Genomic DNA, 144,179 nt, shown 5'->3' on the forward strand with positions numbered 1-144,179 from the left:
TACTTAACAGAATAAACCCTTTGAGACAAAAATATGAACATTACACTTGCTTTAGAATCTATCGAAAACTTAAATATTCTTACAAGAGTATCGATCGGATACAAATTTTAAAGAAGTTCTAAACCAGCAAAAGAACTAAGTGAAGAAGTGGACGGAGAACAAGAATTTAAAACTGGTACAGAAGTCCGACGACGAAAGAAGACACGACAATTTGACTACGAGCTTTATGACGAAACGCCACAATCGCCAGAAGATAAATTTAGAGTGAATGTGTTTTATTTATACACCTCTAGACGTTGCAATGTGTTCGTTAATAGAACGTTTTGAACAACTAAAAACATATTATGATAATTTCAATTTCTTGTATAGATTACTACACATTAATAACGAAGATTTACGAAAAAAATTTGACGATTTAGAGATTCTCTTAAGGACGGCGACAATAATGACGTATGCAATAGAACAATATGACGAGTTATGTACTTCCGGGGTATTTTTCGGAAGGATAATTTAAATATTCAAAACCCTTTCGATATTCTTAATTTTATTGTGTCCAATAATTTATTATTATTATTATTATTATTATTATTCCTGATACCTCCAAGGAGTCCGAAGACTCATCGCGGGAGGACATCTTCAACTATCTCTACACCTTACCTCTACTACGAATCAACGCCATCTACCGCCCACCTCCAACACCACCACAACTAGTAATTATCTTTCCCTAACTTTTCAATTGCTTTAAGAATATTATTAACCTTACCTGTTAGTGTAGCGAGCGGTGAATGTTCCTTTTCCAAGTTGAAATTGATTAAAACCTACTTAAGAACAAGTATGTCACAAAAAAGGCTTGTTGGTTTGGCGTTAATAGCTATTGAAAATGATATATGTGCGGAATTAGACGTTAAGACCATTATTTCTAATTTTGTGAATATGAAATCAAAAACCCTAAAATTTTAATTAAAAAAAATTTCAAGTATATTTATGTAATTTAATTTATTTTCTGTTATTCTGTAGTTTTTTTTTTTTTTTTGAATACTTATATTTAATGTTCTAATTATTTCTGAATTCCTTTATTATTTTCTCATCTGTCTTCAGTTTCTTTTATTTTCCTAAAAGATAGTTAAACTTATAAAAATTATTAAAAAAAATTTACAAGTTACTAAGAATTTAGTAACTTGTAAAATATAAGAATTTTTTAAACTTTAGTTCAAATAAATTTTAACTTTAATTAAAATTCATTTTAATTTTGTTAGCGATTCGGGTCGGTGAGAAGGCTATAATTCCTGTATCACTATATATTCAACGATTAAAGTGAAGTGGCTTTATCAAAATTTACTTTAACTTTTGAGAATTTTTTGAATATTCGGGTTTTTAACGATTATCCTGCCTAGTCAATACCCCCGGTTCGTTACATTTAGTGAACCAATGTGTGGCTGTTCTGCCAAAATTTATTTAAGAAATTTCAAATAATTTAAATTTTTATTACCGTAAAAGAACCACACACTCCCGGATCGTTACAGGGGCGCTTAGATAGGCATTGCATGCGGGCGACAAAGACCCTAGCGCCGACTCTGCTGATTTATTTAAGAATTTAAGAAAGTCCGCCCCGGGCGGTACTTTGAACCTTTGCAGTTAATTCTAAAATACAGTCTCGAGAACTCATTCCCAAATATTATAATATTACTGCCAATTTTCCTCACAACTGCTGTAAGTGTTGCTAGTTGTGAGAGGAGTTTTTCTAAATAAAATTGATTAAGAATTACCTACATTACTATGAAAATGACTTCGCCAGTGTCATCGACGATTTTGCTAACAGAAAAGCAAGAAAAATAACATTTTAGAATGTTGATATTAAAGCAGAGCTTCCCAAACTGTCTGTCGCGACACGTTAGTGTGTCGGCTGCAGCGTGAAGGTGTGTCGCGCGAACATAAAGCGTTAAACAGAATCGCTGAAAATTTCCACAGCGGAATCCATTTCGCAAGTACCGGTACGACCTTTAGTTAGCGCCGTCAAAATTATATATATATAAACTATTTTTTAATTATTTTTAACCTTTAAGAATATTTCATATCAATATATTTCGATAAATAATGGAGAATAAATGCAGCCGAATTCATCCCTGTGGTTTTATCACGCAGTAGTCGCTCGGTTCTTATTATCGTATTATTATCGTTCGACCAATAAAAATAAAGCGCACCACTTATTCATGCAAATGTTACTATCGATGTTTATTCTAATTGCAACAGTGGCGTACCCAGAGGGGAGGGGAGGGAAGGGTACCCGGGCATCCCCCCCCCCAAAGAAAAGGAAAAAAACACTAGAAAAATTTCCAAAAATCTTTTCCTAATTCAAATTCATTTTTTTTATTTATGTTGTGTGCTACTTATGAATTAGCGATCACTGCAGATGCTTAGTTATAGGTCATATGCGATGTGTAGTGTGTATTCGCAAAACGTCTACTCAACTCTCCCCCTCCTCCAAAGGTTAAATCCTGAGCGCTCGGCCCCCTCCAAGATTAAATCCTGAGTGCGCCACTGAGGATTTAATTCACGTTGCAGTAACTGCAACGTGAATTAAATCCTCAACGTGAATAAACGAAGAGCTGGTGCTCATATTTTATGTTTAGTTACTGTTAAAGCTTTATACAATAAATTCGCACAGTTTTATTTATCAAATTGGTGTTGAATTACCCATAAAATGGATAAGTTTCTAATTAATAAAAGAAAATCTGAAGGTGACATTTGTGATGAACAAAATGTATCGACTATAGAGGCAACTACGCAAGAATCAACTGTTGAACGGTCTGCATTAATACGGACCACGTGACCCATGAGAGGCACATCAGACTGAATTACTGTGCCGCGAAATTATGTTTGTCTAAAAAGTGTGTCACCAACATGAAAAGTTTGGAAAGCACTGGCTTAGAGGCTCTTGCACAGACACTTTAGTTACGCCGGAGTTTATGAGTCTTTGCATAAACTGTGGTACGTAGAAGGAACATGTGTCTTTTGTGTTATCTCAAAAAAAAAAAAAGAAAAAAAAATAGAAACTTAAAACGAATCTCATATAAACGGAACCGATAATTTGCACTTGAAGAACAAATAAAAAAAATTAAGAAGTGAATTAACTAAATTAGCACCTCCGTAGCGTAACTAAAAGAACAAGGGATTTGCTTTAATTTGAAATGACCTGAGTTCGATCTTCGTCCCTGTGAGAGGAAGCTTTATATGGAATTTTCAGCTTAAGGTAAGATATTCGATTTTTTACGGAAGTATTATAGTTTATCTTGTTGTTTTTCTCCAGGAAACTCGTGTTTTTCATCTCGCATGCATGCAAATTGCCAGGAGAACAACACACAATACCCAGAGAAAATTGCAATTTGGTGATGGTTGTAGGCGGTAGATGGTGTTAGTGTGACTGTGTGGTTGGGGAATAAGTAGGGTAGGTGGTGAGCTGTATGTGTGTGTTGGAAGCATTACGTAATAACGGTGAGTTCACATCTGTAGAGCAATCTGGGACGTTATACCCTCCGATGGAAAAATACCCGAGTTTTTTGAGGAAAAATACTAGTCGGACGCCTACAGTTGCAGAAATTTTTTTTTTTTTTTTTGCACTGAAATGTAGGCATGCGAATTGCCTGAGAATACACTCAACAGACGATAATACTAGCAGTGGGTGGTAGATGCCATAATGTAGTGACGTACTGGATCTGACGTTAGTGGACTGAGTATTACGGGGTTGGTGGGTTGTGTGTAGTGCTCTCCTGTTCAGTTATGAACTGTGGTGGTTTCACGTCTCATAATAAGTTGAATTTATCAATAAAGATTTGAAATACTGATAATACGAACTTGGGTAATGTATAACATTAAAATATTCTTGAATAAAATAAAACATACATGTTATCCAGTTCATATACCTTCGAACGAGATTTAACATGACAATTAAAACGCTTCCCGTTATTGCACTATTCACCAGTTCTGAAATGTATGTACAACTAACGTGCATTAATATTAACCATATGTGATATTTTCATAAGTATTTTCTGGGTTATGAAATATTCTTAAAAAATCGAATATCTTACCCAGAAAATACTTATGAACATATGGAAGGTCCATGCATTCTAAAATCAGAGGTAGAATGTGCATTGAACTCAGCTAAAAATGGTAAAGCCCTAGGACCAGATAGAATACCGGCAGAAATAGTAAAGTTATTAGAAGGTGACAACATTAACATATTAGTAAAGCTATTTAATAAGATCTACGATACAGGCATATCCCTCAAGACTGGTTACAGTCGACCTTCATCATGCTACCTAAAAAAGTAAATGCGAAAACTTGTAATGACTATAGAATGATCAGCCTAATGAGTCATGTTCTCAAAATGTTTCTGAAAATAATTCAAAAAAGAATATACAGAAAATGTGAAGACACCATCAGTGATACCCAATTCGGCTTGGGAACAAGAGAGGCCCTTTTCTGTTCTCAGATCTTATTTCAAAAATGTATTGACCAAAACAAGGTAATATTCATTTGCTTCATCGACTTCGAGAAAGCATTTGACAAAGTCCAACATGCTAAAATAATTGTACTATTAAAAAGAATTGGATTAGATGGTAAAGACATCAGGATCATTGAAAACTTATATTGGAACCAAAAGGCATCTGTTCAAGTTGATGACATTATTACAGACTCCATTAACATCAAACGAGGAGTAAGGCAAGGATGTGTGCTGTCACCTCTTCTTTTTAACATCCACTCAGAAGCCATATTTCAAAAAGTCTTGGAAGAAAGGAAGGGATTAGTGTAAATGGTGAAATCATCAGTAACATCCGATATGCCGATGATACAGCTCTTCTGGCTGACAATATTCAGGATCTTCAAAATCTTTTGGATCTAATAAATGCAGAGAGTGAAAAAATGGGATTAAAAATAAATATCACCAAAACTAAATTCATGGTCATAAGTAAGAAACCAATTCTTAATTTAGCACTTTCTTTAAATAGGAAACAAATAGAAAGAGTGGCAAAGTTTAAATATCTCGGATGCTGGTTAAATGAAGATTGCAATCCAGAAATGGAAATAAAAGTTAGAATTGAAATGGCAAGAAAAAAATTTTCTCTTGATGAAATCAACACTGTGTAACTGCAGTTTAAACTTAGAGCTTAGAGTACGCATGGTTAAATGCTATGTATGGTCTGTACTGCTGTACGGTGTAGAAACTTGGACCTTGAAGACAACATCAATAAAAAGACTTGAAGCCTTTGAGATGTGGTTATATAGACGAATGTTAAAAATCCCATGGACAGCAAAAACGTCCAATCAGGAAGTACTGAAACAAATGGGGAAATCACGTGAACTTTTAGATACCATAAAAAGAAGGAAAACTGCATTACTTGGTCACCTACTTCGTAATGAAAAATATAAGATACTTCATTTGATTATAAAAGGGAAGATAAATGGAAGAAGAGGACAAGGAAGACGAAGAAAATCTTGGCTGGCAGATATCAGACAGTGGACTGGTATGAACTCTGAGAGACTGCTCAGAATAGCCGAGAATCGCTCAAAATTTGCCAAGGTGGTCGCCGACATCCTATCGGAGGTCGGCGACTCAAAGATGATGGCACTCAAAGAAGAAGAAAGAAGAAGAAGATATTTACATGTGAAGCAGTCGCGGGTTCAATTCTTATCACAACAGGGAAGCTTTAAAAGAGGAGCTTTAAAAGCATCTGAACGGCCAAGTTTTAATTAAATAAGTTTGAGATTTCGAATTTTCTAATTAAGTTATACGGTTTTAACGAAAATCTGTTTCAAAACCACAGTGCAAACCCAAAGCAGGCATAAACTTTTTTTTTTTTTTTTTTTTGGGTAAGACTGCCATCTTGCTTGTTGCAGTTTGATTATTGTTCCGAAGCTTTCAGTGACTGTTTAGATTTATTATTATTTTTTAGGCACTTTCATTGGTGGAATAGTTTTTAAGTTAATCCATCTGCAAAAAGCAAGATGGCATTAGGTAATGAATTTCATAAACCACTTGTTGATATTCAGAAATATCCATTTGGATGAAACAGCCTGCAAGTTGAAAAGCTAAGATACCCACAACTTGGTTATATTAAAGAAACAACTTTGGCTGTTGGCGTAAGACCCGAGTTCAATTCCCATCCAAGACATGAGGAACCTTTATCTGGTCTCTTTCGATTAAAGGTGAGTTAGCCAGTCTCATATAGAGGTAGAAGGTTTTTCACCCAGAAACTCAAGTTTTTCATCCCTCAGATCAGGCAAGCCAACCCTGTGAACATACGCAGATCTACAGCTAAGAATTCTTACGACAATATGTGGAAGAGATAGGGTCCTCACCGGATTTTGTTAAACCTTATTTCACCATGAGTCACATCATGGTAGTTAACCTCCTAGACAGGAGATGACACATGAATGGGATATACTCTATAGTTTTGTGGACGGTAGGTCTTGCGTTGGTAATTGGCTTACTTTTTTTTATAATAAAGTGACAGTGGAGTTGCATAAGGAAATTGGCTACTCAGTGATATTGCAGATTAACAGGAAATATTTAGTTGTTTGCTGATGATGTAAAACTGGGAAGAGCAATGATAAGTGAAAGTGATGCAGAGATCCTGCAGGAGGACTTAAATAGACTAGCAGTATGTGCAAAGTTAAATGGCTGCCAGTTTAATGCAGTGAAATGTAAGATGATACATTCTGGGAAGAAGAGATCACAAGCTGTTGATGGAACTGAACTGTAGGAAACTGATGAGGCCAAGTACTTAGGGATGATTGTGGATAGTGACTTGAAGTTTAGAAGGCATATTCAAAGATAGCCCAAACAGCACATCAGATTGTGGTTGTTGAAGAACATCGCAATGTTAAAAGAAACACTAGAGAATTCTGAAGAAGGAATAAAGATTAGAGGTAGACAGATATTTGCAATAAGATATGCAGATGACAAGGCATTACTATCAAACACTGAAACAGGACTACAACATCTGTTGAACAGATTACTGGAATCCTGTATCAATTCTGGAATGAAAATTAACATCAGAAAAACAAAGGTAATGAAAATAGCAAGGAAAGAGGCAAATATGGATATCAAAATAAATGGGGAAAAATTGAATCAAGTAATAACACTTCCTAGATATTTAAATGTCTTTACTTGATTCAATTTTTCCCCATTTATTTTGATATCCATATTTGCCTCTTTCCTTGCTATTTTCATTACCTTTGTTTTTCTGTCATTCTTGCTTTTATGTCACACAAGTGACATAAAAGCAAGAATAGCGATGGGAAGAGATGCCTTTAACAGAAAATGGAATTTATTCAGAAGTAAAATGGATAGAAACCTAAAGAAAAGACTAATAAAATGTTATGTGTGGAGTGTTGCTCTCTGTGCAGCTGAAACTTGAGACATTGAAGAAAGAAGAAATTAAGATTTTGGAAAGCTTTGAGATGTGGATTTGGAGAAGGATGGAAAAAATCAAATGGACAGATAAAATAACTAATGAAGAGCTCTTTAAAAAGAGTAGAAGAAGAAAGGAGTCTGTTAAGGAGGATAAAAAGAAGCAAGGGAAGCTGGATCAGACATATTCTGATGGAATGGAATCATCAGCGATATCTATTTTTCCTTCAATGGTCCAGAAAAAGACCCAGAGGAAGAGTAAGGAAAACAGTGCTAGATGACATGCTCAATGGAGACAGGTACACAACCTTGAAAGAGAAGGCTCAGAACAGAAGAGAGTGGAAGGAAAGTTTCTGCTACTAAAAGAAGAACCTGCTCAATTGCAGAATACTAAAGAAGAAGAAGAACGTACTAACAAGTAGAGATAGAGAAGTTATTGACCCCCTTATAAGGCTTTAATAAAGCCACTTCTGGATTACTGTGCACAGATCTGGTCACCTCAGTGGTGTGTTGATAAATTTTTAACAACTGGCTCTTTTTATGAAAAATTTGATTCTTTACAAAGTTCTATTGTATCTTCAGATGTCTATGTTTCTGCTTCTTCAAATTTTGTCCTTTTAATGTTTAAGAAGTTTTGTTCTCCTTCATTTTTTCAACTAATGGCTATCCGCTTTTTCGACCACAAAACTCTAACTCTGATTAAAATTATTTTAATTATTAAAAAGAAAAAACAAATGAAAACATATATTAAAGAAAATTTTCCTATATTACCTATTATCAAATGAAATAGAACAAAAAAAAAAGTAACACTAATAATACCACTTGTAGTCGATCAAATGACCAGAGACTGTAGCCGTCGCGATGAATTTTTGTATTTATCGATAGTGCAATGTTGCATTTCCAAGAACTTAGAAGAACGTACTAACAATGTTGCAAGTTCTTGAAAATTTGCCGAAAAATAAGGCATTATTGTTTATTCAAATACCCAGTTTGGGAGTTTTGATAATGTGTTTGTGTTTTAATGAATACAGACATTGTATAGTAAATAAAATCGTTTACAAATTCCCGTTCGTAAATTGAGTTTGTGTTTTGTGAATTCTCCTTTATGAATTTATTTTTGATGATAATAATAATAATATATGTAAGTGTTTATTATACAATTTCAAAATATTTACGAGAAAAAGTATATACCACCATTCATCATGTATCCTTTCATAAAGAATTTTAATAACTGGCTCGCCCGACTTAAAAACATTAACAACCGGCTTGCTAAATTTGAAAAATTTTAGTAACACACCACTGGGTCACCTGGATTCAGTGGAGATGAAGTGGTGGTGAAAAGGATCCACAGGCAAGTGACAAAGATTGTAGCTGATCTATGGAATGCTCTCTGTGGGAATAGATTGATGGTCTTTGGTTTAAAAACTAGCTGATAGGCAAAAATGAGGAGACATGATAGAAGCATATGTTATCAAAGGAGTTTTATAGGATAGACACTGTAGACTTTTTTTCTGTTAAGTCTGAATGACAGGAAGGTTTTTGATATTTGATTACTGGATTGGATTGTATATCAGCTTTCTGATAAGCTATTAGAGTGGTGTAGCAATGTGAGTGTGATTAGTATCAGGGGATAAGAAGGTGAATAATTTGAAAAGGTGGATAAATGTATGGGGATGTCAGTTGAATGTAACTTTATGTAAGATTTTGGAATTGCTGAAGGGAGGCTGCATTCTCTATTGGTGGAACTATACTAGTGGAAGTGTAGGAGGTAAGAGATCTTGAAGTGATTGTCTTCTGAACTTCAAATTTCTATCAGCTTACTGATAGAAATTTGAAGTTTCTGAAAAGTTTGTGAAGACAACTCAGAGGTTTGCTCCAGTAGGGAAGAGGATTCACCAGAGATAATGGTACTTCCATTGCAAGTATAGTAATTCCGTTATATAAAGCCCTAATCAGACCATATTTGGATTACTATGCTTAGATCTGTCACAAATTTGAAAGGGATGCAGTAACTGTGGAGAAGGTGCAAAGATAGACCACAAAAATGATCTTGGTACTGCAGAACATTGGTAATTTTAATAGACCAAAAATATCTGCAGTCTGGGGGGGAAATACAAAAGGTTGATGTGATTGTTTTTAAATTTTTAGCTATTGAGAGATATTTTCTGGATTGATAATGGGGAGATTTTTGATATGTTTAGAATGAAAAGAAGGGACAAAGACAAGAGGCTGTCCTTGAAAATTATGAAGAAAAGAAGTGAGTAAGAAGGTAAGAAGTAAGTTTTTTTGCATTGAGAGTGGTGGGGGGGGGGCATGAAATATATTGCATAAGAGGGTGGTGAAAGTGCAGACAATTAAAGAGTGGTGTGATACTTTGTATTATCTGAGACAGACCTCCCACGATTAGCCTTATGACTCCATGGAGGTCTGGAATAATAATGATGAAAACAAATGTTTGATATTACTTACTAATTGATAGTCAGTAGTACTTACTAATTAACAGATACTAATTAAAGCTGGAATGCTGTCAAATAAATTAATTTGGAAGAAAACTGATGAAAGGAAACTAGTAAACATGTGAACCTAAATATGTATCACCACATAGTATCCTGTACATCCCTTGAATGGTACATATTGCTAGTGGTTACCATACTGACTCTCCAACTAGATGTGGGTTCTAACCCACTGTGGTTGTAGATGTGAGATGAATTTCATTGAAATTCATCTCACATCTACAGCCTGAAAGTGGCTGAAAAAGTTCCATGTCTAATCTGTAGAGTACGAATTCTGGATTTAAATAACCCTAAGCCCACCTATAGGGTTGATGTACAACAGGTTCACAACCTTCCATGGGGGGGAGTCACATAAAAAAAAAATCAGAATTTGACAGTGGTTTAAGCAGTAGTATTCTGCAATCATTCTACCATTGTCAACCCACTATTAAATATTCTTTTGTTCTAAAAATCACATATTTATTTAAGATTATGCAGAGATTGCTTTTAAGATTCTGCTGTATTTTTTTTATTTATATATATATATATATATATATACACGTTAAAGATACCAAGCTATTTTAAACCTGGTTTTACTCCATTTCCCAAGTAAGCAAACAGACAAGTAAGTCAAGTTTGCGCCTGCAAGTAGTGCAAGTCTGGGTGACCCCGCACGTAGTGCAACTCGTGGTAAAGGTGGAATAAGCTCTGATCACTATTCTTAATATTTACCCTTAATGCAAAGCACATCTCCTGGAGGAGATGTATGATGCTATGTATTAAAGGCAAGGGGGCCACTACCCAGACCGGTTTCGACCTTTATTGAGGTCTCATCAGTGGGAGCCAGGCTTAGCAATACTAAGATTTAAGTAATACATAGCTTATAAGTATTTTACCAAAACAAGTTACCATAAGGTGCTTTGACCTTATTAAATAAAAATCTCAGGATGAGAGATAGATGTAGAAAGTTTTTTTCTTGGGTATAATATATGTTAAAGATGCCAAGCTATTTTAAACCTGGTTTTACTCCATTTCCCAAGTAAGCAAACAGACAAGTAAGTCAAGTTTGTGCCTGCAAATAGTGCAAGTCTGGGTGACCCTGCCCAGACTTGCACTACTTGCAGGTGCAAACTTGACTTACTTGTCTGTTTGCTTACTTGGGAAATGGAGTAAAACCAGGTTTAAAATAGCTTGGCATCTTTAACATATATTATACCCAAGATAAAAAACTTTCTACATATATATATATATATATATATATATATATATGTGTGTGTGTGTGTGTGTGTGTGTGTGTGTGTTACTTCCAGCAGACATGAGAAGCAGCAGGGCCTATAGCAAATGAATGCTGTGTATGTGGATTGGGGTCAGAGTAGTATCTTGATATTCTTTTTAAACAGTTGGAAGTTGTAGTCCTTTGGAAATGCTTCATGAGGGGGACTATTCCATATAATTGAGGAGGATGGAATGAAAGATGTCTGGAAGTAGGAGATTCAGTATGCATTTCAACTGGAAAGGGATGTTGAGCATCTGTAGCTTGAATTCCTGTAGAGCTTGCAAAAAAAATGGAAGGCATAATATTAGGATGCTAGTTCTGCTGAACAGTTGCCATGGAAATATTTGTAGGAGAGAGGGAATGCAGAAACGGATCTTAAGACATTAACTAACTGAACTGCCCTTGTCTGAACAGAATCAAGAATTTTTAGGAAGGTCTTAGGTGCACCACCCCAAATACGAGAGCAGTTTTCCAAGGTTGACCAGATTTGGGATTTATACAGAGTAAGTAAATAACTTGAGTAAAAAAGGATGCCAAGTTTTTTGGAAAGTGAGGATGTTATAGAAGCGATGTGATTATGGCAGGAAAAGTTTGGACTAAAAGTCTGTCTCATTAAAGAGAACTGGTCTTGACTGTTCAGCCGATGCACAAGTAAGTTAGAAGACCTAAGTTTTTTTTTTTTTTTTTGCTAGAAGACAGCCAAAACCGTGTTTTAGAAATATTGAAAGTAACGAGGTTTGTCTTGCCCCAGTCAAGGAAATTGTGGTGATCAGTGTTCAGGGTACTTATTTCAGATGATCTTGAAGCTTGAAATTTTTGTGCACTGTAAGGACTTGTTGTATGAGTAGGATGAATGGAGAAATTGTGAATAGGGTTTACAGTCGGTGAGACAGTGAGAGCAGGTATATAAATCAGGAAGAAGCTAGATAAAATGACAGAGCCCTGAGGGATACCTGCATTAACAGGAAAGTCTGAAGAGAAAACTCATTCCACCATTACATATAGAGATTGATCGTATGGTTCTATTAGTTTTCAACCAAATAAAGTGCATTTTCGATACAATACTAAATCCATACCCATATGGTATGGATTTTTTTTTTCTTTCAAAAAAAAAAAAAAAAAGCATATTTCAAGCACAAATCATATGTTCAAGGAAGGTGTACAAAGGTTCACATCAATGCCATTGATGGTTCTACTGAAATGATGAGGGCTTGCTACTGCAAACCCTAATCAATTATTGGAATAGGAATTCTGTAATATGAAGGAACTAAGAGCTGCAATTCTAAGAGTATAATGAGGATGGATATCAGGTAAGCAGATGAGCAGAAGGTAATTTGCGACCCTAAAGTCTTCTGAGTAACACAAAGAGGAAGGGAAGTTAATTGATTTGTGTGATGCTTACAAAAACAGATTAAACTTTTTAATTAATCATTTTAAACTTAACTAAACAAGGTAAATAGATTAAAACAATTATTTCTCAATTCCATGGAGGATTTTCTTCTCTGACTTTATCCAGGGTTGTTAAGGGTCAAAGCTGTATAACTAAAAGGAGACCTCCACATAGCCTTTAAACGAATGTGGACCTTTAAAGTAACTGACCAAGGATTCTGACCTAATGTCCAATCCTCACCTTCTTGTGGTTATCTCATGGATACTAAATGAACGAGGATTGATTGGCAATTTGGGATTTAGCTGACCAAATTGTATTCTTATAGGCTTAAAGCACAATGCAAACTGATGGTACAACATGACAGAACTTGATGCTGGCTAAAGCATCACCTTGTTAAACAAGGCCCCCATTGTTTTTGACAGGGAATCAGGGCAACCATCAAAAAATGAGCTACTGGAACAAATCCTAAAACACATTCCAGCTCAACATCACCAGAGTTCAAGATCGGTACTATCAACATAAGAAGCCTGAATGGCAAAGAAATGGAGCTAACAGAAGAACTGGATAAGCACCAAATCGACATCATAGGGGTGACTGAAGTACAAAAAAAGACAAAACTGGTGAAATGTTTCTAAGCAATAAATACAGTGTTATATTCAGGCAATAACAATCAGAGAAAAGAATGAGTAGCTATATTATTCGACACTAAATATGAGGATAATCTTTTGTAGGCAATATCAAGTAGAGTGATGTGGGCAGATATCAGAATGGGGAACTGGACAATGAGACTTATTTGTGTTTATGATCCCACAGAAGGTTCTACTAGGTAAAGTGGAGAAATTTTTTGAGGCTTTAGAGAAAGCAACTAAAACAATGAAAAAGGAAAAGTTGGTCCTTTTTGAAGATCTAAAAAGCAGAGGAGTAGGAAATGATTGCAGACACACAGAAATATTTTGGGAAAACTTGAAGAAAAGAGCAGTGGCAAATGCCTGTTGAATTTCTGCTCAGAACATGGGCTGGTTATTACTAACACAATGTTCCAACATAAAAATGTGCACAAATTCACATGGAGAGAAGAGGCAAGGAATAAGAAAAGTTGCATTGACTATGTTATTGTTGATAGTGATGTTTTCTCCCTGGTGCAGGATACCAGAGTGTACAGAGGATTTGAAATTGGAAGTTATCACCATATTATTATTTTTAATCTTTTTCTTCTTTCTTCCATCATCTATGTGGATGATGATGAGGCTGAATGAACTCTTTCCACTTCTGTCTGTCCCTGGGGAGTCTGAACAATTCTGTCCAGTTTGGTATTGCTTGTGATTCGGTTTTCCGGTCCTCTTTTATTTTGTCTAACCGTCCAATTCTGGGCCGCCCTTTGGATCTTTTACCTTCCATTGTTGTAGACAGGGCTTTAGTTGGTAATCTTTCTGTTCCCATTCTGGTCACATGGCCAAACCATCACAGTCTTCTTTCTTGGATTTTGTCTGTTATTGTTGTTTCTTGTTTTAGTCGTTTCCTTATATCTTTATTTCTTAGTCTATCCAGCAGAGATACTCCAAGTAATCTTCTTAGCCAACCCATTTCAATAGTTAATAACTTTTTCTCTTCAGCATTTTTGAGATTCCAGCATTCACTTCCATAGAAAAGTATTGGAAGGACCATTGTTGCATAGATTCTTACTTTTGCTACCTGTTTGCTGTCTCTTAACATCTATATTTTATTTAGTTGTCCAAAAGTTTGGGATGCTTGGCTAATTCGTCTGTTTATATCTTTTGTAATTTCACCATTGTGCTGAACTATTCCTCTGAGGTAGGTGAAGTTTTCTACCTGCTCTAGATTGTTACTATCAATTTCAATTTTCAGATTGGTGTTTCTTTTTCCTATTTGTATAATTTTAGATTTGTTTATATTTAGGTTTAATCCAAATTTCATACATTCTTCCATTATTTTATCAGAAATTCATTCTAGATCTTCGTCTGTGTTTGCAAGTAATACAATGTTGCCTGCAAATTTTAAGTTTGTTATATTTTCCCCATATATTTTGGTTCCGGAGTCTTCTTTGTTTAAGGCTTTACTGGTTGCTTCTTCCAGTGTAAGATTGAACATGTTCGGTAACATATTGCATCCCTCTCTTACTCCACTCTCTGTGTGGAACCAGTTGGTTAAGATGTCCTCCATCATACTGCACTTTCAGATTTCTCATATAGATTCTTTATTATTCTTATAGTTTTGTTGGGAATTCCAAATTCTTTCATAGTTTCCCCTTTTTATTATTATTTTCATATTATTACGTGACACCTCCAAGGAGTCCAAACACTCATTGAGGGAGGGCACCTACTCTACAACTCTGTCTCCACTACTCAATCCACCAACTACACCAATGCCATTCACCACCCATTACAGCTACTAATATTTTCACAGACCATCACAAACATCCATGCTCATGGCAGGATTCAAATCCACAGCCTTTTGGCTGGAGATTGGAAATGCCAACTGCTCAGCCAGCCAGGCTGGCATATTGAAAAGAACATGTAAGAAAGTTTTAAAGCGAGTAAAAGTTGAGCAGCTCTCAGATGTGAACTGTAGACTAAAATACACAAGCATTATTCAAGAAAAAATGAAAGGAACTAAACCTTGATGATTCAGTGGCAAGCACTGAAGAAAACACTGATTGATTCAGCTAGAGGCAAGTAGTGAGGTTGTCTGTAAGGATAGAAAAATCAGAACTCCATGGTGGACACAGGAAGTTAGAGGCAGTGAAGGAAAAGAAGAAAACATATCAAAAGTTCCTCGCAAATAATAGGGAATATAGAGACAAATGTAAGAAAGCTAAACATTGTAAAACTAGCTAAACAAAAGTTGGGAAGACTTTGGTAAGAACATAGAAAATAAATATCAGGATGGTGGCAAAATATTTTGGAGGTTGTTGAATTTATTTATTTATCGTATGGCTTGTATACATGGTTAAAAGACAATAAGATAATAATAGAAAATACACATGAATATAGATAAGATACACATATATGATAATATAAATAAAAAAGAAAGTAAAGTATCTACATTCAGGCAAATACAAATATGAAATTTATGACAAGCATCAGACAGAAGATATTTTAACATTTAGGTTTTTAATCCAGTTGATCGCATCTTGGGATAGGTCCAAGATATCCTTAAAGTCACCTGGATATGCCGTCAGCTCCCATTCTTGTACTATATGGTGAATAGTTTGGGTCTCAGTTCCACAGAGTTGGGATTTGGTATCTTACCCCCACTTTAAAAGTAAGTCTCCATACACACCATGGCGTCTATGAATCCTGTTAGCCGTCATCCATATATTCCTGGGCAGGTCAAATCCAGATGGTTTTTGGAAGATGTTTATGTAATTACAAACTTCAGGTGATACTGCTTGGGACCACAGTACTTCCCACCTGCTCACCATACTGTCATTCTGGCTAAGAAGATTATGGGTGGTTTTTATGGCAGCATCTGGAATAAATTCATGTATTGGGAGGAACTATTGAAACGAGCTCAGAAATGGACGAAAGAGTGCTAAAATAATTGGAGATGATAAAGGTGACATGAAAACTGGAGAAAATTATATCCTTGATAAAATGATATCACAGTGGTAAAAAAATACTCAACAGGTATGCAAATTCATGCTTGAAGTAGAAAAAGCCATCAAAAGCTTGAAATGTGGAGATGCAGAAGTAGATGATATCTGACCAGAAATGCTTAGGTGGAGGTATAAAAGTCTTGCAGTCACTATACTACATAGTTCAGAAGGCCTGGACAGAGGGACGAATTCCAGATGATTGAAGTAGAGCTCTCATAGTAGTATCCATATGTAAAAAGGGAAATAAAACTGAATGTGAGAATTAGAGGTATTTCCATGGTAAGATTTATGCAAATATACTTGACGAACAGTTGTGAAGGAATGTGGAAGGGAAACTTGGTGAACAACAAGCTGGATTCAGGCCAAATAGAGCCTGTCAGGATCAGATTTTCACTTTACAACAAATAGTTGAGAAATTGTGGGAATATAACAAAGATCTGCACTTCTTAAAGAACACATTTCAGATTCTAAGAATAAGTAAGTACTGTTTGATGGCTTCTGAAATCAAGATATAGTTTCCAAGACCTGCAAAAGGCATATGACAAAGGTGTCAAGAGAAAAGCTATTCAAAATGCTACAGTTATATGGTGTCAATGGGCATTATATCAAGCAACACTTAGTCTTTATTTGAGTTGTAAGTCAGCAGTTAGAATTGAAAGAAGTACAGGAAGATGGTTTGATGTTAAATCTGGTGTCAGACAAGGTTGTACATTATCCCCTGTGTTATTCATTATATATATATGGATCATATTATGAAGGAAATTAGTATTAAACTTGATATCAAAATTGGAAATGCTAATCTCATCTCCATTCTCTCAAGGCAAATAATCTCCAGAAGTACCACCACATACTTCTTGTGGCCCCTCTGCCAGAAATAAATTAAAAGAATCTTGAACAACTTAGATAATAAAAAAGATTTCTGATAGGTATATCTCCTTTGCTGCCCAAGTTGCACTCCTGAACTAACTTTTGTCCTTTATATCTTACACCCTATTATACTCTGCTACATCCACCTCACAACATGGATGCAAGTCCATTTTCAACCCATTAAAAAAAGAGAGAGAGAGAGAGAGAGAGAGTGAGTGAGAAATATACAATCAAACTGTTGGTCTATTAATCTCGCATCATTGCTCACTAAAGTAATGGAAGAAGTCATCAACATTCAACTTTTTCATCACCTGAAGAAATATCTGCTAATGAGTGACTCGGTGGTTCTAGCACAGGGGCCTTCTCAGCAAACTGACATCTTATGGTGTACCTTTCTTGCTTTGTAATTGGACGATCAGTTTCCTGTAGGTCATTCACTACATGTAATAGTAGGTGATGTTCTCTCTCTTAAGATTTGTGTACTAATGCTAGTGTTCATCTTTTCTTCCACCTTCTTCCTCATTTATCTAAACACTCTTCTCTTGCTGACCTCGAACCCTATCCATAGTTTTGCTGATGATAGAATGCTCGATTCATCGTATACAAACTTTGCAGTGCTCAAACATTCCCAGCTTCAAGATCTTCAATTAATTTTCTAAACATTCCACACACTATTTTTCAGTGGAGTGATGATGATGACAAGCTGATGATAGAATGCTTGATTCATCGTATACAAACTTTGCAATGCTCAAACATTCCCAGCTTCAAGATCTTCAACTAATTTTCTAAACATTCCACACACCATTTTTCAATGGAGTGATGATGATGACAAGCTAGTCACTTTTATTGCTCCCAAAACATAGTTCTGCCTTTTTTCCTCACAAATAAAGAAATCTTAGTTCTTCTTCCCTTATTTTTGATAACTTTTCATCTGTTCAGATACTATCTTATTACAAATCCCAAATCTGCTGAACCTTTGATTATGTCTTTCACATTTGGGGTGGTGCAAAGACTCGCAAAAAATTCTTCATTCTGTCCAAAAGAGGGCACTTGCCTTCCAGCCACCATTACACAGAGGGAGGAGGTTTGTTTTTTCATTGTGTTTTGTCTATAAAATTCCATGGGCATTCTTCAATACAGAGAATGATGGTATCTGTCCATCATTCTTTCCATTTCTGCTAAAGTTACAATAATGCAAGCTGCACTATTGTAACTTTAGTAGAAATGGTTAATTATTTTTTTGATTTTTATGGCATAAAGACATCAAAGGCCATACTGTACAAGGACACAGGTTACAGCAGGACATATGGTAAATGGTTAGTGGGACAATCACAAATATCCATATCCCTGGTGGGATTTGAACCCACAGCCTCTTGTCTGGAGAGCAGATATGCTAACCACTCAGCCAACCACGCAAGCTAGCAGAAATGGGATGCTAATCCAAAAAGCCTGCTACTTCCAACCAGCAATGCTTCAATAACATTCTGTGACTCTTAACAGTTTCCTTCTATCTTAATCCCTGCTTGTACGTGGCATCAGTTTGCTGTAGGTTTGCAACCTCTCAAAAGTGAGAATATTTAAAATAAAAAAAAAAAACTGTTGGAGATGCTGGAAACAAAATGACACATATAACATTTTTTTCTCCCCATCTATTTATTCTGTACTTTATATAGCACGAGGAAGAAAAAAAATCATTATCTTATCTGCTCTTATTTGGTATACAGGCTCAAGCATTGAAATTTTCATTTTTGTTATTTTCTCTAATTTATTATTTTTTTTTTTCTTTTCTGTATGCGAGTGAATTTTAGTATCACTGCACAAATATTAGATATATTTACATTTGGCTATAACAAAAAAAAAAGTGGTTGAAGTATTTTGTTTTAGTATTTTTATTTTATTTATTTATTTATTATTAAAGTATTTGGAGCAAGTATTATGCTATGATATTTTTTAGTGAAGCAGGGCAGACTGAAGGAGATTGTACTCACGATAGATAAAACCCATTCTATCATAATTACACAGTGATCAGCATTCATTTTTAAAAAATTATGGAGACAACTACCGTGTTATAGTAAAATCTTCATATCAAGGTCATCGTCTGGAGAATACACACATACACACCCTGCTCTAAAAGAAATCAATGGACTTCATAGTGTGAGGAACAAACAGCCATGGTGCCCACCTTAATAAGACATAGGATCTCCTTTCACTGTGATGACTGCAGTAATCTACGGGACATACTTCTACAATTGTACATTAGCAATCAATGGGAATTTTGCCATTCTTCCTTTAGGCATGTTATGAGGTCCTGGGCTGTTGTGGGGCTGATGTCCCTTGATCTCACTTGACGCTCCAGTTCATCCCACGGATGTTCAATAGGATTGAGATCGGGACTCGGTGAAGGCTAGTCAAGTGTGGTGACGTTCATGTTCATAAACCAGTTGCAGCACCAGCCATATGACATGGCACATTGTCTTTCTGAAAGAGACAATGGTGAATTCTACAGAAACGCCACAAAGTAGGAATTGCATTGCATTTTCCAGAATGTTCAGATATATCCTTGGAGTTTAATGTTCATGGTACCACAACAGAGGTCTGATGCCGAACCAGGAAAAACAGGATCATACCATCACACCGCCTCCAAATTTCATAACTGGAGTTACATATTCTGGTCAGAGACATCACTAGCATCCGCCACACCAACACCTGCCTATCTGCTCGATAGAAGGTATAGCATAATTCATATCTCCAAGTATCAATCCACTGTACACACTGCTGATGTGTACAGTGGATTGGAAATACAATCAAATGCAGCTGCATTTGATTCGGGCATTGTGGACTTGCATATTGTGGGCCTACTATGGGGAAACCCATGTTCTGAGTATCGATTCTGAATATTTCTGTGCAGATTCATGTTCCAGTCAATGCCCGAAACTCTGCATTCCACCTGTCAGCTGACAAATGCCATTTTTTTAATATTTTTTTTTACATATTATCCTTTGTAGCACCCTATGGTCATGTTCAGGTTGTCCGCTGTGAGTACCACCTGCAGTTGAATCCCTGCACTTCCATCTCAGTATGGTATCGCTGATTGTTGACCTGGAATGGCCCAATTTGTCAACAATTTGCTGAATAGATAGGTCCACAACATGGCATCCTATAACAACACCTCTTTTAAACTTCGTTAGTTCCCTTAACACAGAAATTTCACCCAGACACAGTTACACTGACTTGGAAGCATCATATTCCTCCAATTTATACTGGCTACATAGCACATTTTTTATGTTTCTATTCTTGCTTCACATGTATGAGCTAATATATTTTTATTTTTGTTTCCTTTCTTAAATCTTGTATAGATGCTAGAAGTATCAGAAACAAAGGGATAGGGTTCGTTACCTTGGTCAGTATGTTGGGACCTCAGATTGTAGGCATTGGGGGGAGGGGACCTGCCTGTCAGAATCAGACATACTAACTGGTATCGAGTGTAAAGAGTATAGTATTTTTAGGAAGGATAAATAGGAGAGGAGGTGGGGGGGGGCATGCTGCTAATGATATTGGATGACTTGAATCCAGTTCGTGTTGAGACCTATGATTGTAGTACTAGTAAGAATATTTCATGTGGCAGTGAGTTTGAAGCCATCTGTTGTGAGGTGGAATCTAACAAAATCAAATACATAATGGGATGTTATTACAGATGGATCAGATGTCAATCCTTCTGGATCATTTCCTGGTTATCTACATGGATCACTAGGAAATGCATCAACAAATAGAGACAATGAGCACAAAGAAATGCATCAACAAATAGAGACAATGAGCACAAAAAGAGTAATAATGGCTGACTTTAATTATCCAAATGTTAATTGAGTAGCAGTAAAATCTCTTGAGAAGAATGAAACTGAATTTATTCAGCTGTTATGATCCTCAAGCAGCATGTGACAGAAGGAACTCTAGGTCAAAGAGTGTTAGATTTAATTATAGTGTCAGAGGGTGTTTCAGTTAAAGGTGTAACTTGTGCCTCTGGTTGGTGACAGCATCATGCAGTATTCACTAAGTTTATGAATGTTCCATTCATAAAAGATTACATGCTGAACTACAAAGCAGGAAATTATGACCAACTGAAGAGTATACTGAGTTCAGCAGAATGGTATTGGTGCTGGATGGGAAGAATATTGAAAGTGCATGGGAAACAATTAAAAAAATGCTTAAATTATGCAATACCAGAATGTGTCCCGAGAGTTCGAAGAATAAATAGGTAAGAGTCAAATGGGTGTGTAATCTTATTAAGCAAGAGATTCATAAGAAAAGGATGATGTAGAAGGAATACTGTGTGCATAAAGGTATCCATTATGTAAATTATAAGCAGCAGGCTAGAAGAATCGCAACTGTTGTACAGAAAGCTAAGTTTGAGTATGAAAAGAAACTGGCTCTGTAAGCTAAAGACATCCCATAAAAATTCTATTGATATGCTACAAGTAAAAGAAAGAATGAATATGAAAGAATAACTCTTCTGAATGCAGATAGTGTGAAGGTGACAGATGCAGAAGAGAGTGTTCAACTAACGAGTGCCAATTTTCCTAAAAGCTATCAACCTAGTGTATGCATTATTGAGTTCACTGCTACCTCTTCTGAAGAAACTCAGGTGTATGAAGAGGAGGTATTAGAGCTGTTGCATAAACTGAATAAGAATTTTTGACCATGCTATATAATTTGAATCTCAGAACAGAGAATACCTGGCTAAAATTGTCACTTTTTCATTAAGATCTTCTCTCATCACAGAATTGCCACTACTTCATGCTGTTTTTTTTTCTCAGCTGTACCACTCACCTGATTTTTGCAATTGCTTTGGTTTACACCAGAGGGTTGCTTTCATTAGCTTTCTTACCAACATGTTTTTGTTGACATTCTCCTCTCTGCTATCACTTGTTTTAATCATCCCACACAACTGGCAGTCATTTATAAATCACATATCACTTTCATTCCACAAATGTTTCACTCTTTTGTAACAAATGCATTTCACACACACACACCACACTAAACAAAATCTCTCTCTGAAACACATCTGACAAAGATGTCTTAAATTGTTTTATTATGTATGCTTACAATCAAGTAGTTATCAATCAGTCAGTATCTCAGGAATGGTGGTGAAGATTTTGGAAAAATTGGTTAGGGCTTGTCAGAAATGAGTTGATAGTGAATCTCTACTTTTCAATGAACAGCATGAATTTACTAAGGAAGGTCATGTTTTTAGCAACTTGCTCACATTCTATAATAATGTTGCCATTGAACTAGACAAGGGGAATGGATACACCATGATACTTTTGGATTTGTTAAGACTTTTGACAGAATACAGCATGGAAGACTGTTGCATAAATTGGAGAATATAGCTTTGCATTATAAAATATTAGTGTGGATAAGAGGATGACTGACTTACAGATATCAAAAAGTCACTTTTTGATATCTGTATAGGTGATGCAAAGATAGATAGGGTAATCAGGAATGCTGCTGATATGCAGTACTTGCAGAATGATTTGAAGATGCTGGAAAATGGATGTCAGTTCAATGTCATTGAAATGTAAAGTCATGCATTTTAGCATGATTACATATCCAATGTCGTATTATATTGGTGGGATTATGCTAGAAGAAACTGATCATGCTAGGGATATTGGAGTGTTAGTAGATTGGAAGTTGAAGTTCAGGGGGCTATGTAGCAAAGATTGCAAATAAAACTCAAAAGATAATTGCAGTGCTGCAACGTTTCACATGTAAAAATGATGATGTTATTTTGCCTCTTTATAAGGACTCGATAAGACCTCAATTGGACTATTGTGTGCAGGTCTGGTCTCCTAGTTTCTGTTTGTTTCTGATGCAAAGGAGTGTGTTAAAAAAAAAATCAGGATTTTAGAATACTGATTATGAAGACAGAATGAGAATTTGTAGACTGCAAGCACTAGAAAATGGAGGGATAATATGATTGAGATCACAAATTTTTGAAAGGGTCATACAGTATTTCAGTTGATGGAATTTTTCATTCTATGGAGGGTGGGGAAAGGACAAGAGGACATCCTTGGAAGCTGAGAATGAATGCTGCTAAGAAAGGGGGGAGGGTGAGCAGTAGATTTTTCTCTCAGAGAGTGGTGCATGATTGGAATGGAGTGGCATTGGATGTTGTGTGTAGGCAGTGTGAATGAATTCAAGAATAAGTATGGTAGCTGGTGGCTATCATACAACAGCATGTGGCCTCCCTCAGTGAGTCCCTTACTCCCTAGAGGTCTCTCTTAATGATGATAATAATAATCTTTATCTTTCATTATAGTTGAATTTAAACATCCTGATATATTCTTAGCCTTCAGGGTTATCACTGTTAATAGTTATTCCTAGGTATTTAAATTTCATTACTTATTTCAATATTATTATTATTATTATTTAGGCCTCCAAGGAGTCAAAAGACTCATCGAGGGAGGTCCTTCCTAAGACATAAAGTCTGTCAAGACTCATTGAGGGGAGATGGGAAATACTGAGACAAGGAGTGATGAGAGCTTGGTCCACCTTTGCCATGAGTTGCCAACAGAGGCACCACCTTGCCTCAGTCCTGAAGATATTTTCAGGTGCAAACTTTGTTTGCTCACACTTGGATAAAGGATTAAACTAAATTTATTATATCCATAATAGTTTCGGTTTTCATCTTACTGTGTGTTCCCCCCCCCTTTACCATTGTTTTTTATTTCTCTATTGATATTTCCATGTTATGTTATAACTACAACATGTCTGTTGAAATGTAAAAAAATGCTTATGGCAATCATCTTTGGTTCCTGCAAGTAATACTAAATTACTAAATCATGCATATTCAAATTTGAAATAAATTTTTTGATTTTTTTTATTCCGCTTAATTTCTATTTCTTAAATTCTGTTATTATTTCATCCATGATTATTTTAAATAAATATAGGCTTAACAAATCATCTTGTCTGATCCCTTCCCTTATAGGGATTTTCTGCTTATTTATATTGTGATATCTTATTACACATTCATTTCTTGTGTAGATATATCTTTGAACAGTTTGATAATCTTCAATGGCATATTTCTTGATTTTAGTACTTTTAGGACATCCTGTAATCTGATTCTGTCAAAAGTCTTCTTTAAGTCAGTGAAATACATGTACAGTGATACCTTGGCTAACGAAGATAATTCGTTCCGGAATCACATTTGTTAGCCAAAACGTGATTTCCCATAGGTTTCTATAGAAAATCGTTTAATTTGTTCTGGATGCTGCCTACTATTTAAAGATAAGTTTTATAAAATTGTAAAAAGCACACTATAAAAGGGCAAAAACTCACCAAAGGTTCAGATGAATAACTACCCAATTAGATGAAGGAGAATGGAAAGTAGAATGAAAAACTGACGATCTTGACACTATTATATACACTTTATTAAACTGAAAATATGTACACAACGTTTTTACTATTCTTCTTCGAAATTTTCAAAGTTTATTCAAGGTAAGTCTCCTCTTCTTCAGTGGCTGGCCTCTATCTCTTTGCTAAAGGAGAAGTCAAAAATCTGTCCAAAGTTGATTGAACTTCTCTTTTTTTCAGAATGTTTTTAAGTGATTCAGACACTTGTCTTCAACCAAGGCACAAAGTCTGTTCATTTCAGCTTTGTTGGGATGCCACTTTGTAGCCAAAGACTGAAACTCTTCCCAGTAGTGCAGCATTTTTTTAATGTCACCTGTTGGCATTCTTCCCTTTTTATTTCTCCTCTGATGAGCACTCTTTATCTTCCTTGTCTCTTTCCTGATTCAGTTGCTTTTTCAACTCTTCAAGATCTTCTGTTGTCAGATCTTTTGAGTGTTCTTCAACTAATTCTTCTACATCTTCTTCATTTACCTCCAAATATAATGCTTTGCCCAAGGACACTATCTTATCTACAATGTCAGCATTTTCAGCAGCAAGTTCTGTAGCAGCATTATCAGCATCTTGAACACTAAAAACAGCACTTCTTATCTTGCAGCAGTCTGGCCATAACTTTTTCCAGTCAGTATTAAGTGTCCTAACTGACACTTCATCCCATGCCATGGCAGTGACTTGAATAGCATGAAGGATATGATAATGATCCTTCCAGAATTCCCTGAGAGTCATACTGGTAAATGAAGTTGCATCAAAACATATTTGGAACATGTGTTTTGTATACAATTTCTTAAAGTTTGATATGACCTGTTGGTCCATGGGTTGCAAAATAGATGTGGTGTTTGCAGGAAGAAATTTTATCTTGATGAAGTTAAATTCTGCCTCCAAATCTTCTTCCAAGCCAGGTGGATGCTCTGGAGCATTGTCCAGAAGAAGCACAGCCTTTTCAGGCAAGTTTTCTTCTCTCAGGTACTTTTTCACCATTGGCCCAAACACCTCCACGATCCACTTTGTGAATATGCTTCTTATTACCCATGCCTTGGTGTTTGACTTCCAATAAACACTAAGCATACGCTTGCAAACATTCTCCTTGAAAATTCTCGGTGTCTCAGAGTGGTAGACCAACATTGGTTTAATTTTGATATCACCATTTGCATTAGCACAAAATAAAAGAGTTATTCTATCTTTCATAGGTTTGTACTCTGGCATACACTGCTCTTCTTTTGTAATGAAAGTTCTTTTGGGCATTTGCTTCCAGAACAACCCAGTTTTGTCACAATTAAACACTTGTTCTGGCTTGTATCCATGAACGATGGTCCGCTCCTGAAATTCTCTAACAAACTTCTCAGCCTCCTCTTTATTTGCACTGGCTCCTTCTCCTTGTCTAATTACACTATGGATCCCTGACCTTCTCAAACTATTCTCTGCTTCCTTTGAATTCTTCCTCTGCTGTACTGTGTCCTGCCACATTTGTCTTCAAATTTCATAAATCATTCTGGCTTTGCTGCAGATCATCTCTTGAATCATAGTGTCACCAGCCATTTGACGCTCATTTATCCAGATCATCAGAAGCTTTTCCATTTCTTCATTCACAGAACTTCTTTGGCATTGAGAGGCCAATGTCTTAACACCAACTGCAACTGCCTTAATCTCCTCCTCCTCCTCCTTCAAAATTGTAGTACTGTTTTTGTATTGATGATGATGATGCTATGCCATGCTTGACTGCTAAATCCACAATTCTGACTCCTCTTTCATATGCTGAAATTATTTCTTTCTTTTGCTCAATTGTGAGTAACTTTCTGCTTCCCTTGGGTTTGTTGCTTACTTTTTTTGGACCCATTGTCAAGAAAAATTTTTTCTGAAAAATATAAAAGAAATATGACATATAGCATATTATTTAATTAGATAAGAATAGAATTTACTAATTATAAATTAATCCCCCATAGTAGAATTTAGCCAAGTAAAGAATAAATGCTATCACACTTACCTCTTGCATTCACAGCCACATGGAGCATGCACTGTACTGACACTGGTATGAGGCATCTCACTTCTCGCGGTCTCGAACGTAAACAACCCAGTGGGGTTGGTGGGTCTCCCTATGTGATGTGGTCAGCTCATTTCTTTGTCACACACACACACAGATGGAAAAGATAAGCTCCTGGAATGGCCCGACCATTCATGTTTGCTGCTTTATGTTAGTGTGCGCATCCACTAAAACATTCATTAAACAAGTCCAAACGAAAAAAATCTTTGTTAGCCGAAAAATTCGTTAGCAGAGTCACTCATTAGCCTATCTGTATCTGTATTGGTTTGTTATACTTGTTATACTCTATTGCTTTTATGTTATTTGTTTTACAGTAAACTAATGCCGAAGTCATTGTTGTTGGTCATTATAATTTAGTCTTGATTCTGATTCTTATTTCATAAATTGTGTACATATTTTTAGGGTAGTGCATGATAACTTTATTCCTCAATAGTTTTTGGGCTCAGATTTGATTTCCTTTTTAAATACACTATCATAATGTTCAATTCCCATTCATTGAGAATCTGTCTTTTCTAAAAGATATGTTTAATTAAATATTTTCTGTTTTTGGTCATTTCTTTAATCCCATATTTTAGCATTTTGTTATAAATTCCAGTTGATTTCCTATTTTTCAGTTTTGCAATGACTGTTTCATGAAATAATTATTATTTATTTCAGTTTTAACTGTGTTTTCTGGATGTATTATTTCTGACATTTGTATTTCTTCTTTGCCCTTATATAATTGGATAAAATAATTTTCCCATTGTTCATTCACTTTCAGTGATTGGTATGTTTATGTATTCACAAATTTCTTGTCTTTGATTTTGGATCATTCTCCATACATGTTTCTGCACCTCATAAAAAACAACCCAACATATTTGTTTTAAAAGTCGTAATTTGTTTTTTATTTCATTTCTCATTCTTTTATGCTCTGTTATATTTGACGATATTAGTCTTATCTTATAAATGTTTATTAAATATGATTTTTTGGTTTCTGATAGTGCAATATGTAAGAGAGGGCACATGAGAGTTCAGTGTCTTAGATCTACTCATCCTCAGAGAATGTGATTATGAATGGAGTGTCTAATCTTCTCCAGGTTGGTGGGGGTGAATATGAAATGATTATCTGGATTGCAGCTTATCATATGAGAACTTCTATAAAGAAGGGATATGTAGAACTACAAGACTGGTGATTATGAAAACCTGGGAGCTGTAGCATGGAAAGAGGAGTTGAATGGGTAGGAGAAAGGTGCTGTGTGGACATTAATCAAGAGCTATTTAACAGCAGCAATCTCTGAGTATTCCAAAGGTGAAAAGGCTAAACAAGGTAGGAGTAAAATGGATGAATGAAGAGATTAAGTGGGAAATCTGGAAGAAGGTAATGTGGAGGCAACATAAGAGATGAATGTTGGTAATGATCAATTGCATGAATAGTACAAAGAGCAGGCCAGGAAGGTAGCTCAATTGGCAAATACCACAAAAGTGGAGTACAAGAAGAAATTAGCCAATTAAGCTAAAAAAATCTTAGTGCATTCTTTTGATATGTGGTAAATAAAAGAAAAAATGGCTATGAGAGTTTGATGCTAGTTGATGACACTGGTAGATTGATAACCCATGTTGAAGGTATAGTTGAACTATTCAATCATTAGTGTGTTTCATGAAGATGAAACACACTATTCAATCATTAGTGTGTTTCATCTTCATGAAAGCAACATTATGAAAAGCTGGAAGGTATGGTAGAGGAGGGACTGATGGTGAATGAGCAGGAAGTATGAGGAATTAAGTAAACTTGATGTTAATAAGGCAATAGGACTCGACAGTATATCGCCTTCTGTCTTGAAGAAATGCTTTATTGTCTTAATGCCACCTTTGGCATACCTGTTTAACATGAGTCTTGCAATAGGATAAGTCCCAAAGGAATGGAAGGTAGAAAAAAATTGTTGCACTTTACAAGTGTAGGGGAGAGATAATACTGAGGCTACAAATTATAGGCTAATCTGTGTGTCTGAGGTTGTTGTTAAGGCATTAGAGAAGTTCGTGAGGATGAGGATTCAGAAGTGGGTTGATAATAGCAGTATTCTTTATGATGGAAATGGGTTTGTTAAGAGGAAGGTCATGTTTCAGTAGTCTGCTTACATATCACAACAAGGTGACAAATTCACTATAAAAGAGATGCATACAGAGCAGTATATTTGGATTTTTCAAAGCCTTTGATAGACTGCTACACGACAAGCTAGTAGCTAAATTGAAACACATGGGATTAGATAGTACTAGTGAGTTGGATAGCTCATTTGGCTGTTTGATATGAATAGAAGAGTGGTATCCCAAAAGATGCAAGTCATTAGTGCCACAGATCCCTGTGGCACTAGTGACTTGCCTCTTTCATTATTGTTTAATTTATGCGTTAATGACATTGTGACTGGCTTAATTGGAGATGTGCAGCTGCTTGCCAATGATGCAAGGGAATAGCTATGAGAAGTAGACAGATGTTGTGACTTTGCAGGAGGATTTGAATAGACTATGCTAGGGAAAATTAGTGGATCTGTGAGTTTAGTGTTGCATAATGTAAGGTCTTGAAATTTGGTAGGTGAGGTTGGAATGCAGAGTATACAGTTAACAGAGAAATTTTGACAGTGGAGGAGATGAGAGAGCTGGGAGTGATGATGGACTGAGACTTGAATTTTAGAGATCACATTGCTGAAATTGTGAGAACATCCCAACAGATTATGACAATAATAAGCGGGATATTGACATGTAAAAGCAAAGAGGTTATGTTTCCCTTGTATAAGCCTTTAATCTGGTCTTGAAATTGACCAAATGTACTGTGCATAGATTTGGTCATGATTGAGGATGTATTGGAAAGGGTCCAGAGAAGGTTTACTAAGTTAGTGTGAGATCAACAGAATATCGGATACAAGGAGAGATTGAGGGATTGCAACTTACAGAGCCTTGTGAATAAGAAGAGGAGATATGATTGAGACAATAAGTTGGTGAGGGGTTGTTACCAGATTACTATGGAGGAGATTTTTCATAGAGTAAAGTGAGACAAGGGTAGAACTAGAGGCCTTGCTTGGTAGCTTATTAGGAAGGGTATAAGCAGGGCAGGGAGAAGTAGGTTCTTTGAATGGAGAGTGATTGGTGAATTTAACGTGTTTCCTGAAAGTGTGGCGAGTGCAGAAACTGTGAATGGGTTTAAGGCACAGCTCAATGATCTTTTTACTTGAGAGTGTATAGACTTCCAGTGATGAGTCTTTTGATTCCATTGAAGTCAGATGTTAATAATAATAGTGCTCTTATTTCTTCAACATACTAGAGAATCCATATTTTGTATTTTCTAGTTAATTTCTATCCTAATATTTCATATGCTCCTTGTTTAATGTTTGCTTTGATTTTTTTCAAATGAGAATCTATAATCCTCTCTATTACTGATATATTTTTTTTTTAAATTTGTTCTTTTAGTCTATTTTATAAAGTATTCTTTTACTGTCATCTTGTAATAATTCTAACCTTAAATTTATTTCCTTGTATTTCTTTATTTTACTTTACCACTGGATTTTCCCATCAATAATTTTTGATTTCTTCCAGTGTCTGCAGATATTAGAACTGTAATTACCAATATTTCTTCTGCTTTTACTGTTCTGTTTGTTTGTTATGTAATCTATGGATGGATATTTGCCCTCTGTTTTTTCTTCATGTTATTTTGTGTTGACTCTTGTGATAATGAAAGTATTATTTATTCTAAATTTGATATCTGTATAAAACTGAAATAGTTATTCCTTTTGAGTTTTCAGTCATTTCATTGAATCTTTGACATGTTCCTGGTATTGCAATGTTTTTGGTTCTACCATTTAAGTCTCTGCCAGTATTACTAAATCAACCAGTGATATATATATATATATATATATATATAATTTATTTATTTTCTGTAGTCCATAAAATTCTTCAGTTTCTGTTTTTGGTTTTCCTTCTTCAGGACTATAGGCACTGATATTTTTATTTTGCCATTTTATTTTTATTCTTAGTATTCTTTCAGATACAAATTCCCATTCTTACTTCATTTTGAAAATCCTCGTACTATTATTCCTAAACATGTTTTGATCTTCCATAGCTCAATTGGTTTAGATGAGTCCTTTGGGCAGAAAGACCTGGGTTCGACCTGTCTGTGGCATGAGAAAACCATCAGGTATTTTCAATCAAATGGCGAGTTAGTCAGTCTCATACAGAGATTGAGAGTTCCCCCCTCCTGGAAACTCGGGGTTTTTTCGTCCTTCAAAACAGGCAAACTGGTCCTGTGAACACACACACATATACAGACATAACACATTCCTGGAATAAGGATTAACCAATCTATTCCGTAGGATTTTGGTTTCGAATGCCTGTACGGTGAAGTAGGGGTCTACATATGAGCATAAATCAGGATAGGATAGGACGTGTGCTTTCTCTACACTACTGAAAATATGTAACATTTATTTAATTTATACATTCCTTTGCCAGAAATGGACAACGTTTTTGAAACATAGAATGTATTAAATATAAACACATCATATATCAGTGAGGTAAATCAAGAAGTAGAAAATAAAAAGCAGTTATTATGGTCCTCAGAGAAACAAAAAAAAAAAAAGAAAAGTTTTGAAAAATTGGGTATATATATCCACATATATGGAGTGGAATGGATAAAAGCAGAAGGGCTAAAGCCAGAGTACCTATCCTCATAAAAAGCAGATGGAAGAATTATGTAAAAAGTTGGGAAGAAGAGTGGATTGGAATTTTTGATTTTGGAGCTTATGCTCTACGTGAAGATGCCTCTCTTGATGAAGAGTACATTTGAAGATTTTGAATGAAATGATTGAATCAGCAGGTGAACACAAGGAATTATTATGTTGGAAGACTTTAATAATCAATTGAGTGCAGTGATAATCATTGTGTGGTGGAAGCAAGTCGATTCAAATATATGCACATGAAATATGCCAGGTGCTAAATGGCTATTATCAACACAGATATAAATTTGCACGGACCCAGCCAACTAGAGGTCTGAAGTCAATAATTGATCTGGTGATAGCCAGATAATAGGGAGTGGCAATAGTACAAGATCTGAGAATGCTCAGTGGAGTTGAATGTGGGATAGATCATTACATGTTGATAAGTAAGACTGTGTGTCCTGTTGCATCTAGATGGCCAAACACTTCACATGATGATAGTAGAGTTATTGAGATTCCTAGATACAAAATATGGCTGTTACAAGACAATAGTGTATGGAATTTATATAGACAACATCTTTAGCAGAAATTGGATTTAACCAGAGAGAGAGAGAGAGAGTGAGATCTGCATCTTAGTTGTGTGATCATTTAAAGAAATGTGTATACATGAGGCTGCTGAAGAGCTCTTGAAAGAGGAGGTAAGAAGTGAGGAAATATAGAATGGATAAGTCATCAAGTGAAAAGAGAAGATAAAAGATGAGAGCATATAAGAGATGGCTAAGCAGCAAAACTCTCAAGACAGAGAGAAGTATAACAGTGTTAAGAGACAAATGACAAGGATAGTAATTAAGGCTAAGGAAGAAGTGTGGGAAAAAAAAGGGCCATGAAATTGAAAACCTAGTGGGATATATAGTCACACTATTGAGGCCTTGAAATTTGTGCTGAGGTAAGATCATGAACAGGATTTAATATCATTTCCCGTCAAGATTTTAAGAGCTATTCTGAAGGTTTATTATATGAGGATTGGGTGGAGTAGCAAGGAGATGAGAGGCTATTATCTGGAGAAAGGACATTTGAAGTAACACACCAGAGAAGATGATGCAGGCTGTTCAAGCATTAAAGAAGGAAAGGTGGCTTTGCCTGGTGGAATGGTAATAGAGATGTTTAGGTATACTGGTAGTTGGGTATTACAGGTCATGACAATGATATTCAATGAAATGATTGTAGATGAAGATATCCCTTATGAGTAGAACTTGTCATATATATATATATATATCATCCATGTATAAGAAAGTCCCTAAGAATTATAGTGGAATAAGTGTCATATGTTTGCTTAGTAGGATATCGAACCAAATCATGAGGGACCGAATTAAATTCAAAATATCCTCAAAGTCAGAAGAACAGTTTGAGTTTACAGCAGGAAGGTCTTGAATGGGGAATATATTTTCCTTATAAATATCCCAACAAATGGTTGATAAACCCTGTTTGATTTTTGTAGATCTGGAAAAAAGTGTACAATACCATCCAAGGAGAGCAGTGGATTGAGAACAGTGTATATGTTAGGTATTGAAGGGAGCAGGATTAGATGAAGAAATAGTAGAGATAGTGCAAGATATACCAGGGATCTACTGTAGGTCAGCTATAAAGATTGGTGACAAACTTTTGGAAGAATTTAATACTAGCAAGGGACTCAGATAGGGATGCTGTATGTCATCAACATTGTTTAAGATCTACTTAAATGCTGCCTTGGAGGACTGGAACAGGCAATGCTGCTGGAATAGGTATACCCCACTGAAGAAGTGTCTTGCATTCTCCACTTTTTTGCTCATAAGCAGGTGATCCTCACACAGGACAAGGAGGATGTAGAATACCAGATGAGAAAACTCTTGAATACATATAAACATTGGGACCTGTGAATTCTATCTATTAAAACCAAATATGTAGTAGTTGGAGAGGTGAAACAAAATCATTGGATTTTGTTTCACCTTCTAAGTATCTAGGTTGCATGATGGATAAGTCTGGCGTGTGTGAAGTGTCTTAGTATTTTGAAAAGGACAAGCACAAATAGCTGTTAGAACCATGAATGGTATGGACTCATAAAGTCTCAAGGAAAACAAAGAACTGTGTTATATTGGGTGATTATAGAGAGTATAATGACTTATGGATGAGAGTGCTGGACTCTCACTAACAGACAAAGAAAAAACAAGTAAACATTATAGAATTTGATTACTTGAAACATAGAGCCATTCATATGACTGTCTGAGTAAGGCATATATTCAAACAGAGATGGAAATTGAACAGCCTGTCATAGGGAGGATGGAGGCACATGCTTTGAAATAGTGTGGATACATCCAGAAAATGAGAGGAATAATGGCCATTAAGAATTATGAATCGCTCTTTCCCCCCCCCCCCCCCCCCCAGAGGAAGGAAATGAGGAAGACAAAGGGGACTACATTGAGACGGGACAGTTGTGAGAGCTATGAACAATGAAGAATGGAATCTGAGAATAATCAGCCACTAATAAGTGGAAAAGCCTACAAAAAAAAGTAATGCATACATTCCTTTATCTTTGTTTTTTTGTTTCTGATATTATTATTATTATGTGACACCTCCAAGGAGTCTAAGGACTCATCATGAGAGGACACTCTGCCACACACACACATCTACCATCTCCCCCTACTACATAATTCTCCTACTACACATAACTACCATCAATGACATCTATCACCATCAGTATGTTTTGTCTGTAAATTGCATGTGTTCTGAAGGCCAAATTGCCTGTATGCAGGATGAAAAAGTTTTTCTCCGAGAAACTCAAGTTTCTCGGAGAAAAAACCCTGCTACCTCCATATGAGATCAGCTAACTCACTTCAAATGAAAAAGCCCATATAAAGATTCCTCTTGTAACAACGAGAATCGAATAGGCCTTTTCCAATTGAAGGGTGCCATATACTGTTGTTCTTCCAGTTGAACTACAGAAGCATATGTGTAGTATTTTTATATTTTGCTTATCCAATTCTTCAATTCTTTTGGTTTTTGATTTAAGGAACAAATGTTCTAACTTTCAGTTATCATCATGCTTTCTTTTCAGTGCCTTTTATATTATTCTTTTCTCGTCAATCTCTCTCTCTGGAAAGTCCAGCTTCATTTTATGTTGTTTCTTTTAGTGTTTAATTTTTGCATCATATAGGTGGGTTGTTAGTCCGGCTCACTGATGCCCCCCCCCCTTCTCACCATGTTGTGGGGTAGCAGGTAAGATTGTGAGATCTTTTAGAATTTTAACTTCAATTTTTGTTAATTTTCTTAACTCTATCAGTGAAGAAAATTTTGACAGGCTAGTTATGCCGAGCATAATGGACAGTAAATATTATTATTGTACGGGCAACTCCATGGATTTCAAAGACTCATCAATTTATGCCCATAATCCATCATACCTCTCCTTGAACCCATTAAGAACAAAGCACACTAACAACTGATTCTGGAATCCCATTAAATTCACTAACAACTCTCCAATCTAATCCTCATACCCCAACTAATCACACTTTTACTCAACTACGAGGGATGCTTGTTTCTGCCCTCTCTAGCTAAGTGATGAAACATTTCTCTGCATCAAGCCTATAAACACCTTTAAGTAACTTCAATGTTTTTATCATATTCCTTCTTTTTCTCCTATCAACCAACTTCTGCAGTCCACACGAACTCAATCTATCATCATAAGGAATGTTCCAAAGGCAACTCACCATCTTGGTGCTCACCTTTGAATCCTTGCCACCACTTCCTCATCCCCTAAGAAACCCAGGAAACCAGACCAGAGAGCACAATAATCCATATGTGGTCATATCAAGGCCTTATAAAGTGTTCTTCAATAACCAAGTAATCTTATGAGCAACCTTACCGACAGGCAGGAGCATGCTGGCCATGTGTGCGACGCACACAGGCACCAAGATATAAAGGCGCCAAAGATTTAGTATGATATTTTAAATAAAGTGAATTTTGTCAGCAAAATGCTGTAGTCTTCATCTGTGAATCTTCAACTTACTTTGGATGCATTGAATGATCTAAATCAATTTTTAAATGATTATAGTCTGATGAAACTTTCAAAGAAATTGTAGAAAGCTAAAATTAATTGCAGCAAAATTTGATGCAGAATCTGTATTTTGTAGTAGTAGACCATAAGGCAACGTAAAAAGAACACAATTTGATTATGAACATAAAAATTAAAATATAGTAGATCCTGAAATTTCAATTAAAGTAATTTTTTTTCTCTGATGAAATTGGTCTGAAAAGTTCTCAGCTTAACAATAAAAAACGAATTTATAATTTCAAAAATATTTTTTTTTTTATTTAATCTTCCTCGAGACTAATACATTTATTCCAGCGATGCTCCAGCACCAGTGGCGGCCTGTGAAGTTTTAAATGGGGGTGCTGCCTATACAAAATAATTTAAAAAAAAAATTTTTTTTTCCTAATCAGTAACCAATTTATTCATAAACTATAGATTTATTTACTAATAAATTGGTTACTAATTAGGAAAAAATAATTTTTTTAAAATTATTTTGTATAGGCAGCACTCCCCCCCACAGTTAAAACTTCACGGGCCGCCACTGTCCGGCACCATTATCCCATCCCTGTAGTCAGTGGCGTATTTAGGTAATTTTGAGGGGCTGTGGAAATTTCCGGGCTCTCATTTTTGTAATTATAACATGTTCCTTATATGCTGCATCTACTCACAAGTAGAGAAATATTTTTCTTTTCCTCATAAGTTTAGTCTGCAAGCATATTGGCATAATCAGATTCTGCATAACTATACAGATCAATATATATATATATATATATATATATATATGTATATATATATATGTTAAAAATACCAAACAATTTTAAACCTGGTTTTACTCCATTTCCCAAGTAAGCAAACAGACACACAAGTCAAGTTTGCGCCTGCAAGTGCCTACTTGCAGGCACAAACTTGACTTGTGTGTCTGTTTGCTTACTTGGGAATAGAGTAAAACCAGGTTTAAAATTGCTTGGTATTTTTAACATTTATTATACCCAAGGTAAAATACTTTCCACACACACACACACACACACACACACACACACACACACACACACACACACACACACATATATATATATATATATATATATTTATATTATGAATTTACGATATAAATAGGTTATGCATGTAAATCAACATGTTCATTAAATATGGCGGGGTGGCACTTTCTGCGAGCCTGTGGGTGGGAAATGCCTAAATATGCCACTGCCTGTTGTAGTAGTTCTCAGTAAGATCTGCAAAATACCTCTCTACAGCTGCAATCACCTCTTGATTCGAAGAAAAATGCTGACCAGCGAGGAAGAGTTTTATTTCTGGGAAGAGATAGAAGTCAGAGGTAGCCAAATCTTGGGAATAGGATGGATGTTCCAACAATTCATAATGCAGATCCCTTAATTTTCCCATTGAGAAAACACTTTTGTGGGCAGGTGCATTGTCCTGATGAAAGATGATTTTTTTTCTTCTGCAAACCGGGTCTTTTCTCACGAATTTTTTTGTGTAGTCTGATTAAAAGATTGGCATAATATTCCCCAGTTATTGTTTACCCTTTTCAAGATAATAAAACAAAATGCCTTTAGCATCCCAAAACACTGATGCCATGATGTTTTCTGCTGATGGAACTTTGCCTTCTTTGATGCTGAACAACCGGCTTCTATCTACTGTTTTGACTGCTGTTTGGATTCTGGTGTGTAATGGTGAATCCAAGTCTCATCAGTAGTAATAAATCGACACATGAATTTTATTCTTGTTAAAATGCTCCAAGCACTGTTCAGAGATTTTCATGCGAGTGCATTTTTGATCTGCTGTGAGCAAACATGGCACCCATCTTGCGCAAAGCTTTTTATTTGCAATTCTTCATGCAAAATATATCCTACATGTTCTTTTGAAATGCCCATAGTCTCAGCAATTTCATGCGCTTTGACTCGCTGGTGTTTCAACAATTCATAGTGCAGATCACTTAATTTTCCCATTGCCAAAACACTTTTGTGGGCAGGTGCATTGTCCTGATGAAAGATGATTTTTTTCTTCTGCAAATCGGGTCTTTTCTCATGCATTTTTTCATCTAGCCTGGTTAAGAGATCGGAATAATATTCCCCGGTTATTGTTTTACCCTTTTCAAGATAATTAATAAACAAAATGCCTTTAGCATCCCATTCAGTGCCAAAGAAGACTTTGTCTTATTTGGTGCTGTACAACTAGCTTCTGTCCACTGTTTTGACTGCTGTTTGGATTCTGGTGTGTAATGGTGAATCCAAGTCTCGTCCATAATAATAAATCAACACATAAAATCAGTTTTATTCTTGTTGAAATGCTTCAAGCACTGCTCAGAGATTTTCATCTGCTGTGAGCAAGCATGGCACCCATCTTGTGCAAAGCTTTTTCATATTGAATTCTTCATGCAAAATATATCCTACACAGTCTTTTGAAATGCCTATAGTCTCAGCAATTTCATGCACTTTGACTCACCGGTCATCCAATACCATATCGTGAACTCAGCAGCCCATTTCTTAATTGTCGAAAACGAAGGAGAAGAGTGCCCATAAACTTTTATGAACTTCGAATGAATTTCTTTTGGCGTTAAACCTTCTTTTACACAGAATTTTGTAACCGCACATACTCAATTTTATCCATTTCAAGGGATACAGACAACACTTTTGCTTCAGACAGCTGTATAAAACAAACTACTTGATAGAATGATTTGCAATTTCACATGGATGCTTATGACAGATGTACCAACTTAGAAAAAAAATCTTGCCGATAGTGCCGCTACCTATGGTCGAGACCGTGAACTTTTCAGACCACCCTCATAAACCTCTGAGACCAATATTTAAAGTCTGTTAATTGCATATGTTTTGGTGTTTTCATTATTTTGTGCAGTGAAAAAAACCATCACCTCCATCTGCAGTACTTCACTTTTAGTTAAAACACCTTTATAAAGGTTCCTCTTCTGTAGAGAGCATTTAAACTTTGTCTTTCCAACCAGAGGTCATTAACATTGTCTGCTGGGTTCTGGAAGTACTCTTACAAGGAAATTAACTAATAGATATTGCAAAACTTCTGATTGATATGTGCTTCAGTAAAGTTCTTGCTAATTATATTTTAAATTATTTGAATAGATTTTGTATGAAGTATATTTGATCAACAGTACAGAATTTTCAATTCGTATGCAGGCTATTTAATTATTATTAAACTTTTTTTTATGTGTGGTCACACATACATTCAATTTGGCATCTGTAATTTTGCATTTTCCTTTAACTTTGTTAAAGTAAAATGCACAGCTTCTCACCATCAATTTGCATTCCTACTCCAAGAGCAGTTAGCTTTCTCTGCCCATCCACTCACGTACAGGTTGGGCCAAAAGTCATTTTACCATAATATTAGGTTTTTTTTAATTCTTTTTAATTTTGTTTATAAATGTTTAATTATTTTTTTATAATTTCATTTAAGAAATATGGTAGCTGCTGCATGTTGATTAACTTTAGAACAAAAAATTTTGTTATCGAAAAGTGTTATTGGTATTTATCAGTGTTATCAATGTTTCTGTAGAACAACTCAGAGATATAATTAAAATATTCTTATCCATTTAATAACTCAGAGATATATATTCCAATCCAATATTAAATTTCTTCTTTCATTCCAACATTCCACCCATTCAAAGCTAAATGTTAGTACATCCACATTAGACTAAACAGTTTGTGTTTAAAAAGAACCACAACAAAGTATATAAATTTAATAAATTAATCTAGAAAGAATGGGTTCATATAAATTTTCTGCATATTTTAAATAGGTGAAAAAATGTTTCTTGTTGGCCTGACTGGAGGAATTGCTTCTGGCAAAAGCAGCGTGGCATCACTGATGACAGAAATGGGAATTGCTGTCATAGATTCAGATAAAATTGCAAGAGAAGGTAATATGGATTTTGTAAGGTGTATATATATATATATATATGTTTAAAAATATATTTTATATATAGCAAATTAATTTTAAAAATAAGAAAGAAACCAAATATTTCACATATTTTAGACTTTTGATAGGGGTGCTTAAGGGTCAAAGCTGTACAACCTCCACATAGCCTATAAAGGAATGCGGAGAACTGACCAGGGCTTCTGACCTAATGTCCAATCCTCACCTTCTCACAGTGCACCCCTGTTGGGTATCTACCTGGATACTGAACGAGGGGGATGGGCTGGCAATTTGGGATTTAGCCAACCAAATTGTATTCTTATTGGCGCTTAAACCAATATAGAAAATGATGGTACAACATGACAAAATTTCATGCTGGCTGGGGCATTGCCCGGTTAAATAACGCCTTCCCCCCCTGTTGTTTTCGGCAGGGAACCAGGGCAAACAGCAAAAAGTCAGCTACTGGAACAAATCCTAAAACACACCCCACTCAACATCCCCAGAGTTCAAGACTGGTACTATCAACATAAGAAGCCTGAATGGCAAAGAAATGGAGCTAACTGAAGAATTAGATAAGTACACCAGATCGACATAATAGGGCAATAAATACAAAATGTTATAATCAGGAAATGACAATCAAGGAAAAGAAGGAGTAGCCATAGTATTCAACACACAATACGAGGCTAATTTTCTTGAATGGCAGGCAGTCTCAAGTAGAGTGATGTGGGCAGATATCAGAATGGGGAATTGGACAATGAGACTTAGTTGTGCCTATGGTCTCACAGAAGGTTCTACTAAGGTAGAAGTGGAGGAATTTTTTGATGCTTTAGAAAAAGCAACTGACACAATGAAAAAGGAAAAGTTGGTCCTTGTTGGGGATCTAAATAGCAGAGTAGGAAATGATTGTCAGACATACAAAAATATTTTGGGAAAATTTGGAGAAAAGAGCAAAGCTAATAATAATGGCAAATACCTGTTGGATTTCTTCACAGGACATGGACTAACACCATGTTCCGACATAAAAATGTGCACAAATTCACATGGAGAGAAGAGGCAAGGAATAAGAAAAATCTCATGGACTATGTTATTTTGATAGTGATGTTTTCTCCCTGGTGCAGGACACCAGAGTGTACAGAGGATGTGAAATTAGAAGTGATCACTATTTAGTATTGAGCAGGATAAAATTGAATTTCATATTGAAAAGAATAACACATAAGAAAGGTTTAAAGCGAATAAAAGTTGAGCTGCTCTCAGATGTGAACTGTAGACTAAAATACACAAAGATTATTGAAGAAAAAATGAAAGAGTTTGAGAAGAGGAACCAAACTTTAGAGATTCAGTGGCAAGCCTTGAAGAAAACCCTGATTGATTCAGCCAGAGAGTAATGTGGTGAGGTTGTCTGCAAGGATAGAAAAATCAGAACTCCATGTGGACACAGGAAGTTAAAGAGGCAGTGAAGGAAAAGAAGAAAGCATATCAAAAGTTCCTGGCAAACAAGTCAGCTTGTGCTCTTAGAGAATACAGAGACAAATGTAAGAAAGCGAAACACTGTGTAAAACTAGCTAAACAAAAGTCATGGGAGGACTTTGGCAACAACATAGAAAATAAATATCAAGAAGGTGGTAAGATATTCTGGAGGTTGTTGAAGAAGCTTAGAAATGGAGGAAAGAGTGCTGTAAAGGAGTTAGAGATGATAAAGGTGACTTGAAAACAGGAGAAAAAGATATCCTTGAAGTATGGAGTAATTACTTCGAAAAATTGCTAAATAAAACGAGCAGCGAGAGCACAGTGGTAAAAAACACTCAACAGGCATGCAATCAGGAATATATATCCATACTTGAAGTAGAAAAAGCCATTAAAGGCGGCTTGAAATGTGGAAAGGCAGCAGGAGTAGATGATATTCGACCAGAAATGCTGAAGCATGGTGGTATAAAAGTCTTACGGTGGCTGCACTGCATAGTTTAGAAAGCCTGGAGAGAAGGACGAATTTCCGATGATTGGAGTAGAGCTCTCATAGTACCCATATATAAAAAGGGAAATAAAACTAAATGTGAGAATTACAGAGGTATTTCCCTACTGAGTGTTCCTGGCAAGATCTATGCAAGTATACTTGAGAAACGGTTGAGAAGAATTGTGGAAGAAAAGCTTGGTTAAGAACAAGCTGGATTCAGGGCGAATAGAGGCTGTCAGGATCAAATCTTCACTTTATGACAAATAGTCGAGAAAGCATGGGAATATAACAAAGATCTGTATTTAAGTTTTGTCAATCTGGAAAACGCATATGACAAGGTGCCAAGAGAGAAGCTATTCAATATGCTACAGTTATATGGTGTTAATGGGGCATTATATCAAGCAATACTTAGTCTTTATTTGAGTTGTAAGTCAGCAGTTGGAATTGAAGTACAGGAAGATGGTTTACTGTTAAATCTGGTGTGAGACAGGGATGTACATTATTCCCTCTGTTATTCATTATCTGTATGGATCACATTATGAAGGAAAGTGGTATTAAACATGATATCAGAATTGGAGATATTAATGTCAGCTCTTTACTTTATGCGGATGATGTTATACTTCTAAATAAATCTGCTACAAGTCTGCAAGCTTCCCTGACTAAATTGAGTAACTGATGTAATAGATATGGTATGAAGGTCAGCATTAAAAAGACAAAGACAATGAAAATAGGTAGAATTGTTGAAAATGTCAACTGCGTTGTGAACGGGGAACCTGTGGAACAAGTAAAACATTTCAGCTCCTTAGGCACGATTTTTACTGAAGATGGTAAATTAAATATGGAAATAGACATCAGAATCAACAAAGCTGGTATGGTAGGAAATCAATTGAATAAATTCATATGGAATAAGAGAGAAATTAGTCAGAACACTAAATTAGCTGTATAAAAGACAGTGTTCAAACTAGTTTTCATTTATGGATCTGAGAGCTGGGTCAGAAGTAAAAGACTAGAGACGGCAGATATGAGAGTCCTAAGAAAGATTAGAGGCATGAATAGATGGCATCAATGGCAATATCATATTAAAACCGAGGATATTAGTAAAGAACTTGACATTGTCAGCATCCACGAATGCGTTAGCAGAGCTAATCTCAGGTGGTATGGTCACTTAAACAGAATGGGCAAGGAAAGATTAGCAAAACAAGTGTTCTCTGCCAGCTTTGCAGTAAAACGACCCAGAGGAAGACCAAGATATAGGTGGATGGATACAGTATAAAGTACCTTAGGCGATAGAAATATAAGATCTGATAATGTTGGAGTCTTGATAAGTAACAGACTGATTTGGAGGAAAATTGTAGATAGGAAGTTAGTAATGATGTAAATTTTTCATGTAGTACTATCATATCCTGTACACCCCCTTGAGGGTACATGTCAGGAATTTGATAATGATGATAGGCGTTTGATGTTATTTTGCAAATAACAATAATAATATTATTATTAACTAGACATCTTTCTAATATTAATAATCTTGTTATTAGCTTGGTATGGGAGTTCTTTTTATATGTGACTAATAGAAGAAAGAATGATTATGGTAAGATGATAGTAACTGCTGCAGAAGACATAGTTGAGATAATCGGCAATTCGTTAGGATAGTTCATCCCCATTAGTGTTATATTTTGTGATGCTTGAGCATAGAGGGAATGGGAGAGATGGACTAGTGGTGTGAGCCAAGAGGTATATTACTAATTAAGTAAACTTGTCAGTAAGGCAATAGAACTTGATGATATATCCCCAAGTTTCTTAAGGGAATGCTCCAGGGAGTTAACAACAGCCTTGGAATACCTATTTATAAATTCTTTTGACAAAATGTTGGCAAAAGAGTGAAAATGGAGTAAAATTGTTCCACTTCACAAAAGTGGTGATAAGGCTGAGGCTACAAGTTTTAGGCCAATCTGGAGTTAAGGTGTTGGAGACATTTGTGAGAACTAGGATACAATTGAGTTGATAAAGAGAGGTCATGTTTTATCACTTATGTACTGCAAGACATTGATGAATTCAAGGGAAGTGCATATAAACATACTTAGATTTTGCAAAGAAGTCTTTTGTTAGATTACCATGAAACAAGTTTGTAACCACATTGGAACAAATATGATTAGATACCAAGTTAGCAAGTTGGATAGGTAATTGGCTGTCAGATAGACATCGGCAAGTTGTGTATGGAGGTATGGTATTCCAAAAGAGGAAAGTCGTTAGTGGTGTGCTGTGGGGCGGGGTCAGTTTTGGAGCCATTATTGTTAAACTTATATATTTATGGTAGTGGGATAAGCTTAACTGGAGATATGAAGCTGTTTGCAGATATGCAAATAGCTGCACTGGGAAGAACAATGAGGAGCCAAACAGATACTATGGCCTTAGAGTAGGATTTGAAATATACTTCATGAGTTCAGTGTTGCAAAGAGTAATGTTTTGAAATTTGGCAGGCAAGAACTATGCACTTGGTGGGGAAATTTTGAACAAATTGAAGAGATCAGAGATCTGAAGTTATCGTGGATATTGACTGATGCATATAAACAAAAAATAATTCTTGCAATGATTACAGACATTAATACCAATTATCTTACCTAAACATTATTATTATTATTTTATTATTCCTGACACCTCCAAGGAGTCCGAAGACTCATCGCGGGAGGATACCTACAACTGTCTCAACCACTACATCGAACTTCTACTACGAATCATCTCTATCAACGGCATCTATTGCCCACCACAACTAGTATTTTTTGTCTGTAAATTGCGTGTGTTTTGAAGGGCCGATTTGTCTGTATGCGGGATGAAAAAACTGAGTTTCCGGGAGAAAAAACCCTGCTACCTCCGTATGAGATCGGCTAACTCACCTTCGATTGAAATCGTCCAGATAAAGATTCCTCCTGTCGCAACGAGAATCGAACTTAGGCCTATTCCAATCGAAGGGCACAATGTACCGTCATTCTTCCAATTGCGCTACGGAGGCGACTACATGATGGCAAATATGTCTCTCCTTCCAGAAAGAAGAAAAAAAATGACTAAGAGAATGATCAAGTGAATGCTCTTATTAGTATGTGAGAATGCATTGAGTATGTTCTGTCATTGTCGTACTAAAATAGAATATTATATATCAGAGCAAGCTATACAGTAGAACACAACTACACCCCTCTCCCACCTTACTGAACCAACCTCTTTTACTTCTCTTTCATTCTTTTTTTGAAAACTTCTTTAGACACTTAGCCTTAAAAGACTAAGGGTGTCTAAATACATGGTAATTTCTATTAAGTGAAATCCAAGATATAATGCTCATTATTTTGGTTCCAGAAGGTAAGCTAAGCACATAGTATGCCACAAGCTTCTTTATCATAGAGATATAAATCTTTATAATTCACTTCTCTGTGCTTTGTTGAACAGTAAGAAGGAAATTAAAGTTTTAACATATGTTCTTATGCTGGATAACCAGAACTCCAAAGATACTAAATTCAATAATATTACCAAGTTTGAGTGGGAAAAGTGATTTTTTTCTTTCACTGAATCTGTAATCCTTGCTTGATTTACACTGCCTGTAATTATTTTTTTTTATGAAATGTATAAATAAGCCACCACTTGACTACATTAATTTATAAATTGCTTAATTTGAGTTTGAATAAGATAAATCTGCCCGGTAGTCTTAGCACTGGTTCACTCCAATACTACAGAAAATTTATATAAATCTAGTTATCTTTCTAAAACAAGCAAATTACAGCACCATAGCTGAATTCAATTTTAGAATTTATTATTGCTAGTAGTTACAACAAGAAAGCTCTCAGATTTGCCATTTTCTTTGTTGCAAAAGATTCACATTAACAGGAGTTGATTTGATTTTGTTATGAGAAGTTTAGCATGTTCATTCCAGGCTTTGTTTCCTGTGTTGTGCATATGGTGGGTGCTCGTGTGATTTTGTAACATGTCATCCCTTTGGGAGGTCAGGCATATTTTTACACATTTGCCAATACAGGTAACCCTCGTATAACGTGGATGTTAGGTTCCATAGTAATGCCGCATTATATAAATCGCATTATGTGAGACTTAGATCACGTAGAAAAAGTAGGGCTAGGTTCCGAAATCTTTTTTTTTTTTAATTATATAAACAACAAAAACAACATTTTTATTTAATTCAGGTAATTCATGTAAGTTAAGAAAACAAACTATGAGACAAATACATAGTATAAAATTATAAAAATTACAAATTGTACATAAATTTCATTGCACATAATGAATAACTGTTTTAGACAATAAAATAAAGTGCATATTTTAATCGTCATCACTGTCTTCAGAAATAGCATTTCATAGATGTTCTTTAAGTGGCTGGAGGTCGTCACCACTTGAAATCTCTTGGACATCATTTGTATAATTCTCATTACATACTTCGGCTGGTTTAGTCATCAAGAAGTCAGTAATAAGAATTTGCTTTCCACTATGCTGCAATTTTTTATTAAGTTCATAATATGGCACTAAACAAATATCCAATTGTCTCGTGCACTCCGCTGAGGGATCATTATCTGGAAAATAACTTCCTAACTTTCTTGCCAAGTTCAATCCTTCTGCTGAATTCTTTAACGGATTCATCACAATCAGAATCTTCAGCAGAACTTTCCCCACCATTTGGTTCGACGGCATCTATTAATTGTACCAGTTGCTCCTCATTTAAATCTGTTTCTCCATCAATTAATTCACTAATTTCATTTTCAACCATATCAGAAAAGCCCTCTCCACCAAAAATGTGTGCGACGTTTATTATACGATGTAACTTGGCATCCACTGGAGGTATGAAATTTTGTTCCAGCAAGCATTCAGAGTAGAGGGTTGTAATTCCCTAATGTACAGAGAAATAATTTTCACACAATTCAATATTGAAAACTCTTTCCACGCTTGAGGCAGTGTCATGTTTGGATTAGGTTCCATTTTTTCCAAAATTAATTGGAATGTTCGCTGAATATAATATGATTTAAATGTTGATATTATTCCTTGGTCGAGTGGTTAAATAAGTGAAGTAGTATTAGATGGCAAAAAAGTTATTTTAATATCAGATGGCTTAAATTTGTTGGGTGGCCTGGTGCTTTATCTAAAATTAGTAGAATTTTGAAGTCCATATTCTTTTTCTTTGTGCAACTTTCTACATCGGGTACAAGACACTTGAAAAACTAATTTTCAAACATGCTAGCTGTAACTCATGCCTTTTTGTTGGCCTGCCAATAAACAGGTAGGGTGGACTTGTTGAGTCCTTTCATCGCACGGGATTTGCGGATCGGTTAATAAACATTGGTTTTTGTCATGTAATCACCTGATGCATAGGTTCCCAAAGTGGGCGGTACCACCCCCAGTGGGCACTGAAGCCTTCTGGGGGGTGGCTATAGTGGGATCAGAAGCATTTGGAGGTGGTCTAGGGGTCGGTGGCTCTTTATAGAAGAAATTAATAAGATATATTTAAAAATTAATTATTTTTGTGATTTTGCGATTAGATGATCATTTAAAATTTAAATATTGCATTTTAATTCATCTTATGCCCGTCTTACACGATCAATTTTTTTTTATCAATTTTCTATTTCAATTATTTAATTATTTGAAAAATTTACCATGTCAGATAGAAATAGATGTCAATTTTCTATGTCAATGAGAAAATAGAGCATGTATATATGTATGTATAATAGATTATGTTTACAGTAGCAAATATATTCGTTATATTTCATTTCAAAATATAAAATATATAAAACCACTTTTATATATTATACTGTTTTGTGGTTATGTTTTGTAGGTTTGTTGTTTATATCTTGTGTAATAATTTTATTTATAATTATTCGGACAATGTCGTGGTCGGACGAACAAAATGTGCTTGCGTTTTGGGGGGCGTTACTGTTATAATGGGGGCGTTACAAAATTTATGTTTTGCAAAGTGCAAAAGGCCCAAAAAAGTTTTGGAACCTATGACCTGATGCATTACTACAAAACAGTAGAGTAATTCTGTCTTTGGAAACTTTGAATCCAGGAACTGATCTTTCATTTTTTGAAATATAGATGCGTTCTGGCATTTTTTTCCCCAATATAACCCAGATTTATCCGCATTGAACACCTAGTCTGCACAATAACCACTTTCTTTAATGATTTTTAAAAGTTCTGCTGGGTATTTCCAGGCAGCTTCAATGTTTGCTGATGCTGATTCTCCCTGGATTTTAAGATTATACAAAGAAAACAGCTTTTTAAAGTTTTCGAACCAACCCTTACTGGCACAAAATCCATGTTGAGAGATTTCTTCTGCAGAATCTTGATCAAGTTCTTTTAAATGTTTATAAACTATGAGAACTTTTTTGCTTAATAAGGTGTCCATCCAAAGGAATTTTCTTTTGAGTGCAATCTTCTATCCAAATCATTAGAGATTTCTCCATTTTTTTCTATTAGAATGTTCTGAACATGAGCAACGCGCTTTGCACTTACCGTTGACCCAGAAATAACACTTTCTCGGATTTTATGTTCATTTTGTTTCATTGTTCGAATTGTTGATTCATTTAAATTCAAAGTCATTGCAACAACTCCTGGTTTTTCTCTAATATTCAACTGATCTAAGATTTTAATTTTTTCTTCGTGAGAAATGAATTTCCCCTTCAATGTTGGTTTTTTCCCTTTCATTGCAGTTTTAATGGCCATTACAATAAAAAAAAGCATTACATATGTATGTAACTCACCAGAAAATTAACTCTTCAGCTTGAGAATAACAAACATGATTTTTAATGCACTTTCCTGGCAGAAAACAAAGACAATTTTCAACAATAAACACTTTATACAGTAAACCCTAGATGGCGAACTTATGGCACTCGTGCCAGAGGTGGCACGTCAACGATTGTATCCTTTTATACACTTATAAATTATTCAACTTTTTTTTTAATTATACAATATGTACAAGCTGAATTTTGTTTTACATGAGCGACCAGCTATAAAGACTTGCATATGATTGGTGCGGTATTAATCAAAGATCGCACAACCCAAAGACAACCGACAAGTGTTGAGTTGAAATGCTAATTCCTTTCAATCGAATTCCATAACATCTGAAACTGTCAACAACATTCATTATTAGTTTTAACACATTCACAACAGGGTGTCATTTATTGTTCCGACAGAACTTCTCATTTCTGACTGGCTCAACTCACACAAACGTTTCAATCCTTGGTTGAATTTTATGGCTTCTTGTTTGTGTTTGAGGTGGCAGGCAAACTCACACATTCATTATATGGCATGTTTCAATTCTTGGTGGAATTTTATTTTAAGTTAGCCTTTGTCATCTGTCATAATAACATGAAGAATTTCAAATGCAATAAAACAAACACTTATTTTATAATTGAAAAATTGGAACAGTAGTTTTTAGTTAGATACTGTGTTTCAGTACAACATATGGTTTTGCTTAAGTCTATACAGCATAGGTTCTGTGAGTGGGGGACATGTGATTTATTAGTTAGCACCATTTTTATTCCATTTGTTGAGAATGGCACAGACTGCAAAAGCCTATGTACAATACCTTATTCAGTGATACAATAAAACTAAATTTGATACTTATAACTACCTGCGCGATACTGGCAGACACAAATTTAACGAAGATGAAATATGATTTTTAAGTCCTGCAGTGAAAAATATATGAAAAAATAAATAAATAAATGATTACTAGAAATTGTAGACTGCGTTGTATAAGTACTGCGTTATACAAGGGTTACCTGTATATATGCCAATTTCAGGTTTTTTGTTAGAATTTTTGTATGAACTGTTTTCACAGGATACCTACACTTAGAAATTTAAAAATAAAGTTATAGAATATCTCTCAATTAAATGAATTCTGTAACCAGAAAGCAAGAAGTCTTATTCTTTCTGCTATTTATATCTTTGGTTTCTTTAGAAAGCATGCATAATGATTTATTGTTTGCTATCTGTTGGGCAAATAGAAGAACAAGACAATTTGTTCCAACGAGCAAGTACTGAATGACACAATTTGTTTCATGCCCATCATGAATATAATAATTGTACCCTTTCTTTTGGCAGGATGATAATATTACATAGTATATAAGTATCTATCTGTGTTGATTTTCTCTATACTTGGCTTACCAAAGTTCTGTGGTTTCGCATTACTAAATCATTCAAAAATGGTAACTTTTTATATTCCATAGTGAGCTGTATGATGTATGTCACTTAAGTGCGCCAAGATTTCCATGTCACTGTATTGTGACCAGAATATCTATATAATGTTTTCACATCTTTTTTGTCTTCTGGTTAATGTGATTAGGGTGTGCCCTCCATGTTTTCCATCAGTAAGTTTGCTTTAGGCTTTCTCTTCTCTTTATACACAGCCTTGCCATTAATACTGTTACAACTTAGGCACACCTCTGCACTGCCCACAGAATTGCACGAGCCCAGTTCCATGAGTGGCACTGTGCACTGCCAACTTTATTTTTTATTAAAAATAAAGTTGGCCGTGTCCAGTCTGCAGCTACTCCTTACGTACAAGTAGGCAAGCATATTTGTTGAGCACTGGTCTTAACATTGCCTAACCCCCCAAGAGCTTATGCCCCAAGTGAATTCATTGGACAAAATATCTTATTTTCATGACTTCTCTTACAGGTACATTATTGATATTTTGAGTAATCATTAAAATGCTGAGATAATAAATTTGTGTAGGATAACCTTCTGCTTTTTAGTAATTGTACTATCATATTTCAGTTTGTATGCCTGGGAAAAAAGCTTGGAAAAAGATAAAGCAGAATTTTGGCCAGTCTGTCTTGCTTCCTGATTCTTCTATCAACAGGCCACTTTTAGGAGAGTTAATATTTTCTGATCCTGACAAAAGAAAACAGCTTAATGCCATTACACACCCTGAGATATTAAAGTCAATAGTCCTCCAAATTTTGATTGCATTTATTAAAGGTATGTAATACTTTCTTTTTTTCTGTTTTTTTTTTCATTCTACTGATTTAAATTTGGTATTGTTGTTAGCAGTGCCGTAACGACAGTATGAAGTGCCTGTGGCAAGTGTCTAACTTGTGCCCACCCCCGCTAACCCAAAAATGACAAAAATTTTGAAAAATTTAAATGCAATATGTTAAATATTTGCTATTAACCCCATAAAAATGAGTTGTGTGTAAATCTAATTATGCATTTGTATAAATAAATAATCTATTAAATAAGAACAAATTTTTATTCATATTCAGTGACAAATAAATTAAAGAAATACATGACATAGGTATAATATAAAATAATATAATAAAAACATAAATAAGTTCAGTATATTTTATAAAGAAATTTTTCTAGCTTTTTCATTTGCAAAAACATCTATTATATCGTCATAATTTAATGTTTTTGCAATATCTTTTTCAATTGATATTATAGCAATGTTTGTCAACCACTCTTGTCCAAGAGAACAACGAATGATTTTACAATTTTCAATTTGCTAAACGAACGTTCGCAGGAAGCTGTTGTTACAGGCATTGTTATGAAAATCTTTAATGCTATGTCTAGATTTGGATGTTTTGTAATGAGAATTCGTAATTTTTTTGGAAGATTTGAAAAGCGTCCATATCACTTAAATTTTCAAAAACTTCCATAGCTTGATATTTGAAACTCAATTTCACATACATCTAAGTCGCTATTACATTTCAATGCCAGATCAGCTGCGCATCGTTTGAGATCATCTAGCTTCATAATTTTTAAAGCATGTCCATTTAAAAAACTGAAGTCGTTTGCGATCTCTTGTAAAGCAGTAAATCTATCATTGAGTTGTATGAGTATTAGATCTAAAACTTCGCACATTTCTTTTTTTAGTAATGCAATTTCATTCATGGCAAACGAATCGTCAGTAGCTTTCTCACCAGGCATATTTTTTATTTTGTGCCGTCTCTTTTCTGGAATGCAAGTTTCAATATTTATTGTTTTGGCTAAATTTTTGCCGAATTGTGAAGTGAATCGAAAAAATCATTTCAGTACTGTTGAATTTCATTTTTTAGAGCTTTTATCATTTTCACAGCATTTTTGACTGTGTTTTTTTTTTTCTGGTAAAAGTACATTTACTTTATCTTTCCTAATATTGTATCCCAAAATATTAATAGTGCAACAAAATTAAATTTTGATAATTTTAGCAACATTCGAGCATTTGTTACAGTCTACTGTAACTTGTCTTTGTCCATCACACATTTCATTAAGAAGTTGTATTATTAAAGGCATTTGATTTCGTAAGACTTTTACCGCGTTAGCTTTTGCAGACCACCTTGTGTCACTTAAAACCTTGAAAACGAACAGATAATTTTAGAATTTATATAGTAGAATTTACAAAAAAGGTAAACAATTTTTGAATCGTTCCAAAACATGATTTCATTTGAACAGATGTTTGTGCAGCATGAATGCCTTATTAAATTAAGGCTGTAAGCAGTGCAGGGAACAAATCTTGCCATATTGTTTAAATGTAATATCCTGGCTTGTACCTCCTTGTGTTTACCTGCCATATTCTCTTCATTATCATATGACTGTCCTCTTATATTTCTAATATTTAATCCGTCTGATATTAACTTTTTTTCGATGTCAAGTGCTTTGCCAGTTTTTGTATGTGTCACAATAAAATCTATAAAGGTTTCTTCAATGCTACTGTTAGATCTGAAATTGGCGCCTTCAGAATTTTCTGACGTCACCATTCCAGAGTCTAACAATTTTACATAAAATCAAAATTACATACCTATCCTTCAGCAGGAAAAATGTGTTTTTTTGTTTGTAACCACTCTGTATAATAATTTTGTGAATTTTGAAACTTATACCTGAGTGTCTAGAATAAATACGGGTCAGAAAAAAGGGCAGAATGAGAGAGAATTATTAACAAAATAATGCAAAGAAAGAATGCAAATTCAACGATATAGGGCAAAGATCACCCTAAATGCAGTAAGGTCAGAAAAATACCTGAGGGCACCATATCTTAGAAAGCATGCTGACTCATACATTCCCCCGAACAAAAAAGTCCCGTATGTAAATCGGTGTAGTCACCCGAACGGAGACCAATGGGTGAAGCGGTGGAAAATTTCAAATGCGAAAAGGTGGCGCTCTTGAAGATGGTATATAACCCATAACACGGAAGGAAATCCCCCCCCTGTTTTTTCTCGTTCCTGAAATTTCTCTCCGAATGCTTCGAGAAATCTTCGCGGATCAGCTCTCATATTTGAGGGCTGACTTTCGACAGAGTTCAGTATGTCACAGTAGTAGAGTCGGCAAGATAAAATCGCAGGCCGTAGTAGAAGTCCATACTACGTAAAATCTAGGCAGGAGACTAGCGTCCACCCCAACGAGCACATGTAAACCACAAGGCATTGGTATCGAGAAATCCAGATTAGAAAACAAAAGACAAAGGACGGCAAGAACCGAAGACAAAAGAATTAGATAAGTACTCTCTCTTATTCTAGCCTTTTTGAGATTGACTTATATTTAAGAGAGTGGGATTTAAGATTGCAGTACAGGAAAGAGTGAAAAGTTTAGATCTGAATATAAATGATTACGTTTTCTTGAGACGAACTTTTGGAACTTTCAACCCGATAAAGATTCTGCATTGATTGTTCTAAGAGAATTAGAAGAGTGTGTCAAAGTGCCTTAGAGAGAAAAATTGAATTGTAAATTTTAATGTAACGTATACTGAGTTAATGAGGTATTGAGTTTTGTTGATAATCTGAATTTAATGTATAAAGTAAATTGTAAACTTTAAGTGTGACATGTTCTGAGTCATTGAGATATTGAAACTTTGCTTATATTCTGAACTTAGTGCTAATAATGAATTGTAATCGCAAGTGTATTATGTACTGAGATATTGAGACATAGAATCGCTGATATTTAAGGTAGAATATTGAAATTGATTAATGGCTGAGAGAGTGAATGAGAGGTAATGAATTTTCTTTAGAATTTGATAATCAATTTAATTTGTGGAGTGTCATCAATTGGATTTAATAAATGTTTGATTCTTTAAATTTATGTGTATCTGATCATATTGACTGACTCTGACCCTTCATAAAAATCGAACCTGAGTAAGTGTGAGTGTGCGGGAATACTCCAAGTGAAAGTAAGGGCACGACTGCAAACAAGAATAAGATTATGCCAGAGATTCCAAGTTTCTAGGAATTTAATTATATTGCTAGTAACACCTGTGATTCTATAGTTAACCTAAAGCTAGAGTCTATCCCTAACTTTAATGCTCAAGCTGGTGCAGCAAAAAATAAATTTGTTTGAGTAATAAGGATAATATATAGGATTCAGGGAACGGATAATCTTCTGGTGGCCCTAAAGATTAAGTTAAGTAAGAAAATCATAAAGGAAACGCGACATAAGGCTTAGTTTGTTATTACTAATGTGGAATGCATAACTACAACGCAAGTCTATTCAACATAGAGACATATACGCAATAGAATTGATATTTGCAATGCTAGTAATAAATAAATAATAAAGCCCCCCCAGAAACTTTATAACAATGGCACAGCAGACACGTTATAACACTACATTTATTCCTGTTAGGATCAATGTTAACATAGCGCAAAATTTGGGTCATCTGTTCTTGGTGAGAAGTGTCCGGTGTGCTATCAAATAAAATAGAAAAATATTTGAAATTTTAGAAGCAACTACATTAATTATATCATTTTGTATTATAGGAGAGAAATAATTAACTTGATTTTTCTTATGACTTTCAGTATCTTGCGCAGTAATAGGATCTTAATGACTAATTAATTCTATCATGATCAAAAATTTTCCATATTCAGGATGGCCAATTTTTTCACAAGTTCCTTTCAAAGCATCATTATTTTTTATGCAATGCAGAATGGCATCCAAAATAACTTAAAATATGCCTCCACTTTTCTTTTTCTTGGAATTGATCATCTATAAAACCACCTTTCTTAATTTTTGATTCGAAAGTTTTCCATTTGACGTAATTTTTTTTATGATATAATGAATTTTCATGACGTGGTAACATAGGATTCAAATGCTGCCAGTCTCGAAACCCTGAAGTGGTCCATACATTATGATTTTTTCCAAAAAGAATACATGGAAAACAGAACAGTGCATCTTTTCGCTTGCAATATATCAACCAATTTCTGAGTACTTGTTCTCCATTTGATATGGTTTTTACAAACCATTTTTTATCAAAATGCTGATTTTCTGTATCAGGATAAACACTTATATTATCGCACAACTCGGGTCCATGTTGAACAAATATTTGTATGTTACTATTGGTTATGTGCCATGTTATGGGATCATTAAAATCATTATTTTTGCATTATCAATATTTTCTAATTTAACATCCACTGTATAATTATCATTATATAGTGATAATTATATAATGAAAATATAATTAACCTCAATTAAAATGGACTGATGACATCAAAAAATGGACAAATTCCTCCCTTTCTCAACTGACATCAAGAACAAGAGACCGAGACGACTGGAGAAGGCTAGCAAAGAGTATCACCTACCAGCCATGAATGATCCAACGGTTCATTTAGGACTAAGGGAGAAGAAGTAGTGATTATTACACCACTTATCGGAAATCGAGAAGCAACTATTTGCTTCTCTTCCTGGTTTTGATGTTCAATTGTACTTTTCTCTTCTGTTTCAATTTCACATGAAACATAACTACTTGTAGAAGGCAGATTTAATTCAGTTGTTGAGGTGGATCATCTGTTTGTCACTATCATCATTTTTGGAATCACCGCAAATGGCTGTTTCATCAGTATCAGTGGCTGATGCAGAGGAATCGTTGGTGTTGGTTGACAAGGATGTAGAAGCTGCTCCAATGGCTGGTGCTGAAATTTTTAGAACTTTTAGTGCTGGTTCTGTTGAAAACTTGCTCTCTTTGGTGTCTTTCGTTAAAATTCCAAATATCCTTATATCGCTTGTTGCTTCCTTTACTTGTGCTTCCTTTTTTTCTTTTCCTTTTGAGAAAAGCAGCTCCCAATAACTTTTTCTCTTTCAAATTACTGATCTAAATGAGAATAAATTTCATATTGATAAATTGTTATTTTTCTATTAATTATTAATTTTGAGTTAATTTATTTATTATTTTTAAGAGTTTTAAAACAATAAAATTTTATTTAAAAAAATTGATTTAAAACAGTTGCCTTCTATGGATTTTTACTATGAATAATTAATTTATACAGTAATGTGAAAATTTGATAATTAAAGGTAAACTATAATTATTGAGGGCAATGTAAGACCTAAAGTATGCTGCCCACCAAGCGATTTTGGCATTTTAGCAAAATGCGCCTCTGATTAATATGTTTATTATTTATAAACTAGTTATCTTTAAAATTTTATTTGTCTATCAAAAATCCAAAAATAAGTACACAATTAAAATCAAAGTTAAAAATTGTCCAAAGTCACTTACACACAGAATACATAATACACTCAATATGTTTCACGTTCAAAATTGAAAGAAGTGCATATCACGCTGTTTCGTCTATCCAAATTTAAAACAGAATTTAAGAAAACGAACAGACGTAATATACACTTATGTTTCAGACTAAATATTTGGACAGTGTTTCTGAAACTTCAGCTATCCGTGTACCTCTTCTTTAATTTTCATTATTACTAAGTACCTTATCAAAATAAAAATATATTTCATTGTAATTGTGTGTTTTATTTGAATTTAGATGTACATTTAAACAAAAAAAAAGATTTATTTTTAATAGAACAAAATTTATAAAGATACTATACATTTTTACTTAATATAAATAATTTATCATCAATGAGAGGAGTGAAATTGCTTATTTTTATATCTGCTATTATTATTATTATTATTATTCCAGGCAACTCCAAGGAGTCGACAGACTCATCGAGGGAGACCCTAACATCATGTCTGGAACAACTATTCAACATTCACACAGTATCTATCATACCTTGCCTTGAACACATTCACGGTCGTAGCACCCACAACACACTCTGGAAGCTTATTCCACTCATTCACCACCCTCCAAGTAAAAAACCTAGCTCTAACACCCTTGTCAACCACGCTCTTGCCCAGCTTCCATGTATGGCCCCTAGTCCTCCCACCACCAGTCCTATTTTCAAAAATATCTTTTGGATCAATCTTATAGAAGCCCTTCAGTAATTTGAATGTCTCAATCATATCACCCCTCCTTCGCCTATCGACCAATTTCTGCAACCCACAAATCTTCAACCTATTCTCATAAGGTTCATTCCACAGACCTGCTATCATCTTGGTCACTCGGCTCTGGATCCTCTCCACTTCCTCCCCATCACGAAGAAACCCTGGTGCCCATAACTGGGCACAGTAGTCCAGATGGGGTCTTATCAAGGCTCAATACAGAGGAACAACAACTTGTTTGTATCTGCATGTTAAAGTATTTTTCAGAAGCCAAGTGATTTGATGAGCTGATTTAGCCACTTTTGCAATGTGCCCCCTAAACTTCAATTCCCTATCCACCAACACTCCCAAATCCCTGGCCTCAATCTCCTGGAGTACGGTTCCACTAATGTGATATACTGCTGCTATTCTTTTCACCCCAAAGTGCATAACCTTACACTTTGCCACATTAAATTGACATCCATTTTTCCTAGCCCAGTCCTCCAAACTATCCAAATCATCCTGTAAAATTTTGACATCCTGTGCACTCACAATTGCAATACCCAACTTTGCATCATCAGCAAACAAGTGAACACTTCCTCTCAAATCCTTTCCAATATCATTGATGAACAAATTGAAAAGCAGTGGTCCAAGAACAGAGCCCTGCGGCACTCCACTAGTCACAAGACGTCTTTTTGACTCCACTCCTGAATAAACCACTCTCTGGTATCTCTCCTTCAACCACCCTCCTATCCATCTCACCAACCCTATATCCATCCCCATCTGCTCCAGTTTACTGATTAGGGTTCCATGTGGTATCCTGTCAAAGGCCTTGGCAAGGTCCAGTAGTATCACTGTAAACCCATTACCCATATCCAGTTCAGCCGTCACTGTGTTATAAAACGTGAGCAAGTTACTGAGGCATGATCTACCCTTCACAAAACCATGTTGTCCCCCATACAATATCCCATTTTCATCTATCCAATCCTGTATTCTTTTCTTGACTAATTTCTCTAAGACCTTGACAATGATTCCTCATATGCCAAATGGTCGGTAATTTACAACAGCAGTCTTGGAACCACCTTTATGCAGTGGAACTATTTTCCCCTCTTTCCACCCCCTCGGGACTAACCCAGACCCAACATTCAAATTAAACAAAATGGTCAAGGGTACTGACAATTCTTTAGCTGCTTCTCGTAAGACATGAGCTGGTATACCATCCAATCCCACAGATGTATTGACATTGAGGTTATGCAATAGACTACTCACCTCCACTTCATTCACCACAATTCCTGTATAATCTACTGGTACATTCGTTTCTGCAATGTCACCACCTGAATGATATATTCTTGCAAAGTGCTCACTCAGTAACTCAACTATATCAACTGATTCAGTTACCTCCCTACCATTGGCATTCTTTAAAATCATTCTGCCATATACATTTTTTCTTTTACTTGCAACATATCGAAAAAACTGTTTAGGATTCTCTTTAGCCTGCATGGCCAATGTTCTTTCGTAATCATTTTTTGCTTTTCTTACCACACTCGTCACCCTTCTATCCTGCGCTTTATACCGTTCATGTGCCTGCTGGTCACCTATCTCCTTAAATTCCCTCCATAGTTGTTTCTTTTTTTGCAGCTTAAGCTTAATGGTGTCATTCATCCATTTAACCCCTACTTGATTTATTATTCGGATTCTAGGTATACAGTCAGCCATTGCTTCATGCAAACACTTCTTAACTGCCTCCCATGTACTATCAATTTCTAGTCCTTGCAGTTGTACATGCCATGGCACTGCACCAATCAAACTTCTAAGCGTGTCATACTTTCCAGCCCGATAATTCCACATGTACCCTGTCTCAATTGAAAATTCCACACCTTTAGCCACCTCCCAAGTCAAGACCTTATGATCACTCTCACCAATTGGTGGCAATGTGGTCATATTTGTTACAGCCAAATCCTCAGATGTAATTACTAAGTCAAGCACTCTCTGACCCCCTAGTATTTTCCATTACATGCTGTCGCAGATAGTTATCCCTTAATAACCGCATAAAATCCAATTCCTTCCTCCCCTGTGTCCTCTCCTCACTCCAATCAATGTGACCATAGTTGAAATCTCCCATAATAATTACCCTCCTTCCACTCATTTCTTCTATTTGCTTGTGCATACTGTCACCACCATCTTTTCCATCACCTGGTCTATAGCAACACCCAATTTTATATTTAGTTCTGCTAGCCACAATCTCACACCAAATGGCCTCAAATGTGTTCTTTTCTCTATCCTGCAATTCAACTTCTATTCTCCTTGGCTGCAGCTCATCAGCTATCATCAACAATACTCCTCCATTTTATTCTCCCTGTCATTCCTGAACACACTATACCCATCACATTCAATCCCACTAGCTATATCATCTACAGTTAGCCATGATTCACTAATACCAATAACCAATCTGGTTATTGGTATTAGTGAATTGAAGTGCCAACCATGGCCTAAAAACTCTTCCTTCTTGTTCCTAATACTCCTAGCATTAGTGTACATGAATTTAAGACCCCCATTTGCCCCAACCCTACCTTGATGCCTTATATTAACTATCCCATTCTGATTTGTAGTCCTTATTCGCTCGGGCATATTATATTCATTCATACATTCAACTGCCTCCCTAAGTACTGTATATCTACCCCCTCCCCTTAATAAATCTAGTTTCCCTGAATTTACACATCCACTACATTCAGCAACACTTTCTCAAGTCTCCTTACACCGTAACTATTGAAATGCAAGCCATCCATCTTATATAGATCCTTTTGCCCATCGAACTCACTCCACACGTCCACAAATTCCACACCACTCGTCATACATAACCCACATATAAAGTCATTTGCAATTATGGCCCTCCTTTTAAACATTTCACTGTCATACCGTGGCAAAAGACTAATCATTCTAACTCTCTCACTCTTTTCTTTTGCTACCTCAAACAATTCATTCAGGTACTCTATCATTTCCATTTTATCCTTTCAAACCATTCGTACCTGCCACAACAATCATTTCTTTCACCCTTTCCTTTTGCTCTCTAATAGACTCAGTTACATCCTTGATGGTCACACCAGGATGGTACGATTTTGTCAAATCCTCTACTAACACACCTCGTACTAACGAGTCTCCATACAGCACTCTATCCTTCATTTTGTTCATGTTCACATTCATACGCCTATTTTTCCTGTCATACTTTTTATTATTGGCCGGTTCATTCAGTCGACTTTTGTTCATGCACTCTAGCTGCTGTTTTGCCCTTTGTATCACACCACTCAACAATGCTATCTCACTCATTGCATCTATCTCATCTTTTTTATTCTCTCTAAAATCATTAATATGCTCTGAATTAGTACTATCATTCACACTTTCAACATTCACACTCTCACAATTCTCTGGTACAACCTCGCCGTTTCTTGTCATATCCCTATTTTCTTCATTCTGAAGTTTGACAAAAATATCACACTCACGATCTGAAATACACTTCAATTCCTCATTCTCCCTACATTTTCTACACACATTCACTCCTTTATTATCATCTAACCACACTCCGCAAAGCCTACATTTTGCAGATAGTACACTGAATCATCTCCTTTATATTACCGTTCTTTAATAAAGATGGTGAACTATCATTACCGGCTGCCGTTTTCCTTCGTATGGGAGCCATACTTACTTCTAACGTATTTTATCAAATTGAAAATGAAACACCAAAAACACACAAACAGACGCACGTAGATACGCAAGGCAAACAAAACTACGCAATATTCAAGTAAATTTACAACGATAACTGAAAATAACACTTATCTTATCAGGAGCTTTCACGAACACTACACACTATGACAATATATACCGCTCTATACCTATATTGCTCTCTTTTGTGCGTTTTATAAATCCAGACTTTCACCAATGATCTATAGTTAAAAATTTGAAGGCTAAAAAAAAAAAAATTACCGTATTTACTTGAATATAACTCGCACTTTTTTTTCCCAAAATTAAAGCTAAAAAATCGTGCTGTGAGATATATGCGGGGATTTTCGGAAACTAAAGTTTTCAGGAAAAAAAAAACTTAAAATGGGTATGACTTACCAAGAAGCCTCTATTCTCTCTCTATCACTTCTTCTGTCCTCGAGTGGTTTCCTTGTGTGCAATCAAAGTTATCTACCCAAAGAGAGTCATTTGCCTTCCCATTATATCAAGCAAAAATTACCAGTAATTTAAGACTTGAGATACGTAATGAACAATCCTTGACAAATTACTAATGAAAAGTGAAAGATGTGTGCGATTGTAGGCGAGTAAAGAAAGAGCAACTATTAAAGAAGTGCATATGATTGGTGCGGTGTTAACAAAAGATCGCGTAACCCAAACAAAACAAGTTGACAATTCAATTGAAATGCTAATTCTCTTAAACCGATTTCCATAATATCTGAAATGCATTCACTATATATTTCTTAGTTTTAACACGTTCATGACGGGGTAGTGTCAAGCAAAACCATATGTTGCACCTGCAACATGTGGTTTGCTTGAGTGTATATAGCAGTTTCTGTTGGAGGGGAGATGTGATTCATTAGTGTTTATATTCCCAGTTGTCTGTAATTGCACTATTTGTTGAGAAATATATTACACAGTCTGCAAATGTCTGTGAACCTTATTCACTTACATGATAAAACTAATTGTTTTTCTGTGTTTCTGTAGTATAGTTGTTGTAGAGGGCGTATTGTTTACTGCAGGGAGCATGCGAAAAGGCGGGGCGATTGTGACTCACAATTTAAGTAAGAGAATTCATGCATAATATAATTTAATAATATATATAGCCTATAAAAGTTTATCAAATTCACATTGTATGTTACTTTATGGGTTGTTTCCTTAAGTATCTAATAAGTGGGTTCTAAAATGTTTAGTTTTAGTATGTATGACTATAATTTTTTTATTAATAAAATATAATAAGCACATATTTAACTGCCAATAGAAATGGTGCCCTTTTTTATTTGGTAAAATAAATGCTGTATTTTTGTAAAATATTCTTGTTGCCATAATACTGCTGGACGAGTGCCCTTATTAAGCAGCGCTGTCAGGCAGGCTGTCTCTATGCTACACCCTGTCGACGGTACTGATTACGACACAGCAACAACACAACTGATCTTATGAATGACAACAATACTAATAATAATTAAATGATTTTGGAAATTCTCTAATCTACAAAAAGTGGAGCGAATGGAAATATCGAGGGTGGGAAGATTGTGATTTTCATTGGATCCTGGGTTTGATGGGTGTAAATAAGGGCTGGCGAATAATTTTTGTGGGTGGGTCATGAAACGAGGGATTCATAGATGGAATACCTGATAATGGAAGAATGTATTAGATTATTTATGCAAATGTTTAGGATTAGATGGGAATTTGGAGATACAAAATTCTACAAAATCATAAAATGAAAATACATTCATTAATAGTTAATGGTGCGATGGAACAATTCACTTGAGACAAAAACAAGAACAATTGCAAAGAAATGTTATGTTCACGTGGTTGAAGTCGTGATATTAGGCGGTGTCATTGTCATCTAACTCGAGACGAATTGGAACTCACCGGTGTTACCAAATGTAGCGGAATTCTGGTGTGTTGCAGAATTTGTATGTCTAAAGGAGCATATTGCTGAAATTTAAAAATATAATATAAAATAGCAGACTTTTATATCTATTTATTTTTTATGTTCCCTCCCCCCCCAACCTAGTTGTGCCCGTGGCAGATGCCTCTTTCGCCACGCCCTCATTACAACACTGATTGTTAGACATCATTATTATTTCATGATATCCCCAAGGACTCATCGAGGGAGGTCTTGTGTGTATTCTGAAGGCTGATTTTTCTGTATGTGGGATGAAAAACCTGAGTTTCCAGGAGGAAAAAACCCTGCTGCTTCTGTATGAGATTGTCTAGTTCGCCTTCAATTGGAAAAAACCCATATAAAGATTCCTCCCGTCATGACAAGAATCGAATTTAGGCCTTTTCCAGTCGAAGAGCACAACATACCATCATTCTTCCAATTGCGCTGGGGGGGGGGCACTAATATGTATGACATTGTATGTATGTTGACATTTTTGGAATAGATCCACAAATAACAGGAGAATGATTTTATATTTAATAGACCTGCTTTTTTGTCAATAACTGTCACTGATATCCAGTATTCAAAAACAGTGTGCAAAGAAGAAGATATAATATATTGTGAGGTATTAAGTTTTTTCACTTGGTTACAAAGTAAATTATAAATTGACAAGGAATTATATTGTTATTAATCCTTTATCCAAGTGTAAGCAAAGTTTGTTTGTGAAGTATTTTCATGGCCAGGCTGCTTTTACGTAGGCTGTTCAATAAGTAATAAGACTATGTTTATAAAGAAAACAGATTACTTTAATCGTCATCATTTACATGGTCTTTTTCGAAGTAACTACTGTGAGACGCGATGCATTTGTCCCAACGTTGTGTCCACTTCTTAAATTGGACATGCGAGAGTCCGTTTTTTGAGAGTTCTTTCAAAACCGCCTCTGCAGCTTTTACACATGCTTTGTTGCTTTCGAAATGGTGGCCTCTTAGTGGTTTCTTGAGCTGAGGAAACAGCCAGAAATCGCACGGTGCGAGATCAGGACTGTATGGAGGGTGTGGTAGGATATCTGTGTTCTTCCAAAACGTCCACTACACAACCAGCAATATGTGGCCTTGCATTATCATGGTGCAATAAGAAGCGATTCTTCAGCAATGGACGCTTCCTTTTGACGTGCTTGATGATAATCGCTGCTGTGTTGATCATTGTCTCTGTAATGGACGTTGAAGGTCTTCCCTCACGTTCAAGATCTTCCACATTTTGCCTTCCTTCCTTAAAAGTTTTATGCCAGTGAAAAACACTTGCCCTCGACATTGCTTCATTGTGGAAAGCTTCGCGTATCATGTTAAAGTGTCTGATGCCGATTTTTGCAAACGCACACAAAATTTAATCACATAACTTTACACCTTGAAATATTTATTGCAAGAATAAGAAAAGTCTCATTGACTATGTTATTGTTGATAGCATTGTTTTCTCCCTGGTGCAGGACACCAGAGGATTACAGTATATAGGATGTACAGAGGATTTGAAATTGGAAATGATTACCATCTAGTCTTGAGCAGGATAAAATTGAATTTCATATTGAAAAGAAGAATATGTAAGAAAGTTTTAAAGAGAATAAAAGTCGAGCAGCTCTCAAATGTGAACTGTAGACTAAAATACACACATTATTAAAGAGTTTGAGAACAGAAACCAAACCTTGGAGATTCAGTGGCAAGCCCTGAAGAAAACACTCACTGATTCAGCCAAAGAGGCATGTGGTGAGATTGTCTGCAAGGATAGAAAAATCAGAACTCTGTGGTGGACATGGGAAGTTAAAGAGGCAGTGAAGGAAAATAAGAAAGCATATCAAAAGTTCCTGGCAAATAAGTCAGATTGTGCTCTTAGAGAATACGGAGACAAATGTAAGAAAGCTAAACACTTAAATTATACATATTTGGTCATAAAATACTTAAAAAACGAGGCTTTTTGTGGTTATGAGACCATAGGTTCTTTAATTAATACATATATTAGTATAATCCGCCTACTAGTTTTGCTAGTGACTGTCTAGCTTTGTCAAGTCTTGAACGGTACATAAAAAAAAAAATATGAAAGAATACAGAAACGTTGCTAACAGTTAGGCAGTTAAGTTTGAACATATGCATGACAATGCGTACATGTGTTGAGAAGCTTCAGTCAGTATCATGGATATGTGTTGTATGCACACACATTACATGATTTTTCGCATATTGTAGTTCCGTTAAACTGAGTGAGTTGATTAAGTTTTTCCATATATCTTTCAGTATGGCACCCTGATTTCTGTTGAGGCTGTTACCCGTTCTTAATACCACTGCCACTTCCTTGAAAATTCCGTAACCATAATCATCATCTAAATACGGCACCCTGATTTCTAGGCATAGAAATCAGGGTGCTGTATAATTGGCATAGAGCTATTTTCCCAGTCAATTGTATGGTTGGAAGTAGAAAAGTGATGTGCTAAGCCTGAGGAGACTGTCCTGTTGTGATTGACATCCCCAACATGCTCCTTCTGTCTGATTTCCAGGCTTCTTGAAGTTTGTCCAATATATGAAAGACCACATGTACATGGAATTCTATAAACACCTGGATATTTGAAAAATGGTACACTGTCTTTAAGAGATCTTAGTAGTTGGCTTAAATACCACTCTGATGTTGTGAGATTTTAACATTTTCGCTAATCTTGAAGAGACTGAATCAACATAAGGGATGACTACTGTTGAAGTGAAGTGTACTGGGCGACTGTAACTTGTTATTGGAGGTTGTTTTTATAAAGGAATTTGATGATGATGATGTTTGTAGGAAAACCATTCTGCGATAGTGTTATAGCAATTTGAGAAAGTTCTGTCTGTACCTCTTCTTCATCTGAAATAAACTTTTTGGCTCTGTTCCGTAACATGTGAATGATGCTATGTTTTTGTGATCTATGATGGTTAGAAGAATAATGTAAATAACATCCAGTATCTGTAGGTTTTCTATATATGGAAAGTTTAAAATTATTCTCCTGCCTTTTCACCAGTATGTTTAGGAAGTGGAGTTGTCTGTTTTTTTCAACTGTTAGAGTAAATTTAATTTTGTTGCAGTGAGTTTATTCTCTCTAAAAACACCTGTGGGTTTTCCATGTTTTCATTCCAAATGATGAAAATATCATCAACGTGTCTCCACCATATCGATGCTTTAGGTGTAATTTTGGTAAAAATTTCATTTTCCAACTTTTCCATGAATAGGTCTGCACAAGGTGGTGAAAGTGGGCTACCCATTGCTAGGCTTTCCAGTTGTTGGTAAACTGTGTTGTTTACTTTGAAGAAATTTGATTTCAGGCAGTGATTGAACAACTGTGTAATCTGTAGGGAAGAGATCTTTAATAATGTTAATGACCTCCTCCACTGGAACATTTGTAAATAAGGACACTACATCCAGGCTGGCCATTATGTCCATTTGTGATGTCTTAACATACTTCAGTTTCTCTACAAATTGTTGAGAGTTCTTAATGTAAGACTCAGTTTGTCTAATTTTTCCTTTTAGTAAGTTGGCAAGGTGTTTAGCCAATAGGTATGTAGGGGAGGATCTGCCATCCACAATCGGACACAGTGGAACACCCTCATTATGCACTTTGAGTGTACCATAAAGGCGAGGAGTTATGGGATGTGCAGATTTGAGTTTTCTTTTTAATTCCTCAGGCCAACCAGTTATATTTCTGATCAGCAGGTTTGTTTCGTGGTGGTTTGTCATGATAGGATTTTTCTTTAGTATTTTATACGTGGAACTGTCCGACAGGAGATTGTTTATCTTAGTGAAATAGTCTTTTGAGTTAAGAATGAATGAGGAGTTTCCCTTGTCAGCTTTAGTAAGATACGAATGGCCTTCCTGTTGTATAGAGTGGTGTTCTGTTTGGGTTGTTTTGCTGTTGCAAGGATAATCGTGGTCTGGAATCTAATATCGTTAGCTATAGCCTCTGGGAGAGGACAGAGGCCTTTTTCAATTCCACAAATGAAGTCCATTTTTGGAATGAAATTAGGGGTGATGGAGAAGTTAAAACCTTTCTTTAGGATGTTGGATTCCTGTTTGGTAAGGCCGTGATCTGACATGTTGAAAATCACTTTGTCATCTGGGAGGTTGTTATAAGAATGGTATTTCTTCTTATACAGTTCTTCAAATTTTTTCATTTGGTTCACCTTGCTTAACTGGAAAGTTTTCTCATAGCTAAATTGTAACGTGGTCTATACTGTTCTAGGTGGTGTAGTCTAAACTGTTTGAAATATCGTCAAAATGGTTCCGGCAATTAAGGTCAATAATATTCAGTTCATACCTTAACTGAATATTATTGTTGAGATATCCTTGAAGTATGGAGTAATTACTTCAAAAAAATGCTAAATGAAACAAGCAGTGATAGCACAGTGGTGGCTTTTTCTCATCATCATCAAATTCTTGACATGTTCCCTTAAGGGGGGTGTACACGATATGATAGTACTACATGAAAAATTTACATCATTACTAACTTCCTATCTACAATTTTCTTCTAAATCAGTCTGTTACTTGTCAAGGCACTATGGCACAAAGTGTCTAAGGCACTTTGTACCATATCAATCCACCTATATCTTGGTCTTCCTCTGGGTCGTTTTCCAGCCAACCTAGCATTGAACACTTGTTTTGCTAATCTTTCCTCACTCATTCTGTTTAAGTGACCATACCACCTGAGATTAGCACTATTAACGCATTCCTGGATGCTGACAATGTCAAGTTCTTTCCTAATATCCTCGTTTTTAATATGATATTGCTATTGATGCCATCTGTTCACGCCTATAATCTTTATCAGGACTCTCATATCTGCTTTCTCTAGTCTTTAGTCAAGTGTTTTACTTCTGACACAGCTCTCAGATCCATAAGTTAAAACTGGTTTGAACACTGTCTTGTATACAGCTAATTTAGTGTTCTGACTAATTTCTCTTTTATTCCATATGAATTTATTCAGTTGACTTCCTACCATACCAGCTTTGTTGATTCTGTTGTCTATTTCCATGTTTAATTTACCATCTTCAGTAAAAATCGTGCCTAAGGAGCTGAAATGTTTTACTTGTTCCACAGGTTCCCCATTCACAACACAGTTGACATTTTCAACAATTCTACCTATTTTCATTGTCTGTCTTTTTAATGCTCACCTTCATATCATATCTATTACAACAGTTATTCAATTTAGTCAGGGAATCTTGCAAACTTGTAGCAGATTTATTTATAAGTATAACATCGTCCGCATAAAGCAAAGAGCTGACATTAACATCTCCGATTCTGATATCAGGTTTAATACCACTTTCCTTCATAATGTGATCCATATAGATAATGAATAACAGAGGGGACAATGTACATCCTTGTCTCACACCAAATTTACCATTAAACCATCTTCCTGTACTTCCTTCAATTCTAACTGTGGACTTACAACTCAAATAAAGACTAAGTATTGCTTGATATAATGCCCCATTGACACCATATAACTGTAGCGTATGGAATAGCTTCTCTCTTGGCATCTTGTCATATGCCTTTTCCATATCGACAAAACTTAAATACAGATCTTTGTTATATTCCCATGCTTTCTCAACTATTTGTCGTAAAGTGAAGATCTGATCCTGACAGCCTCTATTTGGCCTGAATCCAGCTTGTTCTTCACCAAGCTTTTCTTCCACAATTCTTCTCAACCGTTTCTCAAGTATACTTGCATAGATCTTGCCAGGAACACTCAGTAGGGAAATGCCTCTGTAATTCTCACATTCAGTTTTATTTCCCTTTTTATATATGGGTACTATGAGAGCTCTACTCCAATCATCGGGAATTCGTCCCTCTGTCCAGGCTTTCTGGCTAAATAGAGGTTGTCAGGATCAGATTTTCACTTTAAGACAAATAGTTGAGAAATCATGAGAATATAACAAGGATCTGTATTTAAGTTTAGTAGATCTGGAAAAGGCATATGATTAGATGCCAAAAAAAAAGCTATTCAAAATGTTAGTTATATGGTGTAAATGAGATATTATATCAAGGTCTCTATTTAAGCTGTACGTCAATAGTTAGAAATGAAGTAAAATCAGGTGTGTGTCAAGGGTGCACATTGTCTCCACTGTTATTCATTATCCATATGAATCACATTATGAATGAAAGTGGTATTAAATTTGATGATGTTAAACTTAGCTCTTTACTTTATGAAGATGTTGTTATATTTCTGAATAAATCCAGCACAAGTCTGCAGGATTCCCTGACTAAATTGGGTAACTGTTGTAATAAATTTGGTATGAAAATCAGCAACAAAAAGACAATGAAATCATCAACTGTATCCTGAATGGTGAACCTATAGAATAACATATTTCATTTTGTTCACCTCCACTGGACATCATATTGCTTCAAAACCATCATTACTGCTTGCTCCTTTCATCTTAAGTGAGATAAACACTACTTCTTCCCTGCCTATCCTCACAAAAAACACCATATCCACCCATCTCTATTTTTGTCAGATTGTCATCCTCATTTAGCCATGTCGCACTAATTCTAACAATTTTTGGGTAAATATACTCTGTTAATGCTACAATTTTATTTCCTTTATTTCAAATACTTCTGGCATTTATAAATACTAGCTTATTTCTGGTTCTATAACAAACCTCACTGACCCCCATTCCTTAGATATGACTCCCCCCACCCCTTGCCCACTCTTCACTCATCTTACACCTCTCCTCAGACCTCTGTTTTTCTCCCACAATCATGGCAAATTCAATCCTTTCTTGTACACACATCCACTCCTGTATTCATTATCAACTCTTCTCATGCAGTGTCTCCATGTCCATCCTCCCTTCCATTTTCCTGTTTGTCTTGTGTTTCTTCCCTTTCATTTTCTTCACTCATTCCCCTCACTTCTGCATTCACAAGTTCTCCTACCCCTACTTACCTACTCTTTCATGTCACCTCTATCACTTCCTGCTTCCTCATGTCTTCCATTCACTTGTCATTACTGTCTCTTGCAGCAACTGTTTCTACAGTTGACTCATACCAAATCCATTTGAATATAGCCCATCTCTTTTATGATTTTATGACTCCATCCATCCCTCAAATTCATCCCACACAAAAAGAATTCCTTTCTCTTCTCTGCTAGCATCTCATTCATAATCCTTGCTCACAATCTTGTCACTCACACCTGGGCAACACACTGACTACCACAGTTATTATTCTTATTATTAAGAGAGACCTCCAAGGAGTCAGGAGCTCATTGAGGGAAGTCACATACTACACACACCAACTATCATACTTATTCTTGAATTCATTCACACTGCTTGCACGTACCACCCTATGAGAGAAAAATCAAGCCTTCACCCTGTTAGTGGAGTTCATTTCTCAACTTCCAAGGATGCCCTCTTGTCTTTTCTCCACCCTCCATAAAATGAAAAATTCCATCAACTGAAATCCTGTATGATCCTTTCAGATGTTTGTACATGTCAATCACATTACCCTTCTTTCTCCTGTTCATTTCAGCATTGCAATTATCTTTTGAGTTGTATTTGCAATCTTTGCTACATTATGGCCTCTGAACTTCAACTTGCTGTCTACTAACTCTCCAAGATCTCTAGCCTGATCAGTTTCTTCTAGCGTAATCATGCCAATGTGCATGACTTTACATTTACTGACATCCATTTTCCCATGTTCACAATTCCAGCCTGTTCAAATCATTCTGCAAATACTGCATATCAGCAGCATTCTTGATTACCCTACCTATCTTTGCAACATCAGCAAATAGCTACATGTCACTTGTCAAATTCTTCCCAATATCATTAATGTATAGATTGAATAACAATAGACCAAGGACTGATCTTTGTGATACACCACTAGTTATTTATTTATTGAATTTTATACTGAGAGTGCAGTATTACACTTACACATCTTACTAGGCCGAAGCCTTTACAAGAGATCGCCTGATTCCAGCACAAAGCATCCTAACAATCGTATGCTGATGGCAGCTCCAAGCCACCAGTGTGTTCTCAGAGCATGCAGAGACAGAATTTTAAAGTCTCCATATGTCAGTCCTAATAAAGAGAGGTCTTTATAACTAGCAGAGCACCAAACCCAACAAAAGGAAGTAGTAACACTGGTAAAGTGAGAAGCTGCCCTAAACTACTCTTGTATTAGTCTTACAAGGTCTTGGTTCTGCTTGTAGTAGTAACTGCACCTTGTTAAGATGGTTAGTGGTGAGTGGGCACCCAGTACCCACTAACTGGACATCAATAATCCATACTTCTATTTCTTGCTTGATTATCAAATCTGGTTTCCTTATGCCTACCTTTGTACAGAAGTGAGGTTCTACCATGGTCTCCTAACCTTTATTTCTTAAATTATGGAGACCACGGCATCATGCCACCATACACGGATTCCATGTGTTCTAAAACACCGAGAGATATGAGATAGAATTTAACTGTAGCGGCAGCCAGTCCTACAGTTAATGTCATCTCTACCCTAGCGAGTTGTATGGGCCCTCGTGGGGCAGGGCATTAATTCTAGTCCTAATAAGGTCTACATCATATTCATATCCTGGTAGTAATCTGGTACCATCCCTAATCCACTGATGTTGAGGGGGGGGGGGCACCTTATAAGATTCACAAAGAGAAGAGCCATCGACAGAGCCATGAAGAGATACCCATCTCTTATGCTGTCACTATCTGGGAGTCCAACCCCCCCCAGTCCATCTGTAATTGTCTTGAATTATAGAACTATGGAGAGCCTCCCTGCAGGTGGGCGAGGAGGAAGCTTCAAGCTTTGCTAACCGGATGAAACGCAGTCATGAATCAATCAGCAGAGAGATGAAATACTGAGGTCCATCCATTCTTCACTCTAGCATGAAAATATGCCACTGGGGTGTCAGGAGGTAGGCAGAGCGAATTGCCTTATCCATTTGGGATAGTACCCGAAACATACGTTCTTCCGAGCACTAAACTAAATTGTGGTAATACCTCGGAAGTAAATAATTAGACAGAATGAAGAGCCTTTGCTGAGGCTTAAGAGAAGCTTTTCTCAAAAAGAGTAAGCCCAGCAACCAAGGCTAAAGAGACAGATGACCTCCCTTTTAGAGTGAAGAAGATAGTCAAAGAATGTAATGACCTGAGGTGCAGGGAAAACTCAATGTTCTCAACCTTAAGATTCTTGTCACTGCCTGAAGGGACAAGGGCTAAAGAGCAGTACTTCTCTACATTAATATTAAGGCCTCTGACATGAAAGAAGTCAACTGCCCGGTCGAGGAGTTCCTGCAGGCCTACTTTAGTAGAGGCCAGAGAATGAGGTTGTCGGCAAAGGCTATTGCATTAAAAGAGTGTGCACCAAGGGAGTAACCAATATGGTTAGGAAGAGAGCAAAGAAATTCATCAATGATGCAATTAAAGAAAAGAGGGGATAGAGGATCACCCTGGTGAACTCCCCCTGAACAGCTGGAATAGAGGTCACATGGGATCCTGTAGTGACAGAAAGGGGAGCTACCAAAGTAAAGCACCAAAACATATGAAAGAAAGGGGTCTGGACATCTGGCAATAGATAGTGCTCTAAGAAATAGCAGGAAGGGAGATGTTATGAAATGCCTTTTGGAGATCCAGGGACACCATGTAGAGAGGCCTAAAGCGATGGTGGGAGGAAAGGATGTATATGTTTTTGGCACACAGCCATTTGAGGGGATAAAGACTCTTTGATGAAAGCATGCTTAATATGTTGTTGCAGTCTCTTAACCAAAACTTTATGGAACAAACGGAGAATCACTGGGGGGAGGGGGACTGTAATTGATCTGTAGTCTGCTGCTCTAGTGTCGTTGTCTTTCTTGGGAATAAATATAGTTCTAGAACTGCAATGATATGGAGAATTGTTCTGGAGGATAAGAGGGTATCAAGTAGATCTTGCAATATCTGCAAAGGCACCGTCCATAGCCTAGATGCTGGAATCCATCAGGTCTGGAGGCAGAGCTAGATGAGAGAGCTGCTTAAATTTCTTCTGTAGACATTGAATGAAATTGAAGACGGGATGGACCAAAGTACCTGGGGTTAATCTTGATCTGGAAGATGAGGAGGAGGGAAGGCACCATTAAGGATGGTTTTGGTGCACCTCCCTCTATTCTCCTTGTAGAGGATTTGCATTACTGCATAAGCCCCTCTTCCTTTGCTTCCATCTAGATACGTTATTTTGATGAACGAGGCTGATGTTGTACTTGTCAAGACTATGAGAGACATTATATCCACAAAAGTGAGCACAAATGATTGTTTTGAGAGAGTTATGATTATACACCAGAAGGGAGAGGTTGGTCCACAGTTGAGGCAAGTCTGGAGGTTGGTGGAAGAATGGAATTCAGATGTTATGGAGGACAGCATGGAAGATACAGAGATATTACCCGTACCATCATGGGGAGAAGGCATGGCCATTTCTTGTACCAACTGCTTATAGCCAGTCTTCCTCCTGTGACACTTGATGGCATCAGATGAACAATGGGGAAAAACTTCAGCCATGGCCTCATTGATGTTCTTGACACCTTTTGCCAAAAGGTAAACTTCATGGGTTGCTAGGATCTTTTCTTCTTCTTTTTTCCACTGAGCCTTCACATGCTCCATTCTTATAGCAGCATTGGTCTCTGATGGATGTTTGGAAGTGCGGTATACCCCAAAGCCAATTTCAGTGATGAACGCACGATTGCAGACAGAACAAACAAAACGTCTCAAGTTCATTGCTGATGTTTCTTGCTGGAACTGATGGGCTGGTTACAGATATCACAAGTCAGTTTTCTTCTGCTCTGGATGGCGCTGCTGACACGGGTGACTGGCACGTCACCGAACAAGTCCCGAACCTCGGGATCAACTCCTGAAAAATTTTCTGACTTCCACCAATCAGAATCAATCTTCTTCCTTGGATTACTTGTAGTGAGAGGGAATTAACCTTACCAAGTGGGGGGGAAGGTGCTGGCCCTGGTAGGGAGGAATAGCATAGTGAGCCAGTTAGTCACCTGAAGGTGTCCAGAAAACGTTCCGAGGAGGCTGCCCACTTCCGCACTTGTCTGGATTCTCGGACCAAAAGGTGTGCAGCCAAGACAGCCAGGGTTCAGATTCCTAAAAATCTTGCAGACTTGCATCTCCCATATACCACTTTTTTGATATGTCATTCAGCCATCCTCTTAACCACGCTAATATTTTATAATCCAAACCTATATCCTCCAATTTATGCAACAGTCTTCCATGCTATATTCTGTCAAAAATCTTAGCAAAATACAAAAATATCATGGTGTATCCATTCGCTTTGTCTAGTTCAATGGTAACATTATTATAGAATACGAGCAAGTTGCTAAAACATGACCTTCCCCTTTGTAAACCCATGCTATTCATTGAAAAGTAGAGAGATTCACTGTCAACCCATTTTTGAATGCAAGTCCTAACCAATTTTTCCAAAATCTTCACCGCCACCACTCATGAGATACTGATTGGTCAATAGTTGGATACATAGGTCTATGTACCACCCTTATGCAATGGAATTACCATACATTCTTTCCATTCTTGTAGAATCTTCCCTGTTCTGAGACTCAAATTATATAGCCTGGTCAAAGGAATAGCCAGTTCAGCTGAACATGTTTTTAGCACCTGTGCCAATATCCCATCAGTCCTTATTGCTGAATTCTTATTCACTTTGTGCAACAGCTCTAATATCTACAAAGTTTCTTCAGAAGAGGTAGCAGTGAACTCAATGTTGCATACACCAGGTTGATACTTTTAGCAAAATTGGCATTCGTTAGTTGAATGACCTCTTCTACATCTGTCACCCTCACACAATCTGCATTCATAAGTTATTCTTTCATATTCGTTCTTTCTTTTACTTGCAGCATATCGATAAAATTTTTATGGGTTGTCTTTAGCTTGTAGAGCCAGTTTCTTTTCATACTCAGACGACCTAATTAATATTTGGATAATTAAAGTCTCCCATTATTATTACTCTTTTTGTGCCCATCGTCTCTATTTGGTGATGCATTTTTTCATCACTAGCAACTGATGCACTAAGTCTGTAACACCATGTGGCTTCAAATTCAGTGCCACTAGTACTACAATTAGTAGTACTAGTGGCACTGAATATTTCGCAACACTAACTGGAATTAAGTAGCATGCCCCCCTCCTCTTCTATCCTTCTTAAAATACTGTACCCTTTACACCCGATACAGGTTAGTACGTCTGATTCTGATAGCCAGGTCTCACTAATGCCCACAATTTGAATTCCCAACATATTTACCAAGGCAACGAACTCTACCCATTTGTTTCTGATACTCCTAGCATTCGTATATAGACATAAGCTACTTGCATGTTCTTTTGTATATTCGTCTGCAGTCTGCATAATACAGTTGGTCAACTTGTAGATCTTTATTCTTATCTAGTGCCTTATACTTGTAGATATCTTTGGCATGTTTGATGGGTCCAAACTGGATGAACGCAAATCGAAATCATTCTCTCCTCGTAATCATTTCCATTCCTGTCATCAGCACAATTATATAACATTGTCACTCTTACTCTCACCATTCCTCCCATTATAATTTAGTTTCCTGGACTCTATGTCTTAATTCTCATACCAGTTATTAGTTTTTCAAGACTCCTGATACCAAACACATTCAGATGTATGCTGTTCCTCTTATATAAAACTAATCTTCCCTCAAACTCACCTCACACATCTAAAAACTTGCATCCATTCCTTCTACACATTGAACTGTTTGCCATCATAGCCCTTCTTCATAATTAATTTTTATCATACCGAGGTAATATAGTTACTATTTTCATTTTCCCACTCTTCACTCTAACCTCTTCCAACAATCCTTTTTTTTTATTTACTCTTTTACTTTCCTTAGCAGCATCCTAATATCCATCCTGTTACACTCGCCTTCTTGTCATCCAAATCATTTGTGTGTACTACCAATTCTTTTGCTCATTTCTTCCTCATATCTAGTGCTTCAATCACTGCTCAATCTACCTCCCAGAAAGCTAACTTTATGCACCTTCTGATTTATCATGCATCTAATAATCAAATCTCCATGCACGGCCACCTCTTTCACACTATCTTTTATTCCAGCCTTCCTCTCTCTCTCTCTCTCTCTTCTGTACATATGTTATTCTTATTTCATCATGTTCGTTATCTTACAGTCTGTTGGTTAAACTTTCGCTCACCTCATTTATACTCTCTTTCATTATCATTTACTCCTGTAACTCCATTCTTTAAAATACTCTCGATTTCACAGCTTTCAGCCTTAATTTCTGGTTCATAAAACATCTATGACACACTCTCTCACATCACAATCCATTTTCCCCTCTCTTGGCAATGACAACATAGCACACCCACTATGTTTTACAAAATTCCATGTCAGACCCCCCCCCCCCCCCTAAAGAACAGTGTCTTAGTTGCCATTGTTCTCATTCTCATCCATGCCATTAATAACACTATTTATGTATACTGCATGGGATATATATATATACATATCAAAAAAATAAAACAATCACAGTCATACACAAGGATATTCTAATCAGTAATTATCAAAACTATTACTATGTATCAAAACACAATCATGTAGATTGTTTTTTGAGCAGTTCTCTCCTTGGTACCTTATATGTTTTCTTAGAAATCTACAAAGCTTAACAAGAGTTCATTTTGATCGGAGTTTTTCTTCACCATATTTTATCTGTGACAGTTTTTATCATTTCTTGTAAAGTAATCGTTCCTGGCATACTCATAAGTGCTCCTCTTTAATTCTTACATTTGGTTTTATTTTCTGTTTTATAAACTGTAATGAGAGATACAGAATTCGACCTCATTATCAAGCCCTTGTGAATTATGCATTCGGAATATTTTATATTACTTTTCTGTAATTTTTTTTACCTCCTGTAATTACAACTGATTTCCAGAATATTCTTACCTTCGGTTTTTACAAGGGTGGTCTGAGAAGTTCTCGACCATAGATAGTGACACTATCAGCAAGATTTTTTTTTTTCTAAGTTGGTACATCTGTCATAATCATCTATGTGAAATTGCAAATTTCTATCAAGTAGTTTATTTTATACAGCTATCTGAAGCAAAAGTTGTCTGTATCCATTGAAATGCATAAAATTGAGTATCGTGCAGTTATAAAATTCTTTGTAAAATAAGGTTTAATGCCAAAAGAAATTCATTCGAAATTCATAAAAGTTTATGGGCACTCTTCTCCTTCATTTTCGACAATTAAGAATGGGCTGCCGAGTTTAAACATGGCCATACCAGCCTTGAAGATGATCCATTTGAATGACGTTCAAAAAGTGTAACAACACCAGAAATCATTGATCAATTTCACGATATGGTATTGGATGACCGGTGAGTCGAAGTGCATGAAATTGCTGAGACTATAGGCATTTCAAAAGAATGTGTAGGATATATTTTGCATGAAGAATTCAATATGAAAAAGCTTTGCACAAGATGGGTGCCATGCTTGCTCACAGCAGATGAAAATTTCTGAACAGTGCTTGAAGCGTTTCAACAAGAATAAAACTGATTTTATGTGTTGATTTATTATTATGGACGAGACTTGGATTCACCATTACACACCAGAATCCAAACAGCAGTCAAAACAGTGGACAGAAGCTAGTTGTACAGCACCAAATAAGACAAAGTCTTCTTTAGCACTGAATGGGATGCTAAAGGCATTTTGTTTATTAATTATCTTGAAAAGGGTAAAACAATAACCGGGGAATATTATTCCGATCTTTTAACCAGACTAGATGAAAAAATTCGTGAGAAAAGAACTGGTTTGCAGAAGAAAAAAATCATCTTTCATCAGGACAATGCACCTGCCCACAAAAGTGTTTTGGCAATGGGAAAATTAAGTGATCTGCACTATGAATTGTTGAAACATCCACCCTATTTCCCAGATTTGTTTCCCTCTGACTTCTATATCTTCCCAAAACTAAAACTCTTCCTCGCTGGTCAGAGTTTTTCTTCAAATCAAGAGGTGATTGCAGCTGTAAATTATAAATTTGTTTTTTCATTGTTAGACCGAGAACTTTTCAGATCACCCTCATATATCTTAATGAATTTAATGAGCTTAGATTTTTTTTTTTTTTTTTTTTTTTTTTTTTTTTTACAAATGGGGAAAAGTGTTTCAAAAACATTTTCACCTTAATGACATTTAATTTGTACAAATTGAAGTATTTTATATTTAAGGAGAGGAAGGTTTTGTTTATATAACTCTTGGTACAAATTTGTCATTTTTGTTTAGTTTCTTCAACATTATGTTTAAAAATAACTAAAAGCACATGCTTACTTTCCAGCTTCTTTTCTAGGACAGTCTCTTCTGTTACTTCATTTTAGATGTTTTGAGTTGGAAATGCAAGACTTGTTGAAAGAGAGAAAATTCTTGAGTTCACTGCGAAGATCTCATATTTCTCTTCTCGCACACAACTTTTGCTACAGTACATGTTTGGCTGAGTCAGTCATTGTTTTCTTCTAATTGCTACTTAGTCACTAAGGTTTGGTGTTCAGATTGCTTCACTTTTTTCTCCAGTATTGCTTGAAATTTGAAATCTACTCTTCAATCTGAGAGTTCTTAGACTTGATTTTTCCACACCTCTGGTACATATTGTCCTTTTCATTATAATAATCATTTTTATCCTGCCTCAACACTAAGTGGTATTTGCTTTCTATTTCCCATCCCCTGTATCTTGTACTAAACTGAAGTCATTACTCTCAACAGTACTATTGAAAGATGTTTTTTTGTGATGAATTTATGATTTATACACATTTTTATGTTGGAATATAGAATTAATGACTTTTCCAAAATCTAGGCACTCACCCCTGCACTTTTCTCCAAATTTTCCCAAAGTATGTCCGGGTTCATTTCCTACTAAAAAATCATTTTTTTGTAATGCATCAGTTATCTGTAATGGCTCAAAATTCTTTTCTTGTAGAAACTTTCATAGTATCATAAGAATAAATGCTGTATTGTTCACTTTCCCATTTTTAAATTTGTTCACATCACTACTTGAAACTGACTCCCATTCAAGATCATATACACATGATCTTCAATGGGAAGTGTGTGTGTGTGTGTGTTATATGTATATATATATATCACTAAAAATACATTACTTTTTACGCTTTAGTGCAAAATTACTACTGTATGTGTGTGTCAATGACGTAACGAGGGTATGAAGCGCCTGTGGCAAGTGTCTAACTTGAGCCCTCCAACTCCAAAATAACAAAAATGTTATACGTTTTGGACCCCAAACCTAGTTGTACCCGTGGCGAGTGCCTCTTCGCCCACACCCTCGTTACGGCACTGGGTGTGTGTGTGTGTGTGTATATTAAAGATACCAAGCTATTTTAAAACCTGGTTTTACTCCATTTCCCAAGTAAGCAAACAGACAAACAAGTCAAGTTTGCACCTGCAGGTGTTGCAAGTCTAGCTGACCCTGCACGTAGTGCAAGACCAAGGCAACTCATGGTAAAAGTAGAATAAGCTCTGATCACTAATCTTAATATTTACCCTTAATGCAAACACATATCCTGGAGGGAGATGTATGATACTTTGTATTAAAGGCAAGGGGGCCACTACCCAGACCGGTTTCGACCTTTATTGAGGTCTCATCAGTGGGAGCCAGGCTAGAAATACCAAGATTTTAGTAATACAGAGCTTATAAGTATTTTACCAGAACAAGTTACCATAAGGTGGTTTTAACCTTATTAAATAAAAATCTCAGGAAGAGATATAAATGTAGAAAGTATTTTACCTTGGTTCTCGTAGATAGGCTTATACGTTGGTTATGCATTTCTAAATAACTTAGGGAATTGAAACAACGTAGATACGATTATAAATTAAATAATACTTTAATAGATATTTCCGATATTTCGGCAATGTCTCATTGCCATTTTCTAAAGGAACTTACAGAAAGGCAGGAGCACACAGGCCCTAACAATACAGTAACTGGAAATGAAGATATGAAGCTATCTTTCTCCTATAAGTCCTGATGGTGCCCCTCTGGTGGGCTAAGTAGGCATTCTTGGCCGTTGGGCTGAAGGTCTGCTGATGTATGCCTCCCAAATTTGGGGCAGTCGCATACAACCAAATTTGTTGAGGTTTGGAGAGTTTCTTAGGGCAGAGGCTGATTCCATAAATAATCTTTCAAATTTATATTTGCTCCGGTGTATTATTTTTGCTTTCTTCCACCGTATTCTGTGGCGAGTATCCAGAGCATGGTCTGCAAGACCAGAATGGCTATATTTGTAAAAACCGGATGTAGTCCTTGTGTTCAGAAATTCTGATATTCGCTGTCCTGCCTGTTTTGGCCAAAGTACGACAGTTTACCAACTGCAAGGGACCTGGTATACACCAGGTAGGTCTAGGGGAAGTGGTTGGTCCTTTGGTAGAGCGGATAAGGGATGCCAATTTTCTGTAAGGTCTGTAACAGGAGGTGAGGTCATGTTTTTTTAGAATTTTGGTAATTCTATTCAAAGACAATTCTATTCTTCTGTTCTAACGACATAGCCCTTAACACTGAACTAAATCACATCCTAAACACTTTCTCAGCCAATGGCTACCCCCCCCCCCCCAAAATTCAAAAAATATTTAAAACCTACAAACCACAGCCCCCCTCCCTTCCCCCTTCCACAAAAAAGTTTACTCTAAAATCCCATCATCATTCCCTACATCCGAGGTACCTCGGAAAAAATTACCAAAATTCTAAAAAAACATGACCTCACCTCCTGTTACAGACCTTACAGAAAATTGGCATCCCTTATCCGCTCTACCAAAGACCAACCACTTCCCCTAGACCTACCTGGTGTATACCAGGTCCCTTGCAGTTGTAAACTGTCGTACTTTGGCCAAACAGGCAGGACAGCGAATATCAGAATTTCCTGAACACAAGGACTACATCCGGTTTTACAAATATAGCCATTCTGGTCTTGCAGACCCATGCTCTGGATACTCGCCACAGAATACGGTGGAAGAAAGCAAAAATAATACACCGGAGCAAATATAAATTTGAAAGATTATTTATGGAATCAGCCTCTGCCCTAAGAAACTCTCCAAACCTCAACAAATTTGGTTGTATGCGACTGCCCCAAATTTGGGAGGCATACATCAGCAGACCTTCAGCCCAACGGCCAAGAATGCCTACTTAGCCCACCAGAGGGCACCATCAGGACTTATAGGAGAAAGATAGCTTCATATCTTCATTTCCAGTTACTGTATTGTTAGGGCCTGTGTGCTCCTGCCTTTCTGTAAGTTCCTTTAGAAAATGGCAATGAGACATTGCCGAAATATCGGAAATATCTATTAAAGTATTATTTAATTTATATTCGTATCTACGTTGTTTCAATTCCCTAAGTTATTTAGAAATATTTTACCTTGGGTATAATAAATGTTAAAGATACCAAGCTATTTTAAACCTGTTTTTAGTAATAATTTTGCACTGTTAAAGCATGATATATTTTATTAAATATCATGCAACTAACATTAAAGCAAAAAAAAAAAAAAAAATTGTGTGTATGTACAATTTTTTTTAAAAATATTTTATGACTGACTGCTCGATTCATAAACACAATCTACAAAAAATTTAATCAGCGTTGGATGGCGAGCCTTCAAAAAGTTTTAGAAACACCCCATGTTGACATGATGAATTTCAGCATTCTCTCAGATTTTCTGGTATCAGATTCCTGTTATAAACATCTTATTCCATGATAATACAAATATTCCCAGCAGGATGAAGATCTGGTGACTGATGGGCCAATCCATGAAAGTCATTATCATGTTCCTGTAACAGTTTTTTACTGAACAACATGTCCTGTGATGCTACACATTATCCTGTTAGTTATTTTATATGTATGGAGTAAAGCGGCTAACACAAATGGGTGCACTTGATCAGCAGAAATGTTCAAATGAGTTGTGCTATTCAAAGCTTGGTATACTGGTATGAAAAATAAACATTTTTCTGAACACTAAATAGTGCCAGGGAAACATTTGCTCCCAAACAATTATTCCATCATCACTACTTTGCATTGTTTTAACCCAGTATTTTTATTGGCATACCTTGGTTCTTCCATCTGAACTAACAGAAACTGGAATTCATCACTCCTTGCACGCACTCTTTCTCCAGTCCTCTGGTGTCCAGTGCCAATACTCCATTTAAGCTATAGCTGCTTGTTTTGTTTAACAGACATGGTATCTTCATTGGCCATCTGCTGTTATAATCCAGTCAAAGTAGCATTGGATGCATAATGCATTTCATATACACACCCTTTCAGTTTATGGTCACACGCAGTCATTTTGAAGTCCAGCAGCCTTGCTACTTGACTTCAGTGCAAGATGCATGTGGAGCAACAGCTCTGTTACCTGACAGTGGTCACTAAATTAGAAATTTATTTTTATCATTTTTTGTAACTGAAATTAATTTAATTCTATTTTTATGTTCTGATTCCAAATCTTCAATCCAGAAAATTCCATACTTTTTTTAAATATATGTATACATTTTTCTTAGGATTTTTTTTTATCATAAATTAATCAGTAATGATAGTAAAGATTTTAATTATAGCTACTTATTGCTGTTGTGACTCTGAAGGCATATTATGGTAGCTTGCACATCCTATATTAAGAAATGTACAAACTCAATCTCTTAAAGATCAACTTATGCCTCTCTGAACTTGTCTTTAATTTATTATTATGGCTTCTCCAGGGATTTGAGGGAGGGACCCTTTTTTAGTCATTCATGCATAAATACCTATCATATCTCTTTGAATACATTCACTGAAGACAGTCACCATATGTCATGAAAAGAACCTGTACTTCACATGCTTCCAGGGGATGCGCCCCTTCCTAGTGAACTTCAAAATCTCCCTCGTATCTGTAGAGTTCCTAACTAACTTAAGTTTCCATCATATTTCCTCTCTTAAACTTTTCCTCAAACTTTGTAGATTACATTCCCACAGTTTGCCCTCAGCTCAATTCCATAGGCCAGTTGGGCTACCTATCACTGAATCTTCAGCTGTCTACCTATATCCTCAGACCCCAGGTGATATCTCCAGGGCCATGCCAACCCGAGGGTGTGATGGGTGCACTGCACCTGGGCGACAACATTGATAGGGTGGCATTTTATGTAGCTAATATCTAATTTGGATTATACAATGCAGTATTAGGGGCAGCAGATAAAAGTTTGCACCAGGGTGCAAATACCCTTGCCGTGCCCCTGGATATCTCTATAAGAAGGAATATATTGGGTTTATTTAGCTGTATTAATATAAGTAAATGAAACTGACTAGTTTCACCATATATACTTGAGGCTTCTTCTGAGTTAGAATTAGGATGAAAAAAAAAATACAATAAAAGGTTAATATGAACAATACAGAAACCTGGCATGGGTTAGCTATTGTTCAGTGATGTGTGCAAAAAAATTTAATGAGCAATTTCCAAATATCACATAGGGCCATTCCTTGGTTTCTGTTAAGAGTGCCTTAAGTGGATAACCATCATAGCCTCATTGATGATGCAGGTGCTGAAGTTGTCTTCTATGTCAGGCATGGAGCACTTATCCCATTCAATGTTGTGAGTGTGGGAGAAATGGAATTCCAGGCCTGAGCTGTCTTCTCTGTTGTTATTGACATCTCCAACATGCTCTTTTTGTCTGATTTCCAAACTTGTAAATGTTTGCCCTATGTATGAAATGCCACAAGAACATGGAATATTATAAATCCCAGGATGTTTGTTGAAAGGCTTGTGGGTCTTTAGGTGAACAGTTCACTTTGGAACTTGAATAGGGAGGAAAACTACCTTTCCTAGATGTTTTTTTTTTTAATATCAAAACATCTAGGAAAGGTAGTTTTCCTCCCTTTTCAGGTTCCAAAGTGAATTTTATTTTATGGTAGAAGCAGTTGATAGATGAAAGAAATCGGGCAGTTCAGCAACACTGTATTTCCAGACGCTAAAGATGTCTACATATCTCCACCACATCAGAGGCTTTTTTTTTTCAAGACGTGAGGAAATGTTTCTTTGAAAAATCACTGACCGATTATAAGTGGAATTAGTTCATCTCCTTATCTGTTATCAAAGCATCTTGCTAATATTCTAAAGAACCACATTAGACATATTATTTATTATTATTATTATTATTGTTCCGGGAAACTCCAAGGAGTCGACAGACTCATCGAGGGAGGCCCTAACATCATGTCTGGAACAACTATTCAACATTCACACAGTATCTATCATATCTTGCCTTGAACTCATTCACGGTCGTAGCACCCACAACAGACTCTGGAAGCTTATTCCACTCATTCACCACTCTCCAAGTAAAAAACCTAGCTCTAACACCCTTGTCAACCACGCTCTTGCCCAGCTTCCATGCATCGCCCCTAGTCCTCCCACCACCAGTCATATTTTCAAAAATATCTTCTGGATCAATCTTATAAAAACCCTTCAGTAATTTGAATGTCTCAATCATATCACCCCTCCTTCGCCTATCGTCCAATTTCTGCAACCCACCAATCCTCAACCTATTCTCATAAGGTTCATTCCACAGACCTGCTATCATCTTGGTCACTCGTCTCTGGACCCTCTCCACTTCCTCCCCATCACGAAGAAACCCTGGTGCCCATAACTGGGCACAGAAGTCCAGATGGGGTCTTATCAAGGCTCGATACAGAGGAACAACAACTTGCTTCTCTCTGTATGTTAAAGTATTTTTCAGAAGCCAAGTGATTTGATGAGCTGATTTAGCCACTTTTGCAATGTGCCCCCTAAACTTCAATTCCCTATCCACCAACACTCCCAAATCCCTGGCCTCAATCTCCTGGAGTACGGTTCCACTAATGTGATATACTGCTGCTATTCTTTTCACCCCAAAGTGCATAACCTTACACTTTGCCACATTAAATTGACATCCATTTTTCCTAGCCCAGTCCTCCAAACTATCCAAATCATCCTGTAAAATTTTGACATCCTGTGCACTCACAATTGCAATACCCAACAAGTGAACACTTCCTCTCAAATCCTTTCCAATATCATTGATGAACAAATTGAAAAGCAGTGGTCCAAGAACAGAGCCCTGCGGCACTCCACTAGTCACAAGACATCTTTTTGACTCCACTCCTGAATAAACCACTCTCTGGTATCTCTCCTTCAACCACCCTCCTGTCCATCTCACCAACCCTATATCCATCCCCATCTGCTCCAGTTTACTGATTAGGGTTCCATGTGGTATCCTGTCAAAGGCCTTGGCAAGGTCCAGTAGTATCACTGTAAACCCATTACCCCTATCCAGTTCAGCTGTCAGTGTTATAAAACGTGAGCAAGTTACTGAGGCATGATCTACCCTTCACAAAACCATGTTGTCCCCCATACAATATCCCATTTTCATCTATCCAATCCTGTATTCTTTTCTTGACTAATTTCTCTAAGACCTTGACAATGATTCCTGATATGCTAATCGGTCGGTAATTTACAACAGCGGTCTTGGAACCACCTTTATGCAGTGGAACTATTTTCCCCTCCTTCCACCCGCTCGGGACTAACCCAGACCCGAGACTCAAATTAAACAAAATGGTCAAGGGTACTGACAATTCATTAGCTGCTTCTCATACTACACGAGCTGGTATACCATCCAACCCCACAGATGTATTGACATTGAGGTTATGCAATAGACTACTCACCTCCACTTCATTCACCACAATTCCTGTATAATCTACTGGTACATTCGTTTCTGCAATGTCACCACCTGGATGATATATTCTTGCAAAGTGCTCACTCAGTAACTCAGCTATCTCAACTGATTCAGTTACCTCCCTACCATCGGCATTCTTTAAAATCATTCTGCCATGTACATTTTTCCTTTTACTTGCTACATATCTAAAAAACTGTTTAGGATTCTCTTTAGCCCGCATGGCCAATGTTCTTTCGTAATCCTCAAATGGCCTCAAATGTGCTCTTTTCTCTATCCTGCAATTCAACTTCTATTCTCCTTGGCAGCAGTTCATCAGCTATCATCAACAATACTCCTCCCCCCATTTTATTCTCTCTGTCATTCCTGAACACACTATACCCATCACATTCAATCCCACCAGCTATATCATCTACAGTCAGCCATGTTTCACTAATACCAATAACCTGTGGTCTGGAAGTGCCAACCATGGCCAAAAACTCTTCCTTTTTGTTCCTAATACTCCTAGTATTAGTGTACATGAATTTAAGACCCCCCATTAGCCCCAACCCTACCTTGATGCCTTATATTAACTATCCCACTCAGATTTGTTGTCCTTATTTGCTCTGGCATATTATATTCATTCTTACATTCAACTGCCTCCATAAGGACTGTATCTTTACTTCCCCCCTTAACAAATCTAGTTTCCCTGAATTTGCACATCCACTACATTCAGCAACACTTTCTCAAGTCTTCTTACACCATAACCATTCAAATGCAAGCCATCCATCTTATATAGATTCTTTCGCCCATCAAACTCACTCCACACATCCACAAATTCCACACCACTCGTCATACAGAACCCACGCATAAAGTCATTCACAATTATGGCCCTCCTTTTAAGCATTTCACTGCCATACCGTGGCAAAAGACTAATCATTCTAACTCTCTCACTCTTTTCTTTTGCTACCTCAAACAATTCATTCAGGTCTTCTATCATTTCCATTTTATCTCCTTTCAAATCATTCGTACCTGCCACAACAATCATTTCTTTCACCCTTTCCTTTTGCTCTCTAATAGACTCAGTTACATCCTTTATGGTCGCACCAGGTTGGTACGATTTTGTCAAATCCTCTATTAACACACCTCGTACTAACGAGTCTCCATACAGCACTCTATCCTTCATTTTGTTCATGTTCACATTCATACGCCTATTTTTCCTGTCATACCTTTTATTATTGGTTGGTTCATTCAGTCGACTTTTGTTCATGCACTCTAGCTGCTGTTTTGCCCTTTCTATCGCACCATTCAACAACGCTATCTCATTCAATGCATCTATCTCATCTTTTTTATTCTCTGAGAAACCATTAATACTATCATTCATACTTTCTACATTCACACTCTCATAATGCTCATGTACAACTTTGCCGTTTCTTGTCATATCGCTATTTTCTTCATTCTGAAGGTTGAAAAAAATATCACACTCACGATCCGAAATACACTTCAATTCCTCATTCTCCCTACATTTTCTACACACATTCAATCCTTTATTATCATCTATCCACACTCCGACTGCACTCCGTAAAGCGTACATTTCACAGCTAGTACACTGACTCATTTCTTTTATACTATTGTTCTTTGATAACGATGGCGAACCATCATTACTGGCCGCCATTTTCCTTCGTACAGGTGCCATAATTATTGCAACGTGTTTTATCAAATAATAAGTTATACACACCAAAAACACACAAACAGACGCACTAAAATACGCAAGGCAAACAAAACTACGCAATATTAACTAATTTTATCAACGATAACTGAAAATAATACTTATCTTATCAGGAGCTTGCACGAACACTACACACTACGATATAACCTCGAACTCAACCCCCCTATGGACATATGGACTATCAAAAACTCGCAACACTTTGTACAAAAACTAGGGGAAAATTTCCATCATGCCATTTTTATAATGAGTCTAGATATTGCATCTTTGTTCACCCATGTTCCAGTGAAGTTATAAAATTTATAGATGATCTGTTCCCTCCTGATGCTGCTGAACTCTTCAGGTTGTCTCCACTCCAATTATTTCAGATGGAACGAGGAAAATCTGCAAGCAGCTATCCATCATAGCAATGGCAAGTCTTCTATCTCCTCTATGTGCCAACTTATTCATGGAAATCTTGGAAAAACATTTCCTCACATCTTCAAACAAAAAGTCTTCGATATGGTTGAGATATGTATATAACATCTTTACCATCTGAAAATACAGTGTTGCTGAACTGCACGAATTTCTTTCATCTCTCAACTGCTTCCACCATAAAATAAAATTCACTTTGGAACTTGAAAAAGAAAAATTACTTTTCCTAGATGTTTTGATTTAAAAAAAAAAAAAAAATTATGAAAAATGAAGACAACTCTGATCAAGCTTCTCATTTCTCCCCCACACACACATCATACCACTGAATGAGATAAGAGCTCCATGCCTTACCTAGAGGACAATTTCACTGCCTGCAACATAAATGAATCTAACGTAGTGGCACACTCAATAGAAGTCAAGGAACGATCCCATGTGATATTTGGAAATCGCTCATTAGATGTCACACATAATGGCTGACCCGTGCCAGCTTCCATGGTTCGTGTGTTTGTTGTTTAATTTATTGTAACAGTTTCTACTTGTTTCTCTATTTTGAATAATATCGTGGTTCACATTAGCCTTTTATTGTACTTTTTTGTTCGTCTCAATCCTAACCCAGAAGAAGCCGCAAGTATATGCGGCGGGACAGGTCAGTATCATTTAATTATATTAATACAGCCAAATAAATAAACACAATATATTCTTCTTATAATTTGATTTGGGGTGCTTAATGGTCAAAGCTGTATAACTGAGAGGAGAACTACACACAGCCTTTAAAGGAATGCGGAGAACCGACCAGGGCTTCTGACCTAATGTCCAATCCTCACCTTCTCATGGTGCACCCTGTTGGGTATCTACTTTGATACTGAACAAACGAGGATGGGCTGGCAATTTCGGATTTAGCCGACCAAATTGTATTCTTATTGGTTAAACCAAAATAAAAAATGATGGTACAACATGACAAATTTTCATGCCGACTGGGGCGTCGCCGGTTAAACAAGGTCCCCGTTGTTTTCGCCAGGGAACCAGGGCGAACAGCGAAAAGTCAGCTACTGGAACAAATCTGAAAACAAACCCCAACTCAACATCACCAGAGTTAAAGATCGGTACTATCAACATAAGAAGCCTGAATGGCAAAGAAATGGAGCTAGCTGAGGAATTAGATAAGTACCAGATCGACATAATAGGGGTGACTGAAACAAAAAAGACCAAAACTGGTGAGATCTTTCTGAGCAATAAATACAAAATGTTATATTCAGGCAATGACAATCAAGGAAAAGAAAGAGTACCCATAGTATTCAACACAAAATACGAGGCTAATCTTGAATGGCAGTCAGTATCAATTAGAGTAATGTGGGCAAATATGAGAATTGGGAACTGGACAATGAGACTTATTTGTGCCTATGGTCCCAAAGAAGGGTCTACTAAGGTAGAAGTGGAGGAATTTTTTGACGCTTTAGAAAAAGCAACTGACACAATGAAAAAGGAAAAGTTGGTCCTTGTTGGGGACCTAAATAGCAGAGTAGGAAATGATTGTGAGACATACAAAAATATTTTGGGAAAATTTGGAGAAAAGAGCAAAGCTAATAATAATGGCAAATATCTGTTGGATTTCCGCTCAGGACATGGACTGGTTATTACTAACACCATGTTCCAACATAAAAATGTGCTCAAATTCACATGGAGAGAAGAGGCTAGGAATAAGAAAAGTCTCATTGAATATGTTATTGTTGATATAATGTTTTCTCCCTGGTGCAGGACACCAGAGTGTATAGAAGATTTGAAATTGGAAGTGATCACTATTTAGTCTTGAGCAGGATAAAATTGAATTTCATATTGGAAAGAATAACATGTAAGAAAGTTTTAAAGCGAATAAAAGTTGAGCAGCTCTCAGATGTGAACTGTAGACTAAAATACAGAAAGATTATTGAAAAGAAAATGAAAGAGTTTGAGAACAGGAATCAAACCTTGGAGATTCAGTGGCAAACTCTGAAGAAAACATTGATTGATTCTGCCAGAGAGGCATGTGGTGAGGTTGTGTGCAAGAATAAAAAAATCAGAACTTCCTGGTGGACACAGGAAGTTAAAGAGGCAGTGAAGGAAAAGAAGAAAGCATATCAAAAGTTCCTGGTAAATAAGTCAGCTTTTACTCTTACAGAATACAGAGACAAATGTAAGAAAGCTAAACAGTGTGTAAAACTAGCTAAACAAAAGTCATGGGAGGACTTTGGCAAGAATATAGAAAATAAATATCAAGAAGGTGGCAAAATATTCTGGAGGTTGTTGAAGACGCTTAGGAATGGAGGAAAGAGTGCTGTAAAAGGAGTTAGAGATGATAAAGGTGACATGAAAACAGGAGAAAAAGATATCCTTGAACTATGCAGTAATTACTTTGAAAAACTGCTAAAATGAAACAAGCAGTGATAAAAAAAAACACTGACCAGGCATGCAGTCAGGAATACATATCCATACTTGAAGTAGAAAAAGCCAACAAAGGCTTGAAATGTGGAAAGGCAGCAGGAGTAGATGATATTCGACCAGAAATGCTGAAGTATGGTGGTATAAAAGTCTTACAGTGGCTGCACTGCATAGTTCAGAAAGCCTGGACAGAGGACGAATTCCCGATGATTGGAGTAGAGCTCTCATAGTACCCATATATAAAAAGGGAAATAAAACTGAATGTGAGAATTACAGAGGTATTTCCCTACTGAGTGTTCCTGGCAAGATCTATGCAAGTATACTTGAGAAACGATTGAGAAGAATTGTGGAAGAAAAGCTTGATGAAGAACAAGCTGGATTCAGGCCAAATAGAGGCTGTCAGGATCAGATCTTCACTTTACGACAAATAGTCGAGAAAACATGGAAATAAACAAAGATCTGTATTTAAGTTTTGTTGATTTGGAAAAGGCATATGACAAGGTGCCAAGAGAGAAGCTATTCAATACGCTGCAGTTATATGGTGTCAATGGGGCATTATATCAAGCAATACTTAGTCTTTATTTGAGTTGTAAGTCAGCAGTTAGAATTGAAGTACAGGAAGATGGTTTAATGTTAAATGTGGTGTGAGACAAGGATGTACATTATCCCCTCTGTTATTCATTATCTATATGGATCACGTTATGAAGGAAAGTGGTATTAAACCTGATATCAAAATTGGAGATGTAAATGTAAGCTCTTTGCTTTATGCGGATGATGTTATACTTCTAAATAAATCCGCTACAAGTCTGCAAGATTCTCTGACTAAATTCATTTGCTGTTGCAATAGATATGGTATGAAGGTCAGTAATAAAAAGACAAAGACAATGAAAATAGGCAGAATCATTGAAAATGTCAACTGTGTTGTGAATGGAGAACCTGTGGAACAAGTAAAACATTTCAGCTACTTAGGCACGATTTTTACTGAAGATGGTAAATTAAATATAGAAATAGACAACAGAATCAGCAAAGCTGGTATGGTGGGAAGTCAATTGAATAAATTAGTCGGAACACTAAATTAGCTGTATACAAGACAGTGTTCAAACCAGTTTTAACTTATGGATCTGAGAGCTGGGTCAGAAGTAAAACACTTGACCAAAGACTAGAGACCGCAGATATGAGAGTCCTGAGAAAGATTATAGGCATGAACAGATGGCATCAATGGCAATATCATATTAAAAATGAGGATATTAGGAAAGAACTTGACATTGTCAGCATCCAGGAATGCGTTAGCAGAGCTAATCTCAGGTGGTATGGTCACTTAAATAGAATGGGAGAGGAAAGATTAGCAAAACAAGTGTTCTCTGCCAGGTTGGCAGCAAAACGACCCAGAGTAAGACCAAGATATAGGTGGATTGATATGGTACAAAGTGCCTTAGATGATAGAAATATAAGATCTGATAATGTTGGAGTCTTGACAAGTAACAGACTGATTTGGAGGAAAATTGTAGATAGGAAGTTAGTAATGATGTAATTTTTTCATGTAGTACTGTCATATCCTGTACACCCCTTGAGGGTACATGGCAGGAATTTGATGATGATGATAATTTGATTTTACTGATTGAAAATCTACATGTTCAGATGTGGTCTTTAATGGAATGAAAACAGCATAATTAACACAGGTTTAATAGTTCCAGTATTTTGTCCCTGTCACAGAGATCTGGAATACAGTATAGAAATTGTAGTAACATACACACACACACATCCACACAAAAAATATGTGAAAGAAAGTTCTAAGAGGGGGTGCCTTCAATGGTGCTTTGAGCTGGTCTAAGAAATGCTGTTTCCCAAATCACTGTGTGAAACCCTTAGACCTCAGCTACCAGCATCTCTAGAATCCCTCTCTTAAAACTATAGGCTTCTAAGTCTAACATCTTCCATTTATTCTTTTTGTTTTGTGTGTGTTATTACAATTTTCATATTGTATCCCAGATGTCTCTGTGACAGAAAAAATATTAGAACTATTAACAGTTTTATAACATGGTAGAATAACTTCCTTTTTTCCTTGTGTCTCTTTAGCAGTGCAGTTATCTGATGTGGTGTCTTAACCGCTCAGCAATGTGGTCCTTACACTTTAATTTTCTGTATACTACAACAGAATATAAGCGTGACTTGCCATAACAATACTAATAACAATTGTATTTCTTATGTTGTCCCAGGAGGATATTAGATGTTCCTGTCTGTCCACAGTAGCACTGGGAACTTTATACACTCCAGGATATGCTAGTGGATAGAGTTTGTCCTTAGGAGAGCAGATCAAAGTTACTAATTTGACATGTGGGTTTGAAATTCTCCAACAATGCCAATGTACTATGCTCTGACTGCAGCTTTGTGGAGATCGTATGGTTATAAATTTATCATTGCAAGTGCTTACAGAAACGTTATTGCATGCTCTGAGTCAAGGCTACTATTATTATGTCAAGTCAGGACTGGCAGAGACAATGCTTTGCACACCCTTCACACAGGATTAGATGAAAGAAAACCAATGTGCTATATAGAAGTCATTACAGGTCGGAAAAACTATTTTTAGATCCAGCAATAGTCATAAAGCATTCTCCTAACCTTAAAAGTATGGCTGCATTAATCTGCCAAAAATTTAAGAGACTGTCGTCTTAAGATCAACTCCAATACTTCTTTTAAACAGCATTATAGAGCACCAAATTACTTTTGAAAATTTAAAATAAATCTTTGGTCCATTACAATTTGAATAATTTCACTCATTGTTGCATGTAAACTAACATGTTGCTTTGAAATCCAGTGTAATATTAGCCAGTTTGCAAAAATCCTTTTCTAATTTGGTGTTGTAATACTGTTAAAACAAGTTATGGATGTTGGTTTCACTGTGTATGTTCATTTGTTTGGAAAAAGAGACTGAAGTATAGATCTTTTTTGCATAATTTTTCAATAAAAAAGTGTTCCCTCACAAATATATTAACTAACAAACCAACCTGTTATCTCAAAACTGGTATTGGTCGCTAACACTTGTTTACCTCTGCATAAAAGTAAATGATGGTACATGCTGTACACCACATTTACCATATTTGAAAATGTCATCCCAAATCATTTTAGCACCAAATATATTTGGATTATGCATCAACAAGGTCTCCATAACTCAGTTGGTATAAACAATGTCTTTTGATTGTAAAGACCTGGATTTGAATCTTGTCAAAGATGTATCCTTTATAAGGGTTTGTTAAAGTGAAGGTGAATTAGTCGGTTCATATGGAAGTGGCAGAGTTTTTTCTTCCCAGAAACTTTGGGTTTTTCGTTCTGCAAAATAGGCAAACTGTTCAGAAGAGTAAACACAATTATTAGACAATGCATTGGTCTAGGGTGATTAAGTGTCAAAGCGGTATAACTGAGAGGAGACCTCCACCTAGCCTTTAAAGGAATGTAGAAAGCCGACCAGGGCTTCTAACCTAATGTTCAATCCTCACCTTCTTGTGGTGCACCCTGTTAGCTATCCACCTAGATACTGAACGAACGAGGATGGGCTGGCAATTTGCGATTTAGCTGACCAAATTGTATTCTTCTTGGCTAAAACCATAAGATAAAATGACATTGCCCAGTTAAACAAGATCCCATTGCTTTCGCCAGAGAACCAGGGTGAACAGTGAAAAGTCAGCTACTGGAAAAAATCCTAAACACACCCTAACTCAACATCACCTGTGTTCAAGATCTGTACTATCAACATAAGAAGCCTGAATGGCAAAGAAATGGAGCTAGCTGAGGAACTCGATAAGTACCAGATTGACATAATAGGGGGTGACCGAAACAAAAAAGACAAAAACTGGCGAGATCTTTCTGAGCAATAAATACAAAATGTTATATTCTGGCAATGACGATCAATTACCATAGTATTCAACACTAAATACGAGGCTAATCTTTTTGAATGGCAGGTAATCTCAAGTAGAGTGATGTGGGGAAATACCAGAATGGAGAACTGGACAATGAGACTTATTTGTGCCTATGGTCCCACAGAAGTTTCTACTTAGGTAGAAGTGGAGGAATTTTTTTGAGGCTTTAGAGAAAACAACTGACACAATGAAAAATTGGTGTCCTTGCTGGGGATCTAAATAGGAGAGTAGGAAATGATTGTCAGACATACAAAAATATTTTGGGAAAATTTAGAGAAAAGAGCAAAGCTAATAATAATGGCAAATACCTGTTGGATATCAGCTCAGGACATGGACTAGTTATTACTAACACAAAGTTCCGACATAAAAATGTGCACAGCTCTTTGCTTTATTCGGACAATGGTATACTTCTAAATAAATCCGCTACAAGTTTGCAAGATTCCCTGACTAAATTGAATAACTGTTGTAATAGATATGGTATGAAGGTCAGCATTAAAAAGACAAAGACAATGAAAATAGGTGGAATTGTTGAAAATGCCAATTGTGTTGTGAACGGGGATCCTGTGGAAAAAGTAAAACATTTCAGCTACTTAGGCACGATTTTTACTGAAGATGGTAAATTAAATATAGAAATAGACAACAGAATCAGCAAAGCTGGTATGATGGGAAGTCAATTGAATAAATTCATATGGAATAAGAGAGAAATTAGTCGGAACACTAAATTAGCTGTATACAAGACAGTGTTCAAACCAGTTTTAACTTATGGATCTGAGAGCTGGGTCAGAAGTAAAACACTTGACCAAAGACTAGAGACCGCAGATATGAGAGTCCTGAGAAAGATTATAGGCGTGAACAGATGGCATCAATGGCAATATCATATTAAAAACGAGGATATTAGGAAAGAACTTGACATTGTCAGCATCCAGGAATGCGTTAATAGTGCTAATCTCAGGTGGTATGGTCACTTAAACAGAATGAGTGAGGAAAGATTAGCAAAACAAGTGTTCAATGCTAGGTTGGCTGGAAAACGACCCAGAGGAAGACCAAGATATAGGTGGATTGATATGGTACAAAGTGCCTTAGACGATAGAAATATAAGGTCTAATAATGTTGGAGTCTTGACAGGTAACAGATTGATTTCGAGGAAGTTAGTAATGATGTAAATTTTTCATGTAGTACTACTATCATATTCTGTACACACACTTGAGGGTAAATGTCTGGAATTTGATGATGCATTGGTCTCATAGCATTAATTGTTTTAATCATAATTCCAAAAACAACAGCAGGATGTATAGAAAATATTTAAGTACAATTGATAGTATCGGCCACAGACATTGCAGCGAATTCCTTTGCTTTTAATTTTTCAGAAAATAACATACACTAGAACATTAATTATAAAACTTTAATATCTTCCTACATTTTGGTATTTTTACATTGCCATCAACAGGGATCACAAAAATACAATATGTGCATGCAGGCATTAATACTGAGCAAATGAGACTGAATAAAGGCAACAGAAGTCATGCCTAGAGTCCCAAATGGTGTTCCCTAGTTGGCTAATTTGGAATGTCTTGGCCGTTGGGCTGATTATCTTAAAATGTATGCACCCAAGATTTGGAAAGTTTTTCAGAGCTGAGGCAGATTCAATGAATAGTCTTTCATACTTGTATTTGCTGCAATAATAGAGTGGCCTTTTTCCAGCATATCCTCTGGTGGGTGTCCAAAACATAGCAAGTCCTGAGCTGTATTGGCGGAATCAGATGTAGTCCTGTCTGTTTTGTTGCTACAGTTGCAAACTGTAGTAGGACAGTTTGCAACTGCAAGGGACCTGGTATACTCCTGGTAGATCTATGGGGGCATGGCTGATCTTTGGTAGAGCAAATAAGAGATTCCAATTTCTTATTGGTCTGTAAGTGGTTGTAAGGTCATATTTTCTTAGGATGTCTGTTAATTTTTTTGGATGTGCCCCAAATATATGGAATGGTGATAGATTTTCAGTAATACCTGCTTTGAAAGGGGGGGGGTTGCAATTTCATGGTTTTAATACTTTTTTTGGGGTTGTAGCAATTGGCTAAGAAATTGTTAAGGGTGTTTACCGAGAAGACGGGGGCGGATGCATAACATTGGAAGACAAGACGAAGCTAAGTTTTCATTACTGTATTTAGTTTTATTTCATTTATGTTTTGTTTTGCTTGTAATTGTTTACTTATTTAGCGTTTATTTATTTTTGATTTTGAATAATTAACGTTTATGCTAGTAATCCCTCGGCAGTAACGAATGATGGTGGATTCAGCTACAGTCGCAAATAGCGTGTCGTCAAGTCCTCTGCCATTTGGGCACTCTATTATAAGCAATATAATAAGGGAGTTTGTGGCATGCAGTATTTGCAGCATGTATGCATCTTGGGAATTGGATGTCTGGCTTGTGAGAGAGGATGGGGTGTGTATGCAGCAGATATCTCAATAACTGACCTTGTTGCTCCAGGAACGGAAAATGAATACAGGAAGACAAGTAGTGTGATAGGAGAGAATGAAGAAAATAATAGTTGATAGTGTAGAAGGTGTGAGTGACTGAAAGTTTAGATGGTTTTGTTTGGGAGAGTGAATTTCAATTTAGAGTGACTGACCTGCAGAGGGAGCTGAAAGAGGAGGTGGAATGTCTTGGGAGAAGTATGATAAGTATGAAATATGAGATTAGAAGAATGGAAGAGATAAATGCAAGGCAAATCGGAGTAGGGGGGAGAGAGAGAGAGAGTTTTGGGAATGATAGGAAAGAATGGAAACAGGAGAAAGAGGTATGGGAATGCTAGAAGAGGAGAGAATGGAAACAGTAGGAGAGACGGAATGGTAAGAGGTATAATGTACGGGGACTCAATGATCCATGGTGATCAAGATAGGATGCTTGAGGAGTGTTTGCCAGGAGGAACGATAGAAAGGGTGGCTTTGGCAGTTAAGAGAGGTGAAAGGGTGGATGAGATAATTGTGATGGTGGGAACAAATGACTCGAGTGGTGGTGTAAATAGGGCAGTGAGAGATATGAGTTTCTTGCCTTGAGGTGGTATGATAGAAGACACAGAGAGGAAAGATAGTGTGTGTGTGTGGCCTAGGTGTGATAATGACGAAATGAGCAGAAGAGCAGTAATATTGAATGACATAATAGCTAGAATGTGTGACAAGAGAGGACTGGTATATGTGGATGCTTGGAGTGCGTTTGAGGAAAGAGAGGAGTTGTATGCTAGAGACCGTTTACATTTGAATGAGGAAGGACGTAGGCATCTGGAGAGATTGCTGTTCTGAATGAGTCAGTGTGTCCCAGGGAGGATGATAGCAGGGGTGGCCTCTTGTGGGAATGGATACTTGGGAGACGGGAGACAATGTCAGGTAACACTGAGCTCAGTGGAGTCTAGAGGGGATAATGCTGGGTATAGAAACAATGCCATTTATATGCTATATACTAATGCCAGGAGTATCCGGAATAAGGGAGAGGAATTGGTGGCACAGATAGCATCAGCCTGGCCAAAAATTATTGGGATCACTGAGACGTGGTTGACAGAAGAGGATATAATAACAGGAATAGAAGTCGCTGGGTACAGCATTTTTCGGCAGGATAGGAAGGGAAAGCGTGGTGGTGGAGTACTGCTTATGATAGTGACGACCTATGTCCTCTAAGAGTGGAGACTTTGGAAGGCAGTGACACCAATGATTTTGAAAGCATATGGTGTGAGGTAGAGGTGCGCAAGACAGGATATTTAGTGGGGTGTTGCTACAGACCCAGGAGCACAGAGTGTGCAGACCAGGAAATGTTTAGACAGTTGAGTTCAAGTGCAAGAAGAATGATTGTTATGGGAAATTTTAACTACAGTAGTATAAACTGGGGAGAGGAAGATGCATGTAGCAATAAGGGAATGGAATTTCTAGAATTCTTGAGGGATAAATGTCTTAGGGAACAAGAGGTTCAAGAGTTTTGGATTTGGTTATAGCATCAGAAGAGTTGATAATAACTGAGATGACATCTCTCCCACCAGTTGGAGAGAGTGACCATATGGTTTTGACTTGGAAAATGAATAGACATGCATCAGTCTCAAAGAGACGGGAACATGTGGAATTATAAGGCAGGTGATTATAATAGTCTAAGATGTCAACTTGGGGAAGTTTCATGGAGGGAGGAATTGGAAGACCGGATATCACTAGTGCGTGGGAAATTATGAAAGAATATTGGTTAGCAGCAATGATAAGTTGTATACCACGAGTGAACAAGAGGACACAATTTGGAGTAAAGTGGATGACAAACAATATTAAACAGGAATTCCATGCGAAAAAGAGACGGAAGAGATAAGAGACAGGAGAAGAGAAGATGCATGAAGAGTATAAGACACAGGCCAGTAGGGTGACTAGTATGGTAAGGAAGACGAAACTGGAATATTAGAGGAGATTAGTCCTAAGATCCAAAGAAAATCCTAGGGAATTTTTTTAGCTATGTGGCCAGTAGGAGGAGAAATGACTGGAAAAATTATATTGTGGGATAAAAATGGGAATAGAGTGACTGATGCAGAGGACATAGTAGAATTGTTCAATGACCACTTTATTGAAGTATTTCATCCTGGAGGAGTCAGTTTTAATGCTAGAAGGATAGGGCAGGTTCAAGGTTTAGAGGTACAGGAGGAGAGTGTGTTTCAAATACTGAGTACTCTGGATGTCAGTAAAGCTGTGGGAGTGGATGGTATTTCACCATGAGTTTTGAGAGAATGTGCTAGGGAACTGACAGTGCTTTTGACCCAGCTTTTCAATGAAAGTCTGGCTACTGGAAAGGTGCCCATGGAATGGAAGGAAGGTAAGATAGTGCCATTGCATAAGGATGGTAGCAGACTGGAAGTGTCTAATTATAGACCAGTTTGTGTGTCATCAGTAGTTAGTAAGATCTTGGAGAAAGTAGTGAAGGACCGTATACAGCATTGGGCAGATGAGGGTAATGTTATCTGTGAGAGTCAACATGGATTTGTGAAAGGGCATTCTTGTTTTAGCAATATGCTAGCCTTTTATGATAAAGTTGCAAGAGCATTAGATGAGGGAAAGGCACATACTGGCATTTTCTTAGACTTAGCAAAGGCATTTGACATAGTGCCATATGATCAGCTGATATTTACGTTGCAGCACATGGGTCTGGATGTCAGATTGGCTGTCCGATAGGTATCAGAGAGTTGTGTATGGTGGGGCAGTTTCATGGAAGAAGATGGTTACAAGTGGGGTCCCACAGGGCTCAGTGCTGGGACCTATATTGTTTAACCTTTATATCAATGACATTGTCAGTGGATTGCAAGGGGATGTTCAGTTGTTTGCAGATGATGCAAAGCTGGGAAGGATTATTAGTAATAGTGCAGATGCGGCAGCCCTGCAAGAGGATTTGAATAAGCTAGATAGATGGGCAAATGAATGGGGGGAGTGTCGGTTTAATGCAGCAAAATGTAAGGTCTTGAGGTTTGGGAAACATTGATGGGACACTGCATACTCTATGGGAGGAGGTATACTGGAGGAAGTAGGGGAGACAAGAGATCTGGGATTGATGATTGATAGAAACCTGAAATTTAGGGGACACATTGCAAAGGTGGTGAAGGTAACACAGAGTATTGCTGCAATAATGAGGACACTGACCTGCAGAGATAAAACAGTTATCATCCCGTTGTATAAGATTCTGATCAGACCACACTTGGACTATTGTTCTGACATTTGGTCCCCAGGATTTGAAGGGGATAAATTAACTGTGGAAAGGCTACAAAGGCAGATAACAAAGATGGTTTCAGGACTGTACAATGATAGTTATGAGGATCGGCTGAGGGAATGTGGACTGCAGAGTTTGGTGGATAGAAGAAGGAAGGTGATATGATTGATACTTTTAAACTGTTGAGAGGTGGTTATAGGGTTGACACTGGGGAGTTCTTTCGCTTGGTTGAACAGCGGGAAGGAGTGATGACAAGAGGCCATCCCTGGAAGTTACGAAAGGAAACTGTGAGCAAGAGGGAGAGGAGTGGTTTCTTTGCGTGGAGGGTGGTTGAACCATGGAATGCATTGCCTGATGGAGTGGTGAGAGCGAGAACGGTCAATGAGTTCAAGGAGTGGTATGATAGACTGTGTTTCTTAGGGGGGGGGGACACCTCCCCTCGATGAGTCTTGATAGACTGTGTTTCTTAGGAAGGGACTCATCGTGGGAGGTCCTTCCTGACTCCATGGAGGCCTGAATAATAATATCAAGTTCAGTAGTTAGGTATTATTTCTGGGAAAGCTCTCATGTTACTCCTCTTAAAAAACTATTATTTTTAGGGCTATTTTGCCTGCTTTTGTTTAGGAGTGCCTGTGTTTTAATGTCATTCGCTTCTTACTCAAGAAGTCTTAGGGCATTGCAAATGTATTTTAGAGACAAATATATGTAGCATAATAGAAGAAAATTCGCACATACCTTTTCTTGAATGTTGTTGTTGCCCATCTTTCTGCGGTGTGCATACTTCTGCTGTTATGGTTTTGAAAGTTGGAGTGGGGGAGGAGGCTTAGGCATTGTGGGAGAATTAATTTGAAAAAAACCCGTTTTTTTTTGTGTAATATATACATATATTATATTTAAGGGTAGGCAGAGGGCTTCTTTTGTAGGGTGGGAAAAAGGGGGCTGAAAATAGCAACTTTTTAGAGGAAGGGTTGACAGGGTGCGAGCCGTTTCAACCATGTAGGTCGTCATCTGAACTCATGGAGGAAGTGGATGCTGTATCGTGTCGGCTCGGTGTTTCTGCCTTTGAAACGTTTTGTTATTGCCTATTGGTCGGAGTTGTGACCTAATTTTTATGTTGTGAAGCTTCCAACACTCAGAGATTATGTAGGGTCGGTGGACGTTGATTGAGTTCTCGTCACATTTTATGGCTATCATTTCCGATATTCTAAGCATTGTTTCATTGTCTTGTCTGTCTATTATGATGGCCTTGTTGATTTGTGGGGTATGTTTTGTTCAAGGGCATGAACTACTATATCAGTAGTTAAAGCTGTATTATCCAAATTGATTAATTTTGCCCTGTTATATAGGATTTTAATAAACCCTTATTGTTGGGAAGGTGGGGATGACTGCTTGTGAATATAACTACCTGTATGTGTAGGTTTTCTGTAAACAGAGAATGCCATGGATCCATAATGCTGGCCTGTAATCAGAGTATCTAGGAATGGGAAACTCTTGTTTTCCTTTTCCAAGGTAAACTGGATCCTGGTGTTGTTGATTGTTTAGGTGTGTTAAGAAATTTTTGTGTGTATCCAGGCCATCCTGCTAAATGGAGAACACATCATCATTCATGTATCATAGCCATACAGTTGGTTTATGTAGGGCAGTGTTTAAAGCTTTTTCTTCAACGGTCTCCATAAAGAAGTTGGCCAGGGGTGAAGAAAGTCAAGAACCCATTGCAATCCTCCTCTATCTGTTTGTAAAATTTTCCTTGCCCACTGAAACAGGGCAATATGGCAAGTTTAAGATTTCCAGACAACTGAATTGATTAGCCCTTTTAAAAACGCTGCCAAAATAACAATGTGATCCCCAATTGTGTTAAAAATTAAAACACTGATTTACATCACCGAAGGCTCTGCACATTTACAGATGCAGCTTCGCTCTTCTATGGGAGCAGACTTGTTCTTCTAACACAGATCTTACATCTGCAATCACGATTATGGTCAATCTGGCCTTGCAGACCATGTTTTGGATACTACCCACAGGATCTCCTGGAAAAAAAACGACCATGCTCCACCATAGTAAATTCAAAAGAGAAAGACTGTTGAATCTGCATCGGCACTCAGGAATCAACCTAATTTAAACAAATACGATTGCATTAAACTTCCCAAAATTTGGGAAACGTTAATTATTAGAGATCTCTCTTTACATCCTAGGCCACCTGCAAATGCCCATAGAGGGTGCACCACCTAGATAAGACTTTAGTTTCACTCACTACCGTGTTGCTTTTGTGTGTGTGTTGTTACAAAAAGTTACAAAAATCCCCGAAGATGTCTTTGTGACAGAGACAAAATATTGGAAGTATTAAAATTATTTTTAATCCTTTCTCGGTGCTGATCATTATTCCATTAAACCTCCAACATGAATTCTGCACAGCACTTAAGCCTCAACACACAGAACAAGCCTAGAAACCGGTGCTACCTCATAGTTTTAGTACTAATTCTGAACAACTCATTCTAATATAATCTAAGTAAACTTATGAGATAGTGGATCAAAGGTTAACAGTTCATACATCTCTATCTTTCTGAAAGGATATAATACTTTGCATCAACTTTTGTGTTGATCCAGTGTAGATATTAAAAAAATATCTGTTAATGGTTTTTTTTTGTTTTTTTTTTTCATTACAGGTCATCAATTTGTGGTAATTGATGCACCCCTTTTATATGAAACTAAAACTATGATCAATTATCTTAATAAAGTAATTGTTGTCAACTGGTAAGTATTTTGCAATATGTATTTTATGTATTAGGTTTCCACAGCTATTGTACATGTATCTCTTTTTATTTCTATTTATTACATGCCTAATGAAGTCTTCTATAAAGACAACTAGTACTGTCTTAAAAATTAATTAGTTATTTTCTAATTTAATATTCGGCTATATAGGCATATGTCATTCTCATTAAAAATATATATATATATATACACACACACACACACACACACACACACACATTTATTATTGCATGACACCTCCAAGGACTAATCTCAGAATGGCATTCTACACCCAGCTGTCATCAATGCCATCTACTGCCCATCACCACCAACAGTATTTTTTGTCTATAAATTGCTGATAGTCATGTTAGATGTTTAATGCTTCCAGAATTTCATTTATGTCAGAGAGACATCTTCAGTATAAAATGTAACAAAGACAAAAGCAACCAAATTAAATGGAACTTAGCAGACCAGAATTCTAGCTTGGAAAAGTGCCTCTATGGGTCAAAAGCCTAGGATATAACTTATTATGCCTGAGAATTACTATTTTCCATAACCATATTTAGTTAAATTAGGTTGGTTTTTAAGGATAGCTGCAAATTCTATAAAAAGCTTCCTTGACTGAGTGGTCTCTGGAATGTTGAATATGAAGACAGATTGAGAGAATGAAATTTGCAGATAGTGGATAGAAAAGGGGTAGGGAGAAGGAAATTAATAAGAAATATTACTGGATTCATTTAGATTAGATTTTTCATAGAATGGGTGGGGATGGGAGGGAGGGGGACAAGAAGCCATACTGGAAAGCTGTGTATAAGGAGGGTGTGAGCAAGGGGCTGAGAGATAAGTTTTTTTCATGGCGAGTGGTGTTAAAATGCACTGACTGAAAATGTAGCAGGTGTGGAGACAATGAATGTGTTCAAGTCATGGTATGATTAGCTTTGGGTGTATAACGGAGGGTCTCCTGTGATAAGTCATTAGACTGTGTAGAGTGAGTGTGAGGGGAGATTGGATTTGTATAAGAGAGACAGCCTGCACTTGAATGCGTTTGGTATCAGACCTAACACAGAGTCAGAGAAAGTAAATTATAATGGGAGGAATAGTGAGAATCTGTGTGTATGAGTGACAATGGTAATGACAGAAATAGGTATTCTCATGGAAGTGATTAAGAGGAGATATTGATTTTTGTTATTGTCCAGTTCAGACCCATCAAACATGCATCAAAAAAGTTTGTTTTTCTCTAGTGCCTTATATATGCAGACAGAGATCTGCAAGTTGTCCTACTGTGTGATGCAGACCACAGACAAGAGTATACAAAAGCACATGCAATTAGCCTATTATGTTTGTACATGAATGCTAGGAGTATCAGAAACAAAGGGGCGAGTTTACTGCCTTGGTCAATATGTGGGGACATCAGTGAGCCCTGGCAATCAGAATCACACTATATATAATCACAATAGTAACAAGGTATCGAGTGTAAAGGGTACAGTATTTTTAGGAAGGACAGAGAGGAGAGGATGTGCTGTTAATGATATTGGATGAGTTGGAAGCTATCTGATGTGAGGTGGAATCTAACAAGATCAAATACACAGTTGGGTGTTGTTACAGACCTGGTGGATTGGTTGCTAGTCACAAAAAAATGCATCCCCAAAACGAGTAATCATAATAGGGACTTAAATGATCCAAAATATTGATTAGGTAGCAGTAAAATCTTATGAGAAGAATGAAACAGAATTTATTGAGCTGTTGCAAGACAACTTCCTCAAGCCACAGACAGAAAGAACTCTAAGTCAGAGAGTGGTTAGATTAGATCAGGGTTTCCCAAATTGTGCTCTGCAGAAAGTGAATAAGTGTTCTGTAAAAAATTAATATTAATATGAGCCTGGAATGGTTTTAAATGCTGGGACTCTAACCAAGGTGTTCTGTAAAAATTTCAGAAATTTGTGAAGTGTTCCATCATAGGAAAAATTTGGGAAACACTGGATCAGATTATGGTGATAGTGATTATGTGGTACTCATTTCGGAAGTGTCTAAGTTTATGAATGTTCCATGCTGAATTACAAAGCAGGAAATTAGGACCAACTTAGGAATACACTGGGTTCAGTGCAATGATGTCTGTTGCTGGAAAGCATTTAAAATATATTTAAATGATGCAATATCAGAATATGTTTTGAAGAATAAATAGGGTAGGAGTAAAATGGTTGCATAATATTATCAAGGAAGAGATTCATAAGAAAAGGATGATTGGAAGTGTTATATCGATGTTTCTATATGATTTATGCTTAATTAGTTGGTTACTTAAATCTATCCTTTCTTACCTAAAACCTTATACAATCAAAAATCCTACTGGCTGCTCTATTGTCATATATTCACCTTTTGTTATTTGGTCTTTCTTCTCTTACTTTAATCTTATTCTTATAGCTAGGATTGTTTCCTCTTCGGATACTGGCGAATTTATATTTTGCTGCGCCAGCCAGCAAAATAAATTCGCCAGTATATATAAATTTATAAGATAGTTACTCAGGGAGACAATACTAGATTCTTAGCTTTCTTACACAATATCTTATTTAAACTGCCGTACAGATTCAGATTATTGCAGTCGTGATATTTATATTCACTCTCTAAATCCTTCCCGCCAAAATAGGTTCTATTTTTATAAGTGATAAGTTGGAATAATAATCAGGCATGACTCAGGTTCAGGTAAATATGACATGTTTATTGGAATATCTAAAACACAATACAAAATTCATATTTTGTATTGTGCTCAATACTAAATAAAACTCGAACTAAGAGATTAACACATTCTAAATTAATTAAATCTTATAAGGCATGCTAAACACAGTAACTGCACATTGGGATATAGATAGCAAATGATATGAAGTTAAGCTAAATTCCTTTCAGTAGTATTACTCGTAAGAGAAAACTAACAAACATTCTAATGTCACTGAGATGCTAAATTCTACTATTCTTATCGCATTAAATTAATCCTATCACATACAAAATTTACAAAAGATCTCTTCCAAACAATTCTTCTTACTCTCAAAGGAGGTTAACTTTCTAATTTGAGACTGTCTACAGAGTTCTTTAGAATACAGTTCTTAATTTCATATTCGTAAACAATCTTCTCTCTTCTAATGAACTTTCACACAAAATAGAGTAATTGCATCTTACCGAGCTTTTTCCACGTCATTCTGCACCACTTGTATGTCTGGATACTTCTCATCTATTGGCTGTCCATACGCCAACGTAGGGGTTACGCTATCTTCATTCCTTCTGCCGAAAACGAACTCAAATCTTTGCGTTTCAGGAACGGCTTGATTTTGCTAGGACTGGAATTTTTTACCTTCAGCTTTGCATAGAATCCTACTTCATTTTAAGAAGTCGGACATCTTATCACAGACTTCACCCCCCCCCCCCACGCGAAACTGTCCGCTAACTTCCAAACCACCAAAACAGGAAAACGTTACGACCAGAGAGAGAGTCTTCCGACATGGGCTCAACCCCTTATATTCTTCTATAGAGTGCCCTCTTTTCTCAGTCCCCTTTTTGCACACAGCCCTTTGAGTTCATCCTTCGCTTTTGCGACATTGTTATACTTGGATTCACAGAATACATGGCAACATAATTTTCCGAGTAAGCTATAGCCGCTAGCATTACGCTGTACACGTGTAGCTTTATGCCTTCCAGGAATTATTGCTTAGCAACTTTTTAGATGACTCACAGTAAATTTTACATAGCTTAAGTTTAAATCAGATTATCTCTCTTTTTAGACATACTTAAAAATGAAATCTTAATATAATCACCACAGCTTAAATATAAGGTACTTAAAATAAAGAATACAAATTTTACATAAAGTGAAGAAGTTTCACTTTTAATTACAACTGATGTGCAGGTTCTCTTTGCCAGCAAGTTTTATATGTTAGGTTCTAAATGAATGATTTCTTTCCAAGACTACTTCATTTAGGATCTAACAGAAGGAATAGCATATGCATAAGGATGATGCCCTATTATTAAAATTATAAGCAGCAGGTCAGAAGATTCACAACTGTTGTACAGGAAGCTAAATACGAAAAGAAACTGCCTCTGCAAGCTAAAGACAATCCCAAAGAATTTTTATGCTGCAAGTGAAAGAATGAATATGAATGAATGGATGTTGTAACGTTTCTTTGTCTTTTATTTTACAACTTTGTATTTTTTATTCAGTCTTTTCTACCTAAACCTCCTTCTATATTAACCTTATCGGCTGCGCTATTTATGTTGTAACCTTTTCTTCCTTATTATAACTATCCTACCGCTGCGCCATTTATGTTGTGTCGCTTCTTCTTATTCACACTTATTTTAAACCTTTGTTGCTTTATCTCTGTAATACACTATCAGGTAGCACGTGGTACCTCTGAGGGACAATGGAATTTCCTCGAGGCAGTACCAGAGTATCAGAGTGTCTAAGATTTACCTCTCATAAAACGCCAAGAAATTTATTTGTTTCGCTGCGCCACTTAGCACTATTAGATTATTAAACATTAACAACCAAGAGACAGTACTTAATGGACAGTACTCTGGACAGTACTTAATGATACCTATCAACTCTGCAGACGTGGCCAAAATATACCCTTTTCAAATATCCCTTTTAATATCCCGCATAGGTTCGCATTAATATTTTATAAGCGGTGCATCGGATTCCAGAAATCACAGAAACTCTTTGTTAGAATCAAAAGCAAGGTTTATTATACTCAAAAGTTGATACACATAACAACACTAAATCAAATCCCATCTAAAGGGAGTTTCAGACAAGGCATATAAAATTCAAACACTACTATTACACTTATAAAATATTATACAGTAGCTTCCTAAAGTAAGAATTATATTAACCTTCGCTAATGCATTAATCATGTACTATTATCACAATCAATCTAAGACTCCGTAGCTCTGTCAGACTACACAAGATAACATTCATATCTTTCACAATTTCTTTACTCTAAACATCTTTAATTTCATTCAATATAAAGGCGGACATCAACACGACAGATAGTAAGGTAAAATCAGTATTCTTCTAAAGTCCTAGCAATACAATCGTATCCTAGATCATTAATGTTCTTTTTCCATAACATATTAACGTGACACAAATCTTTCATTCCTATTCAGTGAAACACAAACAAAGTCTACTTATCTTCCTTTATGGCATAAGTTCACAGGAAACTGGCCTTCTGTGGACAGCCAGACTTTTCTGCAGAGATACTGTCTCCGAAACCCGCGACTGCCGGTACCGGGCACCCTTCCTCGCCACGAGGGGGGAACCACACCAGAGATCCAGGAGAAAAAAGCCGTGCTACAGGGTCGCATGACCCTTAGATTACCCCTATTCTTCTCGGCCTTTTTCGCCCCTTTCGATGCCCAGCGAACTACTATGTCACGGCATCCATCGTCTCCGCCGCTAATCGCACGTACGCTGACGTCACGCTGTGTACTTGGGCGATCCGCTCTCTCATGTTACAACTCCATAACCTTTGGACTTGACCCCCCCCCAACTGTTGAATATATGCTTACATTCATAATTCTTTTACACAGGTTAATTTCTAAAGCTCTGGTAATGTTTTACATTTTCAATACTAAATTAACCACGTTCGCAAATGGCTTATTTAACCCTTTCATAACAGAACACACTTGACACATATATACACATTACTTATTTTACACTTAGAGGCAATTTACTGTATTTATCTCATTCTTTTGTTTGGAAAAGCATGTTAGACTGTGATAAGATAGGAATACATAAATTTCCACTCTATCACAATCTAACATGGACAGATGTAGAAGCGGTTGTTCAATAATGAGTGCCCATTTTGCTAAAAGCTATCAACCTGGAGTATGCAACATTGAGTTACTGCTACCTGTAAACTGGATAAAGAAACTCAGGTGTATGAGGAGGAGATATTAGAGGTATGTTGCACAAATTGAATAAGAATCCAACAATAGGGACTGATGGGATATCAGCATGAATGCTAAAAGAGTTCAGCTAAGCTGGCTATTCCTTTGACCAGGCTATATAATTTGAGCCTGCAGGAATGGAAAGAAATTATGGTAATCTCATTGCACAAGGGTGGTACAAAGACTATGTATTCAACTACCGACCAGTTAGTATCTGAGGAGTAGTGGTGAAGATCTTGGAAAAGTTGGTTAGGGCTCACAGTCAGAATTCTCCACTTTGCAATGCACAGCATGGGTTTACTAAGGAAAAGTCATGTTTTAACAACTTGCTCACCTTCTGAATGAATGAATGCATGATACTTTTGGCAAGGCTTTTGACAATATACAGCATGGGATTGAATCATAAAATTTTAGCATGGATAAGAGAATGGCTGACTGACAGATATCAAAAAGTGGTATGTGAGTCTGCAATATTTAAGGTAACCAGTATCACAAGGATCAGTCCTTGGTCCACTTATTCAATTTGTGCATCAATGACATTGCTAAAGATTTGACGTGATATACAGCTATTTGTTGATGATGCAAAGATGGTTAAGGTAATCAGGAATGTGGCTGACATGCAGTACTTGCAGAATGATTTCAATAGGCTGGAATTGTGGACATGGAAAAATGGATGTCAGTTCAATGTAAAGTCATGCACTCTGGCGTGATAAGATATCCAATGTCATGTTATACTGGCAGGATTATGCTAGAGAAACTGATCACTCTTGGATCTAGCCTGATCAGATATAGTTGAAGTTCAGGGCCATGTAATAAAGATTGCAAATACAACTCCAAAGATAATTACAATGCTGAAACAAACCTTCACATGTAAAGATAAAGATGTAATTTTGCCTCTTTACAAGGCCATTAAAACGACTGCACTTCGACTATTGCGCACATGTCTAGTTTCCATTGCGATTCTGATACAGTGGAGAGAGTGCAAAGGAAAATGTTATTAGTGCTGATGATTATTATAAAGACAAATTGAGAATTTGTAGACTCCAGACACTAGCAAACAGATGGAGGGGGTGACATGATTAAGACTTATAAACTCCTGAAATGGTCATACAGGATTTCATTTTATGGTAGGAGGAGAATGCATGCCACCAAGAATGGGGTGAGATTTTCTTTCAGTGGTGCTGGATTGCTATTGGATGTTGTGTGCAAGCAGTGTGAATGAATTCAAGAATAAGTATGACTGCTGGTGCATATAGTATGTGGCTTCCCTCGGTAAGTCTCTTAATAATAATTTGAACCTTCTGTAAGTAAAATCATAAGCATGATTTGAGAGCCCATCTATCAGTAGTCATGATTGCAGATGTCTCTATGTTCTTCCAGGAACTGAGAAGGAGGAGTTGGTCCTTAAGGAAACAGATAAGGACAGCCAATTTCAAAGTAGTGCAGAGATTGTGTATTTTTAAAATACTGACATGGTCCAGACATAAGGAATAATAATGTTATAGAATGGCAAGATATTTTGCTATATGATTTTTTTTTATATATATTGGCTTATATGATTAAGTTCTGCTGTGAAGGATCATTTTGACAATACCATATTCTTGGGAGAGGGGCTGATGGCAAAGTTTGTCCATGTGAGTACATTTTCTGTATACTTTAAAAGAAAGGTTACCATTTGGAAGTTACTAAAATGTCTAGATAGGCTAGACTATTGTTACTCTTTTTCCATGGTAAAATGCATTGTTGGATATTGATTGTTGAGGTAGAGTAGGAACATGTCTATGCCATGTAGCATTAGCAAGACTCATTTTTCTAAACTCTGTAAAAAGAGAAGGTGAGAGAGAAGCCATTACAGTATCTGAATATTTTGTTCTTCCAAGAGAAGTAACCTGCATTGATGACAAAATCATTAAAATATCGTTCAAAGGGATAGTGGTGAAGAGAGGGAGAGAGAGAAGCTGTTTAATAGCAGCCTTGCAGTGGTAGAATTTTTAATATAAGAAAAGGTATGAGGGAACTGAGTTTTGGATAATCTCTGTGTGTGTGTGGTGGTGGGAGGGGGAACATTAGTGGTATCTGCTGTCAATCTCTGAAAGGATTGTTAAATTGCCAGCCTGGTTGGCCGAGTGGATAGTGTATCTGTTTTCTAGCCAAAAGGCTGTGGGTTCGAATCCTACCATGGATGTTTGTGATTGTCTGTGGAAATACCAGTGGTAGTCGGTGTAGTTGTGGTCAAGATGGAGTTGTAGAGCAGGTGCCCTCCCTGGAGGTGTCAGATGATAATAATGATAATAAATAATCTGTAACATCTGAGGGAAGACTAAAGAGTAAATTTTTTTTAGTAATTTCAGAGGTTAACTTTTGTAACGTAAACATTTTCTTTTAATCTGAGAATTGGACAAAGTAGAATGATCTCTGGTCATAACATTTACCTTTTTTTTAAGTTATATTCACTGGTGTTCAGAACCACAGTAGAATTTTTTGGATAATGTCTGGATAAGTCTACATCACATTTTTTTTTTTTTTTTTTTTTTTTTTTGTGAGAACCATATCTAAATATCTCCACTTTTAAAGGTCTTGTAGAAATCTAGTTACCAGCTGCCTCACCAAGATATTTTTTTACATATATTACAAAATGCAACTTGGAATTCTTGAGCCATTGTCATATAAAGTCATGTCTTAAATGATGACAAAACAGTACTGTGTGTTCCATGTACTCATTGCCAAGAGTGAATGGCTTATGGCACGTTTTGTGAGCAAATGCAACAATGGAAATGACAAAAATTAATGATTTAAGGCATGATAATGAAAGTGTTGTTATAGAAGTGGTTGAAGGTAATGTGAATGAGGAAAAAAAGTGTTATGTGGAGTCCTTCACAGGAATTATTCCAACTAGAGCAGCATTTTGTGTGTGGCACAGCAGGAGGGAAAAGAAAAAGTGAATGAATTAAAGAGGAGAGTGTTGTATGGAGATTGTCATAAGAGGTCATTTAATGAAATCTTTCTCAGGTGCAAAAATCAAGGCTGTTAGTTTGCAGAGAGAAGAAGTGAAAGAGTTGATTATTTTGGCAGCCATAAATGATTTGAAACATGGGAAAGAAGCAAAAAAAAAAAAAAAAAAAGAATGAGAAAGTAAAGATGAGTCTGCTGTCTCAGTAGGACTATGATTTCTGAGTACAGGAGGAAGGTTGTAGAGAATTTCATGGGTGTGAGGATTAGTATAGTGTATGTCTGACAGGCTGCATGCAAATAATTTTGGAGTAATATCAAGGTTGGAAATGCAAAATCAGATGAACTACAGTATTTGGTAGAGGGAGATGCTCTCAAGTGTGTGTCCAGTTGCTATAGAAATAATTATGAAGGAATGGGTTTCCTAGGGTTCAGATCTGAATGAGTTGATAATGACATTATGCAAGGTGCTGTGGCCTCAAGAGGAATTTTGAAATGCACGTACAAAAGAGAAGCAATTTTTGGCATTGGTAAACTTCACTTAGCTAAAAATTATCAGCAGATAATTTTGAGAATCTTGTTCATATTAGAAATCAATAAGACAAAATACATTAACCAGATGATACAAAGAAAGATATGCCATGCATTGACATATGAGCATAATGAGTTGGGTGCAGGCTGAGCAATTCTTATGGTGGAATTTATAGTTACTAAGGGATAAGCATGTGAAGGAGGGGGACCTCGGGTTTGAGAGTTCAGGATCTGGTAATAGCATCAGAAGATGTATCTACAGGGGCAGTTATTATTCCTCTTTATAAGACTACATCTTGACTGCTTGTGCACAGATGAAGAGAACGGATTTCTTGGGGATCAGGGAACAGTGGTGGTAGTAGGATTCAGAGACAAGTGATCAGGTCTACAAACACATTCCCTACAATGACAGATTGACTGTGTGTATGTTTTGATTATTTAATTTGATTAAAAAATCCTTTCAATTCTGTTTCCTCTGTCAATTTATAAAGTTTAGTTACAGGAGGAGATAATGAAAATGTATATTATTGAAGGTGTTTTATAAGAGTGACATGAAATTTTTTAATACATAACAGAAAGCAAGAACTAGGGGTCATCCCCCCCCCCCCCCCCCCCAGAAGTTGTTTAAGAGCATGGTTAGTAGAGTGTGTGCAGATTAGATTTTTTTTTTTTTGCCTGTACTCATTCCTCCTCCCAATCTACGTTCCTATAATAATTACTCAACTTGCACTTGTCATGGCATGCCATCTACATTCTCCTTTATACCCTCTGAATTATAAGCAGCAACCAACTATATATTTCATCCTATTGGCCTCTATCTCATACCAGATAGCCTATAATGAACTGCCCTTTGCTTGACTATTTGTAATTCCATGTATATTCCTTAGAAAAAAACCCTTTCAATTCTGTTCCCTCTGAGGACAGAGGGGAATAGAAACTGGAAACACTATAATCCTCTGTCAACCAAGTCTCACTAATGCTTGTAACTGTTTGCCAAGTATAGTTAACCAATGCCAAAAACTGGCTTATTCCAAATATTTCTGGTATTAGTATACATAAACTGCAATTCCACAACCTCCCTTATTTTATAGGTAAGACTCTGCAGAATTATATTCATCATCATGTGATCACTCTCCCATACTGCATCCTTGCTTCCGAACTTTCACTGAACAATACTTTAAGACATAAACCTTGTATACAAGGGGTGCCCCAAAATAACTGTAATCTGAACTTGGCACGTGGTCATTTTCTAGTTATGATGACGCTAGGCGTCATCACTGTGTAAATTGGTTTATTGTTCAGTGCTTAGAAGTAAGTTTGGCTATTTTGTAATGGCTGACAACAAAGAACAGAGTGTGCATGAATTTATTTTTGTTTTCTTTTGGGTAAAACTGCAGCTGAAACTATTGTTATGCTTCAGTAAGCCTTTAACCGCTACGGTCGAGTTAACTCAAGCATGGAAAAAAATGGCACCCTCAAGCGACACCCCTTGCAGAATATGCAAATTTTATAAAACACTATTATTGCCATTTTTGTGAGTGAACATGTGTATATCAAGAATGTATGATGCTGTACAGATGTCTTACTTGTAAGAATTTTAATTGATTTTATTTATAAATTTTTTGCAAAATTAATTCTACACATGGGACAATGTCAGTAGAATATAAAATCAGCAGTTAAAAGGTTAAGGACAATGCTTTAGGTAAAATGCAGGTCTACAAGTGGTTTTCTCATTTCAAAAATGGGGACATGTCAGTTGAAGACCAATCATGATCTGGCCAACATTTGAATTTTAGCAAATTTGCAAATGAAATGTGTGTCAGCTAAATTTATGCCTTATTTGCTCAGAGGATAAAAAAAAAAAAATCGTGTGAATGTTTGCCATGAATTGAGGGAACAAGGTGCTGTGGTTATGATCCAGAAATAAAACAAGCATCAAGCCAATGGAAACATGCAAATTCACCAAGAAGGTGTGCTAAGTTCGATCAAATGTCAAGACATTGACTCACAATTTTGTAATAGTACTTTTTTTTTACAAAAATAACACATTTTTAAAGAAAAGAAAGACTTATTTCAGCTCTTAAAAACTGAAGATGTAACTATGCACTCTCTACAGATGCCTTTTAGTCCCTCATGTTACAAAAATGACAGTAAATTGCCAAGTCATCAATATATTATTAGAGCATCGTTACTGTGGGAGGAAATTGTTCAGTAAGACAGTAAGAGTGTTACACTTAGAGCCTTAGGTAATACTGTGCTTTCCATTCAGACTTGGAAGATTTGAATATAGCAAAATTTTAAATAAAAACAGCCCCCCCCCCCCCTTCCACAAGATCTAAATTATAAAGGTCATTTAATATTCCATATTTCCTGCCTCTGTCAAACTTTTTTTTCAGTGTCAGAGAAAAACTGAAACCAGATGTTCTCTTATGCAAGTTTCTAAATGAACAAACAGCCCAATGTTGAACAGTGTCTACACAACCACACTGCATGTTGGAAAGAAAATAGTTGCTTTCTAAATTGCAAAAAGGTCTAGAATTTACATTTTCTCCAATATCTTACAAAGACAATAGGTCAGTAATTGGTTGCTTGTATTGGATCTTTTCCTGGTTTTGAAAAGGCAATGATGAATCTGGAACTTCTCCTTGGTAAGTATTCAGTTGTATAGTAAGAGAACATCTGTGGAAGATTATGTACCATCTTTTTTGCCAGCCTTGTTAGTGTACCTGCTCTCCAACCAACGGGCTGCAGATTCGAATGGAGAACTTCTTGACAAGTTATTCATTCAGGATCTAACATATAAGCTTTACAAAATTGCAAAGAAATTTGCATAATACCTGCTTACCAGCGGAAGGTGAGAAACACCCAAGTTGTTGTATATGAAAGTATGAGTAATATATTGGAATTTATTTATTGTAAAATGGAAAGCTAAAAATCAAGAAGAATGTCAGATTAGCATTTCATGTAAAGGAATAGTGGCTTAATTTATGTATTATCAAACTATCATAAAATCATAAGTCGCTAGGTAAGAAATAACTAATAGGATCAACGGTCACGTCTAAGCCGCAAGTACCTGTTGTAATGCCGAAGGCTGACGTAAGCACTTTTCCTCAAAAATAACACCTAATAGCAAGGAGGGAAAGCAAGGGGATCAACCCAAGGGCAATGTAAGCTATGGATCGTGCAAAAAAACAATACAGAAAAGAGGGTGCTGAGAAAAAGTATTTAAGGCAAAACGCGCCAAGCTCAAGGCTTTTTTCCCCTGTTTTCTTCGGAGATAGGACAAGCCCAGGGTGCTATGTCGACGACAGCCAGCCGTATTCATAACCTGTGCTCAGAGGTATTCTGCAGAGATCTGTACGTGAATCAACAGCTCATGCAGAATGGTGCCAAACGCTGAATGACCCACCTGAGCGAGCGGAGATAGCTCGTAGCAACAGCCATTTCTTAATTTGTGTCTGGTAGCAGAGAACGGAACAACTCAGCCACAAGACGAAGGATGACCCGAACAACACATGGCAGCTAATAGACCTTCAGAGGGACTTGATAAAGTAAAGATTCTTTTGTTTTATATCTTGAGATTGTTTGAAGGTAGAATTTGTGTCTTGATAAAGCAAGACTGAGAATTTTAGAAAACTTTGCTATGATAGAGTAATTAATACAGCCAATTCTATTAGACAAGGAATTGTATATCATAAATCGCTAACGTGTATACAATTTAAATAGTGAAAACCCTTTGTTAATTGAGTAAACTTAACTAAGAGAGAAATGATTTGAGAAATATCTATTTAAAGTAAACGTGAATGAAGGAACTTGACTTGAGTGTAACATTGTTTTACATGTCAGATCAGTATTGAACAGTTTGTATAGGCTAGAAATTCAGAAGTTTTGATAACTTGATACAAGATTTAATGTACATGTTTTGTTATTTGAATCTGAGTCTTGCCTGAATTATATTCTTGTTATAGGAAGCTGGCTGGTGCAGTTAAAATATAAATTTGCCAGTTTCTGAAGAGGAAATATCCCTAGGGGTCAACCCGGGTTATATATTAGGTAGAAGGATATAGAGAAGACTGGATCAATTTGGATCATACTTAAATACGTACTCTAATAAGGAAACGAAAATACTGATTCATAACAAGTTGAACAGCGTCTACACAAGCCACACTGCATGTTGGAGAGAAGATAGTTACTTTCTAAATTGCAAAAAGGTCTAGAATTTACCATTTTCACCAATATCTTACAAAGACAATAGGGGTCAGTAATTGGTTGCTTGTATTGGACCTTTTCCTGGTTTTGGAAAGGCAATGATGAATCTGGAACTTCTCCTTGGTAAGTATTCAGTTGTATAGTAAGAGAAGATCTGTGGAAGATTATGTATCATCTTTTGCCAGCCTGGTTAGTGTACCTGCTCTCTAACCAACGGGCTGCAGATTCGAATCTGGATGTTTGCAATTGTCTGTAGGTGGAAGATGAATATCATCCGCCTAAAGACATAAGATCTGAAGTGGTTTGAGAACGTTTCATGTTTGGTCTCTAGAGCAGAGTTTCAAGACTATGTAAAAATGGGGGGTGAAAAAATTCCTTAACCCACGGTGCAAATGTACTGTAGGTTTGCTAATAACCTTTTCTGGGTGGGAGCAACATTTAAAAAAAAAAAAATCATCACATAATGGATGTCATCAGGCTCTACTACTGGCATTAGAAAGAAAATAAGAGCTCTTTTTAATTCCTGTTTAACAAATGACTAATTGTATGGATCTAGCCCACTTATTCAACATTCGTCGTAAAGTGAAAAAAATTGATTTGGCTACTACTGTGTGTCCCCTGAACCTTGCTGCATAGCCACTGTATGAGTACTCTGATGTATTCCTTTCAAATATTTCTACTGCTATTCTATCATTGCTTACTTCATTTAACAAACTCATCTTTTTCATTTGGATCTAGAATAGTTTGCTGCATTTATATTTATTTTCTTATCAACATCTTCACTTTTTTTATCTCCTTTTACACTTAACTTACCTTTCTTAAATTTTTTTCCCTCTTATTCTTTGTTTATTTACAGATAACTTTACTCACTAATCAGCCGATATTTACTTCAGATTTTGCTACTGAGTCTCCAAGTTTAAGTTCTTGTTTCAAACTCATTCCCTCCAATAATATTTGTATATTTGAGTCTATAGTTCAACCTCTGAAGGCTGCTTGACTGATTATTTTTAAAACTTCTGTACATGGTGATCACTTCCTATTTCAAATCCCCTGAATTATAAGGGGATTTGAAACTTGTATACTTAATGTTATTTTGTGAAGATATCAGTATGATGGAACAAGGGGTTTATGTCTAGTTGATATAAATTCCACAGGTACTTAATAGTTTTGACCTTTTCTTCAAAATTTTCCCAAAATATTGTTTAGATTTCCAATAACAATCGGCTTTTCCTTTATGTTAATTGTCCTCTCTAACTACTTTTAGAATCTTCTCTGGACCATAGGCATAAGACATTACCTAATTTCCTGTTTTGAAATTTGCCCACCTCACTCTTCATGTTTAGTGTTGAATACTGTAGTTAGTCCTTCCTTTTTCTGATCCCTATTGCCCAAATATATCTTAGTTATTTGCTGGCTGGTTGGGCGAGCGGTTAGTGTATCCGCTCTCCAGCTAAAAGGCTGTGGGTTTGAATCGCACCATGAGCATGGATGTTTGTGGTGAGTGGTAGATGGCGTTGGTGTAGTTGCGGTTAGTCGTAGTTGGTGGAGACAGAGAGAGTAGTAGAGTAGGTGCCCTCCTTCGATGAGTCTTTGGACTCCCTGGAGGTGTCACATAATAATAATTTAGCAGTATCCATTGCTGCTTCTTTCTTTGATAATTGCTGTTTTAGTAACATCAGTTATATGCTCACATGATATTTCTCTTAGTCTTCTGTGACACCTCTTGTCCAGTGATGGTTCAGATTTTCAGTTCTGCTGAGGGCAAGTTCATTCAAATAGCTACTTTCCACTGTTTGCCATGGTTCCCTGATGAAAACAGCAAGTACCTTGTTTAACCATATAATGCTTAAGCCAAAACATTTCACCATGCTGTATGATTGTTTTTGTTTGTGGTTCAATATAGTTTGGTCGGCTAAGTTTCAATTGCCATCCCATCCTTGTTCATTTAGTCTTCAGGGATGCTAAATAATGGGACACACCATGAGAAGGTGAGGACTGGCTATTGAGTTAGAACCCTGGTCAGTTTTTCATATTCCTTGCAGGCTATGTAAAGGTCTCCTTACAGTTATCTAGTTTTTAAGTGACCCTACCATACATAACTGAAACAAAAACTAACAATCCTCTCATCATTCACATGCCCATAAAATTAATAATTTAGGTTTGTTAATTAAATCATCACATCTTTGCTTCTTTATCCTTTTGGAACCCAAATCTGCACACAGTCATCAGCCTCTAGGTAGATGTAGAGGCTGATGACTCCACATCATTTACCTTATAAATTAAAGATGCCAAGAAATTATATTCTTGGTTTAATTCTTTGTCCATAAGGATATGTGCTTTGCATTATGGGATACAAAGACAAGTCATGTGAAGTCATTGGCCTGTATGTACAAGTAGCCCAGTCGTTAAGTTACTTTACACTCAAACTTTGTTTACCAAGAATATAATTTCTTGGCATCTAATTTATAGTATAACCAAGTGAAAAAATTTTCAACATCATTTGCCTTAGTATCCCTTAATGCAAAGCACACATCCTTTTGGATTTATGATGCTATGCATTATGGGAAGGGTTACTACCTAGACTTGTTTTGACCTGTATCGAAGTCTCATCACTGGGAGATAGAAGAGATACCAAGGCTGAATTAATGCAGAAGTCATATTTCCCATGTATGTAGAAATAGTAAAAAAACATTGATAATTACTCATTTAGCCCTTCAGTGTGAATTTCAGTTCCTCATTGGAGAACAGAAAAAGGTGCATATAAATTCTGTTATTTCAGAAAAGTTTTTAACTGTAGTTTTTTCTTCCTTTTCAGCTCTCCTTTTCTAATTTGCTTGCTAGTATTCTATTCTTGATAATATATAGTACTCTATTCTCAATGACAGCTGTTCTAAACACTCAACTAATGCACGTGCCCGTTACCAAGATTCAAAATGAAATTCTAGTGACAACATACATAGCTGCTATTATTACAGTAACTGCATATAGAAGTATATGGCATAGGATACTACTATAACAATAGAAGTAGCTCCCTCAGGATTACAATATTACAGTAAACAAGTAGAATGCTACTTAAATATATTTTAAGTCCCCTTTTTAAGTATTACCTAATAGATGCACAATTGTACACATTAGGTAATATTAACACGTACACCTGTAATAAATGCAAACAAATACATATTTTTAATTAGATTATCTTATATAAGGGAACTTAAATCTTATGTATGAAATTTTCTCTCTGTAATATAATAATGTAAAAAAACAAACTAATAAGTTAATCATAATTATATGAGATTTTTACAATAAATACTAAGTAACATTTTATTTTCTTAAATCACTGATTAATTTTATCAGTGAAAAATACCGCATGTGTTCTTCCTGTTTATTATGCAAGTTTAAACCCATAGTTCTTGTGAAGAATATATTAACTGATGCACTGACTAAGGTTATTTGATAATATGCATTGGTAAATAAATGGATAAATTCTCATTGCCACCAAAACTTGCACATAAAAATTCCATTTAGTGTGGGTGCTTGTAAGAGTATTTAAGGTAGATGATATTCATTATTCTATGTAATACCTTTATTGGAGATCTGAAGTGACAAAAGAACTATTTCCTAGAAACCAGATGACAGCCTCTTGTTGCAGTTGCCATAAAAATATTAAAATAAAAAGGCTTCCCTTATAAGTTGTTTATATCCCTCCTCCATGCCTTCTACATTACAGATGTAGAAGGCATGGATGTAGAAGTCTCCATTATGCAACATGAACATAATGTATTTATTAAATGCTCTGGGTCCTCCTAATAAATTATTCTTCAAGATGACTGTTGCAAATACATTGTTTATTAACAGGTGGTTTTAGCAAATGACAAAGTAGTTAATGCATTGCAAATATAAAGAAGATCAGCATTTGAATAACTGCTGCAACTGATCCAAAGAAAACATAATAGTAAAACATTGCAAAGCCCCTCCTGTTGTTTTGCTATTATACCTCTGGTAATTCATCTTTATAATTAACCGTTTTGGTTGACTGTTTGCTCAGTCAGATAGATATATTGCCATTGGCAACATAAGTTTTTTTTTTTTTTTTTTTTTGCAGAAATGCTAAAAAAATCTTTGGACTTCCATCCAGAACTGTAAGTGCCCTTTTCAGTTTTTGTAGCATTCTTCACTTCTCCCTAAACACACTGCAAGATTTCATGACTTTATTATACACCTGGCAGTACCCTAGCTTTATGGGTTTACACTAAAAAGTTAATCAGAATAGTTTATTTTATGTGAATCCAAATCTACAAAGTGTAATAATTCTGTAATATGTTAATACCACATATAATTTTAGTTAAATAATCCAGAAACATGGAACTTTTTCGAGTCACTTCAAATCTGTTGTGTGAGGTGTGTTGGTCTAACACTGGAAAATGAAATTCATATGCTATTCACACCAACAAATATAATAGGTAATTCCTGCAGTTAGAAATGAAGTGAAACTATTTTGATTAGTTTTGTTTGAAGACCAGTAATTGTTTTTTCTTTTTTTTTTAGCAAACGTGAAGAACAGATCGACAGACTAATGGGACGAGATAATATCCCTCTGAAGAATGCCTTGCAACGTATTGATGCTCAGATGCCTCTAGAAGACAAGTGCAAATTGGCAGAATATGTAATAGACAATAGTGGAAGTAGGGATTACACAAATCAGCAATTAAAAACTATAGTGAAAGAACTTCAAAAGTCTTATGCCCATTGGAAAGTTAGATTTGCAGTTGCACTAATTATGTTTAGTGTTGTTTGGTTACTATTGAAATGTATCATCAGATGATAGTGTGTATACTTACACTCAAAGTATAAGTTTTTAATTTCATACTAAAAATAAAAGATACATTTTATATAAATATGACAGTTGTTTTGTCTGAAATTTAAACAGAATAATCATGAAGCCAGCTTTAGTAACATATCAATCTTAATACAAACATCAATTTTCCAGCAGTGGATGGTGCAGTACCTTGAATCTAGACAAAATTATGAGAGTAAACTTGAAATTCCTGCAACCACTTGAATGGTTCACCACCACAGCAGTTATGTGTGGTTTGATTGCTTACATCTGCACTTGATTTTGAATGATTCTTAGCATATTTTGCTTGCATTTAACTAAGGTCCAGTTCACGGTGTTAGTGTCACACAAGCACAAATCCACATCAATTCAAGATAATGTAGTAGTAGTATTGAAAGAACTATACATGTTTCCATGCAGAAACTGTGTGATATGTATAGTGTTTAAAATGTGGAACATATACACTGCTCGGAAAGAAGTCAACAGATCATAATGTGAGGAACAAACAACCATGATGCCCATCTTGATAAGATATAGGACCTTTTGTTGCAATGACTGCAGCAATTCCCTACAGGACATACCTTCCATAAGCATATGAGAGCAATCAATGGGAATTTTGAACTATGTACACATGTAATGAGGGTTCTGGACTGTTGTGTGGAAGATGTCCTGCAGCCTCATCAGATGATCCAGTTCATTCTACAGATGTTCAATAAGGTTGAGATCAGGGCTCTGTGGAGGCTAGTCAAGAGTGCTGACATTCATGTCCACGAACCACACAGTTGCAGCAGCGTTATAACACGGTGCATTTCTTGCTCAAAGAGAGCATGGTCAGTTCCATAGGAATGTCACAAAGTAGGAAACATTGCACTGTTCAGATAACTCTCAGAGTTCAATGTTCGTGTCACCACAGCGGTCTGAGGCCAGACCAGGAAAAACAGAACCACACCATCACTTCCAAATTTCACAGTTGGGATTATGCACGCTGGTGAGAGCAATTCACCAGGCATTTGAGGGTGTAGTGCGATTTGTCGTTCCATAATGCAGCTTTCCAAGCTTCCATGTCCCACTGTACATGACACTGATTTGGGTAATGTGGGGTTTGTATATTACAGTCCTATCATGGAAACCCATGTTGTGAGCCTCAGTTCTGAATGCTTTGTGCAGATTTGTGTTCAAGTCAATGTCTGGAACTCTGTATTCGACATGTCAGCTGACAAATGACTGTTTTTACATACTATTCTTTCACATTCGCTGCATGTAGTGAGTCATCTACTGCAGGTAGCACTTGCAGTTGACTCCCTGCACTTCCATCTCATTGGTTGTCTTGGATGGCCCAATTTGTCAACAGTTTTTCGGAACAGATAGGCCTGCAACATAGCATCCTATCACAACAGCTTTTTTTCAGTTCCCTTCTCGCAGCCATTTCACCCAGACCACTGTTAAACTGACTTGGAAGCATCATATTCCTCCAATTTATGCCAGTTACAAACACGTGCCTCATTATGGCACTGTGCCCATGGGGGGGGGTCTGTGACTCTTTCCAAGCAGAGAGAGAGAGTGTGTGTGTGTGTGTGTATTTCCTTAGTGTTTTTGTCTTATTCTTTCCCAGAAAAAAAACATCAGTTAGGCTCATATCTTGTGATAAGTATTAATATAAGTTGTCACTTGCATTGGCTAACGCTAGTGTCGCCGATACTTTATAGTTTACTATATTCGGCAAGAAACTCTCTGATTCCAATCTTTGAGTTTCTTATTCGGTTTTAAAACTATGTGGGATTTAATATCCCCTTAATTTAAGTAATGTTTTCATTGCCGAAATGAAGCTTTTTAGCTCTTTATACTTAACTTAATGGTTGCACCTGTTTGGAAAACTCGTTCGCAGAGTATATAAGTTCTTTTCGCTATACACTTTGGCATTAGGTCTAGCTACTCACTGATGAAGCCTCAAAAAAGGCTGAAACCGGTCTGGGTAGTGACCTCCCTCCATAATGTAATAACAGCATACATTTCCTAGGAAATGTGTTTTTACATTATGGAAAATACCTAAGAATAACGATCTGAACTTCTCCCACCTTTGCAACGAGTCGTCCGGTATTGTACTACGTACTAGGATCACTTGCATTGGCTAACGCTAGTGTCGCCGATACTTTATAGTTTACTATATTCGGCAAGAAACTCTCTGATTCCAATCTTTGAGTTTCTTATTCGGTTTTAAAACTATGTGGGATTTAATATCCCCTTAATTTAAGTAATGTTTTCATTGCCGAAATGAAGCTTTTTAGCTCTTTATACTTAAGTATTTATGATTCCTTTCTAATGTATTTATCAACTTTAAAATAATTCAAGTTTCCCAAAACTTTTCAAATATCATATTATTTTCAATTATCTTTGTCTGTTAAATGAGACAACATAATTGTAATATGATAACTAATATTTAAGGAATTGACAGCGTATACTAGAAATATAAATTAAATAAACTTTAAATATACTTTCCGATATTTCGGCAAACGTCACGTTGCCATCTTCTTGGGAACTTAATACAAAGACATGTGCACACAAGTACTAATAACCGTTATTAGTACTTGTGTGCACGTGTCTTTGTATTAAATTCCCAAGAAGATGGCAACGTGACATTTGCCGAAATATCGGAAAGTATATATTAAAGTTTATTTAATTTATATTTCTAGTATACGCTGTGAATTCCTTAAATATTAGTTATCATGTTTAACCAGCGTATAAGCCTCTCAACAAGAACATAATTGTAATACTAATATATTGGGTTTTATCCTTTATCCAAGTGTAAGCAAACAAAGTTTGCACCTGAAGTACTTTCAGGACTGGGGCAACTCATGGTAAAGGTGGTATAAGTTCTCATCACTTTCCTTAGTATCTCCCATAATGCAAAGCACATCTCCTTGGGGACATGTATAATGCTATGCATTAAGGGAAGGGCCACTATCCAGACCAGTTTCGACCTTTATTGAGGTCTCATCAGTGGGACCCAGATGTGGTGATACTAATGGAGAAGTCATATTTACCTATACTAGTTGCCAAAGAGTGTCACACCCTATTTTTAAAATTCTCTGGATCATAATCATAAAGAATCATCATTCAATTAAAATAACTATACAAATATAATTATTTACATAAAATTCATTTTAAAAGAATTCTTAAGAGATGGTACTAGAGAGGCCCTTTTCTGTACCCAAATATTGATACAAAAATGCATAGAAAAACAGAAATCTGTCTTTGTGTGTTTCATAGATTTTGAAAAAGCATTCGACAAAGTCAGACACACTAACTTAATAGAAGTCCTTCAACAAATAAGGCTAGACGAACAAGACATAAGACTAATAACAAATCTGTATTGGAATCAGTCAGCTACCGTTCAATTAGACAACATTACTACCAGTGATATTAACATCAAAAGAGGAGTGAGACAAGGATGTGTGCTCTCACCACTCCTGTTCAACATATACGCAGAGGTAATCTTTAAAAAAGCATTGGAAGAATGTCCAGAGGGAATCACAATAAATGGAAAGATTGTTAACAACCTACGATATGCAGATGACACCGTGCTAATTGCAGATAACATTATGGATCTCCTAAAACTCATTGACAGAGTATACATAGAAAGCCAAAGAATGGGAATAAATATAAACATCAACAAGACAAAATACATGATCATCAGCAAACATCCAATCTCATCAATGAAACTGACACTCAATGGGAAAAATATTGATCAAGTGTCAAGATATAAATATCTTGGTTGTTGGCTTAATGAACGGTGGGATCCAGAAATAGATATAAAGACAAGGATTGAAGTTGCACGGCAGTCCTTCATGAAAATGAGAACACTATTCTGCAATAAAGACCTAAACATGGAAGTCAGATGCCGAATGCTGAAATGTTACGTGTGGTCTATTCTGCTCTATGGAGTTGAAACATGGACATTGAAGGCGACAACCATCAAGAAAATCAAAGCCTTTGAGATGTGGCTATACAGAAGAATGCTAAAGATATCATGGACAGAAAAAATTACCAACGAAGAGGTCTTAAAATCCATTGGCAAAGCTAAACATCTTGTACAAATAATCAAGAAACGAAAAACATCATATCTTGGCCACATCATGAGAAACAGCAAATACCAACTTCTACAAACTATTTTGGTAGGAAGAATTGATGGCAAAGGAACTAGAGGAAGAAAAAGAATATCATGGTTTGACAACATCAAGACGTGGACAGGAAAGAGCAGTGCACAATTGTTCAGATTAGCACAAGACCGCAGTTTGTTTCCCAAGATGGTCGCTGACCTTCGATAGAAGATAGCACAATAATAAGAAGAGATATACTCTCTTTCACTTGCACATTTTATTTCAGGAATGAAAAAAAAAAAATTCTCTAACAAAGAAAAATTATTTTTTGTAAAGCCTTCTTTCAATGCATTCAGTTAAAAATTGAGTCACCTCACTCTAGCACAAAATTAACACTGTGCAAATAAAGGTTCTTATCCTACCTCGGTAATTTTACCCTACTCCAGAAAGTTATTCATTAAGAGAAAATACTTAGAATAGGCTATTGGCTTTACAGTTCTCTAAGCAATCCTGTAATACATGAATTTGGATCCTTTTGTGCGAATATTACAATTTTCTTCTTGTTTGCTTAAAATAAAAGCTCTGATTTCAGTTTCATCTATTGACAGCAAAAGAAGGTTAAATAAACAAACACTGTCTAGACCAAAATTAGGAATGGAATTTGCTCTCTCCCCAAACTTGATCTGCTGTTCATTCTTCTAAAACAAGAACACAATTAGAGGCCTTCTAGTTTATCTTCTGGTGGTTATACACTATTTGAAAGTATTTATTCTTTCAGATAAATCTATAGGTGTCCAAATACATTACATTCCTATAACTCTTTACCAGGAACCTCTGTTCTAATTCCAATCTTCAGCAACAACAAACAAACAAAACAGCTGTTGCTTAGCTTTATTGATGCTTCAACTGTCTATGAATGCAAGTGGCAGCTTCAAACTGCTGGTATACTCAGTGTTGCTCTCCTTGTATGGGTAGGATGAAACATTAAAATAAATTTTCAGGTAAGAAAAACAGTTTCACTCTATTAAAGTAAAATAATGATAGTTTCTTGATATCTGCTGATCAAAATATAGTGCAGTTCTTGAACTATGAAAATCGCAAACTCCAATGTGCTGTCTCTGTTGCCATTATAAAATGTCAAAGTTTAATGATTATAACAAACTAGTTATTAAAAGAGTTTGTAACGCTTTTAATAATATTTTACAAAGGATTTTTTAAGATAATTCTTGATGCTCTTTAAAGAGTAGAGATAAAAACAAGTGAATTTAATTATAATGCTAAATTAAATTTTGCAACTGAGTATTAAAAGAAACTGTTACATTACTATGAAACTGAGGGGGAAGGCATATGTTTAATTATCCCAATTAAATTTTTTTTTTTTTTTTTTTTTTTTAAAGATTGCTTAATAAAAGTTACCTAATCTATACATAAAATGTGGTGTATCTGAACGAGTTATCAGATACTCTACAATGATACTGGGTTTGTCAACTGTTTAGGATATGAAATGGTAAAGAATTCTATCATCCTTCATTTAAAGAAATGTTTACTAAATGTATCCTGCAAGCTTACAGACATTTAAAGAATTTAACATAAAATACATGCTTTGGTTTGTTGCTAGTTTCTGGGAGAAGACAAGCATCAGCACTGAAAATCTTGGCAGTGATTTACAGGATTTCACATACCAGAGGAGAAAATTCTCAAGTCACTTGATCATGCAATGAAAGTGTTTTATGGGACCTGAAGCCTACTTAATATACCAAAGGTATATTAAATAGGCATCAAGAAAACATGGCCAAGTGGATAAATGTCAGTGAGGAAATACCTGTTCATCACTATGCTGACTCTGAAATTTTATTCTTCTGAATCATGTACACGCAATACATGTATCACTCATGTTCAATGCTATTTTAGTTTGTAACTATAATCATTAGAATTTTACAGTTATTCATATTTGTATATATAATGTTTTTTAACCAAAGTGCTTGTACCCTGAAGATGCCAACAGCAAAAGTTTGGTGAAACTAGTAGGTTTAATAAATATTTATTAGTTAACACTTGATCTATTGTCCAAATAATTACTCTTTCAAGATAATAGTTTATAAATTATAAACATATTAATCAGCTGAGGGACCATAGATAAAAATCCCTTATATATATGCGGGGTAGTGTTAAATTGTGAATGAAACTATGTTGTGTAATTTATTTTTTTTCATTCACATTTAACATTGCTTATTATGTATTAATCATGATTTGTATAAAAATTATTTATTATTCCTTAATTTAGGATTACTATTTAAATATTTATTCTAAACTTAACCTACTATTAATTATTTAAGCAATAATATGTGCAGAATTTATAATAACTAAAATATATATATGATGTAACGAAAAGTATTATTATAATTAATTCTATACGTAATGAAAAAGCTGATTAAGTAGCTCAAATATTCTGTTTATTCTTATTTGTGAAAATTTAACGTTATGTAATCACTTATGTAGTGGTAGAGCATTGTATTACATTAGCGAAATGTTTGCGTTCATTTGTTGTCATGGAGACGCATGAAATAAACAAGCACGAGTCGAAGAGAGCGTGACCTTCGGAATGAAAGGAGAGGAAAAGTAATATAAGATTTTAATTAGATAGAGGAGAGGAAGTTTTTGCGGAGCGGGAAGGAGGGTAGGATACAAGCAAAGGAAGTGGAAGAAAATTATAAGTTCTCTAGGGCAGAAATTCATGAGAATAGTGTTTAGAAGTGAGCCAAAACATAGTGAATCATATACTTAGCTGCAAGTGAAGTCAGCTGTGTTGTAAAGGAAGATTAATGCCGTAACCGGATAAATAAAGAACTGGACATTCAATGCAAAATTCTGATTAGTTCCAGTTAGTCTAGGATTATGTCTTAATTCTATGTTGCCCTGAGAAGAATTATATTGAGATTAACTAGTTTGAGAAAAGTAAACAAGGAAGGATATCAATGCTTTATTGATGTGTTTTTTTTAGAGTAGTGAAGCGCGATTAACAGTAGTTCAGTTAAATCGTTGGAGAATTTTTATTAATGTGTTCCGCTAACGTAAATAAGTTAATTCATAAGTGTGCTCACAATTAATTGATGTATTGAAGATTGTATCTGGTAAGAGTAGTCATACTTGTTTGTTTATTCTAACATTAACATATCTTCGAAGTTCAAACTCCGAAATAAGATTGCTTGGAATATTTTCTACCTTGATCAGTGCTTCCTGTGAATTTAAACATTAAGTACAGCTGATTCAGTGAAACACGAAACTTTAAATTTTAATGTTAATGATCCAGGTACTTGGCCGAATCATATAACTACCAAAGTTAGAGATTGTTTAGCTGAGCATTGCCCATGTCAAGTAGTTAATAAAGAGTCTGTCAAAGATGAATCTGGCCACAAGTTTTCCGATTCATACTATTATCGAACTTTGCAAATGGAGAAAAACTTTTACATAGTTATTTAATTTATTCAGAATCGCGAAATTCGGTTTCGTTATTATTGCAAAATAATTGGTAGCCAAAATTCTCAACTTAATAACGAATACGGTTGTAATGATGGGCAACATTTGAATCATATACTAAAAATACATGAGACAAGTTCTGCGCACATTAAAAACTGTTCAAAATACAGCGAAATTAAAATGTCGTTGATTAAGAAATGCACTATTGATTGAACACAACAAAGATTATAGGAAACTGAGAAAAAACATTGGCAATCTGTTAGAGAATGGTTAATCTACATAATACAATATTTATCAAGACAGTGTATAGCTTTTAGAGGTTCTTCACAAAAACTTTTGGAAAATGATAACGGCAATTTTTTAAAGTTAGTAGAAACTGTCGTTAAATTTGATTCGATAATGGCAGAACACTTGCATCGCATCCAAACATCACAAAAAAGGAACATTGCTCATTATTTAGGTGATAAAATACAAAATGAAATCATCTGCATAATTTCTGAAGCTATAAAACAAAAGATTTTAGAAATTATAGAAATTAAAGAGGCAAAATATTTTTCATTAATTCTTGACACTACTCTGGATATAAGCCACACAGAACAATTATCTATTGTTATTAGATTTGTTAATCAAATTAAAGATACAAATATAGCAGAAATTCATGAACCTTTTTTGGGTTTTCAATCTGTAGAAGATACCACTGGGTAAGGACTATTTCAATTTATAAAAAATTATTTAAAATTATTGAATGTTAACATTTCAGATTTATGCGGCCAAGCTTATGATAATGGTTCAAATATGCGAGGCAAACATAATGGACTGCAGAAAAAAATCCTTGAAATAAATTCAAGGGCTTTTTTATTCCGTGTGCTGCTCATTCATTAAATTTGGTAGTTAATGATGCAGCTAAGATATCCTGTGAAGCTAAATTTTTTGGGGGGTAATACAGGAATTATATAATTATTTTTCAATATCTGTGAAGCATTGGGCTATATTAAAAAAACATATTCGTGCTGTAAATTTTAAGCCACTTTCTGCTACTAGGTGGGAAAGTAGAGTAGAAGCAATAAAGCCACTTAAAAATAATATCAAGGAAATTTACCAGGCTCTTTTTGATATTACGGAAGATGAAACTAAAGATATCGATTCTAGAGTTCAGACAGACAACTTAATTTCAAAGATTTATTCGTTTAAATTTATTTGCTCTGTTCATGTTTGGTAAGAAATCTTAAATCTCTTAAATGTTGGAAGCAAAATAATGCAAAATCTGACATTTGATATAGGAAAAATTACAGAAAATCTTGATTGTGTTATACAAGAATAAATACTCGCCGAACAGACCAATATTTTGAAAATATTATTAGAACTGCAAAAGAAATAGCAAATGATCTTAACATTGATCCTATTTTTCCAGACATTTGCAAAAGAACAAAAACATTTGGTTACGAAGCATCAGATGAGACGACGCATGATCCTAAACAAAATTTTAAAATAAATTTAATTCTTTGCGATTTTAGACACGACAATAACTTCAGTCATGGAAAGATTCATACTCTTAAAACAACATAGCGAGGACTTTAAAGTTATAAGAGACATTAGCAAATTAAAAGATTGGGGCGATGAAGATTTAATGAAACATTGTAAAGATTTGCACTTAAAACTGAGCGACAATCAAGATTCCAACAATCGCGATATTGATGGTATGACTTTATTTGAGGAATTAAAAACTTTGCAATGTTTTATTAAAAAAGAGTCGGCTCCTCGGGATGTTTTAAATTATATATACGAAAATAAATTAACCAACACGTTTCTGAATACTGTGATGCGTATTTATTTAACATTACCAATATCCGCAGCATCAGGGAAAAGAAGTTTTTCAAAACTGAAACTAATAAAAAATTATTTGCGGTCAACAATGTCTGGAAGCATCTAACAGATTTATCAATTGAAAATAATAATATGGATTCATTAGACATTAAAGATATTATTAAAAATTTTGTGGCAGCTCTTTAGCCGCCACATATATAAATATGTAAAATAAATCTACATTTATACTAATTGTTATATAGTTAAAAGCATATCTCCAAATTATCTTTGTTATGTAATATTTCTTTTTATATTAAAATAAAAGTAATTTTTGTTTATATATATATATATTAAGGAATAAACATTTTTGAAAATTTTTATTATTAAAAATTCCTTATTAATAATTTCAGTGATTACAATGTTCTATTACTGTTAAATAAATTTTATTTTTTTTTTTATATGCTTATAAACTGTTTTGTACTTTTAACGAAGTAAAATTTTTCATGGAAACTTATTTTATGGGGGCGCTGAAAAAAGTTTTGCACAAGGGGGGGGCCCTCCTACCCACAGAAGGCACTGGAGCTGAGATTAACATCTCCAATTTTGATATCAGGTTTAATACCACTTTCCTTCATAATGTGATCCACATAGATAACGAATAACAGAGGGGATAATGTACATCCTTGTCTGACACCAGATTTAACATGTACTTCCTTCAATTCTAACTGCTGACTTACAACTCAAATAAAAACGAAGTATTGTTTGATATAATACCCATTAACACCATATAACTGTAGCATTTTGAATAGCTTTTCTCTTGGCACATTGTCACATGCCTTTTGAAGGTCTCATCGGCATAGTTTATTCACAATGTGAAAAGGGAAAGAGATTTACATTAAAAATTAAATATTGCAAATTATTTTCATCCAAGTCTCTCTATCTTGAGCTAACTGGTGGCTGTCAGATGGAGTTTTACAGTTCAGACTACTGATGGTTTCACATATGTATTGCCAAAATTGTTTGCATGGTCTTCCTCTACTGCAATTGTCATCTTCTGGTTTGTACAGGATGGATTCCAAAAAAGGTGAGACTTCAGGATGTCTGAGTTGATGCCCAAGCCATTTGCAGGTCTACAAGACTTAAATACAGATCTTTGTATTTAAGTAGTAGAACCTTAGTAGAACCTTCTGTGGGGACCACAGAAGGTTCTACTAAGGTACAAGTGGAGGAATATTTTTGAGGCTTTAGAGAAAACATCTGACACAATGAAAACTGCTCCTTGTTGGAGATCTAAATAGCAGAGCAGGAAATGATTGTGAAAGATATAAAAATATTTTGGGAAAATTTAGAGAAAAGAGCAAAGCTAATAATAAATAACTGTTGGATTTCAGCTCAGGACATGGACTGGTTATTACTAACACAATGTTTCGACATAAAAATATGCACAAATCCAGAAAATTTTCACTTTATGACTATTTGTCATAAAGTGAAAATCTGATCCTGACAACTTCTATCTGGCCTGAACCCAGCTTGTTTCACCAAGCTTTCATTCCACAATCCTTCTCAACTGTTTCTCAAGTATACTTGCATAAATCTTACAGGAACACTCAGTAGGGAAATACTCCTGTAATTCTCATGTTGTTTTATTTCCCCGTTTATATATATGAGAGTCTACTCCAATCATTTGGAATTCATCTCTCTGTCCAGATCTTCTGAACTATGCAAGTGCAGCCATTGTAAGACTTCTATACCTCCTTACTTGAGCATTTCTGGTTGAATATCATCTGCTCCTGATGTTTCCACATTTCAGACTTTTGATGGCTGTATACACTTCAAGTATGGATATGTATTCCTGACTGCATCCCTGTTAAGTGTTTTTTTTTACTGTGCTATCACTGCTTGTTTCATTTAGCAATTTTTTAAAGTACAGTAAACCTTCGATTTAATGGACTAATAGGGGCTAAGGGGTGTCAGTTAAATAAATCACGATTTTTGAAAAATAATATCTAACATTATACTGCAATAACAAAAAATTGTTTTACACACAATTTTCACACTTTTAGATAAGTTAATGTTCAATGTTGAGGCGCTTGGTTTAGGTAATGCTGCTTTGAAAAAACTATCAAGTTTTTATTTGAACTTTTGAATTCTGCTGTTTTTTTTATAATTAACTTCCTAAAATTACGAAAATGTGTGTAATAAAACTGCCGCAGAAAGTCACACCACACGACAAAAGAACGAATTACAGTGTGATTGGTGTCATCAAGTCCTAATAATTTGCCGAACATGTTTTATGAGCAGCGACTCATTTATGTCGGCTAAATTACTATAGTATTTTTCCAACATATGATGGCCTATTCAAAATTTGTTAAAAATAACAGGAAATTAATAACCAAAAATAACCTATTAATTTAATTATAAGCAAATCTTGGTTAAAAGCATTTTAAAATTAACAGGGTGTTAATTTTCATGTGAGATACGAACCGGAAATTTTGTCCGTTAAATCGAGGGTTTACTGTAATTACTCCACACATCAAGGAGTAATTACAGTAATTCTTTAGTTTTCATCATGTTTATCATCTCTAATTCTTTTTATAGCACTCCATCCTCCATTTCTGAGCTTTTTCAACAGCCTCCAAAATAGTTTGCCACCTTACTAATATTTATTTTCTGTCCTTACCAAAGCCTTCCCATGACTTTTGTTTAGCTAGTTTTACAGTGTTTAGCTTTCTTACATTTGTCTCAGTATTCTGTAAGAGCACAAGCTGACATATTTGCCAGGAACTTTAGATATGCTTTCTTCTTTTCCTTCACTGCCTCTTTAATTTCCTGTGTCCACCATGGAGTTCTGATTTTTCTATCCTTGTAGATAACCTCACCACATGCCTCTCTGGCTGAATCAACTAGTGCTTTCTTCAGGGCTTGCCAATGAATCTCCAAGGTTGGGTTCCCGTTCTCAAACTCTTTCATTTTTTTCTTGAATAATGTTTGTGTATTTTAATCTAAAGTTCACAGCTGAGGACTGCTCAACTTTTATTCACATTAAAACATTCTTACATGTTCTTCTTTTTAATATATAATTCAATTTTATCCTGCTTAAGACTCAATGGTGATCACTTCCAATTTCAAATCCTCTGTACACTCTAGTGTGCTGTACCAGTGAGAAAACATCACTATCATTAATAACATTAAATAACATAGTCAATGAGACTATTCTTATTCTTTGCCTCTTCTCTCCATGTGAATTTGTGTGCATTTTTATGTTGGAACATTGTATTAGTAATAACCAGTCCACATCCTGAGCTGAAATCAATCAATAAATAGCTAAAGCTGTATAACTGAGACGAGACCTCCACATACCCTTTAGAGGAATTTGGAGAACTGACCAGGGCTTCTGTCCTGATGTCCAATTCACTTTTCATGGTACACCTTGTTAGGCAATACTGAACGAACGAGGATGGGTTAGTAATTTGACATTTAGCCAATCAAATTGTATTCTTATTGGAACCAGAATGTAAAATGATGGAGAAAATCTTCAAGAAATAAAAATGCAGGCAGTTAATTCTAAAGAAATATTATTTTGGTGGGAAGGTCTGATGTGATGACTGCCACACATATGTCCACTATACGAAGTGCAAAATAAAGTTTCAGATGTAATATTAGGTTTAAGAAATACTGCTAATAATAATAAATCAGTCTAGAATAGTGTAGAGTACTGTGTGTAAGGGGGGGGAGGGTCACCAAAAGTTATCCAGGTATCAGAATTAGTCAATTGCTTCACTTAAATGAGAATGTTTTTAACCAGAGAGAATTTATAGATTCAGTAGACAATTTATTGGCAGGTAAGTAGTCTGGAAGTGAAAGTAACAAATCAAGAATAGATAATTATATTCATAATACAGGTGAAAATAACTCACTTTTTGATGGATGAATTCAATAAGAATTCTAATAAGCAATCCTTTACTTGCTGTATTAGAAACAGGTTCCAATTTAAATGCTGATATAAAATCCATATATAATTTTGTGGTAAGAGGTTGGGAATATTTTATGCAGGTTAGATCACAAAGTTATTTTATGTTTTCCTGGATTTGTGCATATTTTTATGTCGAAACATTGTGTTAGTAATAACCAGTCCATGTCCTGAGCTGAAATCCAACAGTTATTTACCATTATTATTAGCTTTGCTCTTTTCTCTAAATTTTCCAAAAATATTTTTATATCTTTCACAATCATTTCCTGCTCTGCTATTTAGATCTCCAACAAGGAGCAGTTTTCATTGTGTCAGATGTTTTCTCTAAAGCCTCAAAAATATTCCTCCACTTGTACCTTAGTAGAACCTTCTGTGGGGACCACAGGCACAAATAAGTCTCATTGTCCAGTTCCCCATTCTGATATTTGCCCACATCACTCTACTTGAGACTGTCTGCCATTCAAGAAGATTAGCCTCATATTTAGTGTTGAATACTATGGCTACTCCTTCTTTTCCTTGATTGTCATTGCCTGAATATAACATTTTGTATTTATTTCTCAGAAAGATCTCAATAGATTTTGTCTCTTTTTTTGTTTCAGTCATCCCCCATTATGTTGATCTGGTACTTATCCAATTTCTCAGTAAGCTCCATTTCTTTTCCATTCGGGTCTTCTTATGTTAAGAGTACCAATCTTGAACTCTGATGTTGAGTTTTAAGATTTGTTCCAGTACCTGACCTTTTGCTGTTTGCCCAAGTTCCCTGGAAAAAACAACGGGGTGGGTCACCAAAAGTTATCAAGGTATCAGAATTAGTCAGTTGCTTCATAAATGAGAATGATTTTAACCAGAGAGAATTCATAGATTCGGTAGATGATTTACTGGTAGGTAAGTAGTCTGGAAGTGAAAGTAACAAATCAAGAGTAGATAATTATATTCATAATACAGGTGAAAAAGCTCACTTTTTGATGGATGAATTCAATAAGAATTCTCATAAGCAATCCTTTACTTGCTGTATTAGAAACAGGTTCCGATTTAAATGCTGATATAAAATTTATATATAATTTTGTGGTAAGAGGTTGGGAATATTTTATGTAGGTTAGATCACAAAGTTATTTTTTAAATGTTTTCCTGGAGAAGCTGATAAATGATCTAAACAAAGCTTTATCACTGAGTTATTATAAAGACTACATCAAAAAATTCTCTCATATTAGTTGCTGAATCAAAAGTTAACTTCATTAAAATAACATCCACATTTGACAGCAAGGAATTCATGGTCAAAGCTATGGTAACTAATTATATTCTAACTATATGCATCTGTGGATTTGTTTGAATAAGGTCATAAAATCCATCATTTTAAAATATTTAAAAATGACCCAAGGAAAGTTATGACAACTGACTGATTGTAAGGGTAAAGAATGTTCCAAATATTAAGCTACCCATTGGTAGTTCAGTTAGCAGCAGAACAGTGGACTGTAATAGTGTGCCATCTAGGCATCTATAGGTGACTGGTTCAAATCCAGCTCAAAGCAACATTATAAGAATTAATAATAATTTTATTACTGCAAATATTTCAGCCTGAAACGAACAGACCATCATCAGTGCAAGTTCACAAGGTGATGCACGAACAACTGAATGTTATTCCTTTTTTACAGATCTGAGTCACCTGACGTGTTGGAGTAACACCATACAATGGGTGGTTACAAGATAAAAATTACATAAATGAAATTAAAATGGTAAAGTTATTGGATCTGCAAGTTACTACTTGTCATTTATAAGACAGACCCTCCCAAACGTTTGCAAAGGAGACAGTCATTTTGAATTAAGTTTAGATGGGATAGAAGCACTTCAGCACTGTTTACAACCACCACTCAAATTTAAACTGATACCAGTGTAACAGGTGTGCATTGTTCTTTAAAAGATACTTGTGCCATGAGAGGTGAGGTTTCTTTAATTAACATAAAAAAACACAAGGAAAGAAGTAATATTTATTTAAAGCCATATATTTCATCCTGAATATTAGAGATCATTAGTGACAACAATAGTTAATTACAAAGTCGAACATGAACAATGGATTTGAAAAAGTAAGACCCCCCCCCCCCATGATGTTATACATGAAACAAAGCAATGGCATAACTGAGAGAGCATTGCATTATTAATTATTCATTAGCTGTATTAAAAAAAATCATACAGAGGAGATTTAATAAGTACATTATGGAATTAAACTAGGAATGCCATGATGAGAATCCATTAACAGTTATCATTGATTGATATTAGTTAACAGGATAGAGGAGCCTTAAGAAACACTTTAGTGATGTGTGATTAGAATAAGATTTCCCATATCTTAGATATACAGAAGTAGTGGTTCCAATTTACATTCAGTGAAGTACGGCCTCAGCACTTTTTTTCAAAGATTTCAAATTTATATTTTTACTTCATCAATGTAAGTATAATTTTTACTTCATCAATGTATGTAAGTGCTGTGCCAAGACAAATTTCGTTTACGTTTGCTAATATAAGATTGGTGTTTCTTGTATTCAATTTTCTAACGAGTGTCCAAGTCTGAGGTTAGAACAGTGTCAGTCACAAGAAACATGGTAGATACCAGGGAGAATCAGAGGAGATCATTTATCTTTTAAAGATGGAAACTATGCTGATAATTTATTAAATAGAAAGAAAAATAGCCACTAAATTGTATTTCTTTAGAATTCTGGAAATGGGTTCTAAGAACCCGACATACCTTGTTTCCTTGTTATTTGAGCTAGGATTATAGGAATTCAAAAGCTGTTGCATGGTCCTTTCTGAGAATCCATTGAGTTTCATATATCATTTGATGTTTAAGAGTTCCTGCTGTAGTAGTTGAGGTATAGGAACAAATAGTATGAGCATGTCATAATAAAGTTGTAATAATTCCAGTCTTCTGTGAAGGATGATGAGCTGCTAGTGGATGTAGCATCCGGTGAAAGTTGATTTGCAATAAATGGAAGTAATTAATTCACCTGTTGGTGAGCAGAGGAGTAGAATATGTAAAATGGATAATTTGTAGTCTTTTCCCATTTCCAGTAAGTAAATTTACTTCATGGATGTAGATCATTTATATTAGATAAAAAAAGTAGTCAATGTTTCTTCATTATGTGGCCAGATAGCAAAAACGTCACCTGTATAATGAACCCAAAATTAAGCATGAATGTACAAACGGGAAAAGGAAACTTCTAAATATTCTAAATAAAAGTTAGTGAATGTGGGGGGAGATGGCTTCCCACTGTGGTCCCTTCAACTTGACTGTAAAACTTATTTTGACAAATAAAATATCCAGAGTTCATAACAAAAGTCGAATAATTTCATTATATCTTGTGTAAATGCTTTTGAAAGTAGATGTAGTACATCTTCAAGAGGAACATTAGGGAAGAGATTCTATATCAAAGCTAATCGTTACATCAGTGGATTGAGGGGAAACATTTTTCACTTTATCTCAGAAATCAGAAGATTTTTTTTATGCGAGTGGGAGTTACCAATCTGAGCTTTCAATAGATGTGCTAAAAATTTGGTTATTCGGTATGCAAGTAAAAATCTTGACTGATTCATCTAATTATTGAATAACCAAATTTAGAACAGATATAGACCACAATATTCTATGGCAGCGTTTCTCAACCTTTCTAAAGCCAAGGACCAGTAAAATGCTAAAAGCAATTCTATGGACCACTAAGTTGCAGAGTAGTAGCTGGTAGAGGGGGGATCTCCCCCCCCATCTCCCAGCACCCTCCGCACTGGGCGGCACTTTTTTTTTTGGTGTTTAAGAAATCTTGTCTATAAAACAGCAACTGAGTGATGAAACAGACTTCAACAATGTCATCGACGATTTTGCGAACATAAAAGCAAGAAAAATAACATTTTAGAATGTTGGAATTAAAATTTTACTTCAAAAATAAACAATGTTTTTAATTTATTTCCCTATACGTCATTTTAACTGACTTTTTGCAATTTTTTTAAAAACCTAAGTAGGAATTACCAACATTTCAGAAAAACTGTGCCATTTATAACATAATAAATCTAAAAGCATGTTTTGAATACATATGGAAATATAATTAATTAAATTGGAAGTAAACGATTATAAGTGCATCATCATTGAACAACGTTTTAATTTTTATTAAACAAATAAATAATATGATCTAATTATGTTACTACTTACTTTTAATGAGATGGTTGAGCTTCTCGGCCCTTGCAGAGTTGCTGGATATCTGGCTCGATATTGGTCAAATTCAGTCGAAGATCAGCACACACAGACGATTTCTGTATATTGTTTTTATTTGAAGGAGCGATGAAAATCCTTTCTCGCAAAGATAGGTTTAGAGAACTGCATGACGATTATCAGTGCTTCTTCAGATAATTGGAAATTCACTTCTCACTCAAGGTGAGATCCAAAATCAAGCAAAACAAGATCACAGAATTGCATTTTAAGTCCACTGTCACTTGAAAGCTCAATCAACTGTTCTTTTTTCGATAATGAAAGGTCGTTCTCGTGACTGCAAGCCTGAAATGGATCGCGAACCCACAGAAATTTCGTATAAAAGTTATTTGGAAAATATGCTTCAAAATTCCGTTTCAGATTTTTGAGGTGGTCACACACTTTCCAGAAACGCAGATTCAACAAAAATATAATTTTCCACTAAAAAGGATTCCGATGTTGGAAAAGGTGCAAATTGTCTGTCTTTTACATAATTAATCCATAAAACCAGTTTTTTCTCAAATGCCTTTCGTTTGTCGTAGGCATCAAGAACAGTTAAAGAATTTCCCTGAAGGGAGAGATTTAGTTCATTCAACTTCGACAAAATGTCTGAAAGATAGGATAGTGTTGATAACCATGCTTCGTCAAGGAGTGATGCAAAATCAGAATTACGTTCATTTACAAATAATAAAACTTCGTCCCTTAATTGAAATAACATTGTTAGTACTTTGCCCCTGGAAAGTCAGCGAATTTCAGAATGAAGCAAAAGTTGTATATATTCACTGCCCATTTCATCGCAGAATACTGAAAAATAACCTGTTATTTAACGGTCGAGCTTTAATAAAATTAACTAGCTTTACAGCGTTATATAGCACAGTTTTAAATTCTGGCGGCATTCCTTTGGAGGCTAACGCTTCCCTATACCCAATTCATATTAGGTACATTGTTTTATGACAAATCATAACGGAGCTACTTCCTTGACCATAGAAACAACCCCATTATGGCTGTAAGAGCACGAGCTCCATCCAAACAAAAAGCCTATACATTTTTCCCACTAGATCCCTTTGTGTATTATGTAATTATTGAGAGTGTGAAATATTTCTTCTCCAGTTGTTCGGGATGGCAAAGTTCTACAAAACAGAATATCATCATGAATATTGTTATCATGCACATATTTTACGTAGCATATTAACTGCACATCACTTGTAACATCAGTCTCGTGTATTTGTAACGCATAATAAGGGCTCTTCTTAACTCTTTCAATTAACTGAGATTCTACGTCACCTGCCATGTCATTAATTCTGCAACTGACAGTGTCATTTGAAAGAGGAATCAAATCAACATCTTTTAGTAACTTGTTGCCAAACATCGTTTTTTACCACATCTTTTATAGCTGGAAGTAGCAAATTTTCCCTGATAGAATGACGTTTTCCTGTTTTCGCTATGTGCAAACTTAAGAGATAGGATGCTTCCAATGCCTTGCTATTAATGGAATCCATGGCCGAAACTATATCTTTCCCATGATTTCATGTCCCTAAGCGTTGCTGAAAAAATTCAATTGGCTTATTTTTCATATCACAATGTTTAGTTTCTAAATGTCAGAGTTTCTCAGGTTTAATGCACTAGTTCGACAACACTTCATAACACAAAACACATTGAGGTTTCTGTTCACTTTCATCTCCACACCAAGTAAACCAAAATTCTAAATATGAACTGTTATATTTCCTACTGTATTTTTTCTTTGAACTGCTTGTTTCTTCTTCTTTAATAGTGTCAGATTTCTTCGCTGTTACAACACACGTATCACAATTAGGGTTACCATTGCCTGTTTAATTCATATTAGGTACATTGTTTTATAACAAATCATAATGGAGCTACTTCCTTGACCATAGAAACAACCTGTTTAATTTTCTCTTCTTTTCAAAGTCCTAGTTCTAAGCCTTTTCCATTATTAAAAAACGTTTCCGAGAAATATATAAATATATAATACTGGGGGTAACTCAGGACACGCTTTGTCCAAGTATCACTTAGCACTTTTCAAGATCCTTGGTTGAAGCAGGGAAGCCATCGATAATAAAATTCAATAAACAACAAGCCATTGGTTGAAATGCGGATAACACATGTTCATTTCAAATCTGACAAAGCAGCAAGGGAAGGCAGAAGCAATAAAACTATATTATTGTTCACTTCACCCCTCTTTTATTATTGTCATTCTGCCGTTACAAATTTAGCGGCAGAAGGACGAATGATAAAAAGAGTGAAATGAACAACAATATAGCTTTATTGCTTCCGCCTTTGAACATTCTGACGATATTTTTTTTTTTAAAGTCTCCATTTGATTTCAGTAATTTTTACTTACTAATTCAATTTTAATTTGTTTAGATAATTAAAAAATATATATTTATTTAATTAATTTAAGTCTGCCTGCAGACCACCTGTCCCATCATCGCAGACCACAGGTTGAGAAATACTGTTCTATGGTGAAACACTTACTTCATCGATGCCAGTATAAATCTGAACATTTGTTCAAAGAAAGCACCGATGCTTTACTTCACTGTCCAAAATTCTAATTACATATCATTTAAGTTTTTTTTTTAAGGTACCCCCCCCCCACCATGTATCCTGTTAGCTAAGCTCAAAAAATGATGGTTGTCAATGGATTCTCATAGCATTCCTAGTTTAATTCCACAATATACTTATTAAATCTCCTCTGTATGATTTTTTTTTAATACAGTTAATGAATAATTAATAATGCAATATTCTCTCAGTTATGCCATTGCTTTATTTCATGTATAACATCATGGGGGGGGGGTCTTACTTTTTCAAATCCATTGTTCATGTTCGACTTTGTAATTAACTATTGTTGTCACTAATGATCTCTAATATTCAGGATGAAATATATGGCTTTAAATAAATATTACTTCTTTCCTTGTGTTTTTTTATGTTAATTAAAGAAACCTCACCTCTCATGGCACAAGTATCTTTTAAAGAACAATGCACACCTGTTACACTGGTATCAGTTTAAATTTGAGTGGTGGTTGTAAACAGTGCTGAAGTGCTTCTACCCCATCTAAACTTAATTCAAAATGACTGTCTCCTTTGCAAACGTTTGGGAGGGTCTGTCTTATAAATGACAAGTAGTAACTTGCAGATCCAATTACTTTACCACTGTAATTTCATTTATGTAATTTTTTTAAAATTTAATTTTTTATCTTGTAACCACCCACTGTATGGTGTTACTCCAACACGTCAGGTGACTCAGATGTAAAAAAGGAATAACATTCAGTTGTTCGTGCATCACCTTGTGAACTTGCACTGATGGTCTGTTCGTTTCAGGCTGAAATATTTGCAGTAATAAAATTATTATTAATTCTTATAATGTTGCTTTGAGCTGGATTTGAACCAGTCACCTATAGATGCCTAGATGGCACACTATTACAGTCCACTGTTCTGCTGCTAACTGAACTACCAATGGGTAGCTTAATATTTGGAACATTCTTTACCCTTACAATCAGTCAGTTGTCATAACTTTCCTTGGGTCATTTTTAAATATTTTAAAATGATGGATTTTATGACCTTATTCAAACAAATCCACAGATGCATATAGTTAGAATATAATTAGTTACCATAGCTTTGACCATGAATTCCTTGCTGTCAAATGTGGATGTTATTTTAATGAAGTTAACTTTTGATTCAGCAACTAATATGAGAGAATTTTTTGATGTAGTCTTTATAATAACCCAGTGATAAAGCTTTGTTTAGATCATTTATCAGCTTCTCCAGGAAAACATTTAAAAAATAACTTTGTGATCTAACCTACATAAAATATTCCCAACCTCTTACCACAAAATTATATATAAATTTTATATCAGCATTTAAATCGGAACCTGTTTCTAATACAGCAAGTAAAGGATTGCTTATGAGAATTCTTATTGAATTCATCCATCAAAAAGTGAGCTTTTTCACCTGTATTATGAATATAATTATCTACTCTTGATTTGTTACTTTCACTTCCAGACTACTTACCTACCAGTAAATCATCTACCGAATCTATGAATTCTCTCTGGTTAAAATCATTCTCATTTATGAAGCAACTGACTAATTCTGATACCTTGATAACTTTTGGTGACCCACCCCGTTGTTTTTTCCAGGGAACTTGGGCAAACAGCAAAAGGTCAGGTACTGGAACAAATCTTAAAACTCAACATCAGAGTTCAAGATTGGTACTCTTAACATAAGAAGACCCGAATGGAAAAGAAATGGAGCTTACTGAGAAATTGGATAAGTACCAGATCAACATAATGGGGGATGACTGAAACAAAAAAAGAGACAAAATCTATTGAGATCTTTCTGAGAAATAAATACAAAATGTTATATTCAGGCAATGACAATCAAGGAAAAGAAGGAGTAGCCATAGTATTCAACACTAAATATGAGGCTAATCTTCTTGAATGGCAGACAGTCTCAAGTAGAGTGATGTGGGCAAATATCAGAATGGGGAACTGGACAATGAGACTTATTTGTGCCTGTGGTCCCCACAGAAGGTTCTACTAAGGTACAAGTGGAGGAATATTTTTGAGGCTTTAGAGAAAACATCTGACACAATGAAAACTGCTCCTTGTTGGAGATCTAAATAGCAGAGCAGGAAATGATTGTGAAAGATATAAAATTACTTTTGGGAAAATTTAGAGAAAAGAGCAAAGCTAATAATAATGGTAAATAACTGTTGGATTTCAGCTCAGGACATGGACTGGTTATTACTAACACAATGTTTCGACATAAAAATATGCACAAATTCAGATGGACAGAAGAGGCAACTAATAAGAAAAGTCTCATTGACTATGTCATTGTTGGTAATGATCTTTTCTCCCTGATGCAGGACAAACTGGTGTAGACAGGATTTTAAATTTGAAGTGATCCCCATTTAGTCTTGAGCAAGATAAAATTGAATTTCATATTGAAAAGAAGAACATCTAAGAAAGTTTTAAAGCGAATAAAAGTTGAACAGCTCTCAGATGTGAGCTTCAATACACGAACAGTATTGAAGAAATGAAAGAGTTTGAGAACGGGAATCAAACCTTGGAGATTCAGTGGCAAGCCTTGAAGAAAGCACTAGTTGATTCAGCCAGAGAGGCATGTGGTGAGGTTGTCTACAAGGATAGAAAAATCAGAACTCCATGGTGGACACAGGAAATTAAAGAGATAGTGAAGGAAAAGAAGAAAGCATATTTAAAGTTCCTGGCAAATAGGTTAGCTTGTGCTCTTAGAGAATACAGAGAAAAATGTAAGAAAGCTAAACAACTATGTAAAACCAGCTAAACAAAACTCATGGGAAGACTTTGGAAAGAATGTAGCAAATAAATATCAAGAAGGTGGCAAGATATTCTGAAGGTTGTTGAAGAAGCTGAGAAATGGAGGAAAGGGTGCTGTAAAAGGAATTAGTGATGATAAAGGTGACATGAAAACTGAAGATAAAGATATCCTTGAAGTATGGAGTAATTACTTTGAAACATTGCTAAATGAAACAAGCAGTGATAGCACAGTGGTAAAAAACACTCAACAGGCATGCAGTCAGGAATCCAGATCCATACTTGAAGTAAAAAAAGCCATCAAAGGCCTGAAATGTGGAAAGGCAGCAGGAGTGGATGTTGTTCGACCAGAAATGCTCACGTATGGAGGTATAAAAGTCTTATAGTGATTGCACTGCATAGTTCAGAAGGCCTGGACAGAGGGACGAATTCCCGATGATTGGAGTAGAGCTCTCATAGTACCATATATATATATATAAAGGGGAAATAAAATTGAATATGAGAATTACAGAGGTTTTTCTCTACTGAGGCCTAAGGTTTACTCAAGTATACTTGAAAAATGGTTGATAAGGAATTGTGAAAGAAAAGCTTGAAGAACAACCTGGATTCAGGCCAAATAGAGGCTGTCAGGATCAGATCCTCACTTTACAACAAATAGTTGAAAAATCGTGGGACTGTAACAAAGATCTGTATTTAAGTTTTGTAGATCTGGAAAATGCATATGACAAGGTGCCAAGAGAGAAGCTATTCAAAATGCTACAGTTGCGTGGTGTAAATGGGGCATTATATCAAGCAATACTTACTCTTTATTTGAGTTGTAAGTCAGCAGTTAGAATTGAAGCAAGTACAGGAAGATGGTTTAATGTTAAATCTGGTGTGAGACAAGGATGTACATTATCCCCTCTGTTATTCATTATCTATATGGATCACATTATGAAGGAAAGTGGTATTAAACCTGATATCAAAAGTGGAGATGTAAATGTCAGCTCTTTGCTTTATATGGACGATGTTATACTTTTAAATAAATCTGCTACAAGTCTGCAAGATTCCCTGACTAAATTGAATAACTGTTGTAATAGATTTGGTATGAAGGTCAGCACTAACAAGACAAAGACAATGAAAATAGGCAGAAGCATTGAAAAATTATCAACTGCATTATGAATGGAGAACCTATAGAACAAGTAAAACATTTCAGTTACTTAGGCACGATTTTTGTTGAAGATGTTAAATTAAATATGGAAATAGACAGAATCAACAGAGCTGGTATGGCAGGAAGTAGACTGAAGAAATTTATATGGAATAAGAGAGAAATTAGTCAAAACGTTAAATTAGCTATATGTTCAAACCAGTTTTAACTTATGGATCTGAGAGCTGGGTCAGAAGTAAAACACTTGACCAAAGACTAGAGACC

The 144,179-nt window shown here is 35.9% G+C and overlaps 1 protein-coding gene across 5 annotated transcripts; it reads left to right on the forward strand.

Annotated features, from left to right (window-relative positions):
* Positions 1-1,930: 1,930 nt before the first annotated feature.
* Dpck (Dephospho-CoA kinase) lies at positions 1,931-119,941 on the forward strand. Of its 5 annotated transcripts, none has more exons than XM_090394963.1 (7): positions 3,463-3,856; positions 9,613-9,680; positions 39,018-39,137; positions 49,842-50,045; positions 60,942-61,013; positions 101,361-101,448; positions 119,602-119,941. In XM_090394963.1, the coding sequence occupies exons 3-7, from the start codon at positions 39,026-39,028 to the stop codon at positions 119,876-119,878; spliced, it is 753 nt and encodes a 250-aa protein (XP_090251089.1). In that variant the 5' UTR covers positions 3,463-3,856; positions 9,613-9,680; positions 39,018-39,025; the 3' UTR covers positions 119,879-119,941. The 5 variants fall into 5 exon arrangements, with proteins under 5 accessions (XP_090251088.1, XP_090251089.1, XP_090251085.1 ...); XM_090394959.1 differs by lacking the exon at positions 9,613-9,680 and adding an exon at positions 23,480-23,657; XM_090394962.1 differs by lacking the exons at positions 3,463-3,856; positions 9,613-9,680 and adding an exon at positions 1,931-3,250.
* Positions 119,942-144,179: the final 24,238 nt, after the last annotated feature.

Source organism: Typopeltis vanoorti, chromosome 6 (genome assembly GCF_054136105.1).
Source record: "Typopeltis vanoorti isolate ZY-2024b chromosome 6, IOZ_Tvanoo_1.0, whole genome shotgun sequence".
In the NCBI taxonomy this organism is placed as follows: Eukaryota; Metazoa; Arthropoda; class Arachnida; order Uropygi; family Thelyphonidae; genus Typopeltis; species Typopeltis vanoorti.

What these genes read in the sequence shown, in the direction of transcription:
- Dpck (XM_090394959.1), top strand. Translation starts at nt 23,582, where the DNA reads ATGAGAGCTTGGTCCACCTTTGCCATGAGTTGCCAACAGAGGCACCAC. An exon ending in AGATAAAATTGCAAGAGAAG is followed by an intron (nt 39,138 to 49,841) that starts GTAATATGGATT and finishes ATCATATTTCAG; the next exon opens with TTTGTATGCCTGGGAAAAAA. An exon ending in AAAGTAATTGTTGTCAACTG is followed by an intron (nt 101,449 to 119,601) that starts GTAAGTATTTTG and finishes TTTTTTTTTTAG; the next exon opens with CAAACGTGAAGAACAGATCG.